Here is a 144179-nt window from a genome sequence, read left to right on the forward strand (position 1 = left end):
TAAATGCCATTTTAAATGGCCTAATTTCCTAAGCTGTCAACTCGTCAACAATTTCTATGTATGGCAGAGTACTACAGTAGTTTCTGGAAAAACTTTTCTACAGTTGTTTCTTCCCTCATGTATTTGCTGAGCCTGTCCAAACCCTTTGCTTGGACTCTAGATTGCCAGCATGCTTTTCACAGTGTGAAAGTTATGTTATGTGACGCACCTGTACTTGCAGCCACGGATTTTTCCAGGCCTTTTGAATTTGAAGTCAATGCAAGTGCTATAGGGGCTGGAGCTTTTTTTTTTTGCAAGAGGATGCATGTGGAATTGATCACACTGTGAGTTATTTTTCATGCAAATTTAACAAGCACCAGGTAAAATACTCTACTATAGAGCAGGAAGCCCTAGCCTTGTCATTAGCTTTACAGTTCTTTGAAGTCTATGTTGGTTCCAGTTTCCTGCCTGTCACTGTGTACACAGACAATAACCCACTGGTATTTTTGTTCTGTATGTATAACCAAAAATCAAAGCCTCATGAGATGGTCCCTACTAGTACAAAATGACAACATAGACACAAAGCACAAGAAGGGTTCTGAAAATGTTGCTGATGTACTTTCACATTCCTAAGACGACAAAAAGGGTTTTTGTGGTAACCCTGTGTTGTATTTTACATTTTTTCACAAACATGTTTGCTCACTGAGCTCACTTCATGCCAGTTAGCCAGCTTGTTTGCTAGCATGTTTGCTAGGTTGATTGCTTATGATGATACCATCATGTAGGTGCTTTTGAATGTCTAGACACATTAGGTTAGAGGCGGGTGCCAACCCTTGTATTTCTTGTTACTTTAGTCTAGTGTATTTAGCTAGTTTTCATCTGATGTTTTGATAGTCAGGTTATCTACTTTTAAATACAGCCTAGTGTAGTCCAATTTTGTTCCATTTATTCCTTTGGCACCATCCAAGTTCTCTCGTCTAGGTGAGATTAGTTGTCCCTGTTGTTCTGGTTTCATGGATGTCCTGTTGTTGTTACTGTCTATAAATGCCAGTCTTGTTATTTGTATAGTGGAAATAAAAGCTACAACCATACTTCCAATCTACGGTCCTACTCATACCCACCATCACTACTACCATCCAACCAACCTGCAATCTTTAATTTGTTATTGTTCTTGCACTCACCCTAGGTATTTGCCTTCTGTAGGGACATAACATGCTCTCTTGTCCAAGCTTCTGCTTCACTTATTCATGTAGTCCAGTCTTTCAATAAGAAAGAGGATTGTAGGAGTTGGCATCTTTGTGGAAAGTCTCTTATCATTGGATTTGTTCAAAAAGAAGCATACAAGTTTAAATTGTCCTGCCTGTAGAAGGGAAAGAAGACAAGGCATCTCACAAGACAGCTGTCTTCGGAAGCTGAACCTGGTTATTGACATTGACAAGCTCCTGAGAATCTGCTGTCAGTTACCAATTGCTTCACTCAGTGAAGCAGAGAAACATCAACTGGTCATTCCTGGCTGTGGTCACATAGCTACTTTCTTCATATACCACTATCATGGAAGATTCAAACATCAATGCAGAAACTTCACTGAAGCTGCTCTGCACACAGAAGCCATATGCTTGCTTGGTTTTAAACCACAGACTAATAGGTTCCTTTGCAACTGTGTAACATGTAACAACAGCAGCCATGCAGAGAATGGCAGACTTTCCTCCTGAATACCTGAGCACAGGACAGCCCTTTATTAACATTGTAATCAATGTCTTTGGTCTCTGGAACACAATCACGTTTCTGTTTGTTTGTTGTGTGTTTTTCTGTTTTTGATGACTTGCTGGAAAGCACATTGGTCAACGGAAGTTGTAATTAATTGTGCTATATGCATAAATTGTCAATTGTCAATTGTCAAATACTATAAATAATAATGTCATTATGGGCAGCAGATTTTGTCCATGAGTCATTGAAACATGGCCAGGACTCTGAACAACCTGAAAGGGAGGGTGACAAATCAATATAATCCAAACAGAGTGGAAAAGAAATTTTCTCACAGGACATTGAAGTCAAGGGGACCTGCCAATATCCCTTCATTGAATCCAGTGCCAAATAAAGCAGGCCACACATAACAGATCAAACAGTTCATCAATGCAATGGATAAGCAGCAAATTTAGTCACCATGTTGAATTTTCTAAAGTCCACATGGACCCAGACTGACACGTTGGCCATGGGAACCAGGATAACAGGGCTGGAGCAGTCACTATGGGACTCTTCGATTATCTCTATGGGTACAGAAGTGGTTAACCCTGGTAGTTTTGCAATGGCCCAATGATGAGGTTGAGGACATTCTCAGCTTACTCAGTGCAGGGCAGGAAATTACACTAAGCACCCTGACAATTTCCCAAGTAACTGCTGAGGTACCACTTTTCCACCTTCCTGTTTGATTTGATTGAAGCTCCAAACAATGGAAAACGCACCTAAATGGGGCCTCTGAAGGCAGACATTGGGAAGTTCTGGGAGAAGGATGAGACAAAGTGTGGAAAACTGATTGCCCCACTAACAGTATTGTGGTGTTAACTTCAGATCTGGTTTGGAGACCCCTTGAGGTGAGACCACTGTGCTGAAGTTCTAGATTAAGTGCTGGTAGTAGTGTTTAAAGCCAAAGAATCTTTGTAGCTGATCTTGGGTCATGGCCATTCCAGTAGTGCCTCATCCATGTGTATGACTGTAGTGCTCCCAGTGGTCTCAGATTGATGACTCAGCATTTTTGTTCATATGTGAACACAACAAATGAACTTCCCACAAGTGAATCATACTTAGACCACATTCAGAGGTGGTCTGAGTATGGTTCATTTGTGGTTCATTTTGTGGTCCAGTTGTTTTTTGCAATATGAAAACAAAGTGGTCTCCGCTTCAGATTTTGCTTTATAGATAAAGAATTTGAGAGTTGGTGTACATAAATAGCTCCAATTATCTGTCACTTGACGGAAAAACAACTCAAATGGCTTCTCATGGGGTCATATGTCCCATAAGGAGGTCAGCAGTGTTGGTTGCAATATTACAGATAAGCTAATATAGTCACTATGGCACTAGAAAAATGCTATAGAGCTTAAGTTGTTACGCAGCAGTAATAATAGTATTGGATCAGTGACAGGAACAAGAGTTACTGTATAATACAATTAGTATACAGTATGTGTGTAATATATGTAGTGTATATATGCATTTTGTCTACCCCAACCACTCACATCAGCCAGTACTACAGTCAGTAGTTCTATGGAATGAAGCATGAATTGATTTTTTTATGGCTCGGCATTAAAAAATGCTTCTGGAATTTCACCTCAAATCTGTTTTCCCTGCTCTGTTTTTCAGCCAAAACATAGCATTTTAGCTAATTATAGCATCATGAAATCAACCAGTTTCAATGACACTATTCAGTGTTGCACATATTCACTATTAAACTATGATAAAGGACTTGTGATGTGAACAATAAGTGGTCTGAGAGCTACTTGGCGAGAGTTGAGGCACTTGGTGGTCTGGATGTAGGGCAGGTTTTTATGATCAGTCCAAGCCAGTGTCTCCATTCTTCCAGGGCCAACTTCACAGCAAGCAACTCACGATTCCCCACATCGCCATTGCATTCCACAGGCAAGAGGCGACGAGAAAAGAAGGAGCACGGATGAAGTTTCTGGTCTAGGAGTGAACGCTGGGAGAGCACGGCACCCACACCCAAATCGGAGGCATCCATCTCCACGATAAATTGCCGCGAGGGATCAGGTTGAATAAGCACAGGGACAGAGGTCAATAGTTCTTTGAGTTACGTGAAGGCTGCCTCTGCCTCAGGGGTCCAAACAAAGGGAGTGGAGGTGGAGGTGAGCCTAGTGTGGGGTGCTTTGACCCAGCTGTAGTCCCGGATGAAGCAGCATTAGAAATTTGCGAATCCCAGAAAACGTGCTGGATGTGCTTGGTGGGAGTTCAGGAGAAAAACAGGATGTCATCCAGGTACATGCAGACAAAGCAGTTAAGGAAGTCCTGGAGTACTTCATTAAAAATGGCGTGACTGCTGGAACATTGGTGAGGCCAAGGGGAGTGGCCCAGGGGAGTTTTGAATGCCATCCTCCATTCAGCCCCCTGTCTGAACCTGACCTGTTCTGAAACTGTTCTTTATGGTAATTCTGTTCACACCCCAGTAATCAATACATGGATGGAGGGATTTATCTTTCTTGTCCACAAAGAAGAAGCTGGTGCCCAGGGGAGAGATGGATAGACAAATTTTGCTGGCCGCGAGGGAGTCATCAATGTATTTTTTCATGGCCTGTCTCTCTGGACAGGGCAGTTTATACAGCCGGCTGAATGGTAGGGTGGCCCCACGGAGCAGATCAGTGGTGCAATCATATGAGCGGTGAGGTGGGCCCCATCCTTGCTGAAGACCTCTCCCAGGTCATGATACTTGGGGCACCACTGAGAGGTCAGGAGGCCTTGGGGCCAGGGAAGCCCTTGTGGCCACAACGGGTGGAAGAGCTTTATGGCTTCTGTGCAAGAGTCCATCAACATCTTCAGAGAGCCTTTACCAACATCTTCAAGGAGTTCTCTTCAACTAACAGCTCAAGAGAGTCTCCATCCACATCTGAAGGAAGTCTCAGCAACCAAGAGCTTTAGAAGTTCATCACAAGGAGATCACGCTTGCTTCGAGACTCCACATCCAGACTGGTTCCTGCAAAGCCTCCAACTCTCGCCTTTGCACCGCTGTGAACCATTCTTCAAAGTTTTGCAACCCGCCTATGAGACTCCGCCGGGTTCGCGCCTCACTCTGTTTATCTTCCTCATTGGTCTTTCGAGACGCTACATAAGGCCAAACAGACCGCCGACCAATCAACATCGCCAGAAAATCCTTCCAAACAACAACGCAATGAGGGAATCCCTGGCAACACAACACAAGTATAGTACCTCCAGATTCTCGCTGAACTGGTGCATTTAATACAAGTTTAAAGCCCCTCTAAATGAAGCGAATGTTAAATCAAACTCATAAGTTGATGGTTCGTTCAGGTCATGGTCTGAGAAACTGCTAGTAACTTGGAATTTCATTCACTCTCGTTTCAAAGCCATTTTCACCCCTGTTTACGTGTGCGTGTGTTTGTGTGTGTGTGTGTTAGATTAGTTTTTGTATTTTAGAATAGTAATAAAGTCTCATCTGATTTTTAAAGGCCAGTGTCTTGTGTCTCTGTGCTTCAAATTTATTGCCTTAAACTGCCGATCTTGTTACTGTGCTCTTAATATAGTGTTTCACTATATTTAGGATATTATTGCCGGTGGCCACGGAGGTAATATCCCATACACAATTAATAAATACACTCGTTTCAACTTATCGCTGGACGAATAGTTGATCAGCTATTAAAATATTAAGTTTACAAATTTCCCCTTCTGAGCTGATGTGCTAATCTCGTACATATATTGGTGGAGAATACATCAGCTTAACCTAAATGAGCTAAATTTCCTTACAGGCTTCAGGGTCTGGGACATGTGCTTCATGCCATGGTGGACTGGGAAAAGAAGCACAGGGAGCCACAGGGCTGCCAAGGCCAAGGAGGGCACACTGGTTGGACTGGGCTGCATGCTGAGGATCTGGTTCCGCTGGGTCCATGTTGGCCAGATCGTTCTATCACAACCACAGGAATGAGGGGACCCAGAAGTAGAACACAGACACAGGAGTTCAGGGTTAAGCAGGTTTTATTGAAGGATTTGAGGAAGCAAGGGTGTGTGAGAAAGGAATGTGGTAATTGTATATTCAAGGTCAGGATTCAAACTCAGGTCGGTAGCATAGAGGCCAGCTGTTTAGACAATGCTCCATGGAGAAGGGGAAAGCAAGGCAGAGGGTAAGCGAGCCTGAGTGTCAGAGAGGCCGGGGTTTGAACCCAGGTCGGCAGCATCTGGGGTGCGCTGTTTGTAAAAAGGTTGGATGCCTGGGTCCCGAAAAATCGGCAGGGATGAACCTGGCCAAAGAGTGGGTGACAAGATCTGTAATGTCTTCTGCCACAGACCTTAAAAACAACACAGGGCACTCAGGAAAAAGGTTTTTGAACACTCTCAGACAAAGGTGCACACTGCAGCACTAAGCATCTTCAACAAACAATTGTAAATAAACTGTCCAATAAAGTGAAAACTGCTGCAAAAATTTTTCATACAGCCTAAGCGAAGCACCACAGATCAGGGTATGGCTTCGAGAGTGAAACTGATTGCCAGCAGTTAAATTGTCTTGACATGGGAAGAATTGTGCACTCTAGTGTGGCTTGTGCCACAAAAGATTGTTGATTGTGCTCCTAAGATTGGTCTTATGCTTGATGAAGCAACTAGCTTAAGCAAAAAGAGTGCTTTGATCATTTACATCAGATTTCAGCTGCACAACACACAATGGAAATCTATTACGATATATATAATTTATTGTTGTTTCAATCCTCCAATATGCTCCAAAGAATGTTAACATTAATTAATCTCCTGGGGTCGACAGTGGCGCTGGCACCACCACTTGCAGTTTTTAATGATAACAGCAAAAAGAACTTAAAAAGCTCCATCTTTTTTGATCGTTCACATAAGAGTAATATATCGTTTGAATGTGTAAAGGGTCTATTTTTATTTGTGTACACTCACAATATCAACAAATCATTGTGCTTTTGTAATATAAAGAAAATATACAGGGTGTGCTTTCAGCCATCTCAGTTTCCGCGCATATCTGTTTGAAACACGTCACTAAAATGAACTGAAACTCAGCGAATACTTGATACACAGGGATGAGAAATATATCCCTTGATATAGAAAGCTTGAGCTGTCTACTTTTAAATGAAGCGAGTCAAATTGAAAACAAATATTCTCAGTTTATGTAATCCATATGAAACCAAGGAGCGGTACAGTCTTTCCATCTCATTTCATTATCTGATAATGACCTGAGGCGGAACACACCCACACGCTATTCACAGGGAAAATAGTTCGGTGATTCACATACGAGGCACACACCCCCCTGGACAATGCCATAAAAAACATCAAGTTTGCACTATACAACTGCATGTTTCATGTGTAAATTCAAGTATAGAACATATCCTGGGCATTTTCTCTGCACTGTGAGCGAGTAGGTTATGCATAGAGTGTAAGAGTGGGCTTTTAATTCAATTCAATTCAAGCTTATTTGTATAGCGCTTTTAACAATGGACATTGTCACAAAGCAGCTTTACAGAAATAAATGGATTCACAAAAATATATTGTAAATATTTGAATTTATCACTGTGAATTTATCCCTAATGAGCAAGCCAGTGGCGATGGTGGCAAGGAAAAACTCCCCGAGATGATATGAGGAAGAAACCTTGAGAGGAACCAGGCTAAAAAGGGAACCCATCCTCATCTGGGTGCAACGGATAGTGCAATTATAAATAAATCCCTTCTATTACTACTATATGGACAAATAGTGCAATTGTGCAACCAATAAATTCATCACAGTTTTTGCAAGAAGTCCGGCTGGTTAAAATCTATCCACTGTCCACTGATGGAGTCCTGAGTACGAAGCTGCTCGTGGCAACTGCAGCCCCAAAGCCACTACAGCAATCGCAGTCCCAAGCCATTACAGTACAGCTCCCCATATGTGATCCCCAAGCCATCTCTACAGCCCCCAGGTGGCACCATCCCCAACAATCCAAACAGTTCTTCAGGCAGTCCATATGGGGCCACCCCCAGCAGCAGCGAGCGAACTCACCCGATGATTACTCCAACCAGAAGTAGGGCATCAGGATGGGTCAGGCAGCGAGGAGGAGCAGAAGGGGTCAGGATCACTGGCATCTCAGAAGTAGCATGTGTAGCTCGACGGAGAGTGAGGGAGAGAGAGAGATGGAGAGAAAGGAAGAGATTGTTAGGTGAGCTTTTGTCCTCTAATGGTTAAGCACGATGTACTTTGCATGCAGAGTGCAAGCAGGGACTCCGGCAAGACTAGCTATGACAGCATAACTAAAAGGGAGAGCCAGAAGCTAACACAGACATGAGGGCACCCTGGGACATAAGGCAGCCAGCCACTCCACCGTCGACAAACCTGAGTGAACGTGTCAGAGTGGGGGGGGGCGCCAGCATCCAAACATCCCAGTTCACCACAACACTCTATGCCTGTGAAACCCTCCAGACCTGCCCCTGTACCTAAGAAAACTATTCACAAAAGGCTTGACTAAACAAATATGTTTTCAGCCTAGACTTAAACACTGAGACTGTGTCTGAGCCCCGAACACTAAGTGGAAGGCTGTTCCATAACTGTGGGGCTTTGTAAGAGAAAGCTCTACCCCCAGCTGTAGCCCGCATTATTCAAGGTACCAACAAATAGCCTGCACCTTTTGATCTGAGTAGGCGTGACGGATCATAAAAGACCAAAAGTTCGCTCAGGTACTGTGGCTTTATAGGTCAATAGTAGTATTTTATAATCAATACGAAATTTCATTGGAAGCCAATGCAGTGTGGATAAGATAGGGGTGATGTGGTCATATCTTCTGATTCTAGTAAGGACTCTCGCTGCTGCATTCTGGACTAACTGGAGCTTGTTTATGCATCTACTGGAACATCCAGACAGTAAGGCATTACAATAATCCAACCTAGAGGTAACAAAAGCATGAACTAATTTTTCTGCATCGTGTAGTGACAATATATTTCTTATGTTAGCAATATTTCTGAGATGAAAGAAAGCAATCCTAGTTATATTATCTACATGAGCTTCAAAAGAAAGACTAGAGTCGATAATCACACCAAGGTCTTTTACTGCTGCACATGATGAAACAGAAAGGTCATCCAGAGTTATTATGTAATCAGAAAGCTTACTTCTAGCTGCATGTGGTCCAATACAAGTACTTCTGTCTTGTCAGAATTAAGTAAGAGAAAGTTAATAAGCATCCAGTTTCTAATGTCTTTTACACATTCCTCAACTTTATTAAGCTGGTGTCTGTCATCTGGCTTTGCTGAAACATACAACTGTGTGTCATCAGCGTAACAGTGGAAGCTAATACCATACTTACGGATAATTTTACCCAGAGGTAGCATATATAGAGAAAAGAGCAGTGGGCCTAAAACAGAGCCTTGCGGGACACCAAACTTTACCTTAGCATGAGAAGAGAAGTCACCATTTACGTTTACAAACTGATAATGATCAGTCAAATAAGACCTGAGCCAGGAAAGCGCTGTTCCCTTAATGCCTACTACATTTTCTAGTCTATTGAGGAGAATAGCATGATCAATGGTATCAAAAGCTGCACTAAGGTCAAGCAGCACCAGCAAGGAGACACAACCCCGATCAGAGGCCAGTAGTAAGTCATTTACAACTTTTACCAGTGCTGTCTCTGTGCTATGATGAGGCCTAAATCCTGACTGATACATTTCATGAATGTTATTCCTATGTAAGTATGAGCATAGCTGCTGTGCTACAACCTTTTCTAGGACCTTGGAAATAAAGGGGAGGTTTGATATTGGTCTATAGTTAGACAGCTGACAGGGGTCAAGGTCAGGTTTTTTAATCAGGGGCTTGATAACTGCTAATTTAAAAGATTTAGGTACATAGCCAATGCTAAGGGAAGAACTGATTATCTTTAAACGAGTTTTGATTGTTTCAGGAATTCAGGAATTTTATTCAGGAATTTTACAAACCTTACACCCTTTTTTGTTATCTTGCACTGTTCCTGTTTGCACTGTTTTACCCTGAATGTATCTTTTGTACCACTACATGTTTCATGTGTAAATTCAAGTATAGTATATAAGATCGTCTGTGTCCCTCTCCCCTCACTCCTGGACTTTTCTTTGCACTGTGAGTGAGAAAGTTATGTATAGGGTGTAAGAGTGGGCTTTTACAAACCTTACACCCTTTTTTATCTTGCACTGTCTTACGTTTTATGTAAAGTATATGTATAAGACAACTCTTTCAGTAGGTTTGCTATGTGTAGGTTTATATAGGTTATACAATTATATACAGTGAACTCACTGACTGGAAGCAGGTAAGTTTTTTTTTGTTTGTTTTTGTTTTTTTTTTCTTCAGTGCATATAAACACCAAACAGCTTGGAAATGCTAGGTATGTGTTGTTTATTTATATTATATATATTGTCATCGTCTTTGTTTTCTTTTTTTATGCTCATGTCCATTTTTTTTCTTGTGCAGTGTCTGCTGTCTCCTGTTTTCCTGTGTTCCAGTTTCAGATTTGGCTGTGTTCCAGTGCAGGTTTGTCATCTGCATCCATGACATCTTGACTCTTGTGTTGTTTTTTTTGTTTGTTTCTAACAAACTGTTTACATGCACTCACAAGTGAATCTTGAGTTATTTTGCCTGACAGTTAAATATATTCTAAATAAACTACAAACAAAAAATATATTTCTTTTGTCCTCACATTCTTTCTTGTAGCACTTCCCTCTCAGTCACATACCTGACTGAAAGGCTCATTATGCAGCTCATTAGGCGGGTCTTTATCTTCTCAGGTGTGAATCACAGCATTATGCATGATCATTCATGCCTCCTCACATATGGACTTTCTATACAAAAAGTGTCTTAGAAAATTTAAATCAACATATTGTTTTCTCTGAATGAGTGAGCAGGATGATTTTCACATCATTTTGAAGCAAAAACTCTAGGCTACAAGATCCAGTTCTCAAAAGTCTTGTGGACAAATGTTTTGAATTTATGGCCTTATTTCAGTAACTTTTTTGTTGTTTTTTTCAATAACCATGCATAACTGTTATTTTCTCCAAAATACAAACTTGTACTTGTTTATATTGTACAAATACAAACTTGTGTATTAGTGGTGACAAAAGATCAGTTTGCATTTTACTTTCTGAATGACTGCCTCCAAGCACCTTTTGGATACTCTCAGTTGTAATATTTGCAGGTACACACCAACTTCTGCAACGACGGGCTGGCAGCCCGCACACGGAGATCAACAAGCACCCCTCACACTACTGCCACGAAGGTGCTGAAAGGACAGCTCCACTTCAGCACCACCCAGGTTGTGGAGAGCACACGTGGCTGCCGGAGGCGGGGCAATCAGGTATGGCTGGCTGCCAATAAAGACAGCAGAGGCTCTCTACCATCCTGGAGACAGCGGGAGACTATAAAAGGAGCTCTCGGACAGGACCAGGGAGATCAGTTTGGGCTTCAGCCTGCCACTAACGTCTCTTTCTCTTTGTATTGCAGATATTGCAGACGATGACGAGGACGACGAAGGACATCATGCTCCGACCCCTGCTACTGCAACAGGCTACACTGGTGGAGGATGCAGGCATGATGAACTCCAGACACGGAGCTACCATGGAAATCCTGCAGCGTCTGCTCCAAACCAGCCTCCAGCACCAAGCCCTGACACAGGAGCTGGCCCAAGGATTGACCATCAAGAAGTTACACGAGCTGCGACATGGCTGGCCAGCCGCTGCCGTCCCTCTCCCCTACCCCTGCTGAGAAGCCCAGCACCTCCTCACCAAAATGACTGGAGATGATGAGGTGGAAGCCTACCTCCAGACCTTTGAGTGCATGGCACTCTGCGAGGGCTGGCCAGACGAGGAATGGGCTCACATCTTGATCCCCTTTCTCCTGGGGGAAGCCCAGCTGGCCTACCATGCCGCAGACTATGACCAGCTGAATGCTGAAATCCTGGCCCATTGCAGCCTCTCCTCAATTGGCCGAGTTCCACCGCTGGGCCTAGGATCCCAAGAGCAATCCTCAACACCAAATGGACCAGCTACTCTGGATCACCCCCCAGTGGCTCCAGCCTGAGCAACGCACGGCCAACGAAGTCACCGAGAGGGTCATCATGGACCGCTTTCTCAGAGCTCTGCCGCCCAAAGAGAGGAAGGCCGTGGGCATGAGAGGGTCCCATAACCCCCGGGAGATGCTAGAGGCCTTGGATCATGCCCTAGCCACCCTGGAATTCGGCAGGGGTGAGCGGTGAGAGTTCTCTAAACCCTTTCCTGCATGACTCCAGATCCCCCAAGCCGCAGGAAGGAGGACACACCTCTGAAGGAGCCCATGCCTACTGAGCTGGACCCCACCACCAGCATTTCCGGATGGTGACCCAGGCTCACCGGCTGCACCCTCCACAAGGGACCCCCACCTCACTCACCCATGGTGCCAGTGAAGATCAAGGGATCTGCCCTCCTGGACACAGGGAGTATGATAGCCCTCATCCGCCCCTCTCTCCTCACCGATCCACTCGAGGAAGAAGGGACTCTGGCAGTCACATGTGTACACAGAGATGCACGGGAGGTCTCAGCTGCCAAGGTCCGGATAGGAAGTGGAACTGGAGAATGGCCCGTTCTGGTTGGCCTTGTTCAGGAGTTGCCCTTCTCAGGAGAGACTAGCCGGGTTTCTCCGCCACTCAGACACCACTAATTTGACCGAGAGGAAGGAGGCACAGAGCCACCCGGAAAAGGGTCTGGCAGTCCTGCATGGCCCAGAGCCATTGAGGCATCTGGGCAACCTCAGCAGGTGAGAACACTCGTCTGAGAGTGCCTCCTCCTCTTCAGCTGGGTCGGAATCCACAAGGACATCCTCACTGACAAAGGTATGCCCTTTATGTCCAAAGTAATGGAGGATCTGTTTTGGTTGTTGCAGGTAAAGCACCTAAGGACGTTCGTCTACCACCCCCAGACTGACAGGCTGGTAAAGTGCTTTAATCAAACCCTGAAGAAGATGCTGAGGAGGGTGGTGGACGAGGAAGGGAGGAACTGGGACCTTCTCCTCCCCTACGTCCTCTTCACTGTCCGGGAGACTCCTCAAGCCTCCACCGGGTTCACTCCACTGATCTCCTTTCTGGATGGTGACCTCGAGGACTGCTGCACTTGGCATGGGAGGCCTGGGAAGAGCAGCCCTCCCTGTACAGCTCCCTGGTTGACTATGTACAACATATGCAAGAAAAGATTGACCGGGTAGCATATGGAGCATATGGAGGCTGCACAACAAGAACAGAGGAGGACCTACATCCACCCTGCCCAACCCAGGGAATTCCAGCCAGGAGACCAGGTCCTCCTCCTGCTTCCAAGCACCTCCTGCAAATTCCTGGCTCGCTGGCAAGGCCCATACACGGTCCTCGAGAAGGTGGGTCCGATAAACTATGACCTGCAGCAACCAGGTAAGAGAGCAGATACCCAGCTCTACCATATTAACCTATTGAAGATATGGACTGACACAGCACCTGTGGTGTCTGCTTTTGTGAGTCTTCCCACAGATTCCCAGGAGCGTACCTTTGTCCACCGAGGAGGCAACCTTTCTCCAGCCCATAGCCAGGAGCTCTCGGAAGTGGTGGACCAGTTTGCTGATGTCTTCTCCTCTACACCTGGGCTGACCCACCTGGTCCACCATAACATCAAGACCCTGCCGGGAGTCGTGGTCCACCAGTGGCCCTACCGTGTCCCGGAGGCCCATCGTCAGGTGATCGAGGAGGAGGTCAGCCAGATGCTCTGGGACAGGATAACTGAAGAGTCCAACAGCCCGTGGTCCAGCCCCATAGTCATGGTGCCAAAGACCAAAGGAAGCATCCAGCTGTGCAACAGCTTCCGGAAGCTGAACCAGGTCTTGGATTTTGACAGCTACCCCCTCCCTAGGGTTGACGACCTGGTGGAGCGACTGGAGAGGGCCCAATATATCTCCACCATCAACCTCACCAAAGGCTATTGGCAAGTGGCTCTCAGCCCCGAGGCCAAGCCAACCACCGCGGCCGGCCATTGGCAGTATCGGCTCCTCCCCTTCGGCCTGTACGGGGCGCCGGAGCTCGCAGCCAGGACCAGGGAGATCATTTTGGGCTTCGGCCTGCCACTAATATCTCTTTCTCTTTGTATTGCAGACGAGGAGGAGGACAAATCTCCTGGCTGCTGACAGCACCCAGATCTGCCTGCCTTCTAACAGCAGAGCCCAGTGGGTCCTGCTGCCGCTGCAAAGCCGCCAGAGCACCGTGGCCCGACAAAAGACGCCTGCACACTGGCACCCTCACACCCAGAGCACCTCTTTGCACCTCACTCTCCACTCCCTTCCTACACATAAAAAATATAAAAAACCCACTTGCACTCTAAGTCCTTCTCCTTCAAAGCACTGCACTTCTCAATTACTTTTATATAATTGCAAAATAAAAATACACTATATGGCCAAAGGTTTGAGGACACCTGACCATCACACCCATATGTGGGCCTTCCCTAAACTGTTGCCACAAAGCAATCAATCAGTATATGAATATGTGGATAAATTGAGAGATAGATAGATAGACAGACAGGCAAGACTGCTCATTAGTGAAGAGGAACAGCCTATACAGTGTATAGAGAATTATTTTAGTTTATATTTTTATTATAGAAAGTAAAAAGCTGCCCACCTTGATTTTTAAAGCTGACCATGCATGTGATCTCATTTATATTTTCCTTGCTCACTAATAAATATATAATCTCTATTAGAATTGCACTTTTGATATATACGAATTAATTTACTTGTGTAAACAATGGGATTTTATTATCAAGTACATATGTGTCATAAGTACAGTTCTTAGTGAATATGCAGAGACAGTGACTAGCTACCATCACCACATGTGCCAACAAGAAGCCATGATTTACAGCTGAGGTCCACAAACTGCTGCAAACCTGGGACATTGCATTTAGAGCAGGTGATGAAGCAGCGCTAAAGACGGCAAGAACAAATTTGTCCCATGGCATCAGGCTGGCGAAGCGCAATGAAGCAAACACCAAAGATGCACAGCACATTCGGCAAGGTATTCAGGCCATCACAAACTACAAGATTCCACAATGCGTCGCTGACACTGATGCTGACATACTTCTTAGTTAATTTTTTTCTTCACAGACATTTATCTTTCCCCTTTTTTTAACCTAACTGTATTATAAACCCTGCACAATCAAGTGACACCTCCAAATGGGGTGGAGATGCTTTCTGTTTCTCTGCAGCACTCCTCCTTATGTACGCACCAGGTAAAATCATTGTGTATGCGCAGGTTTGCAGAGAGATTCATAGATCCTCTCAGTGGTGAGCCACGCTTTTTGGTTACGCTGAAGCTGGGGTTAGGGATATGACTTTTGGCAGTAATTGTAATTCACTGCCTGGCATTTCCTCCCTTACTCATCCTTTTTCCTGAACTCTTGCAGGTCCAGCCACATGGGCTCCAGCTGCCCTGGGATTTGAGGTAAGGTGGTGCGTAGACATCTTCCCATAAACAGCTGGGAAGGGGAAAACCCATGCTCCAGAGGTGCTGCTCTGTAAGTCAGCAAGGCTTTGTTGTGGTTTTTCCCTTAGTCCAGAGTCCTTTGAGTGTGCGGACAGCCGTCTTGATCTCTCCATTTGCTTGGGGATAGTGTGGGCTCCTTGTAGAACGTTTGATGTTGCAGACTATTTGAATGTATGTGAGATAAATTGAGGTCCATTTTCTGAAATGACCTCCTCTGGAGTGTGCAAAGACTTCTTTGAGATGCACTTACCATGACCTTCGAGGATATAGTTTTCAGATGAGCAACCTCAATACATCTGGAGAAATAGTCCACTATGAGCAGGTATGTGTTCTTTGCCGACTCAAAAAGACCCATGCCCACTTTTTGTCATGGACATGCCAGAACTGTAGTAGGTAAAAAAGTGGTTCACAGTGAGGGACTCTGTGTTGATTGCATGTGTGGCATTGCTCAACCATCTGATGAATGTTTGATTATATACTAGGCCACCACACTGAGTGCTGAGCTCTGGCACAGCACTTTGTTATTCCTTGGTGGCGGTCATGCATTTTCATCAGTATCTCTTTCTGTAGAGTCACTGGAATTACAAGTCTATCTCCATTTAACATGAGATTGTCAGTCAATGTCAGTTCTGTTCTCACCTGCCAATAGGGCATCATCTCTTTACTCACAGCATGCTTTTCTGGCCAGCCAGAGAGACAGTGCTCCTTCACCTTTTTATATAGTGAAATGTAGTGATTCTCAGTATCCATCAGTCTCCTGGACATGTACAGTATGTGACAGGTTTCCATGTGCCAGCATTTTGCTTCTGTGTCAAGACAGCACCTACCCCATAGGAGGACGCATCTTCTGCAACATCTGTCTCTCTTTCAGGGGAGTAAGCAGCCAGCACCTTTGGTGAACTCAGTTCCTCTTTCAGCCTGAAAGAAAGGCTTGTTTCTGAGGTTCATCCCAAACCCATTAATTTTTTTGTCTGAGTAGTTCTTTCAGTGACATGGCGAACGAAGTGAGTTGTGGTAAAAATTTAACGAGATAGTTGGTCATCCCTAGTACTCTGCAAACACAATTTGGTTCTGGCATATGGAGGATAACACTGACTTTGCTTGGGTCTGCCTCAAGACCATTGGCTGTGATTTTTCTGATCCATGAAAAGCATTTCACTCTTAGCAAACTCACATTTTGCGTTTAGTGAGACCCACTGACCAAATTTTCGTCAAGACTCTGTGCAGATGCTGGTCATGTTCAGCTTTGTCTGTTTGGGTGCTGAAACAATTCCAAGTGGGAGGTGATTGAAAATACATCTCCCAAATGGAGAGATAAATGCAGTGAGTGGTCATGACTCATAGGTGACTCAAGGGGGCTCTGCCAGAAGTCCAATCATGCAGCTAGCTTTGTGAATATTTTGGCATCTGACAGCATGGGTAAGGATTGATCAACAGCTGGAAGAATGTGGCATTCTCTCTTTACCCAAATGTTCCCTGGAACATTTTCATGGCTGCCCCTGTGTCTAGTTTGAAGTTGACAGGAGCCCCACTCACTGTAACAGTCTCTGTCCATTCTGCAACCTCAACTGTAGATACTTCCCTGAGAAAAGCATAGTTGTCCTCCTCAGCATACTCAGTGTCCAGCTGCGAGACAGAGTCAGTTTTGTATGCTTGACATGCTGCTGCAAAGTGGCCTTTTTTGCATTTTCAGCACTCTGCGTCTTTCGCTGGATAGTCTTTCCAAGAATGTTTCCGCTGTACCCTAAATCTGCCATGGTCTTTTTGTGTTAGCTTTTGCTTCCCATTTCCATCATTGTTTTTGTCTGTTTAGTTTTGCCTCTTGTGTTGGGATGTTTTGTTGATCATCATTTTTCCTCTGATTGTATCTAAATTTAAGCTATAAGTAGCTGTTGCTTCTGCCCCATGTAACACTGCATGTTGTTTCTTAACTGTTTCATTTTGGTTTACTTTCTGTATTGCTCTGGCTAATGTCAGATCAGGATCTAGATGTAGATGCAACTCCAGTCAGCATTCAATGCAATCAGGCATGCTGTGGAGTGCTATGCTCAGACACACACATACACACAAACAGAAACAAGAGGGAGAGAAAATACTAGGAACACAAAGAAGGAGAAAAATTGGGAAACACAGGGAAATACATGCAAGCTTTGGCCCGGACCATGACATGTGAGTGTACTTTTCCCTCTAATGAAGGGAGTGAGGGATAATGGGCAATAATTTAAGTCTTAGAGATATTAATTGAGGTGTTTGCACAGGATTTTATCAAATGCACAGGATTTTATCACACTTTTAGTGGAGTATTTTGATTTATTGAATTATTAAACTTTCTGTAAAGAAGAAATATGTGCCCTTGGTTTAAATGATAATCTGACCAAAGTATTCAGCTGCTACAAGTACAGCTCACTTTAAAGTAAGTGCTGTTCACCTTATCCATAAAAAAAATCTGTCCTCAAGATAAGCATTAATAAAGTGTCATATTAATTTCTTGAATACTGGTCTCAAATGGCATAGTTTTTGAGTGTTTTTACAATATTTAAAACTTTAACTCTTTTCCATTCCATTACTGACATACACAATTTCTATATTAACTCCTCACTATGGATACATAATTCAACTTTGAAGATGACTGCAGTGAGGGGAATGAGGACATGGGAGGTGAGGTTTGGAATGAGTCTTTTTTTTATTTATGTGTACTGCTGTAGCGTTCCAGTACTGATTTTGTAGCATTACAATCACTGAATACAGTTCCAAAATTTTGTAAAACACTGCATGCTGTTCCTTGGGGTAAAGCTGTTAGCTTTGTTACTCATCAAAAAACTAATGGATTGAAGACACAGGGGCACAAGGTGGTTTCAGCTCTTTGCTGTTTATGCCAACACAGAGACTGGGCCTGCCTGAAGGCCATCTGCTCCAATCTATGTCATAAGTAGAATGTTCTTTTCATTTCTGAAGTAGTTGCCTCTGTGATTGATGTGATCTGTATAGGGCCAGCAAAACTCTAATAATTACCCTATTGTTAGGCAAGAGAGAGAGAGAGAGAGAGAGGGAGAAGATAGTGTGAGCATGGGATGAAAAAAACATGTAAAAAAAAAAAAAAAAAAAAAAAAAGATAGTAATCCATTTGTATTGCAGCCTGAGCATGTTTACATGGAAATAATTGCTTGTGTGTTACCAGTGTAGTTCAGTTGGGGTGGGAGGCAAAGTGCGGGGGGACAGTTGACAATACCACCACTGTTTGTTCTTCTTGAGAAGAACAGGATGGTGGTTTGGGGTGACAAAGAAGAGAGGAGAAAGTAACAGCTGGTCATTGTGAGCCAGATGGCCATTAGCCTTCAAGCGTACTATACATTCTGTCAAGCTGTTTCTCCATTTTAAGCCAGCTGAAAAAATTGGAGTGAGAACAGGAGAGACATTCAGGCAGGTGAGTTGGTTTTATTCTTATTAACAGAAACAAAAAGTACAAGTTTTACAGAACCATGGTCATGGTTTATGGCATGGTCTTCAGATCAAAATGTAAACAATGTAACATTAGCTAAACCATTGTGTTACTCTTCAGTAAGTGAGAAACTTTCATTAATGTGAATGTAAAATGCTTTTGTAATATTTGAAATAACAGTTAAAATGAGAGCGGAGAAGGCTCAGGCAATTTCACCATCAAAATCACCATCAAATTTCAAGATGTTTTGTATGAATGGATCATTTTTCATTTGGAAATGTATCATGTGTTGGGTATTTTGTTTTATTAATGGCAAGAAAGCTTACACAAGGCGGAAATTCAAAATTAAAAAAAAATATACAAGTCAATTGTTGCTGGCTGTGGCTATGTTGGCTATGTCCTATGACCAGGGTTTACTGATATTTACAAGCAGTATTAAATGACATACTTTGCCTAAATAGTGTTTTCACCAATATCATTAAACAGTTTTTCATTATCATTAAACATTTCATAAATAAAGAATGTCAATGAAAATTAATGAATAAAAAAAAAATCAACCTTTGACAAAAGTGGCTCAATTCTACACGAAACAGCATACCTGGCAACTCTGGTTACAAATCTCCTACCAACTTCACAGCATTAATTTCATTTGAGAGACAGACAAAATCAACTGTTGGACATGGGCTCTAATTGCCAAATGTATACCAAATGGAATATGCCACGTTCCCATTTCTCTTTTTTTTTTTGATGGACTGAGGCAATCTTCCCTCGAATGCATATGCGTGAGGGGATGAATTCATTATCCAGGGAGTTCATGAGTTCATAGTCTAGTTTCATACATAACACACAAGGTATTTTCTGCAGAATGCATCCAAACTGTAAGGTACGCCAAAAGGGTCTCAAAATTTTGCAAAAAAAAAAAAAGCATTGTTGCAACAGTTTTTACACAATAACTTTTTAACATAATAATGATGCCTTTACAGAAATACCAGATATACCGGTAGGGTAAGGTACGTCCTGAGATGACATGAGGAAGAATCCATGAGAGGAACCAGAAATACAGTTCAAAAGAAATACTATTCTGGCTGACACCAAATAGTGGGATTATATATCATTTATATATACAGTCATATAGAGAAGGGAAACAAAAAAATGTATTGAAACAATACATAAGGTTTGGTATTAGCATACTGTGACATATTCAGAGATATTTAAACTCTTTTGCAATGAGGATTTTTTTTTTTAGAAACTGTGCCCATGCCCAATGCTGCCACACTTCTTTGTAGCCCTAATGAGCATAATAAGTCGAGTGGCTCATCTGTGGTTTTTATTATGAAAAAAAGACAGACCTTTTGACATATTTTGGAGAAAATACAAAATGCATAATGATTGGCAGGCCTGATACAGTCTTTTAAATATTTATTTTCTGTAGTTTCCATTTCATGCCTTTGACATAATATGTTTTAGGGACACTGTTTAAAAAATAAACAGAATTTCGAGAAAAAAGTTTATTTAAAAAAAGTCATAATATGTTGGTTGCAACATTACAAAAAAATTGCAATATTGCTTCATAAAATGAGACCCTTTGAGCATTTGGTGAAGTTATTGTTTCTTTTGTTGAAGGAGAAATCGTAAGCAGTCGTCGCCATCAAAACTAGAAGGCTAAAGTTCATGGATGAACTTTGATGTTGGCTTGACAGAGCATGTTATGTTTAATGGGCTAAAAGTTAAATTAAATGATATTACAGTGTTTTGTCTTCACTGATTTCAAAATATTACAATGAGTAACAGTTAAACATGTAAAGGTTAGAAGACTAAAGGTTTATAATACATAAAGGTTAAAAACACTGAAATATTTGATGGTTAAAGTGTTAAAACTATAAATTGCTGCTATAATATTCCAGGTTTTTGCTACGGTGTTGCTATGTGGTTGCTATGAACAGTTATGCATGTAAAGGTTAAACGGCTAAAGGCTAGGATAAAGCATTAAAACATTAAAATGTTAAAATGTTGCAAGTTGGTTGCTAGGGTTCTGCTATGTGGTTGCTATGCTAACCCACTTGGATGCTATGGCAGTGCTAGGTGGTTAATATGCTAACCCAGGTGGTTGCTAGGGTGTAGCTAATTTGTTGCTGTGCTAACTGAGTTGATATCTAAGGTGCTGCTAGGTGATTACTATGCTATCCCAGCTGGTTGCTATAACTAGAAGGCTAAAGTTCATGAACGAGATTTGATGTTGGCATGACAGAGCCTGTTAACATACTAAGGGGTTAAACAATATTGGCATGTTTTTTTGCCATTATGTTGGCTTTACAGAGCCAGCATACTGTTCTTCTTAATCATCATCATCATCATCATCTTCTAATTCTTCTTCTTCTTCTTCTTCTTCTTTTTCTTCTTCTTATTATTATTATTAATATTATATGCTGGAAGTCTATGGCACTGATTGGGCGTAGTGCTAATAGTTATGTCACCAGTTTTGGGCTCTGCCCCCAATGCATCTAGAGCCACCACTGGGTTAAAGTTCAAGGTACATTTCTGCTTTTGAATCATTGAAGGTAGGAACAAAATTCTTTTTCCACATTAATCCTTCGTTCATGCCGATTTCAAAGGCCCCCATGTTGTCATTTCAGCTGTATTGGATTTTCTGCCATTTTGAGTTTTTCAAAAACCTTTCACAGCCCACAATTTTTGTTCAATCTTTACCAAATTGGGCTCAATTGATGTCAGAATAATCTCTGCAAAAGTTGTCAGAATGGTTTTTGATATTCAAAAGCATTCACCTGTAACATGCAAACGAATTTGATGGTAAAGCCACCAAACAGGAAGTGAGGCCATATCTTGACAATGGCTTGATAGATGACATCAAACTTGAGAATACTTATTGGGACAGCACCTCCTTGGATCCCAAAAATTTTCATGTCATTGAGCACTAGGGGGCATTAAAACATGGGAAAAAAAAAAAAAAATTCCATCCACTATTTCTTACAAAAGAGGAGGTTTGGCTATATCTCAGAAATGCTGACATTTTCCCACCAAACTCGACAGACACCCCAAGAATGATATTAAATTTTGTCTCATTTGACCTCTAGGTGGTGCTATAATAAGGAAAATGTGTTTTAATATTACTTTTTTATTTAAATATTTACTAAGTGTTTGGTTTAGCATCATGATTCTTATTTTCCCTATTCCTTGGAAGCTTCTCATGTCAGCTGATGTAAAAATTTCATGGTCACCATTGTATTTCACAAACAATGCGAGATTTCTTGAAAACCCTTTAGAACTTTTCTCAGCCTTCAATTTCTGTCCAATACTCGCCACTTTTGGCTCAGATCATCTTCGGGGAAAGTTGCATAAAAGTTAGATGGATTTTTTTGGTATTCAATACAGTTTGCCCATAGCAAATTTGACAGTGAAGGTGTAAAACAGCAAGTGAGGTTATATTTTGAAAACACACATATGGATTCACAAAATCATGTAAAAAAAATTCCACTAAACATCTACTTATCAAAATGAATCCAGTGGTCACAAATGCTTGTAGAAGCACAGCAAGGAAAAAAAAAAAGTAATGTTGAGGCCTACCATTTGTGTAGGTAATTACAGCATACAAAGCCTTTCCTGCTAGAATGTTTAAAAAAAATTTAAAATAAAAATTTTTTTTTAAAAAAAGCACATTGAGCTCTGAAACCTGATATTTTAACATGTCTCACCTCATTTGGCCTGTAGAAGAAATTGTGAATTTCTATGGGTTTTTTCATCATTAGTGCATTTTTACTAATATAAAGTGTCAAAACCTCTGTACGCAAAAAATATAAATCATATGTACACAATGAATATTGCTTAAACTGCATTTGAAAAAATAAGAGTAAACAGAAGTCCAGCCATACGATAACTACATACAGTGTGATAACAAAGAAACTTCTATGGTAATGAATAATCTCAGCATTTACAAGTACACAAAAGATCCTGCATCTTTTTGCCATATAGGTTAATTACTTATGGCTGATATACTTTCTCAATTCTCCAAAAAAAAAAAAAAAAAAAAAAAAAAAAAACTTTTTTCAGACAAGTCCTAGGTTGTTCATCTGATCAGCACAGAAATATGAAATCTAGTAGAGAGGTTCCTGACCAAAACATACTGAAACATTTAATTTACCAAACTGTTGCTACAGGTCAATAAAATTTTAGGCCTTTGCATGTACAGTATACATTCAAATTCAAAGTTTATTGGCCTGTGCAAAGTGAGGAAAACCAAGTTTCCCTGTACAATTAAATTCTTTCTTTGCTGTCCACATTGAATGCCAAGACAAATGCAAACTATGTAAAAAAAAATAATAAAAACAGACATACACATAAATACAAACATAATAAAGTGTAGCTATGTTGAAGAAGTAAAAATATAGATTATGTGTATAGAAATATAGACTATTTATTTCTGTATGTGTGTGTGACTTGTGCAAAACAATAGTACAGTACATGTAGTAACAGAAATGTGTTCACATGTAGCAGTAATATGAAGTATATCTCTATGTGCAATATTGACTTATGTACAAAACTTATGTACAAACAAATACAAAAACAATAGTACAGTAGCCTGTAGCAAATTGAGTGCAACTACACAATAACAATAGCAGCTGTCACATTTAACAATGTGCAAATCGGAATATACATGGTCAGTAGTACACTCTCTAGCACCCCTCAAATTTCCTAACAATTGGCGCATAGGGGGCACTATAACTAAAAAATGCATATATCTCCTCAAGCATTTGATATAGGAAGATGAGATTTGCTCTGCTTTTCCTTGGTCAAAATTGAAACCCACCCTATTTTCTGTTTTTGTTAGGGTTTTTCTTATTATTTGGGGTCCAAGCATCGGCCTGATTGTGGCGCTATAGCACAAGGGTTTACGTTTTGTCGTATTTGTTGAGAACTGTGAGTCATACACTAAGAATTTCTTTCCTCCTATTCCTTGGCCTCTGCTGAATTCAGCTAAACCCTGTCTACTAAATTCCATCATCACAGATTTTTTGCTAATTTGCATAATATGAAAAACCTGCTTTTGCAAAATAATCCTAGGATTTTTAACTGATCTTCACAAACCTGGTGTCAAACTATTCAGAAGAGTGTAAGCCTCAATAATTATTAAAAACATGTTGATATTTATGAACAGTATGGCTGCCACATGCCAATCAACCCAACTGTGTGGAGCTTGTTTACTCAAACAGCTATACTTCATGAATGCCTGCACGGAATTACAAAAAATCTTGAAAGGCATGTATGGCAAAGGATTCTGAGGTGATATGCAAAGTTTGGAGCATAACTATTGAAAAGGGGCAGAGTTAAGTTGAAATAGCTATTTCCCATCGAAAGTCGAAATCGAAAAGTCAGATCATGCTGAAATTAGGTGTGCTGCAATGTGGTAATCTGTAACTGGACTTTTAATCACCAGTGAATTACTTCAAAAACATGGCCACCTTCAGCCAATCAGCTTTCAGCAGGCATTTCACACAACTATCCTTCAGCTATTGTCACAGAACTTCATAAGTATTTTGATGTATGGTTTCTTTATTGTTATATTTATTATTATTATTTCAATTCTCCACTAAAATGGTATGGACAGCTAAGACCACAAGTCACAGAAACACCAAAATTGAAGGGAAGGTGCAGTATGCCCCCCACTACTCAGGCACATGAAGGGACACACATAGGCCTGATAGTGGCGCAATAGCACAACGTTTTATGTTGTGGTCCATATCTCATGAACCATAAGCCATGCAACGAAAGTTTTTTTTGCCACTGATTCCTTGGGAATCTTCCCAAATTTGGGAAGATAATTACCCAAATTTTTTGATGATGACCTAATTAATTAAAAAAGATTTAAGCAGATATAAGATAAGATAAGATAAGATAAGATAAACTTTATTGATCCCACAGTGGGGAAATTCACTTATCACAGCAGCTCACAGACAGTTAAAGTGCGGGAAGAAAGAAAAGGAAGGAAGAAAGAAAAGTTAAAAACTATAACTATATATACATCCTTAGGAATAATAAAATTATATAAAATTATATAAGATTTTATAAAATATTGCACATATGAACATCACAGTAATGTGGTATTGTAAGAAATAAAATTGTATAAAATTATAAAATATTGCACATTTGAACATTACTGTAATGCGGTGTTGTAAAGTCTGACAGCCACTGGTATGAATGACCTGCGGTAGCGCTCCTTCCTACACTGGGGGTGTAGCATTCTGCTGCTGAAAGAGCTACACAGGGTCTCCACAGTCCCATACAGGGGGTGAGAGGTGTTGTTCATAATAGATGTCAGCTTGGCTAACATCCTCCTCTCACCCACCACCTCCACAGAGTCCAGTGGGCAGCCCAGGACAAAGCTGGCTCTCCTAACCAGCTTGTTCAGTCTCTTCCTGTCCCGCTCTGCACTGCCTCCCACCCAGCAGACTACAGCGTAGAGAATTGCGGAGGCCACCACAGTATCGTAAAATGTCCTTAATAATGTCCTGCACACTCCAAAGGACCCTAGTCTCCTCAGCAGGTGGAGGCGACTCTGGCCCTTCTTGTACAAAGCATCAGTGTTATCCAGCCAGTCCTTTCCATGGTCTTCATCAGGTGGGAGGTTAAGGCAACAGGTCTGAAGTGGTTCAGCTCCCTGAGGTATGCAGTCTTTGGCACTGGAACCACACAGGAAGTTTTCCACAGGATTGGGACCTTCTCCAGGCTGAGGCTCAGATTAAACATGTACCTGACCACCCCACATAGCTGGTCCGCACAGTCCCTGAGCAGTCTGGGGCTGATTCCATCTGGCCCTGCAGCCTTCCTTGCCTTTATCTTCCTTAGTTCACACCTCACCTGATTCGTTGTTAAGGCGAGGGGGGTGAGGGAGGACTGAGATGAGTGTACAGGGGTGAAAGGTTGTGAAAGACTAGGGGGGGCAGTGAGGGGAAGTGTAGTGAGGTGTAAGTGAGGTGGAGGTGAAGACTGTCCGGAGAGGGGGGTGGTTGCTGGTCTGGAGTAGGGTGGAGAGGGAGAGCGCTGGGTGGGAGAGGAAGTGGGAACAGAGTCAAATCTGTTAAAAAACAGATTCAACTCATTTGCCCAGAGCTGATCACCATTTACTGATCCTCTCCCACCACACTGACCATGCCCTGAGATGTTTTTCAGTCCTCTCCACACATCACAGACATTATTTTGCGTTAACCGCTCCTCCAGTTTCCTCCTGTAGCTGTCCTTACACCGTCTCATCCTGTATTTTAGTTCCTTCTGAACTCTCTTAAGCTCCTCTTTGTCCCCTGAAGCAAAAGCCCTTTTCTTCTCATTTAGCAGGTCTTTGAGCTCAGGGGTCACCCCCCGTACCCTTCTGGATGGTACAGTATTCTCCACACAGAAATTTATGTAATCTGTAATGCAGTGGGTGAGACCATCAATGTCCTCACCATGAGAGCTGCAGAGTGTCTCCCATTCTGTAGTATCGAAACAGTCTCTCAGTCTCACACTGGCCTCCTCAGACCAGATCTGCACAGACTTTTTCTGTGGTGGTTCTCTCTTCACCCTGGGTGTGTATTCAGGAAGCAGACGGACGAGGTTGTGATCCGAACGGCCCAGCGGGGGTAGGGGGAAGGAGCTGTATGCGCCCTTTACATTTGCATACAGCAGGTCTAGTGTTCTATTGTCTCTGGTGTGGCATTGAACGTATTGTGTGAATGTGGGAAGAGTGGAAGATAGACAGGCATGGTTGAAGTCACCAGAGATGAGAAGGAGAGACTGCAGGTGCCGGGTCTGTAACTGAGTTACAACACTGTGTAATAGCTCGCCCGCAGCAGTGGCATTGGCTGAAGGAGGTACGTACACATTTATTGCGATGACGTGTGAAAACTCCCTCGGAAGGTAATATGGCTGAATGCTGACAGCGAGTAACTCAATGTCCTTGGTGCAGCATTGTTCCTTAACACTGATGTGCGCTGGGTTGCACCACTTCTCGTTTAAAAACACCGCCAGGCCCCCTCCTTTCTTCTTACCACTCTCCGCAACTTTCCTGTCCGCCCGTACAATTTTAAAACCATCCAGAGTTACCAGTGTGTCTGATGTGAGATCATTCAGCCACGTTTCAGTAAAAAACATAAGACTGCACTCCCGGTATTCTCTCTGCAGCCGGGCTAGCGCCATTAGCTCATCCATCTTATTGGAGAGGGAGTGGACGTTTCCCGTGATAATAGATGGTAAACATGGTTTATACCTCCATTTCCTCTCCTTGCATCTCAGTCCTGCTCTGCAGCCTCTTCTCCTTCTCCGTATCTCTGAAGGAATATCCGGTTTCTGCCCGTAGAGAAGTCCGATGCAACTTAGAGCTAACAGCTGATCCTGGGTGTAAACAATGTAGCCGTGACTGAAGGGGTCTCCCGAGGCAATTCCAAATAGTCCAAAAAAGAATACAAGGCATACTGCAAAAGTAGCCAGCTTGGACCCCTTAGTTGTGTAATTGCATAGGGGTTTGATAAAGTGCATAAAAATACAAAAAACACACCAAGAAACATTATAAGAAACCAAAAAAAGCAGAAAGGAAAGCAGAGCTACTGTGACTGGCTGCCACACGTGCGGCGCCATCTTGGGGAAAAAAAAAAAAAAAACAGGGTTAACCATGAGCAATCATCACAAAACTTGAATGGTCTCACTCAAATTGGCCACTGGTGGGCACTATTCATGTTTTTGAATACAAAATCAAGCATATCTGTTGGAAAATAAGGTGTACAGTTAAATTTCATTTTCAGCTTGATTGTCTTGCGCAATCCATACAAAACTGACTTTTGGAAAATTTAGCTCCACCCGCTCGAATTTGTGACAATTTGTATTATATGTGAAGCCTATTTTTGCAAACTAGTCCAAAGATGTTTTTTTGTCCTAGGTTCCCAAAATTTGTGTCAGAGTCTAATATTAAAAAATTATAAAAAAAAAATTGCAAACAACAAGTGGAGTAGAACTTGAATTACTAAAACAGCTGTCAGTGACAACTGATACTATAGATCCACATTAAAATTGAAAGGCACCTTCAGGCCAGTGTTTTGAGGTGTGCAAAGTTTGCTGTTTAGCTATTTCTCAGTAACTGAAAGACTGAGCTGAATTTTGGTGCTCAAAATTGTTCTACTAATCTATAACTGGACTTTAATTTCTATTGGGTTACTTAAACATGACCGCCTTCAGCCAAATGGCTTTTGGCAACATTTTATGTCACTGATTCCAAATGTTAAAATGTGTAATAGTTAAGTGTGTAAAGGGACAAAAAAGTGTAGAAAAAAGTTTATAAGATGTAAGATGTAACTTTGATCCCTTGTAGGGGAAATTCAAGTTTTTGTTTTTTTTTTGTTTTGTTTTTAGATAGAAATATGAGATTTATTTATTTTTTTATTTTATTTTATTTGAGATTACATTATGTAAAGGTTAAAATGTTGAAACACGTTTAAAGATATTGGTTTAAAATGCTAAAATGCTCATGGTTGTTATGGTGTTGCTACTTGGTTGATATTAACAGTTGAGCATGCAATGGTTAAAAGGCTAAAAACTATGTTAAAACATTAAAACATTGCTAACCAAGTTTACTTGGTTGTTGCTAAGTGGTTGCTAGGTGGCTAGTATCATATTCTAGTTCATTGCTAGATGTGCTGCCAGATTATTCCTATGCTAACTATTTTGGTTGCTAGGGTGTTGCTTCATGGTTGCTATGTGCTAGGGTGTTGCTATGTGGCTGTTATGGGATATCAGGTAGTTGCTATGGTGTTTCTATAGGGTTTCAATATGATCAAAGTTGGTTGCAAGGTTGTAGCTAGTCAGTTGCTAAGGTAACTGGGCATGTTGATTCTCAGTTGATGTTTCTAAGTTTCTAGGAGGTTTCAATATGATCCCAGTTGGTTACAAGGTTGTAGTTAAACAATGATCCCAGGTGGTTGCTTTGTTTGTGTATCAGTATAACTCTAGTTGGTTGCAAGCTTGTAGCTAGTCAGTTGTTAAGGAAACTCAGCTGGTTGCTAGGTGGCTGTTACCGAATACCAGGTGGTTGCTATGGTGTTTCTAAAAGGTCTCTATATGATCCCAGTTGGTTGCAAGGTTGTAGCTAGTTGTTTGCTAAGGAAACTTAGCTGGTTGCTACGGTTATGCTAGGTGGCTTTCATTGGGTCCCAGTTGGTTGCTATGGTGTTTCTATGGGGTTTAAATATGATCAAAGTTGGTTGCAAGGTTGTAGCTAATCAGTTGCTAAGGAGCTGGTGGCTAATGTGTTGCCCGTTGGCTGTTGTGAGGTCACAGGTAGCTGCTTTGGTGGTGCAATATGATCCCAGTTGTTTGCAAGCTTGTAGCTAGTTGGTGGCTAAGGAAACTCAGCTGGTTGCTAGGGTGTTGCTAGGTGGCTGTTACAGTATCCCAGGTGGTTGCTATGGTGTTTCAATATGACCCCAGTTTCATTATGATCCCAGTTGGTTGCAAGGTTGTAGCTAGTCAGTTGCTAAGGAAACTCAGCTAGTTGCTTGGGTGTTGCTAGGCAGCTGTTATGGGGTCCCAGGTGCTTGCTATGATGTTTGTAAGAGATTTCAATATGGTCCCCGTCAGTTGCTAAGGAGACTCAGCTTTTTGGTAGAGTGTTTCTATGTGGCTGTTATGGGGTCCAAGGCAATTGTTGTGGTGTTTGTAGGAGGTTTCACGATGATACCAGTTCATTGTAGCTCATCAATTGCTAAGGAAACTCATCTGGTTGCGAGTGTGCTGTAAAGTAAATGTTATGGGATCTCAGGTGGTTTCCATGGTGTTTCTAGGAGGTTTCAATATGATCCCTGTTGGTTGCAAGGTTGTAGCTAGCCGGTTACTAAGGAAAGTCAGCTCGTTGCTAGGGTGTCAATTGATAGTTATCATGGTCCAGCTGGTTGCTAGGGTGTTGTTAAGTGGCAGTTATGGGGTTCCAGGTGGTTGCAATGTATCGTTGTGTTTCTAGGAGGTTTCAATATGATCCCTGTTGGTTGCAAGGTTGTAGCTAGCCGGTTACTAAGGAAAGTCAGCTCGTTGCTAGGGTGTCAATTGATAGTTATCATGGTCCAGCTGGTTGCTAGGGTGTTGTTAAGGGGCAGTTAAGTTGCAAGATCCAGTAACTTGGATAAGAGCACCCGACCTCTTCCCTATGGACAAATTACCCACTTCGGAGCGTTGCTATGCAGCAACCTTACTTCTGATATTTCCCAAAAGCAAAAGCTCCCCATTCCCGTATAGGCTCGAAACCTGGGCCAAATTTCGTGTCTCTACATCAAAAACTATGACCCATGAAATAAGGCACAATCTTTTGAACAGAATAATAATAATAACTTGAATTCTTTTATAATTATTATTATAAAAACTACATTTTCTTGAATAAAATTTCGAGTGGTGCTTGCCCGTGCAAAATTCAGCATGCCGGTCAGTAGGGGGAGCTACATGTGTGCATGTATTTGTTGAAGCATAACTAAAAAAGACATATTGGTAGCTGTGGTTAGTGGAACATTCAATTCAATTTTTTTTGTATAGCACTTTTAACAATGGACAATGGACATCGTCACAGCAGCTTTACAGAAATAAATACATTCAGGATATAAATTGTAAATGCATGAATTTACCCCTAATGAGCAAGCCAGAGGTGACGGTGTCAGAGAAAATCTCCCTGAGACGATATGAGGAAGAAACCTTGAGAGGAACCAGACTCAAAAGGGAACCCATCCTCATCTGGGTGACAACAGATTATAAATAAATCCCTTCTGTACCTGTGTACTACATGGACAAATAATGCAACCATGTAACCAGAAAGTTTTCGCATGAAATCTGTTTTGTTGAACCTATCCACTGTCTGATGGAGACCTGAGTGCAAAATTGCTCGCGGCAACCGCAGACCCAAAGCCACCACAGCACAACTGCCCATATGAACCGCAGTCTAAAGCCATCTCCATGGTCCCCAAGCAGCACCATCCCCAGCAATCCCAATGATCTTTAGGCCATCCATGTGGAGCCACCCCGAGCAGCAGCAAGTGATCTCCAACTGAGGAGAAACAGGCAGTTTTGGAGAAGCAAGTTCGGAGAGCAGAAGGGGTCAGGATCATCTCAGGAGTAGCATGTGTAGCTCGACAGACAGAGACAGAGAGAGCGAGAGAGAGAGAGAGATTGTAAGTATGCTTCTTGTCCCATAATGGTTAAGCAGGGCTTGAATTTCAGCGCGAGATTGCGGGGATTGCGCATAATTTAAACCATTCCCGCAAATTTAACTTTTATAATGCAAGAAATTCCCGCACAAATGTATTTGCTTCATCTCAGATCAAATTATGAAATACATCAACAGACGCGAAAAAAGAAATCACCGGTTCAAACAGTCTGTCTTTATTTTAGAATTTAATTCTGCAAACAGCGCTGCACCGGCCATCTCTGACTGTCGTTGAGCCCTGTAGCGCATCAGTGTGCTCTCCGTGGCCTGCGTTGCACTGAACTTACTCACAAGGCTGTGTGACGCGCTCTAATATTCTGAGTCATAATGAGCTGCTTGTGAAGATAGTGTCGGCTTCCAAATTATATTATTTTAATCCCGAAATTCAAACATTAAATGCTGTTTTGCTCTTTATAGTGTGTGAGCGGATAGAGCACGCCTGCCGACTCAACACAGCAGCAACGAAGCGCGAGTAAATCATCAGCTCCCTGTCTTAAAATGCACGTTTTATCGAAAGTTAACATGAATGAACATAAAACAGTATGTAAAAATAGTATCCTGCTTACTGACATTCATCATCTCTCACGTAACGACCCATGTCTCAACCGCGAGGAGATGCCAACAGCTTGGTATGCAATATATTTTTCCTTAACTGTTATTTAATTTATGTAGAAATAAACATAATTCACTAAAATGGTTTTTAATCTTAGAGAGCTTCTTTTTCTTAAAATAAAAAAATCTGACCCTCTGAATAGATTATTTCACAACGCTTAAATATTAGAAAAAAATAATTAGGCTATATCTTAGAAAGCTGAGACATTCCTTCTCCATTTGGGATTCACTGATTCTGAAAGGCATTAATATATAGTTTTAATACAGTTCTTAATGTCAATTTGGAGGAGAGCATGACAAATTTTGTTATTAAGCTTGTTATTTGAAAACCACCATACATTAAAATCTGTAGACATAAATAAATGAAGATTATTAATTTAGCCCGATGTGTCAAAATTTATTCTCTCCTCCATAATCTTTAAATCCCCACCATGTGACCCATGTAAGGGGGGAACCCATGTGACCCATGTAAGGGTCCCCCCCCCCCAGTTTAAAAAACTAAATTCAGGCCCTGGGACAATGGGACAATGTACTTTGCGGGGGCGACAGCATCCAAACATCCCAGTTCACCACAACACTCTATGCCTGTGAACCTTACAGATCTGCTCTTTTACCTAAGAAAAACCTATTCACAAAAGGCTTGACCAAACAAATATTTTTTCAGCCTAGACTTAAACACTGAGACTGTGTCTGAGTCCCAAGCACTAACTGGTAGGCTGTTCCATAACTGTGGGGCTTTGTAAGAGAAAGCACTACCCCTGCTGTAGGTTTCACTATTCGAGGTACCAACAAATAACCTGCACCTTTTGATGGAAGTAGGTGTGGCGGATCATAAAAGACCAAAGGTTCGGTCAGGTACTGAGGCGCGAGACCATTCAGTGCTTTATAGGTCAACAGTAGTATTTTATAATCAATGCAAAATTTGATAGGGAGCCAATGCACTGTCGATAAGATAGGAGTGATGTGGTCATATCTTCTGATTCTAGTAAGGACTCTCCCTGCTGCATTCTGGACTAACTGGGGCTTGTTTATGCACCTACTGGAACAGCCAGACAGTAAGGCATTACAATAATCCAACCTAGAGGTAACAAAAGCATAAACTAATTTTTCTGCCTTGTGTAGAGACATCATATTTCTTATGTTAGCAATATTTCTGAGATCAAAGAAGGCTATGCTAGTAATATTAACTACATGAGCTTCAAATGAAAGACTGGAGTAAATAATCACACCAAGGTCTTCTACTGCTGCACATGATGAAATAGAAAGGTCATCCAGAGTTACTATGTAGTCAGAAAGCTTACTTCTAGCTGCATGTGGTCCTAGTACAAGTACTTCTGTCTTGTCAGAATTAAGTGAAAGGAAGTTAATAAGCATATAGTGTCTAATGTCCTTTATACATTACTCAACATTATTAAGCTGGTGTCTGTCATCTGGCTTTGCTGAAACATACAACTGTGTGTCATACGCATAATAGTGAAAGGTAATACCATGTTTACAAATAATTTTACCCAGAGGTAGCATATTTTTTTCTTTGCGGAACACAAAACTTTACCTTAGAACACGTAGAGAAGTGACACCTACAAACTGATAATGATCAGTCAAATAAGACCTGAGCCAGGAGAGGGCCGTTCCCTTAACACCAAAAACATTTTCTAGTCTATAAAGGAGAATAGCATGATCAATGGTATCAAAAGCTGCACTAAGGTCAAGCAACATGAGCAAGTAGACACAACCCTGATCAGAGGCCAGTAGTAGGTCATTTACGACTTTAACCAGTGCTGTCTCTGTGCTATGATGAGGCCTAAATCCTAACTGATACACTTCATGAATGTTATTCCTATGTATGAATGAGCATAACTACTGCACCACAACCTTTTCTAGGATCTTGGAGATAAAAATGAGGTTCTACATTGGCCTATAATTGGGTAATTGACAGGGGCTGAGGTCAGGTTTTTTTAGGATTTGATAATTGCTAGCTTAAAAGATTTAGGTACATAGCCAGTGCTAAGGGAAGAACTGATTATTTTTAGAAGAGGTTCAATTGCTTATGGAATTATCTGGTTGAAGAAACATATAAGGTAAGGGATCTAGTATTCAAGTCGATGATTCTGATGAGGAAATTAGTGAAATTAGTTCAAATCAGTCTCTAGCAGGAGAGTAAAACATTCATGTTGATCTGATATTGTTATATTATCTACAGGGTTAGTTATGAAACTGTCTGGTTTTAAATTAATAGTCTGAATTTTCTGCCTGATATTTTCAATTTTTCAAAATATTTCATGAGGTCATCACTACTATATAATGATTGTGTGCATAATTCTGTTGTGGTCTTATTCCTAGTTAATTTTGCTACAGTATTAAATAAGAAATTAGGATTATTTTTGTTATCTCCAATTAGGGTGGAGAGATACAGTGATCTAGCAGCACTGCGAGCTTTTCGATAGCTCAGCAGGCTCTCCTTTCATGCTGTTTGAAATACTACCAAGTTAGTTTGACGCCATTTACATTCTAATTTTTCGAGTGGTCTGTTTTAAGATATGTGTGTGATCATCACACCAGGGTGCTAACTTTTTTTTCTCTAATTAATATTTCTTTTAAGTGTAGCTACCTTATCTAGCATGTAGCGGAACATTGACTCTAAGTATTCAGTTGCCTGATCAAGTTCTTTGGGATCAGACAGTGATCCAATCATGGTTGGTAACTCTGGGAGATTATTGATAAAACTCTGTGCAATAGCTGATGTAAATGCACGCTTGACACGGTAGCGTGGCAAGATGCATATATTATGATTAAGACATATTTTAAATGAGGTGAGATAATGACCTGAGATAGCTTCAGACTTCGGAAATGTGACTATATTTTCTATATTTAATCCGAATGTTAGTAATAGATTAAGAGTGTGACCACCATTATGAGTGGGTCCTATTACATTCTGAATAACCCCTACTGAATCTAGAATGGACACAACTGCTGTTCTCAGAGGGTCTTCTGGGTTATCAGAATGAATAATAAAATTTCCAACAATTAATACTTTGTCTAAAGAAACAACCAGGCTAGAGATGAAATCCGCAAATTCACAAAGGAATTTAGAATATGGCCCTGAGGGTCTGTAAATAATAATTAGTGGAATCAACTGGGTAGACTTATTTTTTGTGGCTATGGATGTTATCTTAGTATAAAGAACTTCAAACACGTTGAATTTATGACTAGGTTTTTGTGTGACGCCTAGATTATTATTATAAATAATTGCGACACCTCCTCTTCTGCCAGTTAGACGGGGCTGATGTATATAACTGTTTCCAGGAGAACTAGCTTCATTTAATGCTACATACTCATTTGGTTTAATTTGTCTGTTAAACACAGTACATTAAATTCCTAATCAGTAAGAGTTTCATTAGCAATAAGCGCTTTGGACATAAGAGATCTAATATTTAACAGTCCTTTAAAAGTATGATCTAATTTTATGTTAGTTAAGTTACTAAAACAAACTTTCTTAGTATTTCCACATTTTTGTATAGCTCGGGGAACAGACACAGTCTCAATATTTTGGAACCTACGTGACGACTCAGTTAATACATTAGCTAGCTTGTCTGCTCCCCTGGCCATGGCTCTGGATTGTCACCAATTAACTAGGCCTGTTCTAAGACTATGTGCTATGCTGCAAGAAATGACAGCAGCACTTTCCCGAGTGGTATAGTTACTGTACCGCCCTAACAGGCCAGCCTTGCCCTCAAAACTACTCCAATTATCTATAAAGCCCACATTGTTTTCAGAGCACCACCTGGACATCCAGCAGTTCAGAGACCATAATCTGCTGTAAACTACATTGCCACGCCTCACTGGGATTGGGCCAGAGCATATTAATGCATCGGACATCGTTTCGCTAATTTACACCTCTACAATGTTAATCTTAGTCATCTCTGATGAAGGCATACATCATTAGCTCCTACATGAAAAACTATCTTTGAAAACCTGTGCTTGTCTGGCAGCCTGGCTCCAGACTAACTAGTGCTGCTGGTGCCCCTAAAGGCCTAGCTAATTTCACGTGCCTGAAGATAGAGTCTCCTATAACCAGAGCTCTTTCAGGTTTCTCAGCGGGTGCTTCGTGAAGTGAAGTGACTTGTGGCCAAGTATGGTGACCCATACTCAGAATTTGTGCTCTGCATTTAACCTATCCAAGTGCACACACAGTAGTGAACACACACCCAGAGCAGTGGGCAGCCTTTTTTGCTGCGGCACCCGGGGAGCAGTTGGGGGTGCCTTGCTCAAGGGTCTCACCTCAGTCGTGGTATTGAGGGTGGAAGAGGGTGGAAGAGAGCACTGGTCATTCACTCCCCCCACCTACAATCCCTGCCGGACCTGAGACTCGAACCCACGACCTTCAGGTTCACCTTTAGGTTGCAAGTCTGACTCACTATCCATTAGGCCACGACTGCCCCCAAAAATGAGCCGAGCCGAGCCGAGCCGAGCCGAGCCGAGCCATATTATTACCCCTAACAAATGCACCACTGGGATTCAAACCCAGGATCTCCTGTTTACTAGGCAGGCACTTTAAACAACTAAACCACAGCACCACTGAGGAGAGCAAACCTGTTAGACATGTGAAATGGAGAGGAGTAGTGCTCCCGTGAGTGAGCCTTAGTGTTAGTTTTGGCTTTGTGATTATGCCGCCGAGTCGTCACCCATTCGCCCCGCTGTGAGGGCTCTAATGCCGGAGTTGGGGGATTGTTCCGCCTAAGGCAGGGGTCTGCAACCTTTACTGTCAAAAGAGCCCCCTCTCCCCCTAAATAAAATTCATCTGGAGCCATAAAACATATTTGACCCTTAAAATGAAGATACAATAGTCAAAGTCAACTTTATTGTCAATTCTGCTATATGTACAGGACACACAGAGGACTGAAATTTCGGTTCCCCCAGACCCATGGTGTGAGAAACCAACATAACAAGACAAGTAATAAAAAAAGTAAAATAAAATAAAATAAAATATGTACACTATAGACATTCATGGCACATGTGAGTGTGAAGATATTTACATTTTAGTGCAAACAAGAGAGAGCAGCATTTGTGGAAGTGGACCTGGTTACATACTTGGCCACAAGTCACTTCACTTCACTTCACTTACATTGTAGTGCAACAGTGGCTTGTGCATTTGTGTGATTTGGGGGGGGTGTGTGTGTGCAGTTACACAACAGAGAGAGCAGCAGTAGTAAAAGTGGCCTGTGCATTTGTGTGATTTGAGGTGGGTGTGTGTGTGTGTGTGTGTGTGTGTGTGTGTGTGTGTGTGTGTGCGCAGTTACAGTTCGGTGACTCTTAAGGCAGAGGGCAGGGAGGGGAGAGAGTTCAGCTTCCTGACAGCCTGGTGGCTGAAGCTGTTCTTCAGTCCTGTGGTTCGGGCCTGGAGGCTGCGAAATCTCCTCCCCGATGGCAGAAGACTAAAGAGGCCTTGTAAGGGGTGGGTGTGGTCCCCTGCTATGCTGAGTGCTTTCCGGGTTAACTGGGTGTTGTAAATGTCTGTGAGGGAAGGTAATGTGGCACTGATGATTTTTCCTGCTGCTTTCATTATACGTTGCAGTGTCTTCTGGTTTTGAGCAGTGCTGTTCCCAAACCACACAGTGATGCAGCTGGTCAGGATACTTTCAATGGTGCCACGGTAGAATGAGTACATGATGGTTGTCGGGACTCTGGCGCTTCTCAGTTTGCGGAGGAAATAGAGGCGTTGTTGTGCTTTCTTGGCCAGAGATGCAGTGTTGGTGGTCCAGGAGAGGTCCTCTGTTATGTGCACACCCAGAAACTTGGTGCATGCTCTCCACAGCAGCACTGTTGATGATCAGAGGAGGGTGCTGGGTGTGTGCTCTCAGAAAGTCGACAACAATCTCCTTTGTCTTCTCTATGTTTAGAGAGAGATTGTTGTTCGTGCACCATATGGCCAGTTGTTGCACCTCATTCCTGTAGTTTGTCTCATCATTGTTGCTGATGAGTCCTACTACTGTTGTATCGTCCCCAAACTTTATGAAGAGGTTGGTGCTATACATTGGTGTGCAGTCGTGGGTTAGCAGGGTGAAGCGCTGGGGGCTGAGAACACATCCTTGTGGTGCCCCTGTGTTCAGTGTAATGGTGCTGGATGTGTTGTTGCCAACCCGAACTGCCTGTGGTCTTCCGGTGAGAAAGTCCAGCAGCCAATTGCACATGGAGGTGTTGATGCCAAGCTGGTCCAGTTTCTGTATTAACTGCTGTGGGATGATGGTGTTAAATGCAGAACTGAAATCCAGAAACAGCATTCTCACATAAGCGTCTTTTGTTTCCAAGTGAGAGAGAGCTGAGTGGAGAGCAGTGGAGATTGCATCATCGGTGGACCGGTTGGCCTGATATGCGAACTGGAAGGGGTCAAGAGAGGGGGGGATGATGGCTTTGATGTGTTGCATGACTATCCACTCAAAGCACTTCATGACAATGGGGGTCAGAGCAATAGGATGGTAGTCATTAAAGCTGGATGGGGGTGGCTTCTTAGGGACTGGTATAATTGTGGTAGTTTTGAAGCATGTGGGGACAACAGCCTGGCTCAGGGAGATGTTGAAGATGTCTGTGAAGACATCTTTGAGCTCTTCTGCACAGTCCTTCAGCACCCGACCCGGTATGTTGTGTGGACCAGCTGCTTTCCAGGCGTTGATCTTAGAGAAGGATCTCTTCACGCTGGCTGGAGAAATACACAGAACCTGGTCGTCAAGAGAAGGTGGAGTCTTTTGTGCAGGCATGGTGTTGTGTGCTTCAAAACGTGCAAAGAAATTATTGAGCTCATTTAGCAGAGATTCCCTTGGATTCCGTGCCACAGGCTCTGCTGTCTTTAAAGTTGTGGGTTATCCTCCTGGCATATTGTCTTTTGGCCTTTTTGATGCCACGGGACAGGTTGGCCCTAGCTGTTCTCAGGTCATCATCATCGCCGGCCCTAAAGGCAGCATTTCGTGCCTTCAGCAGGTTATGGACCTCTCCTGTCAGCCATGGCTTCTGATTTGCACGGGTGGTGAGGGTCCTGGTTACAGTTACATCATCAATGCATTTGGTGATGTAGGCAGTGACTGTCTCAGTATATTCCTGAATGTCAGTGTGCTGGTTGTAGGTGGCTGCCTGTTTAAACAGGTCCCAGTCTGTGGTGGCAAAACAGTCTTGAAGTGATGAGGAGGCACCTTCTGGCCATACACAAACCTGTCTTTGAGCAGGTTTGGTGACTTTCACCCTTGGTCTGTATGCTGGCATTAGCATAACAGTAGTGTGGTCAGAAAGGCTTTGTATGCTCCTCTGTGGGTTGTGTAAACCACGTCTAAAATATTGTTTCCCCGTGTTGGAAAATCAATGTGCTGATATAATTTTTGGTAGCACTGATCTAGGGTCTGCGTGGTTAAAATCTCCGGCCAGGATGAGAAATCCATCAGGGTGTGTTGTCTGTTGCTCACTGATGGCATGGTACAGTGCGCTGAGTGCCTCATTCCTATCGTTGTTGTTAGGGCTGAGTGGAATGTAAACAGCGACCAGCAAAATCACTGAACTCCCTCGGAATGTAAAAAGGTCGGTACTTGACGATTATAAACTCCACAAGGGAGAGCAGTGTCTGCAGACTACCACGGTATCACGACACCAAGCATCATTGATGTAAACACAGACCCCGCCACTGCGGGTCTTACCGCTCTCGACCGCTCGGTCTGCTCGGTAGCATGTTAGCTGATCCAGCTGAATGGCGGAGTCAGGAATATTGTCGTTGAGCCATGTTTCCATAAATATAAGGACACAACAGTCTTTGACAGTTCGTTGAGCAGTTCTCAGTAGCTGTATGTGGTCCATTTTATTGTTGAGAGAGCGTACGTTGGTGAGCAGGATGGTTAGAATAGCCGGCTTGTGTGGGCTAGCCGCTATCCTAGCTCAGATGCCTCCGCGCTTTCCCCTCTTCTGCTTCCTCTCATGCCGCCTGCTGCGTCTCCTCAGCGGAGGCAGTGCAGAAGTCGAGGTCGGTGATGTAGTAGGCTGGCGGAGTAATCCCAAGCTCCGAAGCTCTTCAGCGTGTGTGGAGTTTAACTCGCAAATAAAAGTTCTGTTTATCTCTAACAGAAACGACCGATCGTAAATGTGCCTAGAGACAGACAAACGCGACGAACACTTACTGAAACACAATGACTTACACGAAGGTAAACACGTAAACACCATATTTTCGGGACTGAGAATACAAGCTTATAAAGTTTTATATATAGTTATAATTTATATACAAAAAACTACCTATGCTGCATTTATGAAATCATAGAACTACAATCAAAACTGATGACATTTTATTGTTATTTTTACTCATTATAACAAAGAAAATCACAGAACTTTTATGTTTGAAGAAAATTAGTAAAATAAGGTGCAGCCCACTTTTGAATAAATAAATCATGGAACTATGCAGGCTAAACAAACAGTTTTTGCAAGAAGTCCAGTTGGTTAAAATCTATCCACTGTCCACTGATGGAGTCCTGAGTACGAAGGTGTTCGTGGCAACCGCAGCCCCAAAGCCACTACAGCAATCGCAGTCCCAAGCCATTACAGTACAGCTCCCCATATGTGATCCCCAAGCCATCTCCACAGCCCCCAGGTGGGACTATCCCCAGCAACCAAATGGTTCTTCAGACCGTCCATATGGGGCTGCCCCCAGCAGCAGTGAGCGAACTCACCCGATGAGAACTCCAACCAGAAGTAGGGCATCAGGATGGATCAAGTAGCGAGGAGGAGCAGAAGGGGCATCAGGATGGTTCAGGCAGCGAGGAGGAGCAGAAGGGGTAAGGATCACTGGCATCTCAGAAGTAGCATGTGTAGCTCGACAGAGAGTGAGGGAGAGAGAGAGATGGAGAGAGAGAGGGAGAGTAAGGTAAGCTTAGGTAAGCTTTTGTCCTCTAATGGTTAAGGACAATGTACTTTGCATGCAGAGTGCAAGCAGGGACTCCGGCAGGACTAGCTATGACATCATAACTAAAAGGGAGAGCCAGAAGCTAACATAGACATGAGGGCACCCTGGGACATAAGGCAGCCAGCCATTCCACCGTCGACAAACCTGAGTGAACGCTTGAGAGAGGGGGGGGCGACAGCATCCAAACATCCCAGTTCACCACAACACTCTATGCCTGTGAACCCTCCAGACCTGCCCCTGTACCTAAGAAAACTATTCACTAAAGGCTTAATATGTTTTCAGCCTAGACTTAAACACTGAGACTGTCTGAGCCCCGAACACTAAGTGGAAGGCTGTTCCATAAATGTGGGGCTTTGTAAGAGAACGCTCTACCCCCAGCTGTAGCACGCACTATTCGAGGTACCAACAAAAGAGCCTGCATCTTTTGATCTGAGTAGGCGTGGCGGATCATAAAAGACCAAAAGTTCACTCAGGTACTGTGGCGCGAGACCATTTAATGCTTTATAGGTCAATAGTAGTATTTTATAATCAATACGAAATTTGATTGGGAGCCAATGCAGTGTGGGTAAGATAGGGTTGATGTGGTCATATCTTCTGATTCTAGTAAGGATTCTTGCTGCTGCATTCTGGACTAACTGGAGCTTATTTATGCATCTACTGGAGCATCCAAACAGTAAGGCATTACAATAATCCAACCTAGAGGTATCAAAAGCATGAACAAATTTTTCTGCATCATGTAGTGACAATACATTTCTTATGTTAGCAATATTTCTGAGATGAAAGAAAGCTATCCTAGTGATATTATCTACATGAGCTTCAAAAGAAAGACTAGCGTCGATAATCACACCAAGGTCTTTTACTGCTGCACATGATGAAACAGAAAGGCCATCCAGAGTTATTATGTAATCAGAAAGCTTACTTCTAGCTGCATGTGGTCCTAGTACAAGTACTTCTGTCTTTTCAGAATTAAGTAAGAGAAAGTTAATAAGCATCCAGTTTCTAATGTCTTTTACACATTCCTCAACTTTATTAAGCTGGTGTCTGTCATCTGGCTTTGCTGAAACATACAACTGTGTGTGAAAGCTAATACCATGTTTACGGATAATTTTGCCCAGAGGTAGCATATATATAGAGAAAAGAGCAATGGGCCTAAAACAGAACCTTGTGGAACACCAAACTTTACCTTAGTATGAGAAGAGAAGTCACCATTTACATTTACAAACTGATAACGATCAGTCAAATAAGACCTGACCCCGGAAAGGGCCATTCCCTTAATTCCTACTACATTTTCCAGTCTATCGAGGAGAATACCATGATCAATCAGGGTCAAAAATATTTTTTTTGCAAAATAATAGCCTGTTGGGGGATAGTGTTCTCACCTGTTTAATGTGATTTCTGTCTCTGAACATCACTGCAGAGCTTCTCTATATCGGGGCTGTAAGATGTGACTTTCATCTTCACACAGGACTTTAGGCTGTCGTCAGTGAGACGGGAGCAGTACTTAGATTTTCTGTAGTTCATGTTTGAGAAAACCTGCTCACACAAGTATGTTAATCCAAAGATGGGCAAGACTCCAAATGCATACTTCTTCATGTTCATATAAGTGTCGGGAATGGCACTCCATGTTTCAAACACAAGTTTGTTCGGTTTGGGGAGGTTTTCAGTATCGCTCCAATATCAATTTCTCACCACATATCAAGCACACATGTAAGCCAGCATCATTGGCTGTGAAAGCAAATAAATCTGTCCATGCAGAATTAAATTCGCTATTTTCCTCCAAGATTTTGCTCTTTCTGGATTTATCCATTATTAGCTTACCGAGGGCGGGTGTTGAAAACTCTTTATTCACCTGCAGAGAAAGGCGGCGCGCAGTTGACGTCACGTGATCAATGACGCATATTGTATTTGACGAAATATTAAAACTTTTTTTCAACTTGAGCTCCAAACAGAAAGATTGCCCACTGCGCATAGAAAACAACATAAGAATATTTTATGCGCAGGGAGCTACAGCGGAGGTGCGAAAGAGCCGCATAACATCCTGCACTCAACAAACTGAACAAGCTGAATGCTTGACTTATTGTTTAACGTACCTTTGTCGAAGATTTGTTGATATTACTTTACACGATCCGGCATGGATGGCCTCCGTTCGCAAAAAACAAACAAAAAAAAAAACGCGTTCTTCGAAAAAATGAAAACACGTCAGAAAGGAAAGTGAAAAATACAACAGATCAAAACGATAGCGCAAAATTACTGATGAAAAAGAAAGAAACAGTATAGTTTAAATACTGACGCAGGCAAGAAACTCCCGGCAAACGAGTCCAACATGTGCACGTGACAGGCATGCAAAGTCACCATAACACTCTTAACGCAATTCTCCCCAGTTGGCCAAGCGTTTTGATGTATGTCTATGTACCACTAGCTTTTTTTTTTTTTTTTTCTTTTAATGCCAAGGTACCAAAGATAAAAGTACAGAAAATATCAACATTACATACAAAGAAGTGTCATTACATGCAAAGCACCATTTGTAGACGTATGTAACAATAAGTAAATAATACAAAATGAAAACTTTAACAAAATAAGTTAAAAAGTTGAAATAAATTAACTGTTTTAAGAGCTTTAAGATTCGTGGAAGATGAAATAGTTTGGATATACTGTTGAACCTCTTTCTTAAAATCAATAAATAAAGGATTTTGATGAGTGAATTTACTGTGGTGAATATGAAATTTTGAAAGAAGTAATAATAGGTTAATAATAAAATATTCGTTAATTTTAAAGAAGCCAAACAGTACATCCTTGAAAAGCAAAGAGAAACCCTGGAGCACACTGCGATCGATAACATTAGAGAATTCAGTCCAAAATAGCTGTGTGTGAGGACAATCCCAGAAGATATGCATATCACTTTCATTAGGGTCACCACAAAAAGAACAGCTTGTATCTATGTCTGATTTAAACCTTTTCAAAAACACATTAGTTGGGTAAAATCTGTGTAACAATTTGAATGAGATTTCTCTAACCTTGTTAGTTATTATGTATTTCGAAGACAGAGTCCATACTTTTTTCCAATCAATATGATCAACAACATTCATCCAATGAAACACCACATATGGAGTTGTTACAAGCTCCTTTTGAAAAAGCGATCTAATCTTATAGTTACGTGATGAAGGATGTGACAAAAAGCACAGTTTTCCTACTGGGATTTCCAATGGGTCTAAAGAAATAGGTAAAGTGCTGGATGATCTAACAGAATCCCTTAAAAGCATGACAGCTCCTTTAGGAATAGCATCCATGACAAAGGAGAATTCTTTGGGAGTTACTGGAAAACCAAATTTACATAAGAATTCTTCATAACTTAAAATAAGACCTTCTGAGTTAAATAACTGGGAAACAAATCAAAATGACTTTCTCAAACCAATTACTAAAAAACAAAGATTTTCTCTTATATACAATGTCTTGATTGTTCCAGATGAAATACCGGTGAGGAGAGAAATTGTGCTTAAAGATTAATGACCATGCAAGTAATGCCTGTTTATGAAATTTAGATAAATTGTAAGGGATTCTAGCAATATTATAATTACAAATCAATAGGAAAGGGAGACCACCTAATTTGGAAAAGAAGTAATTGGGGATAAAATTCCAGATTGAGTTTGGTTTACACAAAAACTGCCTAATCCAATTAAATTTGAAAGTGTTGCTGAAAGATGAGAAATCAAGGAAATTCAACCCACCATACTCGTATGTGTTCATTAATACAGACTTCTTAATGTAATGGGTTTTATTTTTCCAAACAAAATAAAATAGGATTTTATCAACTGATTTACAAATTTTGTTGTCCACATATAGAGAGAGTGCAGTATACGTAAGGAAATGCCCTCCGCCTTAGCAAGCAGTACTCTGCCTCTCAAGGTGAAGTCTCTCTGCAACCATGTGTTAAATCTTCTTTGGGCTTTTATTATAACGGGATCAAAGTTCAAGGCTTTTATTATAATGGGGTCAAAGTTCAATCTTCTATCTTGATTTTTAGTAATCACAATGCCTAAATATGTAATTTCAGATTTAACTGGAATATTATAAATAGTGGGTGCTGTACAATCTTTAATAGACATTAATTCACATTTACCTATATTTAGATTAAGACCTGAAGCTTTAGAGAAATGCTTTATATAATTAATTGCTATAGGGATTCGGGAAGCATCTCTTAAAAATAAGGTGGTGTCATCTGCTAATTGACTAATAAATATTTCTTGATCCACTACATGAATACCCTGAATACTGCTTTCACATACAAAAGTTGACAGCAGCTGCAAACAAAGAAGAAATAAATAGGGAGAAATAGGACACCCTTGTCTCACTCCTCTGGATAACCTAAACCTTGGTGAAGTACCATTCTTTAATTTAATTGAAGCACTTCCATTATTGTAAAGAGTTTTAATTACTCTGCAAAACATATCCCCAAAACCAAATTTTTCTAATGAATTAATAATAATTTGGTGCTCCAAAGAATCGAAAGCCTTATAGAAATCTAAGAAAAGAATGAAGCGGTCCTCCTGAATCAAGTCTGAATAATCTAATAAAACAAGAATCAACCTTATATTGTTAACAATGTGTCTTTTGTTCAAAAAGCCAGATTGTGTCTCATCTATTACAGAACCCAGTACAGATTTTAGTCTTTTAGCAAATATAATAGCTAAAATTTTATAATCACTGTTAAGCAGAGAAACTGGATGCCAATTGTCAATTAAAAGTAAATCTTTTTTAGGTTTTGGAATTAAAGTAATTAAACCTTGAGTGAGAGTCGGGGGGACAGCATTATTCTGTATGCCTTCTTCAAAAACCAAAAAAGGAGACAATTCTTTAGAGAACTGTTTATAAAACTCTGCGGTAAGCCTGTACGTTCCGGGAGATTTATTGTTTTTAAGTTTTAGAATTGAGTTACTAACTTCAGATAAAGTAATTTCACTATCACAGAGATATCTGTCATCTCTTGAAACAGTCTTACAATTTTTAACAGACTCCAGAAAAGTACGGGCTGCCTCTTCAGAATAATTTTTTTATACAGATTACTGTAAAATTTAGCACAGAAATGTGCAATTCCTTGAGGATTATTAGTGATTGTCCTCTCAATATTAAGAGTTTCAATTAGTGAAGTACTTCTTCTAATCTGAAAAAATATGCTGTGTTACATTCTCTCTCCTGCATCCATTTTTGTCTAGATCTAATGTAAGCACCCTGTGCCCTATAAATGTACATCTCATCTAATTTAGACTGCAGGTCAGCATACTCAAGCTTATCAGATTCAGAAAACAGCTCTGGGGGTTTAGAAGAAAGTATTGCAATTTTAGACACCACCTTATTTTCTTCAAGTTTAGCTAAATTACTACTGAATGTTCTAAAATATTTACAAATTTCAAACTTTGACAGCTCCATCTGGTAACAAAATGAGTCTAACGCTAAAGCTCTTCTCCAGTACAGCTCAATCAGTAATGTAATATTCTTCTTAACATCTTCAAACAGGATAAGGGAATTGTTCAATTTACAATAAGAAGGAGATGAGCTGAAATCAAGGGATGCAGAAAGACAAATCTCGAGAGGGACAGCACTGTGATCTGTAAGAGGTGTAGCATGAATGCTGACTGATTTACAACTATTTGCTAGGTTTTGGGAAATGAGCCAGTAATCTATTCGAGACTGCTTAGAACGGTCCTTGCTGCTCCACGTATAGAGTCTCTGTCGTGGATATATTTCTCTCCATATATCAACAACACAAAAACGTAACATGAAATTATTCATAATTGGACTTATAGAAGCACCTCTAGGGGGAATCTATCCAAATCACTATTTAAAACCATATTGAAATCCCCACCTAAAATAAGAACAGCTTTGGGGTATTTATTTAACCAGTACTGTATACTGTCACTGATCACATCCATTAAAGTGGTATTTTCTTTAGAAGAATTGTACCCATACACATTTAATAAAACTGAGATGGTCTGACCAAGTGAAACAACTACCAAGAGAAAATGACCCTTGGGATCACTGACAACGTGTAGAATCTCACCAGCAAACTTATTTTTTAAAGTGGCGACACCTGATGATCGCTCTGTGCCGTGCGACATCCATACATCACTGCCCCACTGAGACCTCCAAAATTTAACATCATCCTGCGTGGAATGGGTTTCTTGAAAAAAAGCAAAAGTCTGATCCATGGCTTTTAACAAACAAAAAGAGGGCTTTGTGCTTCACACTGTTTCTTAAACCCTTGGCATTGAGAGAAATGAAAGACATTCGACATTGATATCGACATTGATAAACAAACAGCAATGAACAACTGTTAACACGAATTAAAACAAAGGCAAAAAGTCAAAATTGACTGATAGATGAGGAAAAAACTGAGATGAACAGAGCTTAACTGACCCGTTTAAATGACCAAATTAAAGGTCCAGCTGTAATACGGTGATGGCTCAAATGCCATACTGACAGGTAACAGTCACCATCTTAGAAAAGAGTACACGATCCTCATGATGGAACTCACAAAGTAATCTCCACACCTTCAATAAACGCACGTGCTCAGATGTTTTCTGGCAGCCCTTGCCTCTCTCACTCTCGGCCACAAGTTCTTCCTTCCTCTGCGAAGCGTAAGTTGTTGTCTTGGAGAAACTGGGACTTCTTGGCAGCTTTCCATAAGGCATCGCAGATAACTCGTGAGATAAACTGCATGATAATAGCGTGGGATTTTGTGCTGTCACCTCTCCTCCCTAGACGATGCACAGTGTCAACGATGTCAGGGTACTTGTTCTTGGCCTTGGGATAAGTCACACTGCAGATTCGAATGACCTCGGATCTGATATCTTCCTTGAAAGTCTCAAGCACTCCAAACAATCTCAAATTCCACCTGCGAGAGTATCTCTCCAGATCAGAAATGCGTGTTTCCCAGGTGCCCATGAGACACCTTGATCTTTAAGCCTGGAATCTACATCTTTCACATTCTTCTTTAGATCTTGTACTTTGGCATACACAAAGTATATTGTTTTCTTCAGCCCTTCTATCTTCAGAGCATTGGCGCTAATCATTCCTTCAAGTGCATCAGACCGAGTATTGATCAACGAGGAGCATGTGGAAATGATGGCAGAGTCAGCCTGCTCAGTTGGACTTGAAGATTTACCTTTTTTGTAAGCAGGTGGCTTGCTAGGAGTGACAGGGAGTGAAGTCGGGCAGAGCTCGTTTATAGCAGGAGAAGCATAATCGTGAACATCCACACTAGTGTCCACAATGTCTGATCGCTCTTTGTGTTTGTCAGATGGCATGTTTACGCTCTTAAATGAATGTACTGATATCTGAACCAGCAAATGTAATGAAATAATACGTTAATACAGCTAGCCTTTCTAAAACCGTAAAGTTTGGTCAGGAGCTCTGAAAACTTCGTCTTAACAAGGCACCATCTTGGACCTCTCTCTATGTACCACTAGTTTTGTGATTATACTCAGTTTAATGACGTACACGTGACGTCATTAGAATACCCACAATGCAATTCTCTTCATTGAGCCATTTAGATGTATCACATGTCCGTGTTGTGGTAGTTTCGTGAATCCACTTATTTTGGGGGTTAACGTGCAAGTGATGTGCACGTGACATAAATGCAAATTCTCCTCTGTCATCCAAGCTTTTTGATATGTAATATGTCTATTTTGCGGTAGTTTTGTGATTACACTCAGTTTAATGAGTGCTGTGCACGTGACGCAACTGTGATATCTTAGACTACCAATAATGCAATTCTCCTCAATGGGCCAAGATACATGATATATCAGGATCTTAAGGCCCTGTGTGTGTGTAAATTGGAATTTTTGACAGTTGGAGTTTGAATTCATGATCATTCCATCAATATAAGTCTATGGGATTTTTTTTTTGCCTGATTTTTTTTTGTCCACTGTTTGAATATTGTAAGACTGATCGCTTATAAAATTCATAGTACACCTCTCCTCAATATTCTGGTTGATTTGAGCCCTCACAATCAGCACAAAGGGTGTCAGACAAGTTACACTCCAAAATTTTGTCCATAATAATAATAATAATAATAATAACTAGAATGCACATTTTCTGGAAAAAAAAAGAGTGGTGCTTGCCTGTGCAAAATTCGACATCGATATGCAGCTGCACTTGCCAGTCAGTAGGGAAAATACATTTGTGTACCCGGTCGTTGAAGCATAACTAATTTGACCTCTATCGGTAGCTGTAATGATTGTATTTTACGTGAGTTTTTACTATAACAGGTTTTATGACAGTCCATTTGCATGCATGTAATGTCAGTAGAATACACATAACACAAATTTCTCCAGAAGGAAAAACCATGCATTAAGAGCCGGGGGGAGAAAACTTTTGAACAGAATGGAGATGTGTACATTTTTTTTATTTTGCCTAAATATCATATTTTTTCATTTAGTACTGCCCTTCAGAGACTACAGAAGATAGTTAGATGTTTCCCAGAAGACAAAATAAGTTAAATTTACCCTGATCTTCAAATTCAAAAAGTTTTCACCCCCCAGCTCTTAATGCATGGTTTGTCCTTCTGGAGCATCAGTGAGCATTTGAACCTTCAGTAATAGTTCCATATGAGTCCCTCAATTGTCCTCAGTGTGAAAAGATGGATCTCAAAATCATACAGTCATTGTTGGAAAGGGTTCAAATACACAAAATGCTGGAAAACCAAAGAATCTGTGGGACCTGAAGGCTTTTTCTGAAGAACAGCAGGCAGTTTAACTGTTCAGGACAAACAAGGGACTCATGAACAACTATCACTAAACAAAAAAGCACAGCTGTGGATCATTCAGGTAACAACACAGTATTAAGAATCAAGTGGATGTAAACTTTTGAACGGGGTCATTTTTATAAATTCAGCTATTATTTTCTCTTGTGGACTATATGTAAACATCTTTTATGTGAAATATCTTATTCAGGTAAGCACTAAATAAACAATAACATGCATTTTGTATGATCCCTCTTATTTTGGTAAAATAATTAACATTTTGCAGATTCTGAAAGGGGGATGTAAACTTTTGACCTCAACTGTACATATGACATCATTAAAATACACATAACGCAATTCTCCTCAGTCAGCCAAGTGTGTTGATATGTCACCTGTCTATGTTGTGGTAGTTTTCTGATTCCACTTATTTTGGGGATAACGTACATGTGACGTCACTAAAATACCCATAGCTCAATTCTCTTCAGTCAGCCAAGTGTTTTGATATGTCACATGTCTATGTTATGATAGTTCTGTGATTCCACTTATTTGTGGGGGGGATAACATGCGTGTAAAAGTTTATAATATGTAAAGGGTGAAATGTTAAAAACTTTGGAACATATTTAAAGGTAATAGTTTTTATGCTAAAATGCTGATATGGTGTTGGTTGCTAGGGTGTTGCTACTTTGTTGTTATGAACAGTTAAGCATATAAATTTTAAAAGGCTAATGTCTATGTTAAAGTGTTAACATATAAGTACATTGCTAGCCTATTCAAGTTGGTTGCTAGGATGTTGATAGGTGGTTGTCATGGGGTCCCAGGTGGTTGCTATAGTGTTTCTGTGAGGTTTCATTATGATCCACTGCAACCTTACTTCCGATATTTCCCAAGAGCACAAGCTGCCCATTCCAAATCATGAGCAGATAATTTCTTTCTCTACACCTTGGTCTTTCCATCACTTTGGGAGAGGTTAATCTTGGTTCCAGAACTTTTGTACCTCATCTCTGTATTTCTTTGCAAATTCCAATCTGGCCTTCCAAATCTTACTGCTGATGAGTGGTTGGTATCTTGTGGTATGACCTTTATACTTCTCTCACAATGTTTCTGTCATCAACTGCTGTTGTTTTCCTTGGCCAACCTGTTCAGTGTCTGCTTGTTATTACCCCAGTGGTTTATTTGTTTTTCCAGGACATTCCAAATTCTTGTACTAGCTATGCCCAATGCTTGTGCAATGGATCTGATCAATTTCCCCTCTTTTCTCAGGTTCAAAATGGCTTGCTTTTCTCGCACAGACAGATCTCTGGTCTTCAAGTTGATTTATCTTTTTTTTTTTTTTTTGTGCAGTCTTCACAGGCAAAACCCAGGGCACAAACCAAGAGCTATTCATTCATTCTATTCAGAGCTATTAATTGTTTAAACAATCAATCTATCAGGGCACACCTGGGCAACAAGAAACACTTGTCAGTCACATGTTCCAATAGTTTTGATCACTTGAAAAATGGGTGGGTTAAAAAAAAGGTGTCATGTTCTAAGTTGTTTAACACATCCAGATGTAAATATCAGGAAATGAAAGTTGAAATTCTGATCTATCATATCATATACATCTTTTGACACGTACATTCCCCTTCAAAAAGTATTGGAACGGCAAGGTCAATTCTATTGTTTTTGCTGAAGACATTTCGGTTTCAGATCAAAAGAGGAATAAGAAAATAGGTCAGAATTTCATCTTTCATTTCCTGATTTTTTTAATTAAAATAAAATTGTTCACAGACTTGCCTTATAATTTTTTCCTGGAAGCATTGAAATAAACCATACGATACTCTCAAAGATCACTAGCTTTACATTGCTTCCTTCACCTCTCTCCTAATTCAGATAAGTCTCTTCACCAACTCCTAGTTATTACACTGGATTGATATTGCCACATTCCCACAGATAAGCGGTGTTTTCTCAGAATGCTGTATATTGTATTTTAATAACAATAACAACAACAACAACAATAACAACAACAACAACAATAATAATAATAATAATAATAATAATAATTATTATTATTATTATTATTATTATTATTATTTTCAGCCACCTTCACCATGTGATCATTGCAATTTGGAAATCTATTCTGTAACAATCAATTTATTCATTGTCTTCAAACCACAGGATCCCATGGCACATTCCACATCTCAATACTCTACTCTCTCACAGAGGTCCCATGACAAATGATGTCATTATTCTAAAGGAGTACTAACAGACCCCAGATTTCTGACCACATCGTCTGGAAAAAGAGAGAAGAAGTAACAGGAAGTAACCAAACAATGAGTGGCTGTTGTGTTTTTCCTGTGATCATCATGATCGCCTTCATGTCTGGTTCTGTGGAGAGTGAGCTAAGACTGTCCAGACAAGGACTGAGTGACAACAAACTCACAGAAGGCCTCCATGGATTCAGAGTCAAACGTGGCTGGATTTGGAACCAACTGTCAGTTGAGGAAGAAGATCCAACTCCAAAAATAATCGGTCAGGTAAAACCAAAAAAATCTTGGGAAGAGTGTTTTGTCAGAAAATTGATTGTTGTCTACAAAATTTTTCAATAATATCCTGCATTATGAATTTACAGCAAGCATCATGATATGGTGATGCATTCAATTTCTGCCTTATATGTTTCAGCAAATTTCTGGATAAACTGGACAGTTTTTCCTTAACTTTCAAGTGTTTTGATGCTAAGCTGGACATAGTCTTACAAGTGATTAAGAGTAGCTCGTCTGCTGTTCAACAAATATTAATCCTCATAAAGTCCTGATTCACAGCTCCATAAATTTTTAATTTAATTTTTTATTCCCTTGAAAAACTAATTACCTCTTTTGAGTGACCAACAATTTAAAAATGTTTCTATTTGAAGGATATATGCTGGTGATCCACTGATTTGCTTGCCTTTCTAGATTGGACAGATTGGACAGATTGGACTAGTTTTAAAATCAAATAGATTTCAGTGTGTCAGTGTGTCTGACACATAAATAACAGTGCGTCTGACACATAAATAACAATAAATAACAGTATGGACAAACGTTTGTGGACACATGACCATCACACCCATATGTGAACCTTTGTCTGGAACACTAATGTTTAGGATGTCTCAGTATTCTGTAGCATTACAATTGCTCTTCACTGGAATTAAGGGGCCTAAATATGTCCCAGCATGACAATGCCTCTGTAGACAAAGCGAGGTCCATGAAGACAAGGTATGACAGGGTTGGTGTGGAAGGAGTAGAGTGGCCTGCACAGAGCCCTGACCTCAACCCCACTCAAAACCTTTGGGATGGAAGGCCGACTGCACCCCAGGTCTCCTTGCCCAAAATCAGTGCCTGACCTCACTGATGTATTGTGGCTGAATGGGAAAATGCCCACATTTACTTTCCAAAATCTAGTGGAAAGCCTTTCTAGAAGAGTGGAGCTTATTATAATATATTATAGTGCATATTGCATTATTGTATTATAGTGCAAATTGCGATATACAATAACTTCACCAAGATATATTTATCTTTACTAAGGCTTATCTTTACTAAGAACATACTTGTCCTCAGTTTCCTAACTCTCTTGTCTTGTGTCTTGTCTCGTTTCAAATTTTTTGTAGGTCTACACTGGGTCATTAGGCATTTGGAGCCAATTATTACATCAAAAGTCAATCAACACTGGACATGTTTCTGAAACTTTTTTAGACATGCATCACACACAGTAGATACATGTCCATTTTAACCAGTGTTTCAATCCACAGCAGCTCCATGAGTCATGTATAGGGCCTAGTTTATACTTCTGTGCCTGCCTATATGTAACCATATACAAGAATCATGTGAAGAGGATCATATGCTGTAGGCGTTCGCCTTCATACTTGCATGTAGTGTTCGCATAAACAGTAGTGGCAGTGTCCCATGTACTGCAACAGAACAGGGATGGAGGGGAGCTGGGGGTTTGGGGTGACAGTATCCAAACATCCCAGTTTACCAAAACACTCTATGGCCATGAACCCTCCAGGTCTGCACCACTACCTAAGAAAAAAGACCAGAGGTCTTTTCAGAGGTTCGCTCGGGTACTGTGGCTTGATTAAACAAATAGCCTAGACTTAAACACTGAGACTGTGTCTGTGTCCCAAACACTAATTAGAAGGCTGTTCAATAACTGTGGGGCTTTGTAAGAGAAAGCTCTGCCTCCTACTATAGCCTTCATTTGAGGTACCAACAAAGAGCCTGCACCTTTTGAATGAAGTAGGCATGGTGGATAATAAAAGACCAGAGGTTCGCTCAGGTACTGTGGCACGAGACCATTCAGCGTGTTATAGGGCAATAGTAGTATTTTATAATCAATGCGAAATTTTATTGGGAGCCAATGCAGTGTGGATAAGATAGGGGTGATGTGGTCATAGCTTATGGTTCTAGTAAGGACTGGAACATCCAGACAGCAAGGTATTATAATAATCCAACCTAGAGGTATCAAAAGCATAAACTAATTTTTCTGTATCATGTAGTGACATTATATTTCTTATTTTAATATTTCTGAGATGAAAGAAAGCTATCCTAGTAATATTGTCTACATGAGCTTCAAATGCAAGACTGGAGTTGATAATCACACCAAGGTCTTTTACTGCTGCACATGATGTAACTGAAAGGCCATCCAGAGTTATGATGTAATCAGAAAGCTTACTTCTAGCTGCATGTGGTCCTAGTATACGTATTTCTGTCTTGTCATAATTAAGTAGAAGGAGGTTAGTAAGCACTCAGTGTCTAATGTCCTTTACACATTACTCAACTTTATTAAGCTGATGCTGTCAACTGGCTTTGCAGAAACATATTCAATTCAATTAAATTTTATTTGCATAGCTCTTTTAACAATGGACATTGTCACAAAGCAGCTTTACAGAAATAAATGCATTCAAATTAAATTGAATCAAAATAAATTGTAAATTTGTGAATTTATCCCTAATGAGCAAGCCAGAGGTGACAGTGGCAAGGAAAAACTCCGTGAGAGGAACCAGACTCAAAAGGGACTATGTGTCATCAGCATAACAGTGAAAGCTCATACCATGTTTATGAATAATTTTATCCACAGGTAGCATATATAGGGAAAAAAGCAGTGTGCCTGAAACAGAACTTTTTTAGGTTTGGGAACACCAAACTTTATCTTACTATACACAGAGAAGTCACCATTTACATCTACAAACTAATAACAAATATTAGTCAAATAAGACCTGAGCTAGGAGAGGGCTGTTCCCTTAACTCCAACAACATTTTCTAGTTTATCAAAGAGAATAACATGAAGAATAGTGTCAAATGCTGCACTAAAGTCAAGCAACACAAGCAAGGAGACACAACCCTGATCAGAGGCCAGTAGTAGTAGGTCATGAAATCATCACTACTATCACTACATCACTACATATTGATGGTGTGCATGCTTCTGTGGTGGTCTTATTCCCAGTTAACCTTGTTACAGTATGTACCTAAATCCTTTATACTAGCAGTTATCAACCCCCTGATTAAAAAACCTGACCGTGACTCCTGTGAGCTGTCTATAACTATAGGCTAATATCAAACCTCCCTCTTATCTATAAGATCATAGAAAAGGTTGAAGCATAGCAGTTATGCTCATACCTGCATAGGAATAACATTCATGAAATCTATCACTCAGGACTCACTGCACTGACACAGCACTGGTTCAAGTGGTAAATGACCTACTACTGGCCTCTGATCAGGGTTGTATCTCCTTGCTTGTGTTACTTGACTTTAGTGTAGCTTTTGACACAACAATCTAGGATTTTTGTTATCTTCTATTAGGGCGGAGAGATAGGTTAATCTAGCAGCACTAAAAGCCTTTCTATAGCTCAAGAGGCTCTCCTTCTATGCAGTTTGGAATACTACCAATTTAGTTTGACACCATTTACATTCTAATTTTCAAGTGGTCTCTTTAAAGGTGCATGGGTAATTATTATACCAGGGTACTAGTTTTTTCTCTCTAATTATTTTTCTTTTAAGTGGAGCTACATTATCTAGAGTGTAGCAAAACCATGACTGTAAGTATTCAGTTGCCTGATCAAGTTCTGTGGAGTCAGACAGTTATCCAATCAAAGCTGATAACTCTGGGAGATTATCGATAAAACTATGTGCAGTAGCTGACATGAATGTACATTTGACACGGTAGCATGGGTGTATTGCATATATTATGACTAAGACCCATTTTAAATGAGATGAGGTAAAGATCTGAGATAGCTTCAGACTGAAAGCAGCTAGCAGACGGTTGGTATAGCCTGTTGTCTGCTTCCTGGATTGTCTGGATTGTCACAGATTAACTAGACCTGTTCTGATAACATGTTGCTAGAAATGGGATGGTCATAATAGGCCAGCCTTGCCCTCAAAACTACTCCAATTATCTATAAAGCCCACATTGTTTTCACAGCACCACCTGGAAAGCCAGTAGTTCAGCGACTATAACCTGCTGTAACCTACATCGCCATGCCGCATTGGGAGAGGGCCAAAGCATATTACAGCATCGGGCATTGTCTTCACCAATTTACACACTGCTACATAATTACTCTTAATAAGCTCTGACTGACAAAGGTGTATATCAATAGCTCTTCATGAAAAACTACTTTTGAAAGCTTGTGCTTGCCTAAGACTCTAAGATTACCTGCTATGTCCTGTGCCCTGTCTCCCACCATACACCTAACTAGTGCTGCTGGTGCCCCTAAAGGCCTAGCTAATTTCATGTGCAGTAAGATAAACTCTCCTATAACCAAAGCTCTTTAAGGCTTCTCAGTGGGTGCTTCACTGAGGAGAGCAAACCTGTTTGACATGTGAAGCGGAGAGGAGTGGTGCTCCTGTGGGCGAGCCTTAGCATTAGCTTTGGCTTTGCGATTGACAAAATAGGATTTTTTACTTTTTCTCCTACAAATTTTCCAAAAAAAGCTGTTTCTTAGATTTTTTTGATGTATGGGACAGTTGGTTCATAATATGCAGACGGATTTTGTCTCAAATTCACCCCTAGCTGGTGCTATAATTTGCAAATTTGTAAAACTTCATAACTTTTGAACCGCTCAACGTCAAATCAAGATTCTTGTTTATATTCCCTTGAAGGTTCTCAGTGTTTGGAGATCAACCTGCATAATAGTTCTTTCTCAGATTTTTTGATATGATGGACAGTTCCTCCAAATGAATTTGACGGTGAAAATCTCCTCTAGGGGTGCTATAATTCACAAATTAATAAAACTGCTCACAACTTTTGAACAGCTTAACCTGCAATCATGATACTTCTTCCTCTTGATTCCCTGGAAGGTGCATGTACAATGGATGTAAAAGTCTACACACCCCTGTTAAAATGGCAGGTTATTGTGATGTAAAAAAAAAAGAAACCAAGATAAATCGTGTCAGAACTTTTTCCACCCTCAATGTGAAATTACAACATATAAAAATTAAGTGAAAAACAATCAAAAACATTTTAGGGAAAAATAGAAAAAAAACTGTTTTGTAGGATTTTTTTCACATCTTCTTGGCTTCATCTGACTTCTGAAGCCATGGTCTGCAAAGAGCTTACAAAGCCTGTACAGGGTCTCACTGTCGAAAGGTATCGATCAGGAGAGAGATACAAAAAATTTCCAAAACATTAGATGTACCATGGAACACCGTGAAGGCCATCATCAACAAGTGGAGAAAATGGAACACTACAGTGACATCACCAAGAACAGGACATCCCTCCAAAATTTATAAAAGGACAAGGGAAAATCTTAACAGGGAGGCTGCCAAGAGACCTACGTCAACATTAAAGGAGCTGCAGGAATATCTGACAAGAACTGATTACTCTCTGCATGTGACAACAATCTCTCATATTCTTCACATGTCTGGGCTATGAGGTAGGGTGGCTAGATGGAAGTCCTTTCTCACAAAAAAATATCCAAGCTCAACTAAATCACCCCAAACTATGTGGCGAAATGTGTTATGGTCTGATGAGACCAATTCAAAAAGGTATAATAATTCTGTAATTCCAAAAGGTATGTTTGGTGCAAAAAAAAGCACATCACCAAAAGAACACCATACCCATGGTGAAGCATGGTGGTGGCAGCATCATGCTTTAGAGCTGCTTTTCTTCAGCCACAACTGGGGCTTTTATCAAGGTGGAGGAAATCATGAATAGCTACAAATACCAGTCGATTTTAGTGCAAAACCTTCAGATAGATAAAAAGGAATTTCCCCTTTTAGCAAAACAATGACCAAAAGCATAAATCCAAATCAACAAAGGAATGGCTTAACCAAAAGAAGATCAATGTTTTAGAATGGCCTAGCCAGAGCCCAGACCTGAATCCAACTAAAAATCTGTTGGATGACCTGAAGCAGGCTGTGCACAGGAGAAGCCCTTACAATTTGATGGATCTAGAATGGTTTTGTCAACATTTAACACTATAATCCCCTCCAAACTCACCACCAAGTTGGAGGACCTGGGATTTATCTCATCCCTATGTTAGTGCATCTCCAATTTCCTGACAGACAGACTGCAAGCAGTACAGGAGCAGATATGACTCACCCTTTCTCACCCTCAGCACTGGAGTCCCCCACAGGGTTGTGCCCTGAGCCCCCTGCTCTACTTGTTGTACACTTATGACTGTCTGGCCACTTCCAACTACCACCATTGTCAAGTTTACTGATGACACTGCTGTGATGAGACTGATCACTGATAATGATGAGAACGCCTACCTGGAGGAGATTAAAAGCCTGGAGAACTGATGCCAGAAGAACAACCTCAAAGACAAAGGGGTTGATACTGGACAGCACAAAGCAGGAGAGGTGCTACCACCCCCTTAGGATCAACGGTTCCCCAGTGTAGAGAGTGGACAGTTTCCAGTACCTTGGTGTTCACATCACACAGGACCTGTCATGGCCCTGTCACATTAACAACCTAGTGAAGAAGGCCCATCAGCATCTTTACCACCTTAGATGCTTAAGAGACTTTAAACTGCCCTCTATGGTGCTAAGGAACTTTTGCACCTGCACCATCGAGAGCATCCTGACGGGAAGCATCACAGTCTGGTTTGGGAACAGCACCAAGCAAGATAATGGAGCTCTCCAGAGGGTGGAGCGATCAGCTGTGCACACCACCAGACCTGAGCTCCCTGATCTGCAGTCAATCTACTGCAAGCAGTGCTGGACCAAGGCCAGGCCAATAATGAAGTACCTCAGCCATCCCAACAATAGACTCTTCTCTCTACTGCGGTCAGGGAAGTGCTTCCACTCCCTGAAGGCCAACAGAGTGAGAATGAGGAGGAGCTTCTTCCCACAGGCCATACGGGACTAGGACTTCCCGCAGGCCATTCAAGATTAGTACTATTTATACATAGACATATAAATACATACCTTGGATTTCTTTGCACAACACTCACACAGCCAACATTCCTGTCAATAAACACGGCATATCCCATATTTGGAAATATTTATATTGTTAGCTTTGCAACACCTCAGCTTAATGTTGCACAACGTTGTATTGGACATACAACTGCACATATCTGCATTTTATACCACATACCCACATACAGTTTTTCTGTTTACAAGTAAGTAAATTCTGTTTTTATGTAAATTCTGTTTGATGTCACCAGACAGTCATAAAAAGCATATCACTACATGTGGTACTGTGTATGGTTGTGTGTTTGTGACCAATAAAATTTGATTTGATTTTGATTTGATATTACATTGCCATGGTTTTGTGTAGGAGCACAACCATGGTGAGCAGACAGCTGGGAGCACCAAATGAACAATCATGGTAAAGACTGAAAGGCAGAATTTGTTGACTCGCTTCTATGCCAATAAAGTTATTTAATAATATATAATAATATAATAAAATAATATATAATAATATATAATAATATATGATAAAGTGAGTGCTAAATCTCTTGCCAGCTGAGAAATTTGTTTATGGCTTATGGACATGCACAGACAGACCAGCCCATCCATTTATACGGTGGAATTTCTTTTGTCATTATTGAATGAATAATTTTATTTGTCTTAAAGTGCATTAAATAAGTATTTTTTTCAAGATTAGGTCTCTAACAGGTAGGTGGGCTCGACATTTGAATTATTCCTGCCCATGTTTGCAATGCTCTGTCCCAGGATTTACATTGGCCTATAGAGTGTCTGTAAAATAACTGACAGGAGGTGCGTCCAAACACAAACATACATTATGGACAGGGAGTCAATTTTCCCAAAGAGTGTTCTCAGTTACACTTTTTTAAGGCCACTGCTTAATTCAATGTTTTTTTTTTATGTTCTACATAGCTTCCAGGTTATTTGTACCAATAAGTAATAAAAATCAACATATTTATCAGACTTTAATTTATGGGTTTTCGTTGACTTGCTTTCTTTATTTTTCATATTTTTAGTTAATGCCAATAATCTAAAATGTCTGGGTTTCACAAAAATTTCAGTTGTGCAGCTTTGAAGCCTTTTTTGGTGAAAATGGGAGTCCCCATCTTGCAAAGATTCAAGCCAGAGCATGTAGAGTATATATGACTAGTCAGACAGTGGGTCCACCTCTCGCCCATATTGGTGATGGACAGTATTTGTTCATATCGGGAGTGAGCACACTGGATATTACCAGACGTACCAATTGGCAAGTACAACATTATTAATAATATGTAAATTCTAAATTGTAGTCGTATAATTTTCACAATTATAATTATTTTACCACTGTCAGGAAGAATTTTTGGAGCTTTGAGTCATGATTAACTGAGCTACTGAGCTACCATGCTATCTAGCTGACATTATCTGTCATTTTAATCAAAGTAATGTAAGTATAAGCAGAGATGAAGGAAGGCATTTCTGTAGAGAAAATGAGCTAATGTCCAGCTAATTCAGCAAGTGTCAGGCAATTTCAAGTTATTTATAGTGACACATACTTTCATTTTATTCACAATATCCTCCATAGCCTTCTCACCTTTTAGTTCATGTACACACGATCAGGATACACGATGGACTCTTGGAACAAGTGGAACATCGTCTGTCTGGCACCTCTGTCCCTAGAAGACGTCGAAGATGTCTACATATTTGGACTTTTGATAGCAGGTGTCCTGATGATTGGCCTGGGAATGTTCCTGATCTATCGGCAAATTGGAAAGCAGGCAGCCAATAAAGAATCCCCCAAGCTGTCAGCTGTCATCACACACCATTGTGGAGCCGTTGCTGATCAGGTGAGGGCATTACATCAGAAGGTGACACGGATTGAGGAACTGTACCATCTACAATTCGTGGACATCCCCCGACGCTTGGATACCATCACGAATATGTTTTCGGAACTGTGTAAATCCAACGCGACCCAGTCCGCAATCATGGTCACGCGCCAGGAGGAGATGACTAGGGGTCGCACGGCCCTGCAAGGGACATAAAGTTGGGGGCCATGCAGAACCAGGTGCCCGACTAAATTGTACGATCTCCTGAGTTCTTAGATTTGCTTGATCATATTTGTGTATTTTCCTCCCCGGCTAATTTTTCTTACTCCCAGAGGACCTTCATCGCAGAATATGCTTTGTTTTGACTCTGATCTGCACCGGACACTCCAAAGACGCACAGCTGTGATAACAACAGCTCCCCAAAGCACACCATATCAAATTCGGCTAGTACACACTGTTTTCGTAAATACTCTGCCCTAGTCAAGGACTGCCTCAGTGTCACATTTTCCTCTTTTTTTCTAATCTCTTGCCCCCCCCCCACCCTCCCGTACTGTAACCAACAAAAAAGACCCCTCATGTAACTGCTCCATTGTATGATGTCGTATGTGTTTGTGACTTTGTTTATTGCTTTGACTGTTCTGTTAATGTTCTTCTATCGCGGATGAGAGAAGACGTTAGCGCCTCGCATGGCTGCTTTAAGGACCTCTTCTCTCCTTATAGGGGGAAGATGTGACCCGTCATTCCATTCATCTCGTTGTAGAAATACAATGACAATAAAGGCTATCTATCTATGTATGCATTCTTTGAGCTTTTTTATGCACTCCAGCGCCACAGTGGCACTTGCTTGTGCACTTTGCAAGGGCCAAAAAGTGACTCGCATCACAGAAGGCCAAAAACAGTTCTCGCTTTCCATCTTTTTTGAGAAGCCCTGTTATTTATACTTGTGTTTCACCACAAATATTCGAATCCTGCTGGAGTGTACCTAGTGTCTCCAAAGAGGGTAATATGCACAGCATATTTTTAATATCACTTTTCTCCTCACACACCACCTTGTTCATTCAAGATTCAAGATTTTTATTTGTCACATACATAGTTAGATACAGTACATAACTTGCAGTGAAATGAAAACCTGGCCTACTCCTCTTTAGACTGTGCATTTAAATACTGAATTTAAAAAAATCTGAAACAATAATAATAAGAAACCCGAGTAGACTGCATATGTCTTGATCATAAGAAAAAGATTTGCTGATTTTATCACTGCAAGTCGCCAGTCACTGTACTATTAGGTTGCCAGTAGGCGTTGCCACTGTATTCTGGACTTCCTGACTGGACGCCCCCAGGTGGTCAGAATGGGAAACCACACCTCCTCCACACTCACACTCAGCACTGGAGCTCCTCAGGGCTGCATCCTCAGCCCCCTGCTGTACTCCCTCTACACCAGTGACTGCACGGCCCCACACAGCTCCAACAGGCTGGTGAAGTTCGCCGACGAAGTGGTAGGCCTGATACCAACAATGACGAGAAGGCTTACTTAGAAGTGAATATCCTCTTCACATGGTGTCGGAATAACAGTCTCTCCCTGAATGTCACCAAGACTGAGGAGATGATTATTGACTACGGGAAGATCAGGTGAGGAACTACAGCCCCCTGTTGATCAATGGGGCCACAGTCAAGAGTGTGAGCAGCTTCAAATACCTTGGGGTCCATCTCACAGAAGACCTGTCATGGACTACACACAAACAGCTTGGCGACAAGAGCGCATCAGCATCTCTACCATCTACGATGTCTGGCCAGGTTCAGGGTCTCTTACAGGGTGCTGAAGGCTTTCTACACTGGGGCTGTGGAGAGTCTTCTCACCGGAAGTATCACCACTTGGTTCGGAGGCACCATGGCCAAGGACCGGTATGTACTATCCAGAGTGGTGAGGGCAGCGGAGAAGACCATCAGGACTTCTCTCTCCTGCATTACATACATCTACAACCAGTGATGCAAAGCCAGGGCCAGGGGGATCGTAAAAGACTTTCACCACCCCGGAAACAGACTCTTATCAGTGCTCCCATCAGGGAAGCGCTACCGGATCCTGAGGACCAACACAGAGAGACTCAGGAGGAGTTTCTACCCTCAGGCAATCTGGCTACTGAAATGAGGACACCTGAGAAGTCTGCATATTACTCTACCTCACGCACAGACACACAAACACAAACAGTTGCACTATGGACAAACAAAAACTCTTGCACTCTTGCACTGTGAGACAATTTTTTGCACACTACACTCCTCTAAAAGCTGCTAAGCATTCCTCCAAAAGCAGCTAAACATATTCTTACATATAAAGTCTATATTTGTCCACTACATTCTATTAAAATTTTCTATTTTATTCATTATATTCTGCTTTTATTATATTTTGCTTTTATTATATTCTGTTTTATTATGTATCACTGTTGAACTGTGGGACGAGGCACTAAGGAAAAACATTTCACTACATTAATACATCACATGCATATAATGTATGTGACAAATAAAGAACCTTGAACCTTGGTTGCCATAGTCACATTTATCAGTTGATGGCGCAACTAGCATTCCACTTTTGACACAAACCAGTTTTCTTGCCATTAAAATAAATCATTCTGGAGAGAGAGCGTTTGTATATAAAATTCACTGGTGTATATATGCACCATATCATACAAGAAAAAGGAGATGCAGTGTGTGCTCTTTGCCATTGCAGCCATCTATCTGCGGCGAAAACGCAAACGACAATTAGCTTAGCTTAACTTATGGCCTTAGCCTAAGAGCCATATGATTAAAGATTATGAAGAGGGTGGTTAAAACAATTGACTTTGATATTATGAATGGGGTCATCAAACTTAAATGGTTGCAGTCTTTCATAAATAATGAGTCTTCATTTTGGTTTGAAATTCCTACAACAATATTTAAAAAATGTGGTGGTATTAGTTTTTTGTTGCAATGTGATTTTGAAATTTCCAAACTCCCTATAAAACTTTCTGCTTTTTATCAACAAGTACTATTATATTGGAAACTGATCTTTAAACACAATTTTAGCCCACATAGCATGTCTATCTGGAATAACAGGTGTATTTTGGTGAATAGAAAATCTGTGTTTATTGATGATTGGTGGAAGAAAGGCATATGGTCACTAGTACATATTATGGACAACTTAGGGTATATATTGAGTTATGATGCTATTTGTGGTAAATACAATGTAAGTTGCTTCTCTAAAATGTATGAAAAATATTTAAGAGTGTACCGTTAGAGATGATTAAGTTAGTTAAGGAACAGGTAAAATATTCAACAATAAATCCCAATATACCTGATCTTATGATAGAAAATATTAACTTTGCTGATAAAAAATGTTCTAACAAATTTTAGAGGAATTGTCTGTCACAACGTTGTTTTCCAGGACCTGTAAAGAGATCTTATATATTTTGTCATTATGATAAGAAAAGAGTGTCTGAAATTAGAACTAATTTTCTTACATTTCCTGTCAACCCTAAATGTAAAGAGGTGCACTTTAAAATTATGAATCACATTTACCCTGCAAAAGAATTTTTGAGAGTAAGATTTAATATTGGGGACACAGATATATTTAAGGATAAAAAGACATATTATGTAATAAATAATTTGTTGCTTTTACTGAAATTTTACATTCATAAATGTAAATTTTTCAAAACTCCCCCACAATTAGTGGTTTTTAAAGAGGAATTTGTAATATATTTGGAGACGTTAAGAAGCATGAAAAGTTCCAAAGCAAGGTATTTGTATACTTTATTAGAGGATTTTGGCTTCATAATGTGAGAGCCTCTTATTCCCCTACATTTTCTTTGTGTTTGTATATGTATATATATATATATATATATATATATATATATATATATATATATATATATATATATATATATATTTTTTTTTTCTTTCTCCCCAATATTTTGTATTTTATTCTATTTTACATTTATTTTGTGATATGGTGTACAGAGTGTGAATGAAAATTGTGTATATTCTCAGTCGTGATATGTAAATCTCCTAGTTATGAATGCCTTTCTGTGTTGTTGTTCAAAGCACTGAATAAAAAAATAAATAAATAAATAAAAAAACTTATGGCCTTAGCGCGTTTAAAGCCACAGATCACGTGCGCTCTACTGTCCTCACTCCCATTGGTAGTCGCTGTACCAAGTAGCTCCAAATTTCATAAAGTTAAACTTTTCTCAACTTTGTCACGTCGCTGGACACGCCCACAGTCGCTGTCGCTCATGTTGCCGGAAGTCGCCAGCTCTCATTGAAAATTAATGGTCTGCTGTCGCTGCGAGTCGATGTATGTGTGAACGTACCTTTAGAGACTTTGTCGGTAGATTTGGCGATGTTTTAGACCCTTTTAGCTACTTTAGTGACTGTCTTGGACTCGATACAGCTCTCCAGCTCATATCACAGCTGCTGATCTATGAGTTGAGAGAGCACTCGAGTCACCATCACTGTGTGATACCTGACTGAGCTGCGCTTACGAGCAATCACTGATCACCATTGTTCCCCCCTGCCCCTCGCATTTATTCATTCTTTCTAACTCTCTTTTTGGAGATATTTACAAGTAATAAAAGCGAGTAATCATTTCATGACTACTCACCTTTCACAAAAACTCACTGTCACTGCTATTTTTTGTCTGCGTTCTTGATAGAAAGTATAATATTTTGTAAACGGGAATTACATAGAGAAATACATTACTGAATAAATAAATTATAATATATTTTCTATTTTGATGAAACTATTTACCAAGTAAACATCAACCTATAAGAACTGCAGGCATACACATATTGTATTGAAAAGATTTGCAGTTGAACACTTTATTGGGAACACTATACTAATACCTGGTAGGGCCTCACTTTGCTCTCAATTCTTCATGACATGGGTTCTACAAGATGTTGGAAACATGCCTTTGAGATTCTGGTCCATGTTGACATGATTGCATCACACAATTCCTGCATACTTTTCAGGTGTACTTTCATGCTGCAAATCTCCCTTTCTACCACATCCTAAAGGTGTTCTGTTGGATTCAGATCCGGTGACTGAGAAAGCCACTGAAGAACACTGATCTCATTGTCATGTTCATGAAACCAGTTTGAGACGATTTTTGCTCTGTGACATGGTGCATTATCATGCTGGAAGTAGCCATTAAAAGATGTGAATATTGTGGCCATGAAGGGATGCACATAGTCAGTAACAATACTGTACTATAAATACTATAAATAGGCTGTGGCATCCAAGTTATGATTGAGTGGTATTAACGGGCCCAAAATGTGCCAAGAAAACCTTCCCCACACCATTACACCAACTCCACCAGCCTGGACTGTTGACACAAGGCAGGTCGAGTCCATGGATTCATGCTGTTGGCACCAAATTCTGACCCTATCATCTGTGTGCCTCAGCAGAAATCGAAATTCATCAGACCAGGCTACGTTTTTCCAGTCTTCAACCAGTCTTTATCCACCTCAAGGTTCAATATGCTGTACATGAGATGCATTTCTGCTAACCACAATTGTACAGAGCGGTTAATCTGCGTTACTGTAGCCTTTGTGTCAGCTTTAACCAGTCTGGCCATTCTCTGTTGACCTCTCTCGTCAACAAGGTGTTTCCATCCTCAGACCTGCCACTCACTGAATGTTTTTTCTTTACTGAGATTACATTTCTCCCCCATTCTGGTGGTTGATGTGAACATTACCCAGAGTTGCTGGCCCGTATCTGCATTATTTTATGCATTGCACTGCTGCCACACAGTTGGCTGATTAGATAACTGCATGAATATGTGTGTGTATAGGTGTTCCTAATAAAGTGATTGGTGATTGTATTTAAGTAATATCACACTTGCAATCATGCTGTTATACTGAATATTAGCACAGCTGTGATTTGCCCAAAAGCACGAGACCACAGGTAATCACAGCCGAACTGATATTCAGTGCAACAGCACAATTTGGAGTGTGATATTGCTTTTAACAACCATCCTATAAACAAGAAATTAACTGCAACTGAGTAACTGTCATTTCAAACACAATATGGCTGAATATGTTGTTTATTTTTGCTCCTTCAATGAAAATAGTTCCCAAAGAAACCCCAGCTGGATACAGCATTGTGTGTTGCTAACACACAGAATGACTGACAGCTCTCTTGGAATGCTGCTTTTCCAATCAAATTAGTGCACTAGGACTAACTATCCATGCATACATGTATAATGTATGATTTAATAGTAATCATGTTTGTACTGATCTGTTTCTTTTAGTACTATAATCTCATCTGTAAGTCACTGACTATAACTACTGTTATTTCACTACTGTTACAATATTTTTCACTCAGCTGAAATCAACCTACGACACAGGAGAGTTTGCCATCAGGTATATCCTGTCTGGAGAGGGAGCAGGAGAGATCTTTAAGATTGACGAGTTCAGTGGTGAAATCCATATTCATAAGAGCCTGGACAGGGAAAAGAAGGCATTCTATATGCTCCATGCCGAAGCTATTGACCGCAGAACTGGCCACCCAGTGGAGCCTGAGTCAGAGTTCATCATCAAAGTCCAGGATATCAATGACAATGCTCCACAGTTCATAAATGAACCCTACACATCCAGTATCCCTGAGATGAGTCCAATGGGTACAGTATAATTTAATTTATTATTGAAAATTCATTAATCATTTATATAGATTCTTTCTCACACTAAGGATCACTTTACAATTAAAAGAGGAGTAATAAATATAGGAGGAAGAGAGTAATAGCAAAATAGTGAAATGGAGACTGTGGTCCATAGCACTGAATTATAAGGTCCAGAATGCTCTTAGGAGGCACCATTATACCAGCAGACGAGAACGCAAATTTTCAAAACTGGAATGTAAGGAAGCTCTGCTATAAGTGTGAGATATGGAAGGCAAATAAACTTCGTGAGGAAAGAAGTTTGAGGTAACCATATCTTATCCTCATCACATGCATTAATGTCCATATGAGGAAGAACCGAAATAGTGGCACAACTGCCCTAGGTGTACAAATTGTGTACTCTAGGAGATGTTTTTAGAGTGTAGGAGGTTTTTTTTTGTTGTTGTTTGTTTGGTTTTTTTTGCAGCTTATGTATTGGTGTGAGATATGCTATCCCTGAATCCAGGTAATATGATTGATTTCTACCTAAATATTGTTATCATTAATATTCTTTTTATTGCTTGGAAATTCAAATTCCATTTCAATTTGTCTTCTACACCCCCTGTGTTTTAGACTGAAAAAAAGAAAAACAAATACTCGGATACATAAGTGTTCACACCCCTAACTAATACTTAGTTGTTAAAGATGTTAAAGCATCTTTACTTTGCTAACTTAGATTTGTGCTTTAGGTTATCATCATGCTGGTAGAAGAAATTTTTCTTTGTTTTCAGGTGTCTGACAGAGGCCTGTAGATTTTGCACCAAATAGATCTGTATCCTATTCTTTTGACCCTGCTTTTTGGTTGCCCCTAATAGCCTGTTATTGCACTCCTGCCTATTGTTGACTATGTCATCTGCTTGGTTTTGTTTATTAATACTCATCACTTGTGTCCAAGTCCTTACATTTGGATGCTGGAAAAATAGGAAGACAAATGATGGATCTTAAAATGGGGTCTGGAGACCTCCATGGGTCCAGTAAGCATATTTAGGGGGCCTGTAATTTTAAAAGTTTTTTCAATGGTGGACCGTACCATGATCAAAATTATATTTATTATATGTTCTTATAGTCATTAGTCTGTTTGTCAACTTGAATTGAATGTGTTTAATCCAAACCTCAATAAATCAAAAACAGGTAGGCCTATAAATAATTTCAACATTTAAATAATAAGCCTAACACATGAATTAAATCTGAACTGAGGCAGTCCATGGAAATTTCTTTTACAGTTAAAGAGGTCCCTACAGTCACTACAGAAACCCATGACCTGTCATACTCACCTGCATTACACTTTTATTTATTTATTTATTTATTTTTACTGCTAGGAGTGTATATACCATCTCTTTCTCTGATTAGGGACTACAGTGGTTCAAGTGACAGCCATAGATGCAGATGACCCCATGTTTGGAAATAATGCCAAACTCATCTATTCCATTCTGCAAGGAGAGCCCTACTTCTCAGTGGAGCCAAAGACAGGTAGTTACTGCAAAGATATGTTTTAATTTTATACCACCTAAACCCTCTGACATATCATTATACTGTATATGTATACTCCTCATATAATTGTCCAGATTATAATTGTTCAAACTGCCCTAAATTTCTGTGAATTATAAAATTTCACATTTGAACTGAAAGATGATGATGTTCATCCATGTCATTTTAAGGCATAATAGTGACCTCTTGGCCAAACATTGACAGAGAAGCAAGTGAGAAGTACCTTGTTGTAATTCAGGTGAAAGACATGCTCGGAAGTACTGGAGGCTACAGTGCTACAGCAACAGTGACCATCACCCTTACTGATGTGAATGACAATGGGCCCACCTTTCAACATAGTGAGTAAAAAGCAGTGCATTATTACCAACTGACAGCTTATCATGCTCACAGCTTATTAAACACTGGACGTGTACTTGTCAGGATGCATATATGGTTTTTTTATATGGGTTAATTCAGGCATTGACAAAAACCAAGATTAACTGAAACTAAGAGGCCCACACCTGTTTCACCATGAAAATGCCCCAGTGCACAAACCAAGGTCCATAAAGACATGGTTTGCCAAGGTTGATGTGGAAGAATTTGAGTGGCCAGAGCTCTGACCTCAACCCCACTGAACACCACATTATCAACATCAGTGCCTGATCTCACTAATACTCTTGTGTCTGAATGGGCACAAATCACTGACTATGAGTGGACAACATAGCACAATTCACTTCCACCATACATTTTTAAAGCCTTTTTTGGGGTCAAAATGGGAGTTGCCATTGGAGCCATAGTCTGTGCAGTAGACAGTTGGAGCCAGCACATATGCAGTAGATACAGCTGGACAGCAGTGGCTCTGCCTTTCACCCCTCCCATACAACCTTATGTATGCATTCAAAATGTTAAGTACAGTGTTATTAATTAATATGTAAAATGCTAAACTGTAGTCATATAATTTTCACAGGTACAGTCCCCTCCGAAAGTACAAAGGCCAATTCTTTTGTTTTTGCTATACACTTGAAGACATTTGGATTTGAGATCAAAAGATGAATGATAGATCAGAATTTCAGCTATAATTTCCTGATATTTACATCTAGAAGTGTTAAACAACTTAGAACTTGGCACCTTTTGTTTGAACCCACTCATTTTTAAAGTGATCAAAAATATTGGAACATGTGACTGACAGGTGTTCCTTGTTGCCCAGGTGTCCCCTGTTATATTGAATGTTTAAAGAATTAATAGCTCTGAATGTCAACTCTTGGGTTGAGCCCTGAGTTTTGCCTGTGAAGACTGCATTTGTTGTTAAAAAGGATAAACCAACATTAAGACAGCGAGCTGGTTATGGGAGAAAAGCAAGCCATTCTGAAGTTGAGAAAAAAATGGAAAATTGATCAGAGCCATTGTACAAGCATTGGGCATAGCCAATACAATAATTTGGTTGTCCAAAATGTCCATTCAGTAAGATGGGAATCGGCAGCGTTAAAAATTGTACTAAAGCCAGCCACTAGAGGGTTTCAGAGACATTCTGGCTTCACTTTTGACTGCCTATCATGATGACCACTCATACAGTCGTTGGCACAATTCACCACAGCCATGTTCTAAACTCTAGTGGAAAGCCTTTCAAGAAGAGTAGAGGCTCTTTTAACAGCAAAGGGAGGACTACCTCCGTGTATGTGCCCATGGTTTTGGTAATGGTCATTGTGTAATGGTCAGGTGTCTACATACCCACCACTAAGGTAGATCCAGTCAACTTAGTCATAAATTTAAATAAGTACTCTTCATACTGAGTAAAGATGTTGGAATGTAACTATAGCAACAATCAAATAACTGCTTAGGCAAGGCCTGTATGTATGCATCACAGTTGCATGGCTAAATGGCAATGAGAGAAATAAATAACATTATTTTTATTCAAGTTTCAAGTTTAATTTATTTATATAGCACCATTTACAACAGCAGCAGCTGACCAATGTGCTTTACAGCATCAAATAAAATAAGTAGTAAATAAAACAAAGTAAATAAATATAAATAATCACAGCTAAAAACCAAATTACATCAACGACTCTATTTTAAAATACAACAAAATATAAGAAATAGAACCAGGATTGCCATCAAGTCAAAAACAGAGATGAAACATCAAGGGACTTTGAAAGCGATGGAGAAAGTAAGTAGGAGCAGATGGGGGAGAAAGTAGGAGCAGATCTAACATGAACTGGTAAGCTAGGGCCTACAGCAGTGAAGGAACGTTCCCCCCTTTTCTTTAGTTTAACTCTAGGAGCAGTGAGCAATCTAAGACTACCAGATCTAAGAGCTCGAGCAGAGTTATGTAAGGAAAGCAGTTCAGATAAATATGAGGGAGCTAAGTTGTTTAAAGACAAAAACAAGGATTTTAAACTCCACTCTAAACCGCATAGGCAGCCAATGCACAGAAGCTAGGACAGGAGTGATATGGGTGAATTTACGTAGGCCCATTAAGAGTCTTGCTGATGCATTTTGGACCAACTGGAGATGGGCCAGGGTAGTGGCATTCATTCCACCATACAGTGAGTTACAGTAATCTAAGCGTGATGATATAAAAACAGGAATTACTCTCTCAAAGTCCTGAAAAGAGAGGACATTATTTTTATCAGCAGTTTGAATATGTTTGGAGATCACAAAACTTGGGAGAAAGCAGAATTAGTGCTGAAAAATTTTACCAGATCACAATTGCCTGCATAAAAGTCTCAGCTCTTTGTCATGATCCTAATGGTGATGACAGTTGACAAAAATAACAAAGAAAATGTAAATTCCTTTGTCATCCTTAACCTTGGGGAAAAAGTGTTTTGCATGAAAAAGAGACAGAAGATTGCTGACCTGAACAAGTCACATAATGGGTATTAAAAATACTGATCCTATATTTCATACTGGACTTACTAGAAGATCCACTGAGCAAAGAGATAAAGTAGCGATTCCAAGGAGTAATAGAAATATTAAATTTTTTTTCTTTTCTTTTCTTATGTATAGCTAAATTAGCAAGGTTTCTGAGGTGGAAGAAAGCTATCATAGTAATGTTATCTGTTTCAAATCAAAGACTGGAAAAACAGTTGCATTTACACATTCTATACTGAGCTATAAGCTTAGCTCTGTTGGTGGATGCACTATTAGCTCATACATAGAGCTGCATGTCTTCTGCTGTCTGGAAGTTAATACTATCATTCATTCTTTTATCCATTCATCCATTCATTTTCAGTAACCACATTATCCTGATCAGGGTTGTGATGGATCTGGAGTCTTGCCCTGGAATACACTGGCAAGGTTGGAATACACTGCCATGAGAAAGTATTTGCCCCATTCCTGATTTCTTTTATTTTTGCATAATTGACAAGCATAATTGTTTCAGATTTCAAACAAAATTTAAGACAAAAACAACCTGAGTAAAGACTCTAACTTGCCCTTAAATGATCTTTTAATTTATTGAAGGAAAAAGTTACCCAACACTAACTGGCCCTGTGTGAAAAAATAATGCCCCTTAGTTACTCAGTTGGTTTGGTTCAATTACGTTAAACACACCCAGGCTTGATTACCTGATAACAGGGCTGACCCTGTCAACTCTAAAAATTACTTTAATAGAACCTTTCCTGCAATGTGAAGTAGGCTAAAAGGTCTCACTGTGAAGTAGGCTAAAAGGTCTCAACACACAGCACACTATGCCACAATCAAAAGAAATTCCAGAAGAGATGAGAAAGTTTTTGAAATATATCAGTCCGGAAAGGGTTACAAAGCTGTTTCTAAGGCTCTGGGAATACAAGGCTCTGTGTACCACAGTGATAGCCATTATCTTCAAATAAAAAAAAAAAACAGTGGTTGGAACAGTGGTGAATCTTCCCAGAAGTGGCTGGCCTACAAAAATTAATCCAAGAGCGCATCGACAACTCATCCAGTAAGTCACAAAAACCCCCATAACATCTAAGGAGCTGCAAGCCTCACTCACCTCAGATAAGGTCAGTGTTCATGATTTCACCATTACAAAGAGACTGGGGGAAAATGAGATCCATGGAAAAGTTGCAACGTAAAAAAAACCCACTGCTAACCGAGTCAAATCAAGTTCAAGTTCAAGTGGAGTTTATTGTCATTTCAGCCATATACAAGTACATAGTGAAACGAAATGACGTTTCTCCAGGACCAAGGTGCTACATAAGACGACACAGAACAACACAGAACTACAAAATATGGTGGTAGTACGGTTGGATGCTTTGCTGATTCAGGGCCTGGGTGACTTGCCACTGACAGAGCCATGAACCTTATAGAAAATCATGAAGGAGAATGTCCAGTCATCAGTCCATGATATAAAGCTCAAGCACAGCTGGGCGTAGCAGCATGACAACACTCTGAAGCACAAGAGCAAGTCCACCTCTCAATGGCTCCAAAGAAACAGAATAGGTCAAAGTCCTAACTTGAACCCCATTGAGATGCTGTAACAGGACCTTAAACAGGCAGTTAATGCCCAAAAGCCCTCCAGTGTAGCTGGTTTCTGCAAAGAAGAGTGCACAAAAATTTATCCACACCAATATGAAAGACAGCTCTCCAATTATCAGAAGCATTTGGTTGCAACTGCTGCAATTACTCTTCCACAGGGGTGATATAGGTGTTCGATAACCTTCTTCCTTCAAGGAATAAAATGATCATTTGTGTTTCCTCATGTTATCGTTGTTTATATTATATTTTGTATGAGGATCTGAAATCATTTAGTGTGGCAAATATGCAAAAATAGAGGAAACCTAGAGGCAATTTAGTGTAGTCAGTCCCCATGGCATACTGTATATTTGGGAGGTGAGAGGAAACCAAAGAAACCAGAGGAAACCCACATGGACATGGGGAGAACATGCAAAGCTTTCCATGGACAGTAATATGAAATGATAATTGAACTGAGGACCCTGGAGATGAGCTGCACCACTGTGCTACAAGTTAATAATGTTTAAATAATGTTAAACATGTTTAAAATTGATTATAGCCCTTGACAGCATACAGTTTAAAGAAAAAAATCAACAGATAAATCACTGTCAACATTTTGTTATGTCACTTAATTTTTTTTTTTTTTAAGTCAAACAAAACTGCTATTCTCCATAATTCTTATGAATTTTGAATAAAATTCCATTGGTATAGAAGATGTGTTGTAATGAATCATTACATATTCTCTTCTTATTCCGGCAGATCTGTACACATTTGCCATAGTGGAATCAGCACCGGTTGGCACAACAGTTGGTAGTGTCATGGCAGAGGATGCTGATGTTGGAGTGAATGCCAGGATGAACTACACTCTAGATGACCTGGAGGAAAGTGCCACTTTCAGGGTCCAGACAGACCCTGCCACACAGGAGGGTATAGTAATACTGGCCAGAGTAAGTACATTTACCCTTATAGCATCTTATTTACAGTTATCAGAAAAAGAAAGTACACCCTGCTTCAATGCTATGTTTTTATTAAATAACAATTGGGTGGTTAAAATTGGGCGCCTAAATAACAGTTGGGTGGTTCTCACCAACTTCTATAAGCAAATAATTCTGGGTGACAACAACAACAACAACAAAAAAAACAGATTTAAGTATGTAGTCATTTTTCCCATAAAGTAAGCCAACATTAAGAAACTTGTGGGAAGAAATAAGTACACCCTTCCTACTTCCACAATCATTAAGAGAGTAATTAGCAGCCAGGTGTTACTAAAAATGCACAAGATTAGTTAAACGTCAAGAAATGTAATTACCTCTATAAAAGCAGAACTTTTGGCAGTTTGGTGTTCTGGAGCACTCAGATGTGTGTCTACATCATGCCAAGAAAGACATCAGCCAAGACGTTAGAGAAGCAATTGTTGCTGCTTATCAATCTGGGAAGGGTTATAAGACCATCTCCAAATCTCCAGTTTTATTTACAAATGGAGAGCCTTCAGTTGCAAATGAAGTTACAATCAGTTGCAAATCTTCCCAGGTGTGAGCATCCCAGCAAATTCAGTCCAAGGACAGACTGCTTAATGCTCAAATATAAAAAGAAAAACCCAAGCGCAACATCACATGACCTACAGGCTTCTATAAGCATATTACATGTTTAGGTTAATGACAGCAAAATCAGAGAATGACCGAACAAGTATAGCTTTCGTGGAAGGGTGGCTAGTGTGGCAATGCTGAGATGGAGGGAGGGGAATAAATGAATAACTCAACATACCCCCCCCCCCCCCCACTAAACAAACCGACTACGCCACCCCGTATCGAAACGGGGAATAACCCAAATAAGGGACACAGATTCGTTTGGCCACAAATTCAAGGAGAAACATGGGAACAATGTACAAAACACTTTATTCAGATTTCTATAATAAATAATAAAAAAACAGCAACAGTGCTGAAAGTCAATCACAATCCAGAACAATGTATCAGAATAAAGCAGCTCTGGGTACAACAAAAAAACAAACACTCAAAAAAAGAAAATTACACAAGTAACAGGCACGGGCTTTCCAGCAGCAAAGGCAGGCTAGCTGACACTAAGATCCTTACCGCACCCTGGTGGTTTCCACGAACACACAGACACAGACACACACACACACAGTGAAAAATAAATCCAAACCACACTGCACTCCACACGGTTAAACCACCACCAGCACTCAAAAAACAGCTAGCCTCCTAGCCCCAGGGCCTGACAGGGCCTCAAGTTGTAATCCTCAGAGAGGCAGATCTAAACTCTTCAAGCACAAGCACAAGTGCACAAAAGAAAAACAATAAACAAACAAAATATAACCAAGACATAACTGACAAAAAATAACATCTAAAAAAAACAGTTTTACACCTTCAAAAAGAAAAACAATTTATAACATCAAAAAAAGCAATTTGTAATACCAAGAAAAACAGTTTAAGGAAAAACAGTTTAAGGAAAAACAATTTAAGGAAAAACAGTTTAAGGAAAAACAGTTTAAGGAAAAACAGCAGCGCCGTCCTCTGAACGCAAAATAAAAAGAATTCCGGCGTCCTCACATGACCAATCGGCACGGCGTCCGAAAAAGAGAGAGACAGAGCGGCACACTACAAAAAAAGAAAACGATTACTAAACAAGCATTTTACTCACCAACAGAAAAAAACGAAATCACACCTACCAAAATAGGTCGTGCAACACGAGTGGTACCGTTGCCCACAGTTTATAAACACAGAGTCTCAAGCAGGTAGACACATCCCCAGAAAAATCTCACAGCTAGGAAATGAATAAAAACAAATTACATCTAGCACTAAATGAGCGGCATACAACGAAGACAAACACATACCTGACATGCAAATGGACAGCCGGCAACCCAGTGCAACATCGAATGACCATTCATCGCACTGAGAGAAAAAGAAACTTTTGTTTTAAAATACATGCCCACTTCTCCATTTAACTGAACAGCTACAAACAACCAAACTCACACACCACTACACAGGTGCAGATGAAATCCGGAAGAGGGCGGTCCTAGCTATGATGCACGCCAAATGACATACCGTCAGGCTTAAATACCCGCGAACACCGATTCTAATAGGCTATTGTGGGTGACAATCACACACCAATGAGCCAATAAGGATAGACTGTCACCCACCTTGCCACACTAGGAAAAAGCCCCTTCTCTCCAAAAAGAATATGGCAGCATGACTTAGGTTTGCAAAGTTTGAGCAAACTACAAAAGTTCTGGAACAATATCCTTTGGATTGAAGAGACCAAGGTGGAGATACAGTCAGGTCCATAAATATTGGGACAGTGACACAGTTTTGGTAATTTTGCCTCTGTACACCACCACAGTGGATTTGAAATGAAGCAGTCAAGATGTGACTGAAGCGTAGACTTTCAGCTTTAATTCAAGGGGTTTAACAAAAATATTGCATTAACCGTTTAGGAATTACAGCCATTTTTTACAGAGTTCCTCCATTTTCACAGGCTCAAAAGTAGTGGGACAATTGACTGATAAGCAGTTTCATGGCCAGCTGTGGCCTGTTTCCTCCTTATATCATGATAAATTAAGGAGATAAAAGGTCTGGAGCTGATTCCAAGTGTTGAATTTGCATTTGGTAGCTGTTCATGGGAACTCTCAATATGCCGTCCAAAGAGGTGTTGATGCAAGTGAAGGAGGCCATCATTAGGCTGAAAAACCAAAACAGACCTATCAGAGAGATAGCAGAAACTTTAGGAGGGCCAAATCAACAATTTGGTACATTCTTAAAAAGAAGGAATGCACTGGCGAGCTCAGCAACACCAAAAGGCCTGGGAGACCACAGAAAACAACTAAAGTGGATGATTGCAGAATTCTTTTCTTATTGAAGAACAACCCCTTCACAACATCTAGCCAAGTCAGGAACACTCTGGAGGAGGAAGGCCTATCATTGTCAAAGTCTACAATCAAGAGCCACCTTCATTAATGTAAATACAGACGGTTTACCTCAAGATGCAAACCGCTGGTAACACTCAAGAACACAAAGGCCAGATTAGACTTTGCTAAAAAACCTCTAAAAAAAGCCTGACCAGTTCTGATGCAAGATTAACAGAGTGATGGGAAGAGAAAAGTATGGAGAAGGAAAGGAAGGGCTTGTGATCCAAAGCATACCACATCATCCGTCAAACATGTGGAGGCAGTGTTATGGCATGGGCATGTTTGGCTGCCAATGGAACTGGGTCACTGGGGTTTATTGATAATGTGACTGTTGATAGAAGTAGCAGGATGAATTCTGAAGTGTACAGAGCTATACTTTCTGCTCAGATTCAGTCAAATTCTGCAAAACTGATAGGACAGCGCTTCACAGTACAGATGGATAACAACCCAAAACATACTGTGAAAGCAGCCCAAGAGCTTGGAAATTAAATGTTCTTAAATGGCCGAGTCAGTCACCTGACCTCAACCCAACTGAGCTGCTTTTCACTTACTGAAGACAAAGCTGAAGGCAGAATGACCCACAAACAAGCAGCAACTGAAGATGGCTGCAGTAAAGACCTGGCAAATCATCTCAAGGGAGGAAACTCAGCATTTGGTGATGTCCATGGGGTCCAGACTACAGGTAGTCATTGACTGCAAAGGATTTACCTCCAAGTAATAAAAATAATCCTAATATTTATGATTATATTAGTTTGTCCCATTACTTTTGAGCCTGTGAAAATGGAGGAACTCTGTAAAAAATGGCTGTAATTCCTAAATGGTTAATGCAATATTTTTGTTAAACCCCTTGAATTAAAGCTGAAAGTCTACGCTTCAGTCACATCTTGACTGCTTCATTTCAAATCCACCGTGGTGGTGTACAGAGGCAAAATTACCAAAACTGTGTCACTGTCCCAATATTTATGCACCTGACTGTATATATATATATATATATATATATATATATATATATATATATATATATATAGCAATTGGTTACTACAGAGGCAGTGGGCAAGTTATACAGTATTTCTTTCCAATTAGTGAAATATAATCCAAATCCAAAGTTACTGAAATAGGTGGAGAATTTATGCTACTATAAATGGTGATTTATTTGGAGAGTTATTATGTAGGTACTAATGTAGGAGAAGTGGGAACTAATGTACTAATGTAGGAGAAGTGGGTCTGAACACTTACGCATCCTCTGTCCTGGATTATATTAACATTTGTATAGAAAATGTCACAACCTTCAAACATGTGAGAACCTTTCCTTGTCAGAAGCCATGGATGAACTCTGAGGTCTGCCTCCTGCTGAAAGCAAGAGATGCTGCTTTTAGATCTGGTCATGCAGAGGCCTACAGCACAGCCAGGGCCAACCTGAAAAGGGGCATTATGAAAGCTAAACATTCTTACAAAATTTACATTGAGGAGCACTTCCACAGCAACTCAGACCCATGAGGAACTCATGTGGAAGGGCTTCCAGACCATCACTGACCACAAACCAACCCCACAGACTCTGACGGGGGTCACGTGGCCAGGACCAGGATGGCAGCTTAATGGAGAGGCTCTGAGTAAACGTGCACAATTTAATATAAAAACCCTTCATATATGCTGCGAATCATTTAGCACAACATCGGCATTGATATGTCAAAACCTTCCGTAACTAAACAGTGTGAAATCTTTACTCGAGGGCGTAAGACTGCGGTAAAGGCGCCGAAGGCCAGAAAACACTCCTTGAATTTATAAGCGACAGGCTGTCACAGTGGCTGGGTCCGGACAAATTGTTTGATTTGGAACGGGTTCATCGCACACTAGCAAACGGGAAGCCTAACCAAAACAGAGCTATCCTCATCCGTTTCTCAAAGTTTCAGGAGAAGGAATTCGTGTACCGTGAATCAAGGCGGCGGGACATCATCCACGACGGGGTGAAGATATCCTTCGTGCAAGACCTCTCAGCTGAGACGGTACGGATCCGACGGGGATTTAACTCAGTTACGAAGTTATTTGTTGATATCAACGCGTTCCGTGGTTTTCAACATAAGCCTTGCAAGCTGAGAGTGCTACATAACGGCAAGATTCATCTTTTTTCAACGCCGCAAGAAGCTGAAAAGTTTTACAGAAGCATCTCACAGCCAAAATAGAATCTTCTGTTAAGTGAACTACTAACATGTCGTAGAGATATTTGATTAGCTGTAGAATACAGCGGACGATCAAGATGTGCAGTGGAAGTGAGTTCAAGTCATTTGAAATATGTTTTAGTTGATGTGTTGTTTTATGCCTACTGTATATGTTCAACCAGTTGATTGGGTACAACTGAGTTGTATTTGTCATATATTTATATACAGTATATATATTTATTTCGTTGATTATGCATATATGAAGGGTATTGTTCTTGATGGGGTCAAGCGGTATGCTTGTTACCCCTCTTTCAAAGTTAAAAGTGAAATTTTATATACTAAGTTGAATTGCACGTTTAAGTTGCACGGTTAAAAGGAACAGACAGTTGTTGAGTGCTCTTGACCTGAGCTACGTTGGCTAGTTGCTCCTCAAATATTGTGGATCAGCGCCCCCCAGACTTTCAATTAGTGGGAGGGGTTGGCAACTCTGTTGAGAATGCCAGTGTTGAAAGTGGAACAGCTTGTTGCATTGAGTGTGGGAGGGGGAGGGGGGTTGTTTGTTTTACATCTGCACCATTTTTTATTTTATTTATTTATTTTTTAAATCTCTATCTTCCCTTATATACTAAGATAGTAACTTATGGAGAAAACAAAATCAAAAGCTAGTTTGGGTATTAAAATTACAAGTTGGAATGTCCGGGGAATGAGAAAATTGGCCAAACTGAAACAAGTATTAAATAGGGTGAAACATCTGAAATCTAAAATTGTGTTTTTACAGGAATCACATTTAATTGCATCAGATATGCATTGCTTGAATAAAAGATGGCCAGGTCAAGTATTCCATGCAAATTTTAGCTCCCATGCAAGGGGCGTGGTTATCCTTATTCATAGATCATTGCCATTCCAAGTTACAAAAACTATTCAAGACCCTTCTGGAAGATATCTAATTGTTCAGGGGAGTATTTTGACACAAAAATTAAATCTTATAAATATTTATGGTCCCAATGATGACAGCCCATCATTTTTTGAGAAATTATTTTTAAGTATTTGTGATTTAGAGGGATTTAATATAATTGGAGGTGATTTTAACTGTACCCTGGACCCAATATTGGATAGGTCCACTCAAATTGATACAACTCATATACAAACTAGGAAAACAATAATTGATTATATGAAAGATCTAAGATTAACTGAAGTTTGGAGAATGCTAAACCCAAATAAAAGAGAATATTCTTGTTACTCAAGTTCATATAAAACTCATTCACGAATTGATTATTTTATAGTATCTACAGACTTGTTGTCTAATGTAAAAGAATGTTGGTACAGTGGTATTGTAATTAGTGATCATGCAGCAGTATCTATGGAGATTCACTTAGGCAGATATGAGCATTGTCCAAGATGGAGGTTGCAAACTAGTTTGTTACAGGATCCAGCATTTATTAAATTTGTGGAGAGTTGTATTGATAAATATTTTGAACTAAACGGAGATGAAACTACAGCGAGTATTAAATGGGAAGCATTTAAAGCTTACATAAGGGGAGAAATTATTAGCTATACAAGTGCTAAAAACAAACACTATAATCAGGAATTACAAATGTTAGAAGATCATATAAAAAAAATAGAAACTGAAATTAGTATTGATAATAACCCTGAAAAGATACATAACTTATCTATTATGAGAGCTAACTATGATAAATTAACAGCGGATAAAGTGGCTAAAAGTCTATTGTGGACTAAGCAAACATACTACGATCAGGGGGAAAAAGCGGGCAAGCTGTTAGCATGGCGGATAAAAAAGATGCAGTCTGAAAGAATGATTAATAATATAAAGCTGAAGTCTGGTAATTTAACTACGGATCCTGTAGAGATAAATAATCATTTTAGAGATTTTTATCAAACACTATACAAATCAGAATGTAATGGAAATGCAAAAAAGCAGAAGATATTTCTTGATCATCTGCAGTTTAAGACAATATCAGAAGACGAGAAAATAGCATTAGATAGCCCATTAACAATAGTAGACCTTAGTGAAGCTATAGGAGATATTAATAGTGGTAAAGCACCAGGACCTGACGGGTTTCCAATAGAATTTTACAAGACATTTAAGAGACAGCTTGTAAGGCCATTACTTGATATGTATGAGGAATCTTTTACGATAGGAACGCTCCCAGATTCATTAAGATTAGCTATTATAACTTTAATATTAAAACCAAATAAGTCCCCAACTGAATGCTCATCTTACAGACCAATTAGTCTAATGGGTTGTGATACAAAAATACTTTGTAAAGGACTTTCTAGAAGATTAGATAAATATCTTCCCCAATTAATTGTTGACGATCAACAAGGCTTTATACAAAAACGACAAGGATATCATAATATTAGAAGGGTCTTGAATATACAATACGAGAGATACAATGAAAAAGACACAGCAATGCTATCTGTAGATGCATGTCAAGCATTCGACAGGATAGAATGGGACTATCTTTTTGAACTGCTTCCTAGGTTTGGATTAGGTAAAACATTTCTCAAGTGGATCCAGCTTCTATATACAAACCCAGCTGTTGAGATATTAACTAATAACCCCACAGACTCTACTGACCAGCAGGGCCTTCCTTGCTGATAAGCTCAATCATTTCTATGCTTGCTTCAACCCGAGGCAGCAGGCAATACAATACAAGTGGTAATCGTTGCACTGTTGACCGTACCCTCTCACCACAGCAGATGGGCATTCAGCACTTAGCAGAGTGGAATGCCCGTAAGGCTGCAGTCCTTGAAGGCATTCCCAGGTGTGTGCTTAGTGCATGTGCTGGACAGCTGGGACAGGTCTTTACTGACATCTTCAACCTAAATGCCTGAGGACAGCAATCATCATACTGGTGCCGAAACATTCTGCTGCAGCGACCTTGAATGACTTCAGCCCTGTTGCACTCATCCCCATTGTGATTAAATGCTTTGAGAAACTGGTTCTAAGTCACATCAAAGAGGGCCTACCACCTATGCTGGACTCCCGCCAGTTTGCCTACTGCCCAAACAAGTCGACAGAGAATACCATTTCCATTTGGGCCTCAAGTCAAATGGGTTTTTACTGTCATTCCTCTATATAGTAATAACAGTATGCAAGACTACATAAAGCGCAAACACACAACAGTGTGAGATGAGTGCAGGACAATAAATACACAGAACAGAACAATAAATACACAGGACAATAAATACACAGAACATGGGCTGTAAACTGTAAACTATTGGTAGGGTAGCAATATGTTTAGTGTTCCATAAAGTGTCTGATGCAGCTTTATAAAATGCAGGTGTGCAGTGGTATTTAGTCATACTGGGTTAGGTGTTTGACTAGCCCAGGTGAGCATTGGTGGGCAGCAGGGTGTTGAGTAATCTGACTGCCTCAGGGAAGAAACTGTTGCGGAGTCTGCTGGCAGTGGCACAGATGCTCCTGTAACTTCTGCCAGATGGCAGGACAGTGAAGAATCCATGGCATGGGTGAAAGGGGTCATCTGCAATACTGGTGGCTTTGCAAATGCAGCAGTTGTTGTATGAGGTGTCGATGGAGGGTAGAGAGACCCCAATGATCATTTCAGCTGTTCTCACAGTCTGCTGTAGTGTCTTTTGGTCAGAGACTGTGCAGGTCCCATACCACTCAGTGAGATAGCTGATCAGGGCACACTTTATTGTCCCTCTATAGAAAATTGTGAGGATGGGAGGGGGGAGTTTGACTCTCTTCAGCCTCCACAGGAGTGTTGAAAGTCCAGGAGAGGTCCTCTTTCATGTGCATGCGAAGTTGTTCCATTGATGTGCAGTGGTGAATGGTCTACTTGGTCTACCTCCTGAAGTCAACAATCATCTCTTTAGTCTTACCAACTGTAGAGCCCCATGTGTGAGGGTGTGGAAGAAGAATTTTAGCTGAGCTCTGAACTTGCGTTTATTCAGTCCACGCTTTTGAAAAGTGAACAAAAAAAAACAACAGAAAAAGGTCTGTCCCAGACTCACAGCTTTCACTTCATCAAGTTCAAGTGCATGCTCCGCGGCATGTGTGTGCATGCGTTCTTGAGCGTCTTGCCAGCTCCATGGCATGTGTGTTTGTGTGTGAGTGCATGCATGCATTCGTACGTGTTTGAGCGGGAATGATTGGAACAGAGGGAAAAAAGGGTGCCCCAGTAGGTAGTATCGGAGGGTGAGGACTGTGTGTAGAAATGATTCAGTGCTTCTGGGAGTGAGACGTCACCAACACAGACAAGTGGTGTAGCTTTGTAGTCTGTGATTGCCTGAATATCTTGCCACACACGCCTTGTGCCTTTGGTCTTTAGGAAGTGACTGTGGATTCTTTTCCATAGTTATGCTTCACTTCTCTGATAGCCCAGGACAGATTAGCCCTTGCTGTGCAGAGGGCTGCCTTGACATCAGACCTGAAGGTAGTGTCTCGGGTTTTCAGCAGTGAGTGCACTTCAGCAGTCATCCATGGTTTCTGGTTTGCACATGTGGTGATGGTCTTGAAGGAAGTCACATCATCTATGCAGTTGCTGATGTAGCAAGTCACTGTGTATACTTCAAGTCTGTGATGTTGTAGTATGTAGCAGCCTCTCTGAACATATTACAGTCTGTGTGCTCAAAACAGTCCTGAAGTGCTGAGATGGCTCCTTCAGACCAGGTTCTCACCTGTTTCAGAACCGGTTTGGCACATTTCAGAAGTGGTCTGTATTCTCGGATAAGCACAACAGAGATGTGGTCCGAGCAGCTGAGGTAAGGGCGGGGTGCAGCCTTGTGAGCACCATGAATGTTCATATAAACAAGATCTAAAGTGTTTGTTCCACTTTTCACAAAATCAACATGCTGGTGGAATTTTGGCAGCACTGATTTCAGGTTTGCGTTGTTAAAGTCACTGGTAACAATTAAAAATTATTTGAGGTGTGCTGTCTGTAAGTTACTGATAGCCCTGTAGAGTTCAGTAACTGCTTCCCTTGTGTTAGTGCTAGGTGGAACATACATTGCGACAATGACCATGGTGGTAAACTCTCTGGGGAAGTAGTATGGCTGGCACTTCACAGTCAAAAACTCTACCAACAACAAACAGTAGTTCAAGACCACAACAGCATTCCTGAACCATTCATTGTTTGTGCAAACACACAGACCACCTCCATGAGACTTACCAGACAGTGATGCTATCATGTCAGCACAATTTGTGGTTAGCCTGGCTAGCTGAATGACTGTGTCCAGAGTGCTGTTGTTGAGCCATGTTTCCATAAGAATGAAAACACAGCAGTTCACACTGGGTAGTTAGCTGTAGTCTCACGAAGTCTAGTTTATTGACGAGGGAGCAAACATTGGATAGGAGAATGGATGGTAGCCGACCATGGGGTTTTCTTTTGGTGAAGTGCTGTATTTTTTATTTCTTATTTGGTCTTATCGGGACATAGCACATTATTCCACATTGTTTGGGGATATTGGATGTATTTTTTGCAAACTTGAGCCTGGCTTGGATGGGTAGCGCAGACATATGAAAAATTCAGGAGATTGTTGGGACATGTAGGGAGCAACCAGTACCAGACATGTCAGGAGCAACCAGTTGCCAGAAATTGCTGCAAATCTTTTAATGTTGCCATAGGCCTCTTGGCAGTCTCCCTGACCAATTTTCTCCTGGTCTTTGTCAATTTTAGAGGGATGTCCTATTCTTAGTAATGTCACTGCCATATTTTCTCCACTTGTTGCTTATTGTCTTTACAGTGTTTCATAGCATATGCAATGCTTTGCAACAATGGTATTGTTTTTCAACAATGAGATGCTGACCCCGTCCATGGCCGGAAGGGCCTACAATGGGCACGTGAGCATTAGAACTGAACCATGGAGCAATGGAAGAAGGTGGGCTGGTCTGATGCATCACATTTTCAGATACATGTGGGTCTCTTGCCTGGGGAAGAGACTGCACCAGGATGCACTATGGGAAGAAGGCTAGTCAGCAGAGGCAGTGTGATGCTATGGGCAATGTTCTGCTGGGAAACTTTGGGTCCTGGCATTCATGTGGATGTTACTTTGACACGTACCACGTACCTAAACATTGTTGCAGACCAAGTACATCCCTTCATGGCAATAGTATTCCCTAATGACAACCACACTGCAAAAATTGTTCAGGAATGTTTTGAGGAACATGACAAAGTGTTCAAGGTGTTGACTTGACCTCTAAATTCCCCAGATCTCAATTTAATTGAGCATCAGTGGGATATGCTGGACAAACAAGTCCGATCCATGGAGGCCCCACCTCACAACTCACAGGCAGCTACAGGAATCCAGTGGAAGGAGTGTTGCAATGGGGTGGTTTGGGAGAACTTAGGAAGGTTAAAAATAAGTTGTGCAGCTGCATTCTGGATCAGTTGCAGAGGTTGAATGGTACTCAAAGGCAGATTTACTAGGTGCTAGTTGCAGTAGTCCAGTCTTGAAATCACGAGGGACTGAAGAAGCACCTGAGTGGCAGGTGTGGATAGAAATGGACAAATCCTTCTGATGTTGTAAAAGAGAAAATGGCATGAGTGTGTCAAGTTAGTAGAGTGAGAGAAAAAGGACGGTATATAATATATAGACAGTTGATAGTAGACAGTGCTGACAGTACTGGTAGGTGTTAATCTGCATTTTATTGCTGAGTACCTGTACTGTGCAATGACAGTAAAGTTGCACCTGTCTATCTATCTATCTGTACAGGAAGCACTAGAAATGCAAGGTACATTCCAGGTACATTCTTCACTGTAAATCTAATTTATCAGTCTCGTAAAGTAATTGAGCGTGAGAGGAATGCAGCTTGAAGCTTTGAAGCATGTTTGTGCGCTCTCAGTGAGCACCAATACAGCCTGTAGGAGAGTTGTCCTCTTGTGTGCAGTTTGAATCCACTCTGAATGAATGGCGATGCAATGCGTTGAGTTTGCAGGTCAATTGGTTGTGGGGTTCATATAACTTGTGGAGGTCCAGTAGTCCAATGAGGTTGAAAGCAGCTGTTTCGCCTACCTTTAAAAGTGAAAGTAAACTTGCAAATAAAAAAATTAAACACAAACACAAGCTTCAAGACATTTCCTGGCACAATCAGAGAAAAGCCCCAATGCTTCACGATGCTTCATCCAATCAGTGCTATCCATGTGCGATGCTGCTGGGTAGCATTGATTGATTTTACACTGATGAGCACTGTGAGCCATTTGTTATGTTCTCATGATGAGGGTCAAACAAGAGATACAATTAATATTAGGTTTTCCTTCATTGGAACTAAGAGTCCTAATGCTGTTCCAGCTTGACAATGCCCCTGCGCATGAAGACATGGTTTGCCCAGGTTGGTATGGAAGAAGTCAAGTGGCCTTCACAAAGCCCTGACCTCAACCCCACTAAACATCTTTGGGATGAATTGGAAGACTTCACATCAGGCCTTCTCTCCCAACATCAATGTCTGACCTGATTAATGCTCTTGCAGCTGAATGGAAAAATCACCACAGCTACATTCCAAAATCTAGTGGAAAGCCTTCCCAGAAGAGTGGAGGAAGTTATAGCAGCAAAGAGTGGACTAACTCTACGTTAATGACTGTGATTTTGGATTGGGGTGTTCAACAAGCACATACACTATGGCTGTGTTGGCAGTTGTCCACATACTTTTGGCTATATGGTGTTAATGTGAGCCTTCCCTTTGTTAGCCACATTGCACAGCAATCAGCCTGAGAGACAGTGAACAAAGGCTGGTAGATGTTTTTCTGTTGGTTCCTTTGGTGAAGTATATCTGGTTTTACGTCCTTCCAGCTACTGCAAAAGTACTTTTAAAAAAGGGTGCCCCCTAGCTATGAATGCGTGGTACCTACACTGGTGAATCAGTGCAGTAAGTTAAAGAATCTTTAGGGGTTTTTTTCTGAGGAGTGTCTCCCTTTGATCAAACCAGTTTGATCTGTGTTTAAGTATGGCGATTACTGATTCTCGTCTAGTTGAAAGAGCTTTGCTTATAAATTTAATGTCTGTTTATTAATGATATGGGATGGTAGTTGAATTTTTGACTGGGGGTCTTTGTTTTCAAAATTAAAATGATGAGTGGAGTATTCATATGGTGTAGTATATGGGGCGCAGAATGTAAAAAGTTCAATACTCTTTTCTCTCTGATGTGTTTTGAGGCTATTCTGATACATTTAGATAGTGATTCATGTCACATTACAGTAGAAAGTATCAGTGTAATTTTTGAATAGAAATCTAAATGTTAAATCTAAATGTTCAGTGTAAGTGTTGAATAAATAACATTTACTATACAATTCGCTGTTTTGGGGAGGGAAATATACATCACACATCACAGAGAGCTGCCTAACTTGTTGCTAACATAAGACAAACATGGAGGCATCCATGTTTTTTCCCACTTTGCAGCATTAATTATAAAAGTATATCTTAAATGTAGAAGTTGTGTCATTATGCTAATTATCTCTGCCCTTCTCAGAGTGTGTGTCGTTAGAAAAATATAGTATGGTTTTTAAACTGGCAACCCTACTGGTGTTTTCTCAATAACGCATACTCTGAGAGGATGGGGGCAATTATCATATGAATAAAACATTTAAATTTTAGATTTTACATTTATGAATATACATAACTTTTAGATTTTTAATATTTCCATTTAATATTTCCATTTAACATTAAGATTTATATTGTGAAAGGTTTTTTCCAGGCTGCTACACATATATTAGCAATCATTAGCAAAATTAGCAAAAAAAAAAAAAAAACATGAATAGGACTTGAATTTGTCATGCAAATTGCCTTGTTGAAAACTTCTTCAGTGCTTTTTAGCTTTTACAAACTCAACTTTAATATTTGGAACGTTTTCTTGTTCCCAAATGTAGACTAATATGATGTGAATTTTGATGGTTAATTCATGCTTAATATTTTGTATAACAAAGTCTTAACAAAGTATTTATTTAAACACTTTTAAATCATGAGGTCAAGCATTAGTTATTTCTATGTGTTACAGTTAACAGCTACTCTTTCTCATCAGCCTTTAGATTATGAGAGCAAGAGGCGCTTTGTGATTGCCATAGAGGCCATCAATTCTTTTGTGGACACACGTTTCCTAAGCATCAATGAATTTCGGGACAGGACAATGCTCAAAATTCTGGTGATGGATGTGGATGAGCCACCTGTCTTTTCTGCACCTTTCTATGAGTGGAAAATTCTAGAGAATGCACTTGTTGGTACATTGGTTGGCACAGTATATGCCAGAGATCCAGATGCTGCCAATAACTCTATCAGGTAAACCAAACATACATTTATTTATTTTTATTTTGCATGAATTGGGGTTGTTCATTAATGCATATATTATTGCATTATTAATTAATATCTCCAGTTGTGGAGATATTAAACCAAAAGGTCAATTAATTAATTATAGTGCCCCCTTCATGTGGGTATGTGCTATTTCATTTGGCTGAGTAGGGGGTGGGATGTTGGACCTAACTACCAAATTATAAGTTATAAGACCATCCTGTCTTTTAGCTGTTTGAGTAAATTAAGCTCTGCCATCTGCCATTTGGTGGCCACATTGTTTATAAATTACTGAGTTTCAGACATTGCTGAATCATGTGATACCAAAACTATGAAGATATGGCAAAAAATCCTAGGATTTTTAAGTTGTCAAAAGTAGGTTTTGCATATTAATCATATTAATAATAAGTTTGAATGGGTGGAGGTAAATGATACAAATGGCAAATTTTTATGGTGTATGGAAACAAAGCATGGGGAGTTTCAATTTATTCTAGAAAGAGATGCTTTTCCGTAAGTGCAAAACATGAATAGGCCTCCCAGAGGCCAAGCTGAGTGGCACTGTATCAGTTACGAGGGGGTCCTTAGAGGGATCCAACTTTCAAGTGTCAAGGAGAATTCTTTCCTGTCTCACAAGTAGGTTCGAGGATAAGCAAGGAACAAATCACATTTCTCCAAATTAATAATAAACTTTATTACACAGGAAAACCTAAGCAATAATGGAGGTTGGTCTCGAGAGCAAACACTGAAGAGCTGACCATAGTGCATGATCTTAAATGTCCCAAGGGCAGAACATACTTGCCTCCTTTAATTGAATTGTTCTAATTTTGTCTTAGGAGATGTCTCCACTTCCATCCTTATCGATATTTAATGCACATACCTCCTGGGTGTGTACTGTGAGTTCCGCCTGTTAATCTATCAAGGCTTTTACTATTCCTCATTTTAAGCAGTCCTCTGCATAGTCTGGTACAGATTTATTGGTGCTCTTCTTCTGATAGTGATGTGCACCAATCTGCTCAAAGTCCTAGGAATTGAGGCCATTTGATAACAATGAATTTGTTTTTCACGTCGAGTTGCCCTTCACGTGTAGGCTTCAGTACAGTGTTCCTTTTTGAGTCACATTAAAACAGACATTATAAAGTGGATTATATGCAGTATAAAATAGGTAATATGAAAGTATAAAGTGTATTTTCAGATTATTTTCCACACAAGTTTTGTGACAATAGCTCAGTTTTTACCTCCTCAAATGCCTGCTGAAATCTGATTGGCACTTTTTAAAGTAATCAGGTCATCATCAAAGAACCACTTACAGATTAGCATATACACTGATCAACCATAACATTAAAACCACCTGCCTAATATTGTTTATGTCCCCCTACACATCACTGCCCCTTTGAGGCATGGACTCCACAAGACCTCTAAAAGTGTGCTATGGAATATGGCACCAAAATGTTAGAGGCAGATCCTTTAAGTCCTGTTTTTTCAGCATATCCCACAGATGCTCGATTGGCTTGAGATCTGGGGAATTTGGAGGTCAAGTCAACACTTTGAACCCTTTGTCATTTTCCTCAAACCATTCCTGAACAATTTTTGCAGTGTGGCAGGGTGCATTATCCTACTGAAAGAGGCCACTGCCATTAGGGAATACTATTGCCATGAAGGGATGTACTTGGTCTGCAACAATGTTTAGGTACGTGGTAAGTGTCAAAGTAATATCCACATGAGTGCCAGGACCCAAGGTTTCCCAGCAGAACATTGCCCATAGCATCACACTGCCTCTGCTGACTAGCCTTCTTCTCATAGTGCATCATGGTGCCATCTCTTTCCCGGGTAAGCCACATGCACACCCAGCAATCCACATGATGTAAAGGAAAATGTGATTCATCAGACCAGGCCACCTTCTTCCGTTGCTCCATGGTACAGTTCGACGCTCAAGTGCCCATTGTAGGCACTTTCAGCTGTGGACGGGTGGTCACTGTGGCACTCTGACTGGTCTGCAGCTACGCAGCCCCATATGCAGCAAGCTGCAATGCACTGCGTGTTCTGACACCTTTTTATCATAGCAACATTAACTTTTTCAGCAATTTGTGCTACAGAAGCTCTTTTGTGGGATCAGACCAGTTGGGCTAACCTTCTCACCCCACACACATCAATGAGCCTTGGGCACCCATGACCCTGTTGCCAGTTAACTGGTTGTCCTTTCTTGGACCACTTTTGGTAGATACTAACCACTACATACTGGGAACACCCCACAAGACCTGCAGTTTTGGAGACACTCTGACCCAGTCATCTAGCCATCACAATTTGGCCCTTGTCTCTCAGATCCTTATGCTTATCCTTTTCAAGAACTGACTGTTCACTTGCTGCCTAATATATCCCACCCCTTGACAGGTGCCATTGTAATGAGATCATGTTATTCACTTCACCTGTCAGGGGTTTTAACTTTATGGCTGATTGGTGGATATGCTACCAAATTTCAGCTCATTTGCATTTACGATTTCTGAGAAACAATTATCTGAATTTAGCCTGTGTATGACAGTGATGGAAAACTTTGCTTCCTATCTCTGAATCTTGTCCTGTACATGTGTTTCATCTTTTATTGTGAATCAGTACAACCTGTCATGAGTTACAGCTGTTTGAATAAATTATGTGCCACCTCACTAAATAATTGGCATGTATGGTGCCCATACTGTTTTTAAAAATTTCACACTTCCCCGAGTAGTTTGAAACCAATTTTGTGATGATAGGACAAAAATTCTAGGACAAGTTCTCAAAAGTAAGTTTGCATATTATGCAAATTATCAGCAAAAAGAATTTTCACTGGAGGATTTACGGTTTATGAAATATGAGCCAAAATGAAAAATACCTGTACTTTGCTATAGCACCACCATTAGGGCTATCAGGCTCATGTCTTTTGCCTGAGTAGTGGGAGGGAGTACTGACCATGTCAGTTTGTGGTTTGGTCTGGACAGTTTTAGCAGAGAAGAAGGAGAAGAAGGAAAAGAAGAAAATCCTAACAAAAACAAGATAATATAACAATAATAATAATAATAAATATAGGCACAAGCGGCAATCTGTGGGGTTCAAGTTCTCCTAACAAATAGCACTCTCAGTGACCAGTTATTCCCAAGATACATAGAACAGTAAACGCACTATAGATGAACGTACTTCAAGTTTTGTGAGGATAGATAAATGCTAGCTGTGTAAAATGCCTACTGAAATCTGGCTGAAGTTAACCATGTTTTTGAAATAATGAAGTGATAAAAAAATTCAATTACAGATTAGCAGTTTGATGCAGCACACCAAATTTCAGCTCAGTTGGATTTTAGGTTTCTGAGAATCAGCTATTTCAACTTAACTCTGCCCCTTTTCAATTGTTATGCTCCAAAATCCTTTGCCATACGTGCATTTCAAGGTTTGTGTAATTCCATGCATGCATTCATTAAGTACAGCTGTTTGCATAAACCAGCGCCACCCTACTTGGCATATGGGGGCCATATTGTTTACAGATTTCAACATTTTTGATAATTATTAAGTTCACACTCTCCTTTGGTGGTATGTTGACACCAAATATGTGCCAATTCTACAAAAAGCCTAGGACTAATACTCAAAACTAGATTTTGCATATTATTGTAAAGTGGAGTTGGTGAGGATAAATGATTCAAATAAAATTTTATGGGTTGAGCAAAGGAATCAGCACTAACAAGAAATTTCGCTGTGGCTCTTATTTTCCAAGAGATATGCTCATTTTTGTTTTTGGCTACATGAAAAGTTTGACACTATTGTCGAGTGTATGATCAGTGATTTGAATGTACTTCTTCTGGTTCTCGAACTATAGGACAAAACATAAACCTTGTGCTATAGTGCCACCATCAGCCCAGTCCTGGTCCTTTATTTTGCTAAGCAGTGGAAATTCTGCACCATGTGACAAAGTTTGGTGTTTCTGTGACTTACAGCTTGAGCTGTCCATTGTGTTTTAGCGAAGAATCAGAAGAAGAAGCAGAAGAAACAATTCTAATAGGGTAACTCCCTGCTTGGACCCCTAAATACAGCCACAAGTGGTGATCTACAGGGGCCAAGCACCATAGCTAGTTCTCTCCAAGTTGCATTAAACTCCAAAGCAACCATAGATGGACATACTATTAAAATTTGTTGATGGTAGCCTAATGCTAAAACTGTGAAGTGCATGCTGTGTCTTTAAAACACACAATTATCTCAACTGAGAAAAACAAAGACTCCCATCTTTTGCTTTTCCTGGTGATGTACACACACACTTCGCATTCAGAAGATATGGTTCTTTTAGTACAAACATGCAATGGCCTTAATCTTAATTGACCTTAATCTTTGCCCAGATGTTTTGGCCAATCAAAATAGTTTTTAGTATGATTTTGTCAGCAAACTCTCTACTTGCTAGATTTCAGATTTTATGCTGAGCAGATGAATGGCCAAGGACTAATTTGAAGAATGTGTTGAGAAAATTAAAGATGGCAGAAAGTATATCAGCCAAAAGTAATTAAAGTATATGGCAAAATGATGCAGAAGGACTCAGGAATTCTGCTGATATCATTCATTATAGCACCACCTTCTGGTCATTTCATTTGACTGAGTAGGGGGTGGGATATGGGACCTAACTACCAAATTTGGTGGCAATATTTTAATGATAACCCTGTCTTATAGCTGTTTAAGTAAATTAGGCTTCACTTCATTAGAATTTATTGACAGCCATATTGTTTACAAATGTCAGTATGTTTTGATGATTATTGAGGGTTATTATTGCTGAGCGGTTTGACACCAAAATTGTGATGACAGGACGAAAATCCTAGGACAAGTTCTCAAAAGTACGTTTTGCATGTGAAGCAAATTATCAGCAAATTATCAGTTTTTAGGGGTTAATGAGACAAAGCAGTAGAAAAAAGAAACTAAACTGTATCTCTTATTTTATAAAAGATATGCTTGGTTTAAGTGCAAAAACATGAATTGCGCTCTCCAGAGGCCAAGTTGAGTGAGACTGTTTCAATTTTGATACAGTCAAAATTGATCTCAGATCTTGTCCGATGTATGCCTTTCAGGTTTCATGCAAATCCTTATAAGCACTCATGAGTTATATCTGTTTGAGTAAATTACACTCCTCATTAGAATTGATTGATGTGTGGTGGCCATATTGTTTACAAACGTCAACATGTTTTTGATAATTATTGAGTTTCACACTCTGCTGAGTACTTTGACACCAAATTAGAGAAGATTTGCCAAAAATTCTAGGACTAGTTCACAAAAGTAGGTTTTGAATATTATGCAAATCAGCAAAAAATCTAACAGCTACATTTTACTGTTTAAAATGTTTTCATTGGGTCTTTACTGTTCTAGGAGAACCCACAGAATTAGTAGAAAAAAGAATTTTGTTTGTAGGACTCACATTTCATGAGATATGGACCAAAACATAAACCCATGTGCTATAGCCAATTAGGCCAATTGGGCCCATCTGACTACCCTGAGTAGTGGGAGGGTGTACTATCTACTGACTAAGTTTCATGTCTGTAGGACTTAATGTTTGGTCTGCATGATTCATTTTAAGACAAAACAAGAAGAAGAGTAGTTGGACCCCTAAATATCCTAAAGAAAACAATAGGTTTAGTAGAAATTGAGTAACAGTAGTGTTATGCATTGAAAAGCAATCACTAAAGAGACCGTTGGGAAGCAATTGAGTAACAGTAGAACTTTGTGTACACTGGGTCACAAGTTTATTATATACTAAATACTTCATGATTACCTTATAAACTGGTAGTTCAGTGTATATTCAAGGCACATTGCTGTTTATTGTTACACAGCTACTTAATCTAGCCACTTATCACTTCAGTTCTTATCACCTCTCAGAATATACAATCCCCTCTAAAATTACTGGAACAGCAAGGCCAATTATTTGTTTTTTGTTATACACAGAAGACATTTGAGTTTGAGATCAAAAGATGAATATGAGATTATAGAATTTAAGCTTTCATTTCGAATATTTACATCTAGCCGTGTTAAACAACTTAGAACATGGCACCATTTGGTTAATTGTTTAAACAATTAATAGCTCTGAATATCTAATCTTGGTTTGAGCCCTGGGTTTCGCCAGCGAAGGCTGCATATGTTGTTAAAAAGAATAAAACAACACGAAGAGAGCTGCCTATGGGAGAAAAGCAAGCCATTTTGAAGCTGAGAAAAGAATGAAAATCAATCAGTCCAATTGCACAAGCACGAGGAATAGCCAATTATGCCCAATTTGGAATGTCCTGAAAAAGAAACCACTGGTGTACTAACAGTGAGACGTCAAACAGGTTGGCCAAGTAAAATAACAGCAGTTGATGACAGAAACATTGTGAAGTCTGTGAGGAAAAACCCCAAAACAACAGTCAGTCACAACAACCTCCGCAGGGCAAGGGTGAAGGTATCACAATCAACATTTTGAAGAAGACTTTGAGAACAAAAATATATAGGCCATACCATTTGCAAATACATACAGAGTTGAGCCAAAAAAGTTCTGGAGTTTTATGGACTGGTGAGAATGGTGAATGGAATGGTGTGTGGCCTGCCACCAATGATGCCATGTTCTAAGTTGTTTAAGACATCTCGATATATATCAGGAAATAAAAGCTGAAATTCTGATCTATTGTCTCATATTCATCTTTTGATCTTAAACCTAAATGTCTTCAGTGTATAGCAAAAACAAAATAATTGAACTTTCAGAGGGGATTTTAAATCCTTTCTCTGAAAAGCACTGTTTTTCCTACCAGGTTTTTCATATCCAATAACATTGAGTTGAAGAATATCTTCAGGATTGACGCCAACAATGGAACAGTGTCCCTGGTCAAACCTTTGGACCGAGAGACTGCAGCATGGCAAAATCTTACTGTCATTGCTAAAGAAATGAGTAAGTGGACAGAATTTCTTTTCTAACTGACAGAGAAATTGTTATAGATGAATGCTAAATCTATTTGTATTACTAAAGATAGCATTTACAATGCAACTGTTTTTCCATTAGGATGTGCAAGTGATATGTTATAATAAGTTTAATTTATATAGCACTGTTCAAAACTTAAATGTTTTGAAGAACAAACACCATTTGAAAACTTAAAAATGTTTTGAAGAACAAATAAAAATACACACAAGAAAATCCATAAAATGATTAAATACATGCTTAATTCTGACACTGCTGGTAAAAGCCTTTCTGTCAGATTTAAAATTTATATATTTATTTATGAAAATAACTAAAACAAATAACACATGCAGTATGTAACAGCCCTGCATGGGGCTGCGTCTTCAGCTAGGCCATCTTTGCCCACAAGAGGGAGGCACAGGTCCACTCTGAAGTAATCAGGAGCAATAAACTACAGCTTTCTGCCTGGATACTTAATAGCCTCACGCAGGCTCTCATGAGTTCAGTCTTTGTTACAGAATTCTGGCAAAAGACTTGGTCGTTATTTCAGTAAATTTAAAATACTACAGATGTAATCTAGTCCTTCCTCTGCTCTTTGCTGACCTCATCTTGTCAACCTAGCCCCTAGAGATTTTCAAGTTCCGTCCCTTGAGAAAAAGAAAGAATTAAAAAAAAAAAAAGTTTGTTTTCTGGTTAGCTCCTTGTTGCAAGCAGTCAGGGGTTTCTCCCCTGATGCTGCTAAGTTTACAATTAATTTGAGGTTGTACACTTCCTGGTTAAGTTTGTTCTGTTACTTCCTCCCTGATTTTCATTTGCAAGAGCCCCTCTGGTATTTGGTTTTGTTTGCCATAGGGCAGGTGTCAGGCAGCATACCTTTTAAGCCTAACTCCCCTTTTGACCACCACCACCCATCCCCTCAACCCCACCCCACCACCATCCGCCCCAACCCAACACCCCCCACCCCCCAGGCTCTATTGCTTTGTGAGTTTCAAGACTCCAGGCGGTCTTTAATTCATGTTTGTTTCTTCTGTTCATTCTCATTATTTGCTCTGCACTTGGGTTCTAACTATTAAGTGTTGGTTGGTAGCTCAGTCAGTTTGCTCAGGTCTTCCTGATGTGGGGTGAGTCACCACCTTACATAGAAAGCAATAAACACATTACACAAATGATACAGTATATTATTATTTTTTTTTGGCTTAAACACATTACACAAATTGCATTCTATCTATCTATCTATCTATCTATCTATCTATCTATCTATCTGCCCAGGTAAAAGTCAGCTTTCCTCAGTTTCTGTGGTCATTAAAGTCCTAGACGCCAATGACAACATACCCACTCTATATAGGGACTACCAGCCCTATGTGTGTGAGGGCACACAGGCAGGGGAAGTATGTTGACACATGCACATATACACACAAACTAATGTTATCTAAGTTCCAATCTCCCAATGTCAGCAGTGTTATAATGCTTTAGCTAGGATTTTAGACTGTTCACCTACAATATATGCACTATTCTCAAGAATTTCACTGCTTCCTTTTTGAGTCTTCTTTTTATTCTTGCCTTCTCAGAACCACCTTTGTTCTTTCTCTTTGACCATTGATGTCCTACTTGTAACCTGTCCCTCCTATCTATGTATTATGCCAACAAGAAGAACCCACTGAATATAATAACCTTTTCCCAATTTACTGATTACTGGTCTCCAGCATTCCAAACATCTGCTTTGATATCATAAGAGAATATATAAAAGGAAGTCCAAGAACCTAAGTAACATGGTACACAGTATCTGCCAACAAATCACTTCTGAAGAATTGTTTCACTCAATGTTTATCAGCAGAAAGATGTAAAACCAAATTGCAAATGGTCAATTAGGGCAGACATACTAAATTTGTGTTGTTGTTTGGGAGTAATATCAATTGTTTTCCATGAGCTGTGTGGATAAAACTGGGTACAAGCACCATAAGTGTAAGCACCGTTATATTATGCTTAAGAGACAATTAAGTTCAAACTTAAATTGTCACTGTGAAGTCAAATACAGAGGTGATGATAATGGAGAGTTTGTTGAAAGTTTTCTGCTAACATTTTTGTTAATAAAGGTCATCCAGGTTATAAGTGCTGTGGATGCAGATGATCCAGCAGAAGGTCATCATTTTTATTTTTCCATGGTGCCAGATAAAAACATTAACCCCAACTTCACCATCAGGGACAACCAAGGTGCAGTACACAATACAGTAACAAAATACAGCTTATATTTGTGTAAAGTAATATCAAACTAACAAAGGAATATTGTTTATTACTAGTAAAATTTAGTTTAGAATTGAATTCTATTAAATCAAAATAGATAGGCTTAGTTAGACACCTGTTGCTAAAAACAGGCAGAACATGAGATATATATTGAATGAAATCCATATATATCATGCATCAGCCAGTTCTTTATAAATGAACTCCCCATTTTTTTCTACAGACAACACAGCAGGCATTTTGACCCGTCGTAGCACATTTACACGTAGTGATCGGATACTGTATCATCTCCCCGTGGTCATAACAGACAGTGGCTCTCCTGCTCTATCCAGCACTACCACTTTCACCATCAGTGTATGTGTATGCCAGTCTAGAGGGCACTGCCCATCTAGTGGAATGGAAGCTTTGGCTCTCAGCATGCAGGCCCTCCTAGGCCTCTCTATATGCCTCATCACAGTAATAGGTATGTATGAACTGCAATATGAACTAAATATGACTAAAAGGAAAATTTATTTTCCTGCCAGAATAAAGAACAGAATTAGACACCAACAAAAAAATAAATAAATCACAGAACGCTCTTTTGACAGAGAGCCTGTGACAGTAAGATATAAATCAGCTCTGTTACACATCAAGCAGGCAAGTATGACCCTTGTCTGACAAGCTAATCCATCTCCCTTAACCTGGATTACCACAGGTTAACACAGATTTATTAATAATAATAATAATAATAATAATATTGCTGACATGGTGACACAGCATGTCATCGCGCAGCTCCAGGGTCCCTGGATTGATCTTGAGCTCAGGTTACTGTCTGTGGAGTTTCACATTTCCTCTGGGTTCTCTGGTTTTCTTCCTACCTGCCTTTTATAAAAAAGATGCATGAATGTGGATTGATGTGTGCATGGTGCCCTGTGATGTGCATCCCAAACAATTGTCAAAAAATCTATTATTAAAATAAGAAGACCCAGGGAGAGGCGTATGCAATTTACTGTACTATTCTCTAAGATCTGATGGACCTCATTCAGCCCATAAACACATAAACACATAATTATTACATAAACACATAAAGGGTCCCTAGAGGAGTAGTGGTTAGGCCACAATGCTTTCACCGCTGTGGCTGGGGTTTGATTCCCGGCCAGGGAACCTTTCCCAGCCCCTGGAGTTGCATGCAACAGTGTGCTCTCAGTGCCGGTCCCAAGCCTGGATTAAACAAAAAAAAATTTGGGGAAGGTTGCAGCTCTAATTTTCTACAGAAAATGTAGCCACCAGGCACAAAATTTGGTAAGTTTTGGGATTAATACTCAGCACATTGCAAGTGCAAATTCCCTCTATGAAAACTATGAAACTGCACATCTGTGCTAAATGATTTACTTATAAGTAACTGAACACTAACACTTCAGTAATTAGTAATAAGTTTCCATGTGTTTGCTTTATAATACTGTTCCAAATGATCATAACTACTTAAAAACATCACAGTATCACTTCAGTCATTAGTAATGAGTTTCCATATCTATCTCCATGTCCAGGCCTATTGCCATCAATGTAGTTAATACTGCTAAAATATGTACATTTCAAGGTTAAGATATATGTTACATCTTATTATGTAAGATCTAATTTATAAAATAAAAATAAATGGTGTTAGCATTCATTGCTCAGAAGTGAATAGAACATCAAAGTTGTAAATATAATGTCTCTTCTTTGACTTGCAGTGCTTGCTTTACTAATGGTAGCTGTGTGGAGACACAGGACAGTACAACAGCAGAAACTTGCCATCCAGGAACTTGACACAGAGGAGTACTCACAGAAAATCGTACATTACAGTGAGAGTGAAGGTATTCCGGATGCAGCAAGCTCTAGCCATTTAGTCCCACTGAGGCCACACCCACACCGCCGCAAGCACACATTCTGTAGAGAGGAAGTGGTAGCAAGTGTACGCCTGTCTCTATGCCACTCTCACCTTATTGGTCCAGAGGATGAAGTCTTCCGCCAGTTTATGATAGACCGACTGGCTGCGGCTGACCAGGACCCTTGTGTCCCTCCCTTCGACTGCTTGCACACTTATGCTTTTGAGGGTACTGGGTCACTTGCAGGCTCCCTTAGCTCACTGGAATCCTCAAACTTTGACCCTTATTTCAATCGACCCCATGACCCTGGCCCAGGGTTTTTAAGACTATCTCGCTGGCAAGGTGATAATGATTATGAGACTTCATTCTGAACTGAGGAGAAGTTAAGCTAAACTCTATAGGCAGTGACAGAAATCCAGTGAGCCCATCACCATAGTGAAATCTTTGACTTTTGATCCCTTTTTGATCACTTTTTGTATGAAGCTAGAGATGAGATTTAATGCTTGACCAAAGATACATTATGTGTTTGAAATAAATTCATACTCTAGAAACACATCACAGGCTTTGTTAACTCTCTGTGATCATTGACTCTTGTGTTGAGCCTTTCCTGGAACTGAAAAGAATTGGAAGTGTATAGAAAGAAAGAAATACTGACTTTAGAAGCATATCTTTATTCAGTGTTTTTAATATATTTGAATATATTCAGGCTGAAGAAGATTTAGGTGAGATCTATACAGATACTGAGGAAAAGCATTTTGACCTTTTGTTAGGACTGTTTTTGTTTCTGAGTCAGATATGTTTGATATAAAATGTACTGTATAGTAGGTGAATTATTTTTTTTGTTACAGAACCATATTTTTATTATCAACTTAGTTAAATGGAATACATAATTCAGTTTTTTACAAATGCAAAACTAACAATATTGTAAAACTATTGTACTGAAAGTGTACAATTCAGTTGAGAATTAACAAATGTCCTTGATTCTGGTTATTGTGTAAAATACAATAGCAGTAAGTATGATAGGCTCTGATGCAGACAGACTTTGATGCAGCTTTGGGACTCACTTTATCTTTATTTTTCTCTTTTTTTTATCAACTAAGTGCTTGTCAGAGCAAATCTTCAAAACCAAGAGAAATAAAATTCAGTCCAAACAGTTTACAGCTTTCGCCACTTTCAAGTCCAACTTTAAATTTAAGTTCCTGCCAGGTCTGTTGTGTTGGCTCTGTCTCTCTCTCTGGCTCACAGCATTCACTGAAAGGACAGACAAAGTGCATATAAATTGGCAGTAAACACACACAGGTGAGAATCATAATGTGTTACCTGCTGGTTCAACCCCCTTCCTCTCTGTCTGCAGCCAATGCTTGCTGTTGCTGCCACAACACTCTTTAAAATATATAATGTCCTTCTTCTGTCTCTCAAACTCAGTGGGCTGTCAAATTCCTGACCTCTATATTGGGCCATCAGACATTTTATAATGAATTTGCTGATGAATTTGTTGATAATGAAAACATTTTATAATGAATCTGCCTCTATGAGTTATGCTACTAATGAGATAACATAACAAATATGAGAAGAAATAGAAAAGCTCAAAAGCAGCTACCAGTGTCTTAGAGGGTTATTTAATGCCTTAACTGTATAATAAAGCTATAATGATGTAGTGCTGTAGATTTTTTTTTTTTGAAGGTGGGGTGTTATTTGTTAGTTACAATTATTTATCAGAGGAATTCCTGACATTAACAGTTTATATAATTAGTCAAAAATATAACTGAATACATTAGTGATTAATAAAGTATCAGTCATAATAAATTAAAAGTAACTTTTTTACTCCTACTTTTGACATTTTTCATTTTCTTACTTTTCTTATTTTATTGTTTAGACATTTATTTATCCTATTTCCTATTTTACTCATGCAATATCTCAACTATAATCTCTTAAACTTTAGGTGCATGTCTAAACTTAGCTAGGTGTTTATGCCAAGATGGGTTGTAACAGTTATTAATGAACATATTTTTGTAAATATTGTGGTTCTTATCGTTATTCATAGTTTTATTTAGCAGTTTCAACATTTTTGTGTGAGCATCATGCTGGTTTGCCCAGTTAAGTAATTTCTCTAGTTGTGGCAGAACGTTGACAGGCCTGAGCAGATTTTGTTCCTCATTTCTCCACCCCCTTCCACATGCATGAGCTCACAGATGTCTGTGATTTGCTAGTCTCGCTGTAACTGAAGGGGAGAGATATAATGCCATCTCTCCCAACCAGAGAGCATGCCCAGATTTGCTCCGTTGACTCCCGGCCATTGATGACAATCGTGCAATCTCCGGACAATAGGGTGAATTCTTTTTCTGTTTTCTGTTTTTCTGTTGAACCACTCAGGAGCCTCCTTTTATATTAAGTGGAAACCTCTTAAACCTCTCACTGTAGAAATGAGGAAAATAAAAAATAAAAGAAGCGCAAAACACTAAGCCATTCATGGCTTGTCAAGTTCAAGTTCAAATTTAAGCTCAGGTTTGAGGCAAGTGTTGTGTTGGCTCTGTTTCTGTTTGGCTGACAGCATCTACTGAATGGAAAACATATAAGTAAGCTGCTGGTAATACCAATCACACTTTACCTGCCTGTTCAGCCCGCCTCCTCTCAATCCACAGCTGATGCTCGACCACAGCTCCTCAGCCACACAGTAGTCATAAAATTAATTTTTAATTAACATGACCAAGTTTTCTTAGGGGGAGAGAAAATTCTTCTCCAGTCAATTAACTATGGATTCCCCTAAATGAAAAAAATTCGCTAATAGGCCATCTACTGAGGCTAAAGTACAAGTGAATACAAATAAATGATTATAGAGTGTGTTAAAAATTTTAAATGCTTTAATTACTGCTTTTATATGCTTTTCTTATTTCCTAATGTCTCAAAAAGTCAGTAAAATAAATTAAAATGATTATAAGTCTCCATGTATAATAAACTGCCCCTTTTTTATTTTTCAGCTTCTAACCTTTACTATTTTATCGACTCCAGCATGAGATCTATTTTCTATAGTCCCACAACATTATAGCACATTTGGCCTGATTGTGTACTGCTGATACAGTGTTGATCTGTATATATGTGAAGTCTAGTTTTATGTTAATGCTGCAGGATTACTAAATAGTGATTAATAGTACACTTCAGTAATACTTCAGAGCCCTCCAGCATTATTGGCAATTCATGGGAAAAAGAAAGCACACTCTCCTTCAGTTATAAGTTTTTATTTATCAGGGCATAAATAACAATTGTTTGGTCCTCACCAACTTCTAGGAACAAATAAATAACCTCAGATGACAACAAAAAAGCAACAGATTTCAATATGTAGTAATGTTTCCAAAAACTGTACCCTGAAGTAAATGTTTTCCATAGGAGTTTATCAGACTCTCACATCATTTTGGAGAAATTCTGGCCCACTCTTCTTTACAACATTGCTTCAATTCATTGATTTTCATGGAATTTATTCATGCACAGCTGTCTTAAGTTCCCACCACAGCATCTCATGGGGTTGAGGTCTGGACTTTGACTTGGCTATTCCAACACCTTGATTTTTTTTTTTTCTTTAGCGATTCAAATGTCAATTTGCTGATGTGCTTGGGATCACTGTCCTGTTGCATGACCCAGTTTTGTCCCAGCTTAAGCTATTGGACAGATGGCCTCACATTTCTCTCAAGAATATTCTGATATAAAGTGGAGCTCATTGTTGTCTCAATGACAGCAAGTTTCCCAGGTCCTGTGGCTGCAAAACAAGCCCAAATCATAACTCCTCTTCCACCATGCTTGACAGTTGGTGTGAGGTGTTTGTGGTGATATGCTGTGTTTGTTTTTTGCCAAACATGGTGCTGTGCATGATGACCAAACAACTTCACCTTGGTCACATCAGTCCAAAGGATATTGTTCCAGAACTTTGTGGTTTGTTTCAGATGCGATTTTGCAAACTTAAGTTGTGCTGCCATATTCTTTTTGGAGAGAAGGGGCTTTTTCCTAGTCACCTTTCCATGAAATCCATATTTCTTCATTTGCCTTTTGCTGATTGTACCATCATGAACATGAATATTTAATGTGCTTACAGATGCCTGTAGGTTACATGATGTAGCTCGTGGTTTTTTATTTATATCTCTGAGCGTTAAATGGTCTGACCTAAGACTGAATTTGCTGGCATGCCAACTGTCTTGAAGGCATTCCATTTGTAAATAATCTTTATACAATCCTTATAATCCTTCCCAGATTCATGAGCAGGAAAGATTGCTTCTCTGAGGTCATGGCTGATGTCCATGTCTGATTGATTTAATCAATCTAGTGCATTCATTCTGCCTTTTAGAAGTAGACAATGAAAATCAAATAAATCTAGATGGTTACAATTTACTTGTATATTCTAATGCATTAAAACTTTACATTCAGCTGAGACTTTTTTTTCAGAAACATTGCATTATTTTGTACTAATGTTGTGGAATTTGAAAGAGATATGGGACCTCTGGCATTATATCAGAATAATTTAATCTCGTTTCATCAGGTGATTTCAGCCCTTCAGCCTGCATTGAAAAAGTATCAAAATGACATTTGATTATAAACATAAAAGTAAAGCTAATATATATATATATATATATATATATATATATATATGTGTATATATATATATATATATGTATATATATATATATATATATATATATATATATATATATTCAATTCAATTTGTATAGTGCTTTTAACAATGGACATTGTCACAAAGCAGCTTTACAGAAATAAATGGATTCACAAAAAATATATTGTAAATACGTGGATTTATCCCTAATGAGCAAGCCAGAGGTGACGGTGGCAGGGAAAAACTCCTTGAGACAATATGAGGAAGAAGCCTTGAGAGGAACCAGGCTCAAAATGGAACCCATCCTCATCTGGGTGCAATGGATAGTGCAATTATAAATAAATCCCTTCTATTATTGTGTACTATATGGACAAATAGTGCAATTGTGTGACCAATAAATTCATCACAGTTTTTGCAAGAAGTCTGGTTGCTTAAAATCTATACACTGTCCACTGATGGAGTCCTGAAAACGAAGGTGCTCGTGGCAACTGCAGCCCCAAAGCCACTACAGCAATCGCAGTCCCAAGCCATTACAGTACTCCCCATATGTGATCTCCAAGCCATCTCCACAACCCCCCAGGTGGCACCATCCCCAGCAATCCAAATGGTTCTTCAGGCCGTCCATATGGGGCCACCCCCAGCAGCAGCGAGCGAACTCAATCAATGAGAAGTCCAACCAGAAGTAGGGCATCAGGATGGGTCAGGCAGATCCAGGGAGCAGAAGGGGACAGGATCACTGGCATCTCAGAAGTAGCATGTGTAGCTCGACAGAGAGTGAGGGAGAGAGAGAGATGGAGAGAAAGGAAGAGATTGTTAGGTAAGATTTTGTCCTCTAATGGTTAAAGACAATGTACTTTTCGTGCAGAGTGCAAGCAGGGACTCCGGCAAGACTGGCTATGACAGCATAACTAAAAGGGAGAGCCAGAAGATAACACAGACATGAGGGGACATAAGGCAGCCAGCCACTCCACCGTCGACAAACCTGAGTGAACGCTTGAGAGTGGGGGGGGTGACAGCATCCAAACATCCCAGTTCACTACAACACTCTATGCCTGTGAACCCTCGAGACCTGCCCCTGTACCTAAGAAAAAACTATTCACAAAAGGCTTGACTAAACAAATATGTTTTCAGCCTAGACTTAAACACTGAGACTGTGTCTGAGCCCCGAACACTAAGTGGAAGGCTGTTCCATAATTGTGGGGCTTTGTACAAGAAAGCTCTACCCCCAGCTGTAGCCCGCACTGTTCGAGGTACCAACAAATAGCCTGCACCTTTTGATCTAAGTAGGCGTGACGGATCATAAAAGACCAAAAGTTTGCTCAGGTACTGTGGCGCGGGACTATTTAGTGCTTTATAGTTCAATAGTAGTATTTTATAATCAATACGAAATTTGATTGGGAGCCAATGCAGTGTGAGTAAAATAGGGGTGATGTGGTCATATCTTCTGATTCTAGTAAGGACTCTCACTGCTGCATTCTGGACTAACCGGAGTCTTTAAACAACTTAGCTCCCTCATATTTATCTGAACTGCTTTCCTTACATAACCCTGCTCGAGCTCTTAGTCTTAGATTGCTCACTGTTCCTAGAGTTAAACTAAAGAAAAGGGGGAACGTGCCTTTGCTGTTTTAGGCCCTAAACTCTGGAATAGCTGACCAGTTCATGTTAGATCTGCTCCTACTTTACAGGTTTTTAAATCTCTACTCAAAATACATTACTTCTCCATCGCTTTCAATGTCCCTTGATGTTTCATCTCTGTTTTTGACTTGATGGCAATCCTGGTTCTATTTTTTATATTTTGTTATATTTTAAAATAGAGTTGTTGATGTAATTTGGTTTTTAGCTGTGATTTTATTTATTAACTTTGTTTTATTTTCTACTTATTTTATTTGATGCTGTAAAGCACACTGGTCAGCTGCTGCTGTTGCAAATGGTGCTATATAAATAAATTAAACTTGAAACTTGAAACTTGTTTATGCATCTACTGGAACAGCCAGACAGTAAGGCATTACAATAATCCAACCTAGAGGTAACAAAAGCTAATTTTTTTGCATCGTGTAGGGACAATATATTTCTTATTTTAGCCATATTTCTGAGATGAAAGAAAGCTATCCTAGTTATATTATCTACATGAGCTTCAAGAGAAAGACTAGAGTCGATAATCACACCAAGGTATTTTACTGCTGCACATGATGAAACAGAAAGGCCATCCAGAGTTATTATGTAATCAGAAAGCTTACTTCTAGCTGCATGTGGTCATAGTACAAGTATTTCTGTCTTGTCAGAATTAAGTAAGAGAAAGTTAATAAACCTCCAGTTTCTAATGTCTTTTATACATTCCGCAACTTTATTAAGCTGGTGTCTGTCATCTGACTTTGCTGAAACATACAACTGTGTGTCATCAGCGTAACAGTGGAAGCTAATACCATGTTTACGAATAATTTTGCCCAGAGGTATCATATATAAAGAAAAAGAGCAGTGGGCTTAAAACAGAGCCTTGTGGGACACCAAACTTTATCTTAGCATGTGAAGAGAAGTCACCATTTACGTTTACAAACTGATAACAATCAGTCAAATAAGACCTGAGCCAGGAAAGGGCCGTTCCCTTAATGCCTGCTACATTTTCCAGTCTATCGAGGAGAATAGCATGATCAACTGTATATATATGTGTGTATATATATATATATATATATATATATATATATATATATATATATATATATATATACACAGTTAGGTCCAGAAGTATTTGGACAATGACACAGTTTTTATGATTTTGCCTGTATACACCACCACAATGGATTTGCAATAAAACAATCAAGATGTAACTGAAGTGTAGACTTTCAGCTTTATTTTAAGAGGCTCCACAAAAATATGGCATTTACCATTAGGGAATTACAGCCATTTTAAGCAAAGTACTTCCATTTTCAGGGGCTCAAATGTATTTGGACAATTGACTGACAAGAAGTTAATTGACCAGGTGCGGTCCATTCCCTCATTACTTCAAGACAAATGAAGCAGATAAAAGGTCTGGAGTTGATATCAGGTATTGAGTTGGCATTTGGCAGCTGTTCGATTGGAGCTACCAATATAAAGTCCAAGGAGATCTCAATGCAAGTGAAGGAGGCCATCATTAGGCTGAAAAAACAACATAAATCTATGAGAGACAGCAAAAACCTTAGGTGTGGCCAAATCAATAGTTGGGTACATTCTTAAAAAGAAAGAAAGCACTGGTGAGCTCAACAACATCGAAAGGCCTGGAAGACCATGGAAGAAAACTAAAGTGGATGATCGCAGAATCCTTTCCTTGGTGAAGAAACACCCCTTCACAACATCAACAGAAGTCAAGAATACTCTGGAGAAGGTAGGCGTATCATTGTCAAAATCTACAATTAAGAGACGCCTTCATGAATGTAAATACAGAGGGTTTACAACAAGGTGCAAACCACTGGTAACATTCAAGAACAGGAAAGCCAGATTAGATTTTGTCAGAAAACATCTAAAAAAGCCTGCCATGTTCTGGAATAAGATTCGTTGGACTGATGAAACCAAGATTAACTTGTACCAGAATGATGGGAAGAGAAAAGTATGGTGAAAGAAGGGAACAGCTCATGATTCAAAGTATACCACATCATGTGTCAAACATGGTGGAAGCAGTGTTATGGCATGGGCATGATGGCTGCCAAATGAACGGGCTCACTGGTGTTTATTGATGATGTGACTGCTGACAGAAGCAGCAAGATGAATTCTGAGGTGTATAGGGCTATACTCTCTGCTCCTATTCAGCCAAATGCTACAAAACTGATAAGACGCCACTTCACAGTGCAGGTGGATAATGGAGTATCGCTGCTGATATGCATCGTTGCAGGAGTTTTTAGGTAAAATGGTGCTGAACAAAAGCCAACTTTAAAACTTAAGCTTGCAGGAAAAACTGAGTTTGCAGATGTAGCAGTTAGCTTTTGACCCCCATGGAGAGAGTGAACAGCTTCAGGTACCTTGGAGTACACATCTCTGAGGACATGACCTGGACTCATAGTTTACTGACTGGTATGGTAACTGCTCAACCGAGGACCACAAAGCCATGCAAAGAGTGGTGCACTTAGCTGAGTCCATCTCTGGATCTGCTCTCCCCTCTCTGCATGTTGTCTACACCAGGAGATGCAGTACAAGAGCTGCTAAAATCATCAAGGACTCCACCCAGCCCGGTGACCATCTGTTCAGCCTGCTGCAGTGCTTCCATTGTCTGATGGCTAACTAACTGAGAGATTCAGGAGGAACTTCTTCCCCCAGGCCATCAGACTCCTCAACATAGACATGTCCACCATACAGATCACCTAGGACTCCATAAAGATCTGGCCACCATACATTTGTACATTAATTTTCTGTACATTCCCTGCATGTTATGTACATTCCACTTTGCTGCTGTAACAACCTCCACTGTTTTGGGAAGGCTTTCCACTAGATTTTTAAATGAGGCTGTGGGAATTTCTGCCCATTCAGCCACAAAAGCATCAGTGAAATTGGGGACTGATGTCAGATGAGGTCAGCAGTCAGCATTCATCCCAAAAGTGATCAGTGGGGTTCAGGTCTTCATTGATCTCGATTTGTGCACTGGGCTTTGTAATGCTGGAACAGGTTTGGGCTAGGCTCCTTAATACATCCTGTGCAGCACATAAAGACATCCTATACAATTGTGTGCTTCCAACTTTGTGGCAACCATTTGGAAAAGGCCCACATGTTGGTGTGATGGTCAGGTGTCCACAAACTTTTGGCCATATAGTGTATACACTAAATTAAATTAAGTTTAAAATGTCAGTGCAGTAATTGTTGTGAACCTGAGATGAATGAAATTCAAAAGTTACAGTGCAGTACTGTGATTGTGAGGCAGTACAGTCAAAGTGTCAGTGTGCTGTAAACTGTAAGTCAGTGCAGTAAGCAAGTGAAGTGTAAGTAACAGTAGGACAGATAGAACAAAAACCATTGAAGTGATTTGTGCATCATTATTGATTTTAAAGTCTGTGCAGTAAAGTTGATCCACTTCATAGGGGATGAACTACACTATGTGATCCATTTACTTTTTATTTTGACATGATCTTAATCCTTTTTTATTTTGTCAAGATACTGCTTGCAGAAGCTGTGCCTTAGCTGTCCACATCTGAATCCTTGCAGTTGAAATTTCAGAGATATTTATCTCTGGCATCCACAGAAGACTCCTTTGAATGCTCAGGCTAAGAGCCAGTGCCCCACATTATTGATAGAGACCTCAAAGCACTTTTGTAAGTCGCTCTGGATAAGAGCATCTGGAATATGCCATAAATGTAAATGTAAATCTGTTTGTGTCTGTCTGACTGTGCATCGCCTCACGAGTGGGAAGGGTGAACTTGAACACTCCTACACAATTTGCCTATTCTTGGTTTTAGGTTTGTCAGCAGCATACGCATGTCATTTCCCCCTTTCAGATGTGCTCTGTGCTTTGTTTTCAGCATTTTCAGGGTTGAAGACCCTGACTCACAAAGATATGTAGTGGCAAATGGAAGGCGGTATCTGATAGCTGTCTGAGCCAGTGAAGTATAGAGTTTTCTATACCTGCAGAGGACACACCATGGACATTCTTGCAGTTTGAGGTAAAACTAGATTTTATGCATGCTGTTATTTGCAATGGAGCGTTTCCTTACCTTGGCCTGACAGGATCCATGACTGGACTGGGTCTGGCCAAAATCTCACAAGAGACTATTGCCATGAAGAGTGGGTATCACCAATGGTACTGTTGAGGGTGCTGAGGGGTCCTGTCAACCCACAGCAGACAAAAAAAATTTTACTCTTCAAATACAGGCCTAAGATTAAGTGTGTTTAAGTGTGATTAACTGTGTCTAAGTGTGTTTAAGTGTGAGTTAACTTAACAGTGAACTTTACCTGAACCATGAACTTAACTTTGTTTTTTAATCTCGTTTTATACATACACAAACAGCTGTACAGTCCAGCATGACAGTCACTGAACATCCCACCCCCTACCCATCCCACACCCTAAATAAACAAAGAAATAAATAAATACAAAAAAAGAAACACCTCTACTTTCAGGGTCTCTGACTCCTAATCAGATGGAAGTTGTGGCAATTCCTTAAAGTAATCAATAAATGCACAGACTTTCAATCTAAAAGAAATCTTTGTCTGGCCAAAAGAAGGGCAAAGGCAGCAATTCAATTCAATTCAATTTTATTTGTATAGCGCTTTTAACAATGGACACTGCCACAAAGCAGCTTCATAGAAATATATAAATTCCAGATATAAATTTTAAATTTATAAATTTATCCCAAATGAGCAAGCCAGAAGCGATGGTGGCAAGGAAAAACTCCCTCAGACAATATGAGGAAGAAACCTTGAAAGTAACCAGACTAGTATATATTTAACATTGGTTAACTATATTTAATTGGAGAGTCCACCAAAGAAAACTACAATGAGAGGCAAGCAACAAGTCCCTTAGTGGTGCTCACTTGAAAGTCTATGTGTGCTAGCTCACATGAACTTAATAAAAGTAAATAGTAAACAGTAGATCTATGCTGCATTGTGGTGTAGGATCCAGCCCTCACAACCTCAATAAAGGAACTCTCTGAACAGTGCAGCCCTGCTGTAACTCAAACTTTAATGTCATGCCTAGAAACTCCTGCTTTTGATCATGGAGAAATGAGTAAACATAGTAAAGACTATGGTGCAGCCTATGCAGCATTAAAGTTGTGGGCTTCCTCTGAGAAAATGCATAGTAAATTGTTGGAATGAGGTTGCAGCCTAGCCAAGCACATATATTTTCATGTGCAGGCTACTGCAGCCGTGTCTCTCTACGTTGACTCCTCCACTTTCTGTACCTCTTGCACATGATGAAACAGAATTTCTGGCAATAGCCACCACTGTTGCAATGTAACAGCTGCCTGATGCTGAGCAGCCACAACAGCAAAAACAAAAATTAGGCCAATGGCAACAACAGCAGGTGTCGAACAGGAATATAGAGCAGGAACAGTGGTCTCCTCCACCTCCCCCTCAACTACTGTCTCAACTGATGCAAAGGTACAGCAACATATAGCCAATCACATTCAAACTCACTGAGTAGACTGAATAGAACAAACTCTTCAACACATGGTACATCTTATGTTTTGGAAATTCTTTTGTACCCCTCTCCTGTTTGATAGCTTTGGACAATGAGATCCCATACATGCTTTGTAAGCTCTTTGCAAACAATGGCTTCAGCAGAAACCAAGAAGTCAAGAAAATCGAGTAGAAACAGTACATCTTTATTTGGGGTTAATCAAAGTCACTTCATTGATGACAGGTATATGATAATTACTTTTAAACATGAGTTTGAATGTGATTGGTTAATTCTGAGCACAGTTAAATGCACTTGTGTGCTCACTTGTGCAACCAGCCTTCTGCCTATCCTCTATAGACTATGAAGAGCTTTCAAAAGCTGTGCAAACACTGCTGATAAACAACAACCATGACACAGAGAAGGAAGATGTTAAATCTTCTGAGAACAAAGTGACCAAGACAGGAACCACCTGATTAGGGCAGCCAGATCAACAAGACAAACTTCAAATTCCCATGATTCAATTTCCTCATCTAAGAGCTGGACAAGACCCAAGGAATGGTGCGGTCTTTCCACAGGTCATGTACATTCATAGACCTCTTGAACTGTCTGAACTAGACTCAATAGTCAAAGACATCACAAACCACAAGATCAATGTTGAACAGTGCATAAGGGACTTGGAAACTCTCAACAATATGGTCAAACTGACTAACCAGGAATGGACTAAAGTCATGACAAGGGTTTTTGATCTCAAATGGGAGCAGATTCACAATCCTCAACATCAGTGGTATCCTGCAGCTAACAGGGACCCAAATAATTGTCCAACCAACTGGAATCATCTGATGGAGAGGATCAAAGCTGCTTTCCTAGCAATCAAAGACTGGGACAAATTCAATGACTGCATACAAAAGGCTGTAGAAACCGTGGAGGAATTCACTGACCGAGTTGCTGAGGCTGTGAAAAACCACACTGGTCTGGTGAATGAAAATGACAAGAAACAATAAATAAGACAAGTCCTGGCTCAAGGTTTGGACAAAAAGATTGGAGATATGGCAAAGAGTTCTTGCATTGGCTGGCAAAACAAAGACTATACTGAACTGATAAACCATGCTATACATGCTAAAGGCTCCTGAGAGACAAACAAAGCAAGACAAAGTACTCTCTCCAAATGGCACAACTTCAGTTTTATCAAAGTGGACTACAGTCTGGAATGGGAACTGGCGGCTATTGTGAAGGATTTGGATGAGGATCTAGAAAAGATGTGTGTGTGGAATCAGCAGAAGAAGGTGAAACTTTTGCTTTCCTAGACAAAATGCTAATCAACTTATGGTCTAAAAACACAATCGATAATGAAGAATGCTCAACCACAAGTTCCTAAATCTAACCACAGAACTTACAGACCAAAATATCTGCTCTCGGCTGAGGGTGAGCATTGGCTGAGTAAAAATATTGACTCATTTTTAGTGAAGGGAGCCATTTCTTCTTGCTTACATTCTCCTATTTCCTGTCCTCTACTTGCTGTAAAAAGTAAAAATGGTAAATACAGGATGGTCCAGGACTTGGAATGAGGCTGCATTTGTTCATAATCCTGCTACAATTTTGTCTGAAATACCACATACATCCATACATTGACCTGACCAATGCATTTTTCTCTAACACAGTTCAGCCAGACAGCAGGTATTGGTTTTCCTTTTGTTTTAAGGGTATGCTCTACCAGTGGAGTGTAATGCCACAGCGCTTTACTGATTCTCATAATTTTTGTCACTGCTCAATTGCTGTGAAATTTAGAATCATTAATTATAACTACAGATAGCACCCTAGTTGTTTATATAAGATGAACTATTATTAGCAAGTCCCAGTAAGGACACCCGTTGTCATGATTCTGAGGCTTTGCTAATGTTTCTTGGCCATAACCGATCAGCCATAACAACAAGTGCCTACAATGGACAGGTGAGCATCAGAACTGGACCACGGAGCAATGGAAGAAGGTGGCCTGGTCCGATAAATCACATTTTCTTTTGCATCATGTGGAAGGCCAGGTGTGTGTGCATCATTTACCTGGGGAAGAGATGAGTATGCACTATGGGAAGAACGCAAGCTGGCGGAGGCAGTGTGATGCTCTGGGCAATGTTCTGCTGGGAAACTTTGGGTCCTGGCATTCATCTGAATGCTATTTTAACACATACCACCTACCTAAACATTGTTGCAGACCAGGTACACCCCTTCATGGCAACGGTATTCCCTAATGGAAGTGACCTTTTTTCGGCAGGATAATGCGCCCTGCACCACTGTAAAAATTGTTCAGGAATGGTTCGAGGAACATGACAAAAAGTTCAAGGTGTTGACTTGGCCTCCAAATTCCCCAGATCTCAATTCAATCGAACATCCGTGGGGTGTGCTGGCCATGGAGGTCCCACCTCGCAACTTACAGGACTTAAAGGATCTGCTGTTAACATCTTTGTGCCAGATACCACAGCACACCTTCAGGGATCTAGTGGAGTCCATGCCTCGACGGGTCAGGGCTGTTTGGCAGCAAAAGGGGGACCAACACAATATTAGGCAGGTGGTCATAATGTTATGGCTGATCGGTGTAAGTGTGCATGTGACAAGTTGCAACTGGTTCAACAGCCTGTCACATATTTGGAACATGTTTTTTCTAATGAACATAGACAAATAGACACAGCCAGAATTATTTCCATTTCCAAACTACCCAAGCCACAGGCACAAAAAAACAAGTTATGTCTCTCCTCAGCTTGTTAAATTACTGTTGTGTATCCACATGTGCTGGGATTTGAATGTACAACCTTCTGATTAGAAGGCCAGCATCTTAACCACTGAGCTACCATTGACCTAGTTTGTGAAAGATAGTAAGTAGAATGAGTTGAACTAAGGATAGGACGTCACACACATACCTGTCAAATATAAGACTGTATACAATAGTAAATGCCTGCACTTTACCTAGTAGATAAAGATATTAAACTACCCCATCAGTGTGACATTGACATCTTACACCTTAATTATCACTACTACTGATAGGCTATTCTTAGAAGAAGTGGGCCATAGAAGTATACTTAAGATCTGTGAAGATGATGTACACAAAGTCTTCAGGAAACAGAAGATAAGGAAAGCCAAAGGCCCAGACGGTGTCTCTCTAGCCTGCCTCAAAGCCTGTGCTGTCCAGCTATCATCCATCTTCACATTGATCTTCAACAGATCACTGGAGCTGTGTGAAGTCCCCTCCTGCTTCAAATGCTCCACCATCATCCCTGTACCCAAGAAACCAAAAATCACAGGACTAAATGACTACAGACCTGTTGCTTTAACGTCTGTGGTCATGAAGTCATTTGAGAGTCTGGTGTTGGCCTACTTGAAGGACATTACTGGACCCTTGCTGGACTCCCCCTGCAGTTTGCTTACAGAGCAAACAGGTCTGTGGATGATCCAGTCCATATGGGATTGCACTACATCCTCCAACATCTGGACAAACCAGGGACTTATGCAAGGATCCTGTTTGTGGACTTCAGTTCCGCTTTCAAAACCATCATCCCAGATACCCTTCTGAATAAACTGACACAGCTCTCTGACCCCAACTCCATCTGTCAGTGGATCAACAGCTTCCTGACAGACAGGCAGCAGCTAGTGACGCTGGGAAAATTCACATCCAATACCTGCACCATCAGCACTGGAGCTCCTCAGGGCTGCGTTCTCTCCCCACTGCTTTTCTCCCTATACACAAATGACTGCACCTCTAAAGACCCCTCTGTCAAACTCCTGAAGTTTGCAGATGACACTACAGTCATCGGTCTCATTCAGGACGGCGAAGAGTCTGCTTACAGACTATTGTTGACTATTGTCTTACAGACTATTGCTTACAGACTGCTTACAGACTATTGTTGGTTGACTAGCTGGCTGTCTGTTGCAGTCACAACAACCTGGAGCTGAACATGCTCAAAACTGTGGAGATGATAGTGGACTTCAGGAGAAACCTCCCTGCTCCCCCCTTCTCACCATCATGGACAGCACTGTGGCTGCAGTGGATTCATTCAAGTTCCTGGGCACCACCATCTCTCAGGAACTGAAGTGGGACATTCACATTGACTCCATTGTGAAAAAGGCCCAGCAGAGGTTGTTCTTCCTTCATCAACTGAAAAAGTTCAACCTGCCACAGGCGCAGATGACAGTTTTACTCAGCTGTTATTGAGTTGGTTCTGTGCCCTTCTATAACTGTCTGGTTTGGGTCAGCCAGCAAATCAGATACAAGAAGACTGCAACGGACTGTTGGACAGCAGAAAGGATTATTGGTGTGCACCTGCCCAACCTTCAGGACTTGTACAACTCCAGAGTGAAGAAACGGGCAGCTAACATCATCACAGACCCCTCTCACCCCGGCCACAACCTGTTTGCACTCCTCCCTTCAGGCAGACGTTACAGATCTCTGTGCACTAGAACATCTAGGCATAAAAATTGTTTTTTCCCCCATGCCATCTCCAGCTTAAACAGCTAACACAGGAATCATTACCTGTGTTCTGTAATTCATTCCTGCAATTCATCCTCCATCTCTAATTACTGCCTCTTTCTCAAGTATTATGTAAATACATATGTATATCTCTTTATTTATACAGCTGTATATAGAGTAAATAATGCATAAATCTGTACATAAATCTTCTGTTCCAGATTCATATGCATTATTATTTTTTTATTGTTAAGTCTTACTATTTAAATGTTTTCTGTTCTCATGTCAGATCAGACATATGTATACATACATACATGCATACATACATATGTATGTATGCATGTATGTACCAAGAGCACCACAACAAATTCCTTGTGTATCTGCACACATACTTGGTAAATAAAGCTAATTCTGATTCTGATTCTGATACTTTGGTGGAGGCTCACCACTCCCTTTAGTGCACTCTGCTCACTGCTCACCAGGCCTGTGAATAGCCTAGTGGTTAGGGTGTTGGAGTGGGGTACATGACTTCCTCAGTTTCTGCCCTACTACCAGTAGCATCAGTCAAACTTGTGTCTAAGCTATACATGCTCCTTTTTTGCCCCAGAGCTGCATTTAGGCTCTTTTATTTCTTATCCTATATCCATTTGGATAGTAGGCTTAGCTCGGTACTTTTTCCACCTCTGTACTGAGCCCTCCCCGTAATGTCTGCACCAGACCATGGATATGGAGTGGATAGGGGAGATTGTGGCAGGCCATGCCACGGCACTAGGAAAACATGAGCAGGCCCTGGCTGCTCTATTCAGTGAGGTCCAGGGAGTCTCGGCAGGGGTAAGGCAGATCCAGGCCCTACTGCAGCCTCAGGCCACCTCTTCTATAGGTAAAGCCCAGGCAGAAAGCCCCCAACACGGGCAACCGGTGCCAGATCCCTCTGCAGTCACAGAAATGCCTGCCGACCCCACAGCCTTACGCCCTTCATTCTACAATACTGTCTTGTTTTTGAGATGCAGCCCTCTCAATTTCCCTCAGAGATGGCTAAGATAGCCTACATGATGGCCCTGCTGAATGGTAGAGCTCTGGCCTGGGCCACAGCAGTTTGGCAGCACCGCCTAGCAGACCACCCCAGAGTCAACTCCTTTATCATGGCACTATGGAGCACCTTCAATCACCTGCCCAGTGGAGGGGGCCTGATATTGTCCCTCCTCTGAATACGTCAGGGCAGCCAGGCAGAGCTAGCCTCCAGGCATTTACTGATTCAGGGGCTGTGGGCAATTTCATAGATGAGGACTTAGCTTGGATGGGTGGCCATTAATCTCTGGCCCTGTAACCTCCCAGACAGTACCGATCACCCTAAAACTCAATTTGTAGTGGAGGTTGATGCCACCAATATTGGGGTGGGCGCTATCCTCTCTCAACAGTTAGGGCCCAAATGTGAGTTAAACCCCTGCATGTATTTTTCTTACCAGTTGACCGTGCTGAAGAGAAACTACAAGATCCTGGAGACCGGGAGCTCTTGGCCATTAAATTGGCCTTAGAGGACTGGAGGTACTGGCTGGAGGGGGTCAAGAGTCTGTTCATTATCCTAATGAACCATAAAAATATAACTAATGTCCAGCAGGCCAAGCACCTGAACCCACGACAAGCCAGGTGGTCCCTGTTCTTTGTCCGGTTTGATTTTGTTCTATCCTTGCCCGGTTTGATTTTGTTCTATTCTATCCTGTCGAAGAACTTCAAACCAACACACTCTCACACCCTTCTCAGGACCCCACTACCCAGCCCATAATTCCGGCGCCTAACATAGTCACCCCCCTGCACTTGGGAGCCTCAAACCCATCCAGAGGGCCTACTTCACCCCTTTCCATACCAACTTGCCCGTGGTCACATCACTCCCTGGATTTCATCACTGGCCTACCAGTGTCCCAGGGGATGGGGGTGATACTGGTAGTAGTGGACTGGATCTAGAAGTCTTGCAGGTTTATTCTGCTGCCTAAACTCCCCTCAACCAAGGAGCCCACTGAACTCCTCCAGCAACACATGGTATGCATGCACTGCTTTCCAGCCGACGTGGTGTCCGATCGTGGCCCTCAGTTCGCCAGTCGGTTTTGGAAAGCCTTCTGCCACCTAGTGGGTGCCATGATGAGCCTATCGTCTGGGTTCCACCCGGAGTCAAGTGGTCAGACAAAAAGTCCTCCTCCAATCCCTCAACATGGGCTAAACATCTAATGTTTGTGGAGTATGCCCATAACACCCTCTTGGGCATGTCACCATTTGAGTGCCAGTTTGGCTACCCTCCACCCATGTTTGCTGAGCAGGAGCAGGAGGTGGAGGAACAAATGGTGTGCCAGTGTTGCAAGGTCTGGCAGCGGGCCAGAACAGCCCTGCAAGCAGCTCCTCTTTTGCCCCAGAGCCACATTTAGGCTCTTTTATTTTTTATCCTATATCCATTTGGATAGCGGGCCTAGGTTGATAGTTCTTCCACCTCTGTACAAAGCCCTACTGAGGGTAGTATCTTTATAGTCCATCCTATGTGTTTCTCACTATATGGAGATGTAAAAATTAGTGAAACTTTCTTTGACAATGAGGGAGGTGAGTATACAGTAATGCCTGGAGTTGTACCCTTATCAAAGGCATCATCCGCTTTGGCCAGATATGCCTGTGGACTAAATGTCAACTTTTCTTTATTTAAGCAAAGGCTGATCTGGCTGCTGCTACCTTGTAATTTTGAAACCCCAATTGTACTTAATGCCAATGAAATGAGTTGTTTGTGAAGAACACAAAAGTGAGTTGAAAATAAATAAAAGGGAAATGGCTGAGGTTCATAATTTGGATTTTGTATCATTGGTGCATTAGTTTAGGAGAAAAATGGGGAATAGGTATATTTCCTTGGTAATGGAGTGACTTTTGTAGCATACAGCATGTCCGTGTTTACCAAAAAAACATTAAGGTTTTCACGTTGTTGTCCATGGCTCAAAACCGTTTGACCACCGGTTGACTCTGTTAAAATATGAAATGGCTTTAGATTATTTGATGGCTAGGACAGGAGGGCTATTCTCCACATAACTGGTGATGCATGTGTAACCCTTATCCCTGATAACTCAGAAACCGTAACCAATGTTATAGAGGCTCTAGAGATAATGAGACCAATTTAGACCTTCAGATAGTGGAGGATGGAATTTTAATAAATGGTTGAACAATAAATTGGGGCCTTGGGGCGCCATGCTTGTACAAATACTGACCACAGTATTATTAATGTTTAGTTTTCTGAAATTCTTTGTGCTTTCTCACTTGCTTCTGCCAGGGCTTTTATCCAAACATGGATAGGGGGAGTAGTAACTCACTTAAGCTAGCACAGACTGATGAAATTACAATGACGATGATTACCCAGATCTCTTTCTTTACCCAGATCTCTTTCTTCATCCATTATAACTCCTCAAAGGAAGAGGATGATAAAACGTAAATTACGAATTTTCTTTTCATATTTTACAAATCATTTATACACATATTATTCACTTATATATCCTGACAGTTGGAGCCTTACGGCTATAAGATTTTCCCCGCAACACCCACATCAGGAATATTTACTCATATTATCTTTTGTATTCTTTTCATTATTTTATTAGTTTCATTTTTAGATTTGAACATATATGTTCAAAGGGAGGAATATGGTTTCTTATTTTTATTTTATTATTAAATGAACTATAGCATATCTGTTCAAATTTCTATTATTAGATTTGTACGTGTTTAGCATGTAAAACTTCACTGAGAAGGGTGTGTGTGTGTGTAATTCATGTATCACTACATTCATGCCTCATAGCGCTATGAAAGGACTTTGGACTAGACATGGGTATATAAGGAGTGATTCGCCCAGCAGAGAACAGATGGTCATAATGTTTTCGCTCTTCGGTATATATGTATATACTACTGATCAGGGTTGTCTCTCCTTTCTTGTGTTGCTTGACATTAGTGCAGCTTTTGATACCATTGAGCACGCTATTCTCCTCGATAGAGCGAGATTGTTGGCGTTAAAAGAACGGCCCTCTCCTGGCTCAGGTCTTATTTGACTGATCATTATCATTTGTAGATGTAAATTGCGACTTCCCTACGCAAACTAAGGTAAGTTTGGTGTTCCATAATGGGCCACTGCTTTTTAGGACCACTGCTTTTTTTCTTTATGTATGCTACCTCTGGGCAAAATTATTCGTAAACATGTATTAGCTTCCGCTGTTATGCTGATAACAAAAAAAAAAAAATGTTTCAGGAAAGCCAGATTGCCAAACCAGCTTAATAAAGTTGAGGAATGTGTAAAGGACATTAAACACTGGATGCTTATTAACTACCTTTTACTTAATTCTGACAAGACAGAAGTACTTGTACTAGGAAAACATACAGCTAGAAGTAAGCTTTCTGATTACATAGTAAGTCTAATAGTCCTGGTAATATTATCTACATGAGCTTCAAATGAAAGACTGGAGTCAATAATCACACCAAGGTCAGTAAAAGACCTTGGTGTGATTACTGACTCCAGTCTTTCATTTGAAGCTCATGTAGATAATATTACCAGGATAGCCTTTTCATCTCAGAAATATTGCTAATATTAGAAATATAATGTCTCTACACGATGCAGAAAAATTAGTTCATGCTTTTGTTACCTCTAGGTTGGATTACTGTAATGTCTTACTGTCTGGATGTACCAGTAGGTGCATAAACAAGCTCCAGTTAGTCCAGAATACAGCTGCAAGAGTCCTTAGTAGAACTAGAAGATATGACCACATCATCCCTATCTTATCCACAATGCATTACCTCCCAATCAAATTTCTCATAGATTATAAAATACTACTTTTGACCTATAAAGCACTGAATGGTCTTGTGCCACAGTACCTGAATGAACTTTTGGTCTTTTATGATCCTCCATGCCTACTTCGATCAAAAGGTGCGGGCTATTTGTTGGTACCTCAAATAGTGAAGGCTACAGAAGGGGGTAGGGCGTTCTCTTACAAAGCCCGACAGTAAGGAACAGCCTTCCATTTAGTGTTGAGGACTCAGACACAATCTCAGTGTTTAAACATATTTGTTTGGTCAAGCCTTTTGTGAATAGTTTTTATTTGGTAAAGGAGCAGATCTGGAGGGTTCACAGGCATAGAGTGTTGTGGTGAACTGGGATGTTTGGTTGCTGTCATCCCCCTCCCCCAAAACTCTCACTCTTTCTGAGATGAAAGAAGGTTATCCCAGTAATATTATCTACATGAGCTTCAAATGAAAGACTGGAGTCAATAATCACACCAAGGTCTTTTACTGCTGCACAAGATGAAAAAGCAAGGCCATCCAGAATTATTAGGTAATCAGAAAGCTTACTTCTAGCTGCATGTGGTCCTAGTACAGGTACTTCTGTCTTGTCAGAATTAAGTAAAAGGAAGTTAATAAGTATCCAGTGTCTAATGTTCTTTACACATTCCTCAACTTTGTTAAGCTGGTGTCTGTCATCTGGCTTTGCTGAAACATACAACTGTGTGTCATCAGCATAACAGTTGAACACATGTTTACGAATAATTTTGCCCAGAGGTTTTTTTAATCAGGTGTTTGATAACTGCTAGTTTAAAAAATTTAGGTCCATATTGTTACGTCCCATGACGTAAATTATATTGTGTATACTGGTGATTGTTTTCTCCCCTTTTTTCTCTCTCTCTCTCTCTCTCTCTCTCTCTCTTTTCACGCAGCGCTCCAAACCATCCGCAGCTGAGCCTAATTAGCGGGAGCGTGGTTCCTCTGTCAAGTGCGTGTAACAGCCGATATAACGTGGCAGAGAAGCAGAGCTCGGAGAGAGTCCCTTTTCTGCTATCCCAATCAACGTGTTGTGTAATTGCTGTTGAGCAAAAGTGTAATCGGTGAATCTGTTGTGTGAATATGGAGTGGTGATTTGATCTTTTTTTGAGTTGAACAGTAAAACTGTGTAGGGAGACGGGGGCATATTCATTTGGGTTTTACCCCCTTTCTGTTTTTCTCCTGTTTTTACGTTAGTCAGGGAGGGAGGTAAGACAACTGTCTTTTATTTGCTTTTCTTTTGGTAGGTAATTTATATTGTTTAAACTCTTTAGGAAGATCTTGTTTTGTTTATTATTTTGGCATTGCCCTCTCCTGACAATTTGGTTGTTTTCTGTTTATCGATCTTTATGTTATTTAATTGGCTTTGCTAAGCCGGCAATAAAACCACTTCATTTGAGGATATTCCGTGTTTGGGTGCTGTTAATTAAAAGTGTTGTGGGTGTAAACTTGAGCTGGGATAGGAGAAAAGGATATTTCTCCACGCTTGTTTTGCTGTAATTTTTCATTGGCTAATTTTTTTTAGAGCCACATCTTTACTTTTTTTTTGTGTTACTTCCTCCCCAACCCCTAGACTAAGGAGAGAACATAACAATATCCAGTGCTAAGGGAAGAACTGATTATTTTTTAGAAGAGGTTCAATTGCTTCTGGAATTATGTTTGAAGAAACATGTAGGTAAGGGATCTAGTATACAAGTTGATGATTTTGATGAGGAAATTAGTGAAATTATTTCAGTCTCTCGAAGGGAAGTAAAATATAATCTATCTACCCTGTAGACAATAATATAACAATACATAATTATCTACCCTGTAGGTAATATAACAATATCAGATCGACTAATCATTGATCTGATATTGTTATATTATTATCTACAGGGTTACAGGGTTCACAGGCATAGTGATTTGGCATCATTCTTTAATTTTCCTGGCCTTTAAGAGTTGGGATAAAGTAAATTTGAGTAGAATTTTATTAAATTCATGTTACAAAATGACCAAAGTTCTAACTTTACTTTGTGGAAAGTTCAAAAAGCACATAACTCAGAGACCAGTATGTTAATTAATGTCAAAGGAGGAGAATATGGCCTACACCATGCCCTAAAACAATGTTTGATTGGAGGAAAAATTTTAGGGTTGGACTAGCCAGAAAGGGTTAAAAACCCTAGGAAACCAGGAGTCGAGTTACGTCATCCATTATTGGAGTTATCTGTTAAGAGCCACGAATAGTCACTCAGTACTTCTTGTCAACCAAGAGCGTCAGACGTTCTCGCCCCTCAACACCACAAGGAGATCACACTTGCTCTGAGACTCTGCATCAACACTTGTTCCTGCAAAGCCTCCGCCTCCAGCCTTTGCTCCGCCGTGAGCCAACTCTTCAATCGTCAAGTGATCTGCAACCTGCCTATGAGACTCCGCTGGGTACTTGTTCACTCCATTCACCATCCCGGTTGGTCTCCTGAGACACCACTCAAAAGCTGACCAGCCTGCTGGTGAATCTACACTGGGAAATCCCTACAGACAACACAAAGACAAGTACAGTACCTCTAGATTCTCACATTTAATACAATGTTTAAAGCCCTTCTAAAGAACAACAAGAAGTTTAAATTGATAAGTTAATGGTTCATTCAGGTTATGGTCTGAGAAACAGCATAAAGTGCTAGAAGCTTGGGATTTCACACATTCTCTGTTCAAAACCCTTCTTTGTTGACATTTTGTGTGTGTGTGTGTGTGTGTGTGTGTGTGTGTGTTAGATTAGTTTCTGTGTATTAGAATAGTTTAATAAAGTCTTGTCTGATTTTAAAGGCAAGTGTCTTGTGTCTCTGTGCTTAGAATTTATTGCCTTAAACTGCCAATCTTGTTGCACTTCTTGCCAGTCAGTCAAGTGTTTTCACTGTAGGATAATATTGCTGGTGGCCACAGAGGTAATATCCCATGCAGAATTAATAAATACACTAATTTCAACTTATTGCTGGTAGTTAATTAGTCATTGCAAAAATTAAGTTTGCAAAAGTTTCCTCTCTCAGCTGATCCGCTAGTTTCCCCCTACATATTTTTTGGTGGAATATGCAGGCAGTCCAATCTAAACTGTAAACCCCACAAAGTTAACAATGCAAGTTTTCTTAAAGCTGCACTAAGCGATTTCCAACCACTAGAGGGTGTTGAGAGCTCAAACTATGTAACATACAGTCGAAAAAATGTGTTTTTGGGATGGAAATGAGGACTATATTTCACTCTTACAAGGCTCCTGTTGGATGAATTGGCTTATATTTAAGCTCCAATATGAAAATGTGGTGAAGCTGCAGACTTTCAGCTACAAGGTAAGCTGCTTTGAACGAGCAGAGGCACTTGCTCAACTGATCTGAAATTTGGCTATGTTTATCTGCAGAATGTGACATTTCAGAGACGCTTTGAATGAAGTTGAAGCGACAAGGGGGTGAAGAGCAGGGCAGAAGACAATCTTGTTCGGGCTGATACAGAAATTTAGAAAGCTCAAATGAGGAAATAACAACAGGGTGGCTGTAAATTGTATGGTGGAAAGAAAACCCACAGTGATGACTCTCACATTGCAAGGGGTCATTTTACTGCAACAAAATGCATGTAGTGTTACTTAATGTAGCTTTAAGGAATAAATGTTTTAGAGCTTAAAAATTGAATACTGTGCATACTTTCACAATAGCATTGTTGCTGTATAATCCTTAATGAGAGTCGAAAAAATGTATGACTCCTGACTTAAAATTGTTATGACTTCAAATCAAAAAAAATTATGAAAATAAACAAATGATTAAATATCATGTTTTGTGGCTCACTCATCACTCAAATTGAAAAAAAGGTAAATGAAATAAATCAGAATCATGTGTGAAAATGAAGAAATAGCTTTGTAGAAGGAAAAAAAACTGTTTAAAACCCAAAAATAAATTACATTCAGCTCATGGCCTCCCCTAGGATGAAAATTATCCAAATATAAAAACAAGATCAAGTTTAAATTTGAGATAAATGAAATAACTGAGTATGATTTCCATGGTCAGTAAATACCTTGCTTCAGATATATGGATCCAATGACGTTAAGTAAGCCAGGAGCTGTTTTCTGCATACTGCTTAGTTGACTTCATTCTTGAACAGCCCATATTGTGTCTATATTTCAAAACAAAAACTGTGCCTAGTAAAAATTAATGACAACAGGATAACACAGGATTAATTAAAAATAAGTAATTCAATTGACAGATGAAAATTATTTTTAGGCACAACCTCCCATAGACCAAAATACAGGCTGTCCATGGTAGCTTGGTGGTGTCAACATCAGTTGCAATGGCAGTGTCATCAACATTTAGGAACTTGCTCTTTGAATTGAGCAAGAAACATCAGTATAGTTGCACATGTTTCATCATCTCCTGCCAGGATTTGGCTCAGAATAGTGCCTACTCTGCTGGATGGCTTGGTTTGAACAAACTGAAAGTACTGCAGGATTCTTCTGAACTTGGTGGCTGTGAACTCTTCAAAGTGGTCACCAATCTGGACACCTGTTGAAATGAAGCCTCATTCCAGTTTCCTGGAAGAGGAAAGACTACTCCTTAAGGATCTCTTCTGTCTCCTCCAGTCCTGACAATATGTCTCTCCTCTGTGAGGCAAACTTCTCCACCATCAATCTTTCTATTTTCTTTGCATCTTTTCTTTGTTTTTGAACATGTTCATTACGTCTTCTTGTGTTTGCTTTTGCAATTGTTTTGTTTCACCAGCAGGAAGCTCTGGCTCAGGGTTAATGCAGCCATATGCATCTTTATGCTCTTCCTTTGCATTGTTTCCCAAGTGAGTCATACCTGGTGCCGATAACTTGGCCCTCAATCTCATCTCGGAAGGAGTTTGGGTAGTGAATTACCATTTTCCTTGCTATTTCACTGACGTGCCTCTTTTGTGGTTTCTTGCACACAGTGAGTATTTCAGCAACCACAGCCCTAATAACCTCCCTTCTCTTTGCTGCAGATGGTCTCAGTATCCAATCACTTTCTTGTACTTGAGGACATCTTACTCCAGAATACGTAAAATCTGTAACGCCAGCTACTATCCCTCTGGCTAAAGGTGAGGAGCCACTGTCTGAGGCAGTGGGTGAGGCTTGACTTGGCACAATGGGTGAGGCTCAAATTATCTTGGCTATGACCGAAGCTGAGCTCCTTGTGGCAATGGCCTTCGGCATGGAGTGATCACTGGTGACTGAATTATCAATGAATTTTCGCTTGACTCTTCAATTAGGCCAGTAGCTATTGACGAGGACTCATACTCTACTCTCATCACTGAGGGTGAACCTAAATAGCACAAAGATACATTCGCATCAGTCAATATTGTTCACATATCATTTTCATTTAATCTTTTGAATAGTGAGTCAATCGTAAATTTGTTGCAAACATAACTAAAAAAGTCTCTACTGACTTTGAGAATATTTGCTTTATATAAAGCCAGTCATGCTACACAACTAGATAGGACCACGTAGAACCAGAAACAGACATGGATCTATGTAACATCGTCTTGGCTGAACCCAGAACTGAGGAATGAGGTTAGGTCAAACACCCATCCATCCATGACTGCAAGAGGGGGCGAAAGATTTATTGTTTAGTGGATATCAGATTGTGGATTGCACATTACACCACAATTATCATATGTTTCCTTAGCTAAAATACTTCATTTTTCCCATTGACATAACTAGTCATTTCTACACTGAAATTCAACTAGTACTGAAAATAATTGCAAACCCCTACACTGATCAACACCACTATGCTTAAGAGATATGACTATGTTCATTCAGAGTGTACAGAGGTAATGGGTAGAAATCCAGGACCAAATCCAATAATGACAGGGAGGAGTTAAGGAGACAACAGTTATCGGCTGCTTGGCCACCTATTGTGTTGACCTTTTCGCTCACCTGACAGGCTGATGAGATAGAATCTGAGTCCTTGTAGGCAAATTGTGTGATTCATTGGTTCAGCTGAGAGTATGTGATCCAATGCTTGACCCTTATAAAGTAGTGCAGGTAAATGGCTAAATCATAAGCTACAACTCCCTCAAACAAGTCATGCCCTGTGCACGAACGAAGGCCTGGCTGACCTACAGATGTGGCCTTTAAGAATGTGCGTTTTTTTCACGTGGTTTCACACGATTCCTCAAGTGTGATCACACGGGACCCTGTAGGCACGTTTCTTAGAATTTAAATTCATTTGTTGTGCTTCACACAATATCCACCAGGTGGCACATGGAACAACATACAGTAGCTCAACACATAGGCTCGACGATGTTTAATGTGCTCTGCTGCTTGTTGCAAAATGGTTCTTAGAGAGGTTCACAGATCCACTGGCCAAGCACAAGCAGATTGTGGGCTTCAGTACAAGAAACAACACCGTTTGGTTGGAAAAAGAGTATATGCTGTATACAGTATATGTCCTGGCAGAACTACTGTATCTTCTAGCAAGCCATGTTTGTTCAAATGAAACATGACTTCCCCCTACTGGTCTTGTATTTCCTGCGGCCACAGCATGCACATGAGCCTGCATGATACCACATGAAATTGCAGGATCCCTTTTCCTTTGATGTGCATTTTGATGTGCATCAATGGTCACATCTGTAGATGAATATATTTCAGAGAGTTAAAGACTAAAGTCACAATATATGCCTTTGACATCATCCACATCCACATCACTTTCTTTGTAGGTAGCAGCTGTTTGGAAAGCACGGACTCACAAGTTGGTCTCTTTGTACCTCACAATACCTGCAGAAGTACTTGGAAGTGCTGAAATTGTGTGTAGCCACCAATGCAGTGTGACCCCAAACTGTGACCTACAATAGATATTATTGTTGCTCGAACCACATGACCAGAAGTGGTCACAAGTCTGTGTTCTTCAAGCTGTCTCAGTTCTGAAAACACTGTGTCTTGACCAAAGGATTTAAAGTCTTTCTCTTTACACAACAGAACTAACTGCATACTGTTAATACTGGAACAATGGAATGGCTCAAATGGAATGACTTCCTGCATTCTCCACCAAAATATGTAGGAGATTAGCAGATCAGCTCAGAAGGGGAAATTTTGCAAACTCAGTATTTTAATAGCTGATCAACTGTTCATCCAGCCGTAAGTTGAAGTTAGTGCATTTATTAATTGTGCATGGGATATTTACCTCCGGGGCGACTGGCAATAATGTCCTACGTATAGTGAAACACTATATTAAGAGCACAGTAACAATATTGGCAGTTTAAGGCAGTAAATTATATGCACAGAGATACTTGCCTATAACACAAACACACACAAAAAAAACACAAATAGGGGTGAAAATGGCTTTGAACAAAGAATGAAGTCCCAAGTTTCTATCAGTTTATCAGACCATGACCTGAACAAACCATCAACTTATTAATTTAACTTTTGCTTAGTTTAGAAGGGCTTTAAACTTTATATAAAATGCACCAGATCAGAGAGAATCTGGTTGTACTATACTTGCATTTGTGTTTCCAGGGATTCCTTCATTGCGGCATTGTTTGGAGGGGTTTTCCGGAGATGTTGATTGGTCAGTGGTCTGGTTGGCCTTAAATAGTGTCTCGGAAGACCAATGAGGATGATAAACAGAGTGAGGTGTGAACCTGGCGGAGCCTCGTAGGGGGGTTGGAAAACTTTGATGGGTGGATCACAGCGGTGCAAAGGCGGGAGCTGGAGGCTTTGCAGGAACCTTTGCTTCTGGTGCCTTTTGCAGTCCTGTGTCCTTTTGAAATCCATGACCTCACATATGTAATGGGGTTAAACTGAGACGGTGGAGGTCCAACAAGGCAGAGACATCGAAGTGATGAAAAGGAAATGTGGAAAGGAAAAAGCAGTTTTGGCTTTTCAATGAGTTTTGCTGTAAGTCCAGTCTCTTCTCCCCCTCCGTATGATAGCATGTGATTCTCCAGGCTTCTCACCACACTCCCAATAAAAACTTTGTGATCCATACCTTTGTCTTCTCTTCATCCTGGATGCAGAGGAACACCTTGAAAGATGCTGTCATTTACTGCATTTTGTCTGATTTAGCTATTACCTGGTCTCTCAGACATTGCCTCAAACACCCTTGCCTCATGACAAATATCTCTATGTGCCATGATAATGATATAGTCTTGCTTTTGGAGCTCCATAGACAGCTCACACAATTCTTGAAGTGCATCATACATGAGACCCAGATTTTCGATGTGCTGAGCAGTGCCACACTATAATTTTTGGCAAGAGTGATGGAAGTCTTGCTGCCACTCCAGACTTGCAGCCTAGCATTGTTTTAGACAGAAAATCCTGGGTAAAATTAACACTTTCTAAGGCACGTAATAGTTGATTGACAATTCCATGGGCACTTAGATCTTCTAGTTCAACAAGTTTTCAAAAATGTTTTCGGGCGACACCATGCCGGACAGCTGAATTCGGACGTAAAAATCAAAAGAGTGATCAAAGCACTCTTTCTGTTTAAGCTAGTTTATTATCAAGCATAAGACCAATCTTACAAGCACAATCAACAACCTTTTCAAATAATTTCTTTTTAATTTCAAGTGAAATATGGCATTGTACGTTTGCAAATGCCACATTAGAGTGCAGAGTTCTTCCCATATCAAAACCATTTAACTCCTAGCAATCGATTTCACTCTCAAAGCCATACGCTGGTCTGTGGGCGTGTTGTTTCTTTTCAAGCTGCATGAAAAATTCTTGCAGTAGGTTTAACTTCATCAGACAGGTTATTTATAGTTATTTGTTGTTGTTTGTTCTTTTGCTTTTTCAAGGATGCTAAGTGCTGCAGCTTGTCCCTTCGTCTAAGAGCATTCAAAAACCTTTTTCCTGAGTGTCTTCTGTTGTTTTTTAAGGTCTGTGGCAGAAGATGTTACAGAGCATGTCACCCACTCTTTGGCCAATTTCATTATTATACTTGATTTTTCATGTAACATATGTACAGGTCATCACAGCACAAACGTTTTTCAGTGGCATGTAAGATGGGAGATCCCCCAAAACAGGTGCTGGATCTAAATTCTGAGTTTCCGGATCCGGCTTGTTCCAGCACAAATTAAGCCCTGATGCTCTCTATGCAGAAGATGCGCATAGACATCCGAGAAGATGCACACTCAAACTCCCCACAAACCACTCATTCACATTCACAAACACAATTATATGGCATACAACCGGCTTAAAGTGTTTCCAATTATAATGTCTGATCAGAATGTGAATTTTTTATGTACATAGAAATCACACGGTCATATCAATGCCCTAAGGATGAACGTGTGAGAGAAAAATATACTGAGGCATGCACTACACTGACACATTTGAAACTATAAAAAGCAGTACATGGGGGAAAAAAGGTTTGAAACTCCTGGAATGTACCTCAGCATGCACTGGGTTTTCACAGTCATCACAGAGCTAACACACACACATTCAAAACTATGGACAATTTAGACTCCTCATTTCATCAAATGTGCATGTCTGTGTAGTATGGAAATCAGTCCCTGGAAGAAACACAAGGAGAATATGCAAGCAATACCCAGAAAAGACCTGAAGAGAGAGAATAAAAGAGTTGAAGTTGAACCCAGGTCCTTCTTGCTGTAAGGTGACAGTGCTAACCACTGAGCCACGATGCCACTGCAAGCACTGATATATGTGCCATTCAAGTGCCACATTACTACAGTGTTGAAATGAATAATAATTCCTGCATTATCAGACTGCACAATTGGTCAGACAAAAAGGCCAAGCAGGGTTCATGGCAGTATATTTAGGGCCAATCCATACAAACACTGGCTTTGCTTACATCAATAACTAAAATACATTAAAGACTGGCATTGTCTACAGTGAGAAGTCCAACAATTTCAATTTACATTGTCCCACATCAAGGATGGCTAATAGCCTAGCCACTGCAGTCAGCACCTTGGACCTGGCTGGACCAGGGCTATGCAGAACAATAAAGACAAGAAGAGGGGGAAATGGCTTTGCACTGGACTGACCCACCCCATGCAATTAAATAAAAGTCTGAAGACAAATGCTGTAACTTGTATGGAATTATGGCAATGTTGGCAAATGAGTGTTGGCAAATGAATAATTCCCTTTTCCAGCCCTGATAACGCCTAATGATAAGAAACTTGCTTACAATTTTTTTTAGATCAAGCATTGGAACAAGGGTTACGGGAGAGAACAGGGACCCAACAGTGAGACAAGTCCATCACTAGTAAGCATCAAAGGCAGTATATAAGACAAGATATTAGTCAATTTTATCCACTATTTCTAAATCTTACATTGTGATTACTAAATGTAGTATTAAGTATGATATCTTAAGTACTATAATGATCTCATCAAAGACATTTCCCCCACTGGTCATAGAAAAAATGAGTAACTTTTACTTTTGTCTTCCTTCCTCTGAGTTGTCATACTGAAAGGGGAATGTTGTTCCATAACGATGTAAAAGGGGTATGTTGTTCCATAAAGATGTCATCATCATCATTATCATTATCAATCCTTTATTTAATTCTCTGAAGAACACTGAGGGAAAGACCCTCATGACCCTCAGACATTTCATAACAGCTGCAGTTAATAAAATTATTAGATGGTTGATTTGAAATTTGGTATACCAATTGACAATTTTTTTAGCTACATCTGTGTTTACTTTGCTATGATATATCTATGACAAGTGTCCATTGTTGTGAATCTTTTGGTGATTCACATTTTTCCGATGGCAGTGCTAAGACATGCATAAGATGCATGTTTAAATTGGTAAACATTTAATAACTCTCAAAGATGATAGTACTCTGTGTTCACATTGCCAGAATATCTCATAATGGCAAATGTCGGTACAGACTATTTAAACAAAGTTTGTTTAAGCTTGTTTAAAGGAATGGTAAAAAAATGAAATCCTACTTTTTAAGGACTTTTCAGTGAATCTTATTGTGTCCTTTTTTCTTTTTTTGTTCCAGATTCACCAAGGATCCAGCTGATTACTGGCAATTTGGAGGAGGATTGTTCTTTATCTGCTATGATGCACTGTCACTTCACATACAGATTTATTGATCTTTTGTGCTATGTTTTGATTTTACTTATTAATACATTGTAATTAGGATTCTAAATTAAAAGACAGTGTAATGTTTGTCCACATATATTATCAGAATTATACAGAGCCCCCAGGGGTCAGGAGAATATAATGGAAAACAATATAAAACTGAATTGGAAAATACAAGCTAAAAACAACAGACCACAGCCCCCAACAACAGCACAATTTGTAGCTTTCTCCACCTGTTTCAAAGGGGGGTGACTATCATGATGACATCATGTCATAATGTCATCATGATAGTAACCCTAACAGGCAAGATAGACATATGAAGAAAGGCCATTTTTTTCAATTCCTCCTGGGGGTTCTGAAGAAATGTTTGTGAATAATTGGTTGATATTGTAGAGTTAAATCTGAATACATTAAATAAAAGGATTTTAGAAACAATAGTGGTGTGTACTTTTTATTTTAATTTATTTTGTATTTTTTCAGTATGTTTTCAGTATGTTTTCTTAAAATTTATATTTCATGAGAATTTTAAGAGATCTTTTTTTATTATTTTAATTACTTTATTATCAAATTATGCATTTTAATATAAACAATCATGTCTGGAGTCATTTCTCATCATAACCATGTGAAAACATCATCTAACAACAAGCCATGCTCTTGCATTTATGTGTTTGTTGAAAAATACTTTTCCTGAAATCATGGAGTCTGGAAACTCACAAAATAGCGTTTTCTACTCCTAAAGCACATACTCATGCAAGCACATTGGAATTTGTTGAGAAGACTACTGGTGAGGCCTCAGCGTTCTGACCGCCCCAGCCCAGGTTCGATTCCTGGCCAGGAAACCGACCTCAGCCACTGGGGTTGCACAAGACCCAGGGTCCCAAGCCCAGATAAAATTGGGGAGGGTTGCATCAGGAAGGGCATCTGGCCTTAAAAACTCATGAAGTCCTAGTGACTTGAAACTTACTTAAAATAAGTGTTTTCTATGCCTAAAGCACAGACTTGTGTAAGCACATTGGAATTCAATGAGAAGACAGTGTGTTGTGGCATATTTGATGAATGCTAACTGTCTAAACTTGATTTTTCTTTTTTTTCTTTTTTTTCATTTTTATCACGTTATCATCAAATTATGAATTGTAATATAAACAATCATGTTTAAAGATATTTGTCATGATAAACATGTGAAAAACATCATGTAACCTCAAACCACGCACCTGCGTTTATGTGCTTGCTTGAAAACACCTTTGCCTTGAAACTCACTAAATAGCATTTTTTATGCCTAATGCAAACACTCATGCAAGTACACTGAAATTTGTTGAGAAGACAATGTGTTAAGCCATATGTAGGATTTTAAGTGAACAGGCAGCAACAAAATAACAGAAACCTGGACCAAACTTTACCAAAGAACTCCGTTCAGTTTGCCACAGGAACCATAACCATGTGGACCCACATTTGCAGACCCTGAGGAACCAAGCTAATGCTTGCATCTGCCTAATCTCAGCTATCCTCTGAACAGTAGATCAAACATTAGAACATCCCTGACCAGAGGACGAACCCTCTCAGCCAAGAGGAATACTGTCGAAGCTATTGATATATGCCACTGGCCAAGACTAGATCGCTGGTCCACAGGATAAAACCCAAGGACCTTCAGCCATAAATCTGACAACCTAAGGCCAAAAGGGGGGTGACCTCAAGAAAGAGTTAACACAGACTGAGGACTGTAATGAGACCTTTGTTCTCTCCCCCCAGCAACACAAAGTTCACCACTGTACACACATTCCACAGAACCCAGCTTTAACAAATGCACCAGGTTACCTTATATATCCTGAAAGGACAATGACTCTTATAATGATGCACCATGGTTTGAAAAAACTTGTTGCCTTTTTAATCTCATGCCTTATAAGTATCATGCCTACATTTTCCATGAGTTCTTGTCAAGCAAGAGCTCCAGAAGTTTTCGCCCCTCAACATCATGAGGAGATCACACCCGTGTGATCACACCCGTGTGAATAGCATGTACCAGCAAGACACACGTGTGTTTGTGTTGTTGCTTGAAAACTCCTTTTCATTAAGTCCTAGCGCCTTCAAACTTGCTAAATAGCTTTTTCAGTGCGTAAAGCACACACTCGTGCAAGCACATAGGAATTTGTTGAAAAGACTTTGAGTTATGGCATATTTGATGAATACTAACTTTCTAAACATGATTTTAAAATTTTAATATAAGCAATCATGTTTGAAGTCATTTCTTATCATTAACATCTTTTCGTTAAGTTCTAGCTCCTTGAACTGAAGTAGTGTTACCTACGTGTAAAGCACACACTCGTGCCAGTGTAACCTGTCCAACTCTTACCGCTGTTACTCGTTCTGTGTTGTGTGTAAATGAAGAGGTCTTCTTCCCACTGATTGTGTAGGTTTTGATGGTGGCACTGTCAAAAGACATGGCAGGGTAGGATTTAAGTAAAACCTGTGAGTCATGAGTTCCCTGATGGAGGGCATCTTGAAATCTGTCTCTGTTGACCTCTTCTGCCTCACTGATCAGATCACAATATCGTTCTGTCATCAATCTACTGCTCACTGTTTTAATGAAAGGGTCTCTGCTCAAAGCGTCAGCTACAAGGTTCTTTGTCCATGCTATATGCTTCAATTCAAAATTGTAAGCTGCAAGTTTGGATACACAACGTTGCTCAAAGGCATCGAGTTTGGCCTCAGTCATGACATAGGTGAGTGCATTGTTATTGATCCATACTGTGAATGGGTGATATTTCAGCCAGTGTCTAAACTTCTCACACACACTCCACTTGAGTGCCAAAAACTCTAGCTTTCTATAGGTGCCTGCTTTGGCATCTCCTTTAGTTCCTCTCTTCCTTTTCTGCCCAGCTGTGAGAGTGAAAAGTGGCTTTGCTAAAGAAGAGCATTCCGGATTGAATGTGGGTAACAGATCATATCAAGAACTGATTTAATTCTCTGTACTGACGGAGTACATCCGTCATTTTCCATGAGATCAAATTTGGACTTTGTTGGAGATGCCCTCGACTTTGGCGAAGTCTACGGAAACACCATTACGGTCTATGATGTGGCCTAGGAACCTGACAGATGCCTGAAGTAGGTAGCATTTCTTAGGGCTCAATTTGAGATTATACTCTCAGTCGACTGAACACAACTTCCAGCCTTTCTAATGCTTCCTGCTCACTTGGGGCAAACACTAGCAAATCATCAAGATAACACAACAGACTGTTGAAATTTAAGTCCCCAAAGATGCTCATCATCATGCGCATAAAGGAGGCTGAACTGTTGCATAGCCCTTGTGGTATCCAATTGTACTCATGCATCCCTACAGGGTTTATGAATGCAGTGTATTTCTTATCTTCTTCAGCCATAGGGATGTTATAAAAACCTGATGTCAGGTCCATGGTGCTGAAAAGGATGTTCCTGTCCAGAGCAGCCAAGCAGTCTGACTGGTGTGGGAGTGGGTCTGCATCCTTTATGGTTCTTGCGTTTAACCCTCTAAAGTCTGTGCATCTTCCATTTGGGACAAGTCTTGTCGCAACTTTTGGTAGTGTGTGGGTGGCATTCTATGATTAGGAAGTCAGAAGGGACACTCATCCATTAACTGAATGTGATGGACAAATCCCTTAACTTCTCCAAAGTCCAAGGCATGCTTGGAGAACACGTCATTATACCTCTCCAATAACTGTACTAACTTCTCCTTGGGTACTTGGCTGACCGAACAAGATTGGATGTCAAGAGCAGCAAGTCCCACAGTTTCCAACCTCTGTTTAAAATCAGCTGGTGAACTTGGTGACCACTGACTCACCTCCCTAGACACCTCAGCTCAGTTCCTCTTGAGAGTGATAGGCTTATCGGAAAAGTTGGTGACTTTGAGGGGAACCCAACGATCACCCTACAATGGCGTAATGACACCGCCAACCATGATGTCCCATGACATAGACCTTGACATGACATGACATAGAAATTGTCTGTTCCACTACAACTGTGCTTCCATGGGGATGTTTTTGGGCAGTTTTCCCCAAATAAGGAGTTCTTGCTTCACTAAGAAAGTAACACACTGCTGTAGCTCACCCACCCCCACCTTGTCTGGTGACTCTGAGCCCTTTTTTCTTGAAAACTCTTTTTCCTTAAGTCTAGCGCCTTGAAACTTGCTAAAACAGCAAGTGACTCTGAGCCCTTTTATCTGTTTGCTTGAAAACTCTTTTTCCTTAAGTCTTAGCGCCTTGAGACTTGCTAAAACAGCATTTTTGACTACACATAAAGCAAATGATCGTGCAAGCACATTAGAATTCATTGAAAAGATAGTGTCTTGTGGCATATTTGATGAATGGTAGCTTCATGTACATGATTTTTCTTTTTTTTTTTTACTTTTTACCACCTTTATAGCAAATTATGAAATTTAATATAAACACACAATGCTTGAAGTCATTTCACATCATATTCATGTGAAACACGTCATCTAACAGCAAGTCATGCACCTGCAATTGTGTTTGTTTGACAACTCCTTTTCCTTAAGTCCAATAAATAACATTTTCTATGTATAAAGCACCCAATCGTGAATAGTAACTTTACGTGCATGATTTTTCTTTTTTTATGTTTTATCACCTTTTTCTCAAATTATGAATTTTAATATAAACAATCATGTTTGAACTCATTTCTCATTATAACCATGTGAAAACCATCATCTAACAGCAAGCCATGCACCTGAGTTTATGTGATTGCATCAGAACACATTTTCCTTAAGTCCTAATGCCTTTAAATTTGCTAAATAGTGTTATCTATGCATAAACCACACATGCGTGCAAAAACATTGGAATTCGTTTAGAAGAGAGTGTGTTATGACATTTTTGATGAATACAAACTTTCTAAGCATGATTTTTCTTTTTTTTTTTCTTTTTTTAATCACCTGTAACCCTCCCACCCATGATTTTGGCTCTCTTAAACAATGTCTAGGGGAGTTACCATGAACTTTTAACTATGGGTGGGAAGTACATCTGAATGCTTTTAATGAAAACAGCATATGTAGGAATATTAAGTAACACACTTATAGTCTACTTCACAAGACTTACCTCCCTGGTTCAAATTATGTTAATGAAAATTTGGGGAATTACGTGATATGTGCTCACTCAAGGCAATTTCTCAATTAAACGGTTTAATGCTAACTGAGTTGTCAATCAAATTATAACCGAGACTTTTCAAGTAGAGCAAGTCAATACACTCTTTTGTGCAAAACATACACAGGTCCATCACCATCTTCTGGTTTCAAATGAAACACAGGTACGTTTGGCAACTTTGAACAATGTACGGCACAGAACTGCATTGGTCAGCCAATTTATGCTTTCCTTGCAGGCCCAAGTTCCAAATTAGAACTTGATCACCTGGATCAAGGTGTGAGTAATGAATCATTTGGTCATACTTCTCTTGTTCCCTTCATTCTTCCTTCCAGGAGTAGCTTCCGCCAGCTCATATGCAGCTTTCAATTCTTTTTGCATGCTCTTGACATATCATTGGTAAGCCTTAGTGGCGGTACCACCATTTGAAACCCCAAAACCCAGATCAATGGGCAATCTGGCCTCCCTCCCGAACATCAGAACATAGGGAAAACCCTGTCACTTCATTCTGCCTGCAATTATAAACATGAACGAGATGTCCAATGTGTCTGCTCCAATGTTGCTTTTGTATTGGGTCTAGAGTCCACAATATATCCAGCAGTGTCCAATTAAACCGTTCTGGTTGTGGATCACCCTGGGGATGATACTGTGCTGTTCTAGATTTTTCTACCCCTAATACGTCCAAGGAAATCACTTCCTTGATCTGAGTGCATCAGTGGATAGAAAATCCATACACAAAAAGTCCATTTGTCCACTGTTGGACAGGTGCAACAGTGGAGCAACTCTTTTTGGCAATGTCTTCCTCTTACACCAGGCACATGACTGACAGTACTGTTCCATGTCAGTTTTCATCCGTGGCCAACAGAACCACTCTATAACAAACCCATAGATTTCGTCAAAACCTAAGTGGCCAGAATCATCATGTAATGACTTGAGAAGAGTATCACGGAAATTCTGAGGCAAAAACAATTGTTTATGTTTTGGTTTACCCGTTGCTTGAGTGCAATGAAAAATCACTCCATCTTCCATTTCTAACCTTTCCCATTCTCTCATAACAAGTGAAAGGTCCTTATGGGATTTCCTATTTACCTCGGTTTGGTCTCCCTCTTAAAAGCTCTCCACAGCTCACCAAAAAACAGAGATCTTCCTGCTGAGCAAGTGGCAAATCAGAAGAACTTAATCTAAGATCTGGGCCAGGAGCTGACTGCATCTGTCTTAGCAGGGTCAGTTGCAACACTATTCTGGGACACAATGTGCCCTACATAACTGATGGAGGTATGACAAAAGTGCACTTGTCTAGTGATAATTTGAGTCCTTCACTTTGCAAGCGATCCAACACTTTGAGGAGCCATTCCTCATGTTCCTCCAGGATCCACCAAAAGATAATGAGGTCATCCAAATATACCAACACTTCCAACAGGTTCATATCCCCAACTGTCTTTTCCATTACTCTTTGGAAAGTTGCAGGAGACCCAGAAATCCCCTGTGGCATATGCTGGAATTGGTAAAACCCCACTGGACAGATAAAAGTGGTCTTTTTTATTTCTCAGCTTAACACAGAGGGATTTGGTAATATCCACTTCTGAGATCCAATACATTAAACCCCTGGATCATCTTCAATGTAGGGGGCTGTGTATTGATCTGGGATTGTGCAATGAATCAGAGTTCTGTAGTTAATGCACATCCGTATCTGTCCTTTTTTTTCACTATGACAATCGGGGAGGCGTAAAGACTCTGTGACTCAGAAATTATGCCAGCATCCTTCAGCTTCTCCAGATGCTGTGTGACATCTTCAATGGCAGCTGGCACAAGCTGTCAAGATCTCTCACGAAAAGGTTTATCCTGATGTTGTGTTGAGTACTTTTTGAACAACCCACATCGAACTCATGACAGGAGAAAACATCCTTCCTTTCCAAGACCCTTTCTGGCCAGCCTTCTCTACCACTCCTTAGACACAGGGCAATCACTGAAATTAAAGGAGTGTTGACCTCACTCCTTCAGTCGTTGGAAAATGGCAGCTGCATTTCGTAGTCCGTATGGCATTTTCTTTAATTGATACAGGTGGTGATAAAGGCTATCTTCTGCTTGCTTTCTCCCTCCATCTCCACCTGCCAATAACCAAACTGTAAACCCAGAGTTGTGGACCAGGAGTTGCCTTCCAATGATTCAAGGATGTCATGCAGGATGGGCATTGGATAAGTGTCTGGTATGGTCTTGCTGTTCACCTTCCTATAATCAACACAAGTCCCATAGAAGCTATCCGGTTTAGGCACTAAAACCCCAGGGGAGGGCCACAGTGATGAGGAGGGCTCTATGATGTCATCTCTTAACATTTTGTCAACATGTTCTTCTATGATGTCCTTTTTAAACTGTGCCACTCTGTATACCCAACTTCTCACCGGTATTTCGTCCAGGGTGGAAATAAGGTGTTTGACCATGGCGGTCTGGTGCAGTATATTTGAGGTGACGAAAGGCCAGGTTTCCATCAGCTTCATCAGCTCCTGCTGGTTGTCAAAGTCCCACTGAGGAGTAGACTCATCACGAGATGCTGTCAGACACAGGAGTATTGGATCTGGTGGTAATGCATAATATAGTGTCATCATTGAGTCTAGTTGTTGTTGCTTGTGCTTTGGAGGTTCTGACAACCACTGATGATGAAGGAATGGATGGTAATCATATCCTTATCCTGAAGGCAGCCTGTACCGGTTGTTAGACACATGAAGAACTCTTGCAGTCTTTATGATAAATTCTAACCCCAGGGTAACAGGAAAGGTCAGGAGCGTGTCATCCATGATGTATGTGTCTAATGTCCAAGTGGAACTGTGCCACTCATATGTAATCGGACTCTTGGCTCTGGAGACATTCACCTTCCCATCAGCCATTACGAATTTTTGCTGGTGGTGTGGGTCAGTGTGGCCTATATACTCTTTCAGTTTTCTCCATAGCTTCTGCTGCATTAAGGTATATGTGCTGCCTGTGTCAACAATTGCTCTTATTTCTTCCCCAGCAACCTTTAGTGGTACCTGGAGTATGGAGGGTGTGATGAGACTGAAGTCGTGAGGTTGTGTAATTGACATCCCAGCAAGATCTTTAGGAACTTGGTTTCTTGAAACCTTTTTCCTTCGCATTCAACATTCCCATCTTTTGCCAATAGTCCTTCGCCGCCATGCAATCATTTTAAATCCTGCAACCCACCTTGACCAGCTGTTCAATGGTGATCTTAGGCAGCCTGCAACCCTAGGATTGATGTTATTCAGGATGCGGTTTACCAGCTCCTTCTTCATGATATCTGCCTTCCATTTCAAACAGAGAGCATGGTAATCACAGGCAAAATCTTTCTGTTTCTGCCCCAGCTGTTGTACCATCGCTCTGAGCTTGTCCTCAACCTCTACTAGGTAGTCCTTAGGAAGGAAAGCTTTCAAGAAGGTGTCTTTGAACGTCTTCCAATCATTAGTCCAGCTGCACCCATTTGTCGGTCCTGGGCGATCAGTTCCTCCTTTCCCTGAGTAGAAATCTGTTGCGCACTCTCTCTTGTTTTCTTTCTATCTGCTTATGTACACTTCCTGAAACTCCCGCATCGGTACTTGATGATGTATCCGGTGCGGTGAGTTTTCAAAGTCTCGTGATACTGAGAGCACAGGACCAAACATTTTGTGTATGTCGAGACAAAAGGCAGCATTTTCAACACAACCTATGGCAATAATTAAACGTGTGTATATATAAAAAATATGAGAATATGTGGTGGTGCTACAACTTTCCTTAACTTTTCTTTTTAAGTGTCACCACACTTATAGCAGAAATAGTTCTGTTTGAGGCCTTACCCCCTACAGTTGTAGCTGAACTATGCACTGCAGGAGAATCATGAGTCACAGTCTCAATCCCTGCATTCATCATATGAGACACCTCGCACTTCAAAACTCTAACTTCCTTTCTCAACTTTCTCAATTTCAAAATCAGCAGAATTAGCTTTCACAGAGGACCCATTCTTTGTGGAGGACACATCAGACACAGCTAAGCTAGCCTGAACTGAATTTCTGTATGTTCTTTTCTTTTCTCTCCATTCTGACCTCTTTCAAAAGTTCAGTGAAGTTCATTTGGAATTGCCAACTACTTATTTGTTGAATATGAAACTGATTCATTTCTGAGAACTCAATACTTCTTTTACTCAATAGACTGTGCAGCAACTTATCTGTATGTATGCTGAGAGCTTTTCCCCTTCGTTCTGAAAAGTACTCTTAAATCTTAACATAAAATCAAGAGCATTTTCTGTGTTACCAAAAGCTGTCCCAAGTGCATTGTGATAATCACATGAAGTAGCTGATGGAGTCCCAATCTTTTCAAATGTCACTATATCTGCAGCAGGACCCCTAAACATGCGACAAGTCTCTGTTTCTTAATAGTGTCAGAACACAGCCACTCCTCAAGAATGTGTGTAGTCTGTTCAGCCCATACTTCATACTCATCCTCACCATTTGATGTGGGTGTCACCTCGGAAAAGGTACCTAGCATTCTATAGCCTGACCCTTCAACAGGTGAGGCTACATGGCATTTTGGAATGAGAGAGTTTATAGAGCCGACAAGCTCTGTGCTAAGTGTAAGTGAAGGAGGAACTATAGTCTGAACATCTACTAAGTATTTTCCCTCTTGCTGTAGGAAAGAAAACAGCTTATTATGGAACATATCACCCCTATCTTGCTCTGGTGATTGAGTCATTATACTGACTATGTGTATGTCAGGTACCTACACCAGGTCCTCCAATTTCAGCAGGGAGAGGTAGTTCAGAAACCTTGCTAACTGTTTCAAATAATACAAACTGCTGCCATTGAGTCGCATCAGAACAACGACCACGCACCTTGCATTTACCCAAACCCTGAATGGTATCAAGCACCTGATACACAATTCTATCTTCACTATCTGAAGGTACATTACTTAAAACAATAGCATTCCCCAGCTATGTACGTCTTGTATGCTGGTTGGTACAAGGCAATACTGATCTTCAAGAACCCACTGTCAGCTTGTGGTGTAATTGTGTCAATAACACCCTGAGGTATAAGTTACCTTCTACGGAGGCTGTTGAGCCTACTATTCTTTGAGATTCATCATGTCATTCAACCTTTACATCTGAGAGAGAAATGGCTCAACTGGGTAGGAGAATTCCCAACTCTCCTTCAGCTACAGTTCCCTCGCACTTACTACCCGGCCTGCGCTGACAACCCTTTCAGCATCCGAGAGCTTCATGTCTTTTGTGAAGCATCAGAAAGAGCGTATGGTTCTGTAGCTTATCTGCGCACCACCAATAATAAAGGCCAGGTCCACGTATCCTTCATCATGGCCAGGTCTAGAGTGTCACCCTGCAAATGCCTGTCCATGCCTTGCCTGGGGCTTAGCGTGGCACTGATCGGTGCCCAGTTAGCCAAGTTGATTCAAACTGAGTTGTCCCTACCCATCCATAAGGTCACTTTCTGGTCTGACTCTACCACTGTGTTACACTGTTTGACATCTGAGTCCTGCCGCTACAAGGTGTTTGTGGGGACACGTGTGGCAGAAATACAAACTCTCACAGATATGGCTGAATGGAGGTATGTTGATTTGACTCACAACCCTGCCAACCACATCACACGGGGTCTTACATTATAATGGAGTTGGCAGGCCCTCATCAATGGAGCTCAGGACCAGCTTTCCTGATTCAGCCAGCTGACCAGTGGCCATCCATGCCCAAAACTGAGGAAGAGCCTGACTCCGATGAATTAAAGAAAAGTGCCTTCATTAGAACTGCTTCCGCCCCTAGTTGTTCACTTCCTGATCCAAGCCAATTCTACACATGGCAAGAACTTGTCTTTGCCACTCCCTGCATGGAGCAGCTGCCACAGACACTGAAGCCTCTGATTATATTGAATCGGAGAAGCTCCTTCTGGCACAGGCTCAAAGTGACTCATTTCCACTTGAAGTCAAGGCTCTAAAGGCTGGACAGCCTATTCTAGCCAATAGTTGTTTGGGTTCTCTTGCACCTGACTATGATCGGGCCACTGGTCTTATTAGAGCGGGCGGACAACTACATTGTGCTGGTCACTTAGACCTGGAATCTATACATCCAATCGTGTTAGACCCTGGCCATCATATCACCAAACTGCTTATTAAGGAGACAGGTCAGTGACTCCTTCACCCTAGATCGGAACAGGTCCTAACAGACCTACATCACCAGTAATGGATGCTTCAAGGCCAAGGAGCAGTTTGCAAACACCAACACACCTGTCAAGACTGTCAGTTTTGGTGTGCCAAGCCTCACACCCGCAAATGGCTGCTCTACCACCCTGCAGACTGAATCTGTATAAGCCATCTTTCTATTCTACTGGTCAGAATCAACTCTTGATTCTCTGACCTGAATCTAATCCATATTTGGCCATCTCAATCAGCTGAATCCAAAATGTAATAAACTTCTTTACAAATACATACATAAAAAAGAAACGCTACTTTAAAATAAGTTAATGCTATTTATTTATCACTTAATCTCTCTATGTGTATTTTACTCCTAGTAGATGTTTAAGCATTGCATTCCAATTCAAGAAATAGTTTAACACTTCAATTAGAAACAGACATAGCACAAGAAATAAAAGAAAGAAACAAAACAATAATACCCAAATAATACTCAATAATACTCCAATCACACCCAATGACACTCAATAATACCCAGCTGGGAGATTTTAAGTCAGTCATTTGTGTGTATCTTTGGAACTCATATCTGTCTGCAAAAATACAGTTTCTTCTGGTTTGCTCTGTCTTGCATTAGCACCCGGACTTAACCTAATGTGTGTTTTAGAATAACACAGTGGTAATATGGTTATTGTAGCAATGCCAGTAACCTGGGTTCAATCCTCAGCTTGGTTCAGCATGTGGATTCAATGAGCTTTTTTTTCAGTGTAAGAAAGTCATGTGTGTGTATGTGTAGATATGAATGTCCTTCCTCAAAGTAGCGTTAAATGAATTCCATTTTCTCCTTTCTTGCCAATGGAATCTTTTGCTCTTTTCTTAGATTTTTTAGTTTCATTATTGAAAAAAATGGTTTAAAGTGAACACAGAAGTCCATATTCATTTAAAACATAGGGTGTTGCGGCATATTTGATGAGTACTAACTTACTAAATATGATCTTTCATGTCATTTGTCATTGTAACTATGTAAAAAACATCATGTAACAGCAAGCCATGCACACTAAACACAGGTTTATGTGTTTGCTTGAAAACTCCTTTTCCTTAAATCCTAGCACCAACAAACTCCCTAAATGTCTTGAAACATGCTAAATAACATTTTCTATGTGTGAAGCACACGATTTTGCCAGTATTTAGAGTTTGTTGATACATGTAGATGCACATGCACAAACAAAAACGTTTATGTTTTTACCTGCAAACTCTTTTTTTTCCGTAAGTCTTGCCTTGAAACTGGCTAAATAGCATTTTCTTTGAGTAAAGCACACAATTGTGCAAGCACATTGGAATTTGTTGAAAAGTCAGTGTGTTATGGCATAAGTGGTAAACACTAACTTACTGAACATGATTTTTAATTTTTTTCCTTTTTAATCACCTTTTCATCAATTTATGGAATTTAATATAAACAGTCATACTTGAAGTAATTTGTAATCAAATCATGTTAAAAACAGCAGGTACCAGCAAGCCTTTTAGGTGCTTTTATGTTTTTTGCCTGAAAACTCCTTTTCCTTACGTCTTGAAACATGCTAAATAGAGTTTTCCAAGTGTAAAGCACACACTCATTCAATCAAATTGGAAGTCTTTGAAAAGAGAGTATGTTATGGGATCTTTGATAAATACTAACATCACATTTTAAATTTTTTTTACATTTTAATCACTATTTTAATCCAATTATTAATTTTAATATGAACAATCATGTTTGAAGACAT

General features: G+C 40.2%; 2 protein-coding genes and 1 long non-coding RNA gene across 4 annotated transcripts; 1 reads left to right on the plus strand and 2 right to left on the minus strand.

Moving 5' to 3' along the window:
- The first annotated feature begins 18437 nt into the window (after positions 1 to 18437).
- cdh19 (cadherin 19, type 2) lies at positions 18438 to 100352 on the plus strand. 2 transcript variants are annotated; one of them, XM_053227910.1, is made up of 13 exons: positions 18438 to 18591; positions 51256 to 51614; positions 66635 to 66929; positions 68316 to 68435; positions 68624 to 68791; positions 73623 to 73810; positions 87937 to 88190; positions 94970 to 95106; positions 96382 to 96500; positions 97206 to 97323; positions 97574 to 97813; positions 97938 to 97986; positions 99060 to 99151. In XM_053227910.1, exons 2-12 carry the CDS (start codon positions 51411 to 51413, stop codon positions 97946 to 97948), a joined length of 1854 nt encoding a protein of 617 aa, XP_053083885.1. In that variant the 5' UTR covers positions 18438 to 18591; positions 51256 to 51410; the 3' UTR covers positions 97949 to 97986; positions 99060 to 99151. The 2 variants fall into 2 exon arrangements, with proteins under 2 accessions (XP_053083885.1, XP_026780017.1); XM_026924216.3 differs by lacking the exon at positions 97938 to 97986 and having other exon boundaries at positions 99060 to 100352.
- LOC128317198 (uncharacterized) lies at positions 26440 to 51243 on the minus strand. Its single transcript, XM_053227911.1, has 2 exons — positions 42455 to 51243; positions 26440 to 41897 (listed from the first exon to the last, which is right to left on the minus strand). Exon 2 carries the CDS (start codon positions 38188 to 38190, stop codon positions 37075 to 37077), a length of 1116 nt encoding a protein of 371 aa, XP_053083886.1. The 5' UTR covers positions 38191 to 41897; positions 42455 to 51243; the 3' UTR covers positions 26440 to 37074.
- Positions 74472 to 76552, minus strand: LOC117595785 (uncharacterized). The gene is made up of 3 exons (XR_008300725.1): positions 75712 to 76552; positions 75547 to 75641; positions 74472 to 75475 (listed from the first exon to the last, which is right to left on the minus strand). It is a non-coding gene; the product is annotated as an uncharacterized LOC117595785 (long non-coding RNA).
- Positions 100353 to 144179: the final 43827 nt, after the last annotated feature.

This window comes from Pangasianodon hypophthalmus, chromosome 22, assembly GCF_027358585.1.
Source record: "Pangasianodon hypophthalmus isolate fPanHyp1 chromosome 22, fPanHyp1.pri, whole genome shotgun sequence".
NCBI lineage: Eukaryota > Metazoa > Chordata > Actinopteri > Siluriformes > Pangasiidae > Pangasianodon > Pangasianodon hypophthalmus.

Excerpts from the sequence above, each read along its gene's own strand:
- cdh19 (XM_026924216.3), top strand. The coding sequence starts at position 51,411 with ATGAGTGGCTGTTGTGTTTTTCCTGTGATCATCATGATCGCCTTCATG. Across the intron at positions 51,615-66,634 it reads CTCCAAAAATAATCGGTCAG|CTGAAATCAACCTACGACAC; the intron begins GTAAAACCAAAA and ends TTTTTCACTCAG. Across the intron at positions 68,792-73,622 it reads TGGGCCCACCTTTCAACATA|ATCTGTACACATTTGCCATA; the intron begins GTGAGTAAAAAG and ends TTATTCCGGCAG.
- LOC128317198 (XM_053227911.1), bottom strand. The coding sequence starts at position 38,190 with ATGCCTGCACAAAAGACTCCACCTTCTCTTGACGACCAGGTTCTGTGT.